The sequence below is a fragment of the Rhododendron vialii genome, chromosome 12a (assembly GCF_030253575.1).
Source record: "Rhododendron vialii isolate Sample 1 chromosome 12a, ASM3025357v1".
Lineage (NCBI taxonomy): Eukaryota > Viridiplantae > Streptophyta > Magnoliopsida > Ericales > Ericaceae > Rhododendron > Rhododendron vialii.
In genome coordinates, this window is record NC_080568.1 from 16,625,554 (window position 1) to 16,769,732 (window position 144,179).

Consider the following 144,179-nt stretch of genomic DNA (forward strand, 5'->3'; position numbering starts at 1 on the left):
ATGAATTGAAGCTTTTGGGTACGGTTTGGTATTACGAGAGTATTTTGTTTATTTAAAATTATCTTTATTTATGTTAAAAATTGAGGGTGTGACAGTCTCATTCAGAGAACCTTAGGGTTCGTTTGTTAGATCTTCATCCACATCTGGTTGCCCTTCTATGGTGGGTTTTGTAGGCCTCCGATCATCTGGAAGATCATCTATTTGGGCGATTCTTTCTAGTTGAAATCAAAGGGTAAGAATCATCTGTTTCTGTGTGACATCCGGTTACGTTTGTGAAACTCCATTCTGTTTGTGTCTTTGATTAAAAACGTACCCTAGTATAGTATTTCTATATTTAAGGGTACAAATGTGCAAAAACAACTGAAAAATTTACCATTCAAAATTTTGCAAGTCCCACAAAAATGACGAGGAGATAATATTCTTTTTCTACTACTAGGTTAATCTGATTGTTTTCTTGGTTTAGAAAGCAGTGTTTCGATTCAGATCCACCATATATTCTACAAACAGTTTTTGTTAATCACTACTTTTATATAAACAATTCTACGATAATCACATTATCTAAAGTTTGATAAGATTTTTTTTTGTTTAACACTCAATTATACGTATAAGCGCGGGATAAATAATAAGGGTATATATGTTTGGTTCGATGGAATGGAATTCACAATGGAATAGAATTGAGGTTGGAATGGAATTGGAAGAAATGAGATTGGAATATCCTTTTCATTCCCAAGTTTGGTTGTACTTGGGAATAGTCATTCTTATCCATAATGGAATAGTGTGACAATAGTAATTTTTGGTATGAAAATAGTAATTTTGGTGTGCCAATAGTGATTTTTGGTGTGCCAATAGTAATTTTGGAGTGGCAATAGTGAATAATTTTGGTGTGGCAAAAGAAATGGAATATCAATTCCTTTGTTTTTTTTTCAAGGGAATGATAATTCCTTTACTAATCCGGTCAAAAAAAAAACAATTTCTTTACCTTAATAGTAATTCCATTTGGATTAATCATTCTCTCATTTAATGGTGAACCAAACATAGAAATAAGTATTCCAACATCCATCGAACCAAATATACCCTAAGAGTAAGAGTAATAAGCAAGGGACAAGAGAAAATTGATGTAACGATCCTGATTTTCGGTAAATAAAAATTTCGTTAAATATTTGAATTTTATTTTAATTACTTGGATTTACTTTTAAATTTCTAATAATCCGTCATAATTAGATTTGAGACTTATAAAATTGAATTCCTTCACAACGGACAATCTAGTCATTTTCTAAAAGACAAGTATGCTTGTAGAAGCACTTGTATATTTTCCTAGCGAGTAAAATAAAATATTTAAATTTTATTTCTTGACTAGAAATCCTACTTGGCAAGTAGAATTAGTTTTCAACCGATTAGTTGGAGAAACCAAACTACCAATTCACTTAGTTACAAACTCCTAACCCTAGATGGACCTTTTTGACCGTCTTTGAGCCTTGTGAACCCTTCCTAACCCTAATTGAACCACTAGGCCATTAGAGGTAATCATTATACCCCATGACTAGTCATTCAAGCCCATACCTATCTCTTTATATCTTTACCCATTAGTCAATAATTGTTAAGGAAATTTTTATCCCTTGGACAATAGACATTAGAAATTGCCAATGAATGTATTGACTTGACAAGACAAGTCATACCAAAGGAAGCCATCCTTTTACTTCTAAAAGAAGCATCCTTAGCCTTGCCATGCACGCAACCCTAGACTAGAAAATCATTGCACTTTCTTGACTAGTCAATTCTTGACTTCATTCTTGATCATTACATCTTCCAAGGGTGTCTTTTCTCTTTACCCATTGAACGATAGTTGTTAGGGTAATTCTTATCCTTTGGGTAAAAGGTTTTGTTTCCAACCATTAGTTAGGCAAACCTAAGTACCAATTGACTTAATTACCTTTCCCTAGCATTTAAGAACTATTGGACAAAGATAGTAATCATGATACTACCAAAAGTAGCACTCATAACCTACTTTAATCATGACTACTTGACTGTAGACTTACTTTCTAGGAAAATCTTAATCATTTTCCTTCCATTGAGTTGTCACTTGAAAGCTCTCCAAGATCTTTCTCTTTTCCTAGCCTTAGTAAGCCTATTTGGTACCTAGGTGTACTCATATATAACCATTTATGAAGTACAAGAGGAGAGAGAGAGAAAGACAGAGAGAGAGAGAGAGAGAGAGAGAGAGAGATATGGAGGGAGGGAGAAAGAAGCTGAGAGGGAAAGGGAGAGAGGGAGGCCAAGAGGGAGGGAGAGAGATGGAGTGTGTGGTGTGTTTTGTTCAATCCCACAAGCTACCCCTTTAGCCTTAAGCCTATTTATGACTTGACAACCCATTTCTAGTCAATTTCTAGTATAGAATCCTAGCCTTTAATCATCCTAAACCTAGCTCTCATTACCCTTGAAATTGACTACAAACCTAGAACTATGAATGACTAAACATGGAAGACTACCCTTTAGCCTAATCAAACCCTACCTTAGACTTGTAAGACTTGCCATAATCACCTAGAAAGCCTAGAAAGCCTAAAGATCCTAGTTAGTTTATAGCTTTAAGCCTAAAAGGATTGGACAAGACAAGTCATGGAAGGCTTTCAAGCATGATTTGACATGACCATGAAGCAAATCCATGGGAGATATATATATATATATATATATGGCCGGCCAAGAGGAGAGAGGAGGAGCCAAGAATTTTGCTATAAATAGGACCCCTCACTTGCCATTTCAACCCACACCTTCATCCTCCAACTTCTCTCTCTAGAATTTCTAGCATTCTTACTTTGTTCTTCCTTGTTCTTGCTTGTTCTTGAGTTCTTCTTGAAGCTCATCCTAAACCTCCCTTTCAATCCATAAAGTTTAGTAGTTGTAGTCACAAACTAGTTTCGAGAGAAACCTTTCTCTTTCGAAGCTTTCGGAAGCATACGTAGGAAGTTACTCCACCCGAACGTCAACTTACTTTCCGTAGTTGTCACTACCGCCAAGAAGAAAGGTAGAGTCCCATATACGTTATCTCTAAGTGTATGTAGAGTCCCATATATGCTATCTCTAAGTGTACGTAGAGTCCCTTTGTTCACCAACTCCAAGTATAACGTAGAATCCCTAGTCCACTAACTTTACGTATAGCATAGAACCATATGTTGGAAAGTAGAATGTCCTTAGTTCAAAGTATAAATATCCTTAACCGTTTTCCTTAAGTAGATAAGGTTATTTATCATTGAGTTTTTCTTAACTAGATAAGGTTATCTATCGTTTAGTTTTCCTTAAGTAGATAAGATTATTTATCGTTTATAATAGTCGGAATGCATGATTGTCAACAAGTTTATCTTGCTAATGGAAGTATGAGCATATTGAATGAATGAATTTTACTCTAATAAACATGTGTTGTTTTGAACTTCTCACAAAGAAGGAAAGAACGGTTTTCGAAAGATAGAATTTAACACTTGATTAGTAGTATTCGGATTTTGATCTTTAGGATGGATATGAACATGTATGCATGAATTGCTTGTATTACTTGTGATAAAGCATAAGTGATTTTCACTCCAAAGACGTCCGTACATGTGGCGTTATGCTTTAAGTGGTGATTTGAGCATGATTAGTAATATAGAGTTGGATGATCTTGCTAGTTTAGTTTCAAGATTACAACGAATGATTTATGATTTCGTATATGGAAAGTCCTACCGCGGAGTCTAAGCATGAAACGTGACACGAAAATCGAGAAAATTAGAGACATGACACCTAGGTTGTGTTAAAGGCAAGGTGTGGATTTGAAACCCCAATGTGGCCGGACTTGCCCATTGTGTGGTATGTGTGTGTAAAGGAAAGATTTGGAAAATCCAATGGGAACCCGGAGCGGCGGAACCATTGTGGTATACTCGGGAACCCGGAGCGGCGGAACCGAGGGATGAATTGTGATTTTTGAAAACCCAAATGGGAACCCGGAGCGGTGGAACCATTGTAGGAATACTCGGGAACCCGGAGCGGCGGAACCGAGGGTTTGAATTGTGGATTGGATATCCGTGGAGAAGAGTCAATGCCAAATTCCATGTTTTTGTGTGCCAATGGGAACTCGGCGAGGCGGAACCATTGTGAGGATACTCGGGAGACCGGCGCGGTGGAACCGAGGCTGGGTGTGTAAAATGACGATTTTGAAAATGTTGATTTGGTAAATGAAAGGTGAAACTAGTGACACGGTCTACGAGATGTCGCGTAGGAGAAACTCAAAAAATCACGGACACCAACATTAGTGGATAGTGAATATGGATGTGTCATTGTTAACTGTTTGGTCAATTATGCATGCACTATGTGATCTATTATTGGTAAGTTAAGGGTTAGTGGGTATGGATTATTCCATTGAACTCTCGTAGCTCATGGTGTTACCTTTGGTGACCCTGATATATTATACTGGTGGCGACGCTAGTATAATGTGTCCGACTTTGTAGATGATCAAGGTAAACTGTACACCTTGGAGGCCTTTGGAGCTAAAAAGCTGGCTAGGATATAGGAGCAGGCGGAGCTGTAGTTAGGAACTCTAGTTTCCCTCCTTTTTATAATGAAAGTACTCTTATGGAGATTGTGTTGTAATAATGAACCAGACTCTATTTTGAAGTTTCAATAAAAATGTCTTTTTAACGTTTCCAAAATTCGGGGCGTTACAATTGATTTCCATTCTGTTACACATAAGAGACTTTGAAATTTCATTTCATGAAAAAGATCTGGAAGAGGGAAATATATATATATATATATATATATATATATATATATATATATATATATATATATATATATATATATATATATTGTTAATGGACATCTAGTTACTATTTAATGCTCTTGGGCAACCACCAATGGTGCTCCCGAGGGTTTCATTACCACACATTCATACAAGATTATATATGAGCGACTGCGTGAATGTGTGGTGGTGTCGGTTTTTGAAGCACAGCCACGAGCACCACATGATCGGGGGAAGAGCCAAGATTTAGGAAAATGATATAGGTACCGATAGCTTCATAGGGAAAACGTACCGATTGGCCGCGCTGGGCCGTCTTCGGCCACCGGACGGCCGATCTGAGCCGTCCAAAAATTCTAAAAAAAAAAACCGAGAAGGCTTGCACGGGAATCAATGGCCTCCGATATGTGTAAGGTGCTTGATCTAAACACCATATTTTTCGTGTATAGATCAAGCACGAAAAATATGGTGTTTAGATCAAGCACCTTACACACATTAAATGTCGTTGATTCTCACGTCAGCCCATTGGATTTTTTTTTTTAGAATTTTTGGACGGCTCGGATCGACCGTCCGATGGCCGGTCAGTACATTTTTCCTACAAAGCTATCGGTATTGAAAGCAATGCTCCAAGATTTAATTACGAGAGGGACCGAACCTTGAGAAAGAAAATACATTAGACTCATTATAAATTACGAAATCCAGTGATTTTCACCAATGTTTACCTTAATCAAGTTAAATGGATTTGGTCCATTTGACGTCCTACTAAGTACTTTAATCGAAGGAGTACGATGGAGTACAATTGTACAAATCAAATGAAAGTGCACATGAAATTCTATTTTCCAAATTCTAGGTTACATGATATTATATAGTCTCAAATAGACAACAAGACATCTTTATTGTTTACGTTGTCCATTTACTCCTCAATTTAGGGAAAATGATGGTCAATGATGTATTTTGATAATTAATACCTATCAAGGACATTTTCAGTATTAACAAATGTTCTCAGCATGTCCTTGGCAGGTATTAATTATCAAAACACGTTCTGGACCGTCATTTTCCCCTCAATTTATTCAATATTCAAAAATGGAAGGCACTGTTACATATTTGAAAGTCAATAACATCCTAACGCTAACACACTTGTTTGCATGCGTACAAGAACTAGAGAACAAAGGGTAGGGCCATGGCCCTCTCTACCTTCAGCCATTCTATGGCTGAACAGGGGATGTTACTATGAGGGTGGTAAATAGCACGACGTTGTGCACCATTCAAGTCGTCCGTTCGACAATTTAACGGTCCATATTTTATTTCAATAATAAATAACTCGAATGCTAAGTGGTGGAGATAAGATTTGAACCATTCGATAGCCGAACGGATGACTCGTGTGATGCACACCGTGAACTACCCACACAACACCATCCTTCAGTTCCTTACACGTGAACCGAGAATGGTGCCTCAAGAGCCATTAATAATTTCCCGTAAAAGAAGGGAAGAGGGGGGGAAGGCAAGTTAAGAAGAGACGTGAAGAAAAGGAGAGACAAAAATAGAAGAGGAAAGTAATTACAATCATTCTACAATCACAAATATTTACACAAATTCATTTATATTCACATTGAGATCCATACATACTACACCTTTAATATGTGTGAGACCCACCAAAAAATGTAAACATATGGGTAAAGTGTTTGTATACGTATATTTGTGTGGTTATAAAATTATTAGTAAATTTCACTGACCTCCCTTGAGGTTTCTGACACAAATAGACACGTCCCTTGAGGTTTTTGAAATATCATTAACCTCCTTTACTTTACCTGACAATATACAAATACCCCCATTCCGTCAAGTTGCCGTTTAAAGAACTAACAGAATCTACTAGCTTCTTAAAGTTGTGAGTTGAAAGGTAAAAAATAGCCCTGTCTTCTCCCTCTTCCCCTCCCAAATCCTAACATTTTCCTTCTCACTTCCTCACCTCTCTCCTCTCTCTTTGTGTGTGTTTCAACTAGGGCTGTAAATGAACTGAATCGAGTCGAACCCTATTAAGTTCAGCTCGGGTTCGTTAAGGTATGAGTTCGGCTCGAGTTCGATTCGAGCCTGAACAACTTGGCTCGAGTTCGGCTCGTTAAAATTTTTCAAGGCTCGGGTTCGGCTCGGTTGGGTTCATTAAGATACTAGTCTGGCTTGAGTTCGGCTCGAATTCGGCTCGGGTTCGATTCGAACTTGAACATCTTGGCTCGAGTTTGGCTCGTTAAACTCAAATGAATTGAGCCGAGCCAAATCTAAGCTCGAATTGAGCTCATCAAGACTCAGGTTTGATTCAGCTCAGCTCATTAAACTCAAGCGAACCCAAACTCTCTCATTGATCGTATAGAATTTGGGAGAAAAATAAATATTGAATTATATATACAACCTTAAATTTTTTTACATTTACAAATAGACCCCTATGAATTATTAATTAAATTTAAGTATAGGTTCGCGAACCTAACCGAGCCGAATACCGTTAGGCTCAGGTTCGGCTCATTTACGGAACGAGCCTAAAATTGAGGTTCAGGTTCAGTTCGTTTAGCAGATGAATCGAACTCGAACGAGCTCTTACCGAACCGAGCCTCGAATAGTTCGCGAATGGCTCAGTTCATTTACAGCCCCAGTTTGAACATACCACCACCATGTGCACTTGCACCATCCATCTCCATCTCTCTCTCTCTCTCTCTCTCTCTCTCTCTCTCTCACACACACACATACACACACACTCTGCCTTCCTTGTTCCTTTTTTCTCCCTCTTCTCTGTGCCTATATATGTTTTTGTATATGCATATCTATGGATCTAAACCTGTAGATAAATGCCTCTGAAAGCCCTATCACATATTCCAAACAACCAACCAAGTATTTAAACCCAATAATTTTTTAAACTCATTCAGCAATTGAAACGCAGTTTTTTACAACTTGTTCAACAATTGAAATTCAATTTTTCCAAATTCTTTGAACAGATTGAAACCCAATTCAACATAAGCCGGGAAAATCAAATTTGCCAGGGCTGCACACATGTCATTCAACAATTGAAACCCAAAACAATACGTGATTTCGTTTACATTAAAAAACAAAGGAAAAAATTGGAAACCCAATCTCGGGGCTGCACACGTGTCATATATCAACCAAAACCCAATTGATGCCCCTCACCATAGCTATTACTCAATCAGCCATTCCTAACCTCATGCCGATTAAACAAAAAAATTATCCATCAACATCCCCAATTGTTGTTCCTCCATTAATAACCCCTCGAATTCCATCAAGATGATAGCTAATTTGTCATAATCAACATCTCCAATTGCAATCTCAGTACATATAACTTATTAATATGCCGCATAAAACTACAAGTGTATGTAACATACCCACATAACTGGTCAGATTTAATGAAGATACTTGTACATATTTCTCCAACTTTTTTCTTTTGATCTGAGATTGCTCCAACTAAAAAAAAAAAGGGTAATTCGTGCCAGTGTGTGTGGATTCCCTACTGAACTCGATTGGATAATGGGGTTGAATTGGATTGGTAATTTGGTGGTGTTGTTTGCTGGGTTTGGAGACAGTGGGATGTCGATGAGGTGTTCGAGAAGAGCCGTCTTCTCACGAAAGGCTGCCACACTTGTATTCGCTTAAGAGCATATCAATCTAATACTCTGTTTGAGAGAGTATCAAAATATTCTATTTTATTTATAAAGTGATTTTAAAGGAAATTACTATTCCTATTTACTCTAACCACAAATCATCTATTTTTCCCTCTAAAATCACTTTACGAAAAAAAAACCTTTTTTTATACTCTCATAAGGATATGGTTGATATAAAAATTTAGTAAGAAAAGCTTACGATGACAAAAATGTCTTTTAAAAAGGTGAATAGTATTATGGAGATGATCCTCTATATTTTCTCTTAACCTCTAAATGTAAAGGATCAAAATTCAATACTCTCAAATTGAGGAGGGTTGGAATGTTTTGATACTCTCAAATTGAGATATAGAGTATGGGTAAGAGATGCTCTAAGGTGGACAACGCAACGGGGGTATAAATGTCCATTTCTCCTTTATGTTATTAGCATTTGTCATCCATCACCGTTTTTTTGAAAATTCTACTGGTACCGGCGAGGTGAGTACCAATGTAGTACTACGGGGTGCATGTGGAGCTCACTTTTAGATTTTACGTGGAGAGCTGTTATTCACATAGGCCTTTTTAAAATAGATAATGCATAGATTACAATGTAGGGCCAATTACGGGTTCTACACAAACGATCCAATCTGTTAATTAAATGTAAAATATTTTTTTAAGGATTCATGAAAAAAATGAACTCAAACCGATACCTATAGGTGCTCGCTTCAATGATATAATTTTTCATTCAAATTTCAAAATAATAAAAAGTTATATGATTGAATCAAACACTTATTGGGATCAAATTGAGCTGATTTTTTACGCGAACTCTTGAAAAATTATTTTACGTTTAATGAACGGATCGGATTGTTAGTGTGAAACCCACTCCGGGTCTCACATCGTGATTTGTGCACAATCTGTTTTAAAAACGTATGTGTGAATAGACTTTCTGTTTTACATGGATGATCGAACTATTCATTAATTTTAAAATAATTTTTTGAGTAGTTTCGTAAAAAAATCAGATCAATTTGATATGTGTAAGTGGTTGATCCAATTTCTATATTTCGATTATGAATTCAGGATTCTGAACTCTGAGTGAAAAGTTAAAAGTTTGGATCGACCAATTATACATATCCAATTGAGCTTATTTTTTTGCAAGAATACTCAAATAGTTACTCCCTCCGTCCATATTTAATAGTCCTTTTAGGGAGGTTGTGCCACTTTTCAATCGATTATATCTTGTAATTTTGAAAACATTTTCTTATAGAACTAATTGAGATCTATCAAACAAAATCCATATTGGATATAAAATTCATTACTAATTTAAAGATATAACTCATTTCTTATCCAGTTAAAATTTAACTAAGGACTATTAAATCTGGACGGATAGAGTATTTTAAAATTAATGAACAGTTCGAATTATATGTATGAGACCCAAAAGTGGGCCTCACCTATCGTCGGTATCCAATCGATGTCAGTACCTGTCGGGGGCGGACCCACATTGGGATACGTGGGGTCACATGCCCCCACGCCTTTTTCAAATTTTTTTTTCCGATTTTGTATATATATTATATATGTCAAATATGTTCTAGCAAGCAACATTTGGTGTAGTGGTAAGTTGTTGGCTTCGGGAATAAGAGTGTGTGTGTTTGAGTCTCCCTAACTCCTCTAAGTATAATTTTTTTTATTCAAAATTTTGACACTAAAAAAAAATAATTCTTTTATTGTGAGCGTCGTTTATGTAGTGCTCAAAATGAAACTCACCCACCACCCCCCCCCCCCGGTCTCTGATCATTTATGTAGTACTCAAAATGAACCCGCCCATTGCATTTATACACTTTTTATCCCTGAAACTTGTACTAGTAGAGTTAATAATAGGAAAATAGATGATGAACATGTGATAATTTTGTTTTAACACATATAGTTGAGGTGCACAAGTTTATCCAAGTAGCTAGTTATTAAAAAGATGTTGATTTTGGCGTTCCACTATTGTATGCAAGCGCTCCATTTTTTACGTAAAGTTACTAGTAACTTCATGTACAAAGTAGAGCACTTGTGTACAAAAGCAGAGTGTGAAAATCAATTTTCTTATTAAAATACATGTATACTTTAAAATTGTTACTTCATCATGAATGCTAAAATTATTTTGGTGTGAATGTACTTAACTGTAATTCATATATTACGATTACAAAAAAAAATTGGTGCCCCCACTATGTCATATTTATGGGTCCGCCACCGGTACCTATAGTGGGTTTCCTTTTTTTAATTCAATGATCCTCAATTAAATCCAATCAAAAACAGATCATCAACTCTGAAAAAAAAATTTCATAAAAAATTACTTTATTACGACTTGACCTTAATTCTTCTAATATGTTGTGTATTTTCCCACTGCATTACGTTACGCCGTACGTGCGATGGAGCTGGGATTTAATGGGAGGCGGGGGGCTGCTGCCCCTGCTGTCCCGGGTTTCTGGATCCACTCCGGTCTCGCTCCGATGATCGAAAACGTTCACTTTGTAGAGCTCGTCGAGTAGAATAACTATGCAAAAAATCAGCTTAATTGGATATTATTAAGTACCTGATCGGAACCTTTTTATGTTAAAAAGAATGGATCCAAAACACTTGATCAAATCCACTGTAACCTATGGATCGAGAGTTATATGGGCTCCGATCAGGCACTTAATGATATCCAATTAAGCTGATTTTTTGCATAGTTGTTCTACTCGACAAGTTCTACAAAATGAACGTTTCCGATCATCGGAGCAAGACCGAAGTGAACCCGAAAACCCGGGACAGCAGCCCCCGCCTCCCGCCTCCCGATTTAATGCAGTAAAGGGGATGCATTTGACGCTTGACGGGAAATCTAAGCCAACCGACCCGCGAAAATTGACCATGCATACCGACAGCATGTGGGCCCCCCAAAAATAATTTAAGCCGTTTAATAATTTAATAAAAAGAAATTGGAATGGGTTGGTAATGAAAATGAGTTTGATTGGGATTGGTAACACCATCTCCTTCAAAGTATTCATAATGCTCCTAAAGTCCACCTTACTAGTCCCTTAGAGTAATGGTCCTAACCTATTTTGGATTACCAAACAAAAACTTATTAGTCCCTTGGAATTAATAATCCAACCCTAAGGACCAATAAATTTATCAAACGGGACCTTACTACTCGTATTTCATGTGTCCTCTCTGTGTGACATGTCCCGGGGCCCTTTTATTGTGCTTTTATGTTGACTTCTTACCTGTATTGGTCCAAACTTTGTGATAGGCTTTGATAATATTGAGAAACCTACGGACACCGACCCCATGGTCTGGATTCTGTACCAACGGGCACGTGGGGCCACTTTGAGCCTCACATGGATGATTCAAGTCGTTCAATAATTTAAGTCGAGTGGGCCCATGAAAAATCAATTCAATCAGCTCAATCCAATATGTGCAAATGTTCGATCAAATCTTTTCATTCTTGAAAAATAAAAATAAAATGAAAAGATTGGATGAAAAATAGAAAGATTGGATCAAATATTTACACATATCGGATTGAACTGATTTCTCGTGGGCTCATTCATTTTTAAAAAAAAATTATTAAAGGACTTGAATCATCCGTACGGGATCCAAAATAGGCCTCATGTACCTCCCCATTCAGAATTGGGACCATGGCAGTCGGTGTTTGTAGCACAGTCCTTGACAATACAACTCCAGGCTCTTGATCTGAATTGATATGGAGGTTTGTTTGTGTTTTTTTAATGGTAAAATAATAAACACCGTGAAGTTAGAGCAACTCCGAAAGACCAAAAAGGACGTCGACACATCCGTTTCAATAGTGTTTATTTTTATTTTTTTTAGTCTTTTTTTAATTTTTTTAACTTCAATTCATATTTTGAACCATATCGCTTTATATAGAGGTAGGAAGGTTTGTTTTTTCATGATAAACACTGTGAAGTTAGAGAAACTCCAAAGGACAAAAAGGACGTTGACAAATCTATTTCGATATTTTTTTTTCAGTCTTATCTGTACTGTTTTTAACTTTGATTCATATTTTGAGCTTTATCGATTGTTCTCATCAAGATAAACAATTAATTAAAAAATAAAACAAAATTCACTAGTAATATAAATGATTTTTAAATTAATTGATGTTGGTCCAAACTCACCCATATATATGGAAGGGAAAATTTCATATTAGCACCTGATCTTTCACACAAATCACACATGGACAGCTGACTTTAACGAAATATCACATAAACACTTGACGTATTAAAGAACTCATCAATTAAACCCCTATCATCAATCTCCGTCCAAAAATAAACGGAAAATATGTTTCTCTCTCCAATTTTGCTACTCGCATTGACTTTTTTTCACAGAATCTGCACATTTTTTATGGCGCCCATTTTTGGGTCCCACACATATTATCCAACCCATTGATTAAGTCAAAAATATTTTTTCAAGAACTCTTGCAAAAAATTAGCTCCATCGGATAAATGTAAGTGTATGATCCAATCGTTCAACTTTTTTTTTCAGAATTTAGTATTAAAATTCTACATGAAAAGTTGTAAGATTGGATCGAACACTTACATTTATCCCGTTGAGCTGATTTTTTGTAGGGTCATGCAAAAAAAATAAAGATTCATGAGCAGATTGGTTCACTTTTTGGTCCCCACAAAAAAATTTGTAATACAAATCTTTTATTTTGCGTTATTATTTTTCTTTTTTCTTTCCCGCATAGTGCTAAGTTATTTTTTTTAATTTATTTTTCTCCGAAGCACTTAACACTACTCAGTGCACCCACACAGATTAGTATTACATAGATTTTTATGTGGCCCACTTTTGGGTCCCTAAAAATGATCTAATCATTTCATTAGTTTTAGAATTTTTTTGCGTGACCCTATAAAAAAATCAGCTCAATGGGGTAAATGTAAGTGTTTGATCCAATTTTATAACTTTTTATTCAAAATTTAATCTAGAATTCTGAATGAAAAGCTATATGATTGGATGATACACCTACATTTATTTTATGGAGCTAATTTTTTGCAAGATTGTTTGAAAAAACATTTTAGAATTAGTGAATAGATAGGATAATTTGTGTGGGACCCAAAAATGGACCCCACAAAAAATTTGTGCAAAATATGTGACAAAAAGTCGGTGTAGGTAGCAAAATTTGAGAGAGAAACATGTTATCCGTTAGTTTTTGGACGGAGGTTAACAGTAGAGGTTTAATTGATGAATTTTTTTTAATACACAAGTATTTATGTGATATTTTGTTAAGGCCAAGTGTCCATGTGTGATTTGCATGAAATGTCGAATGCTAATATGAAATTTTCCCTATATGGAATGTGAGAAGGAAGACCAGAGGCAAAGTTGAACTCTCCACCTCATGATTGCCCTAAATTGTAACATTAGGCTAACTTCCTTTCTCGCCGATCAACCCCATTCAAATAAATTATCTTAAAAAATAAATACTTATTTTTAATTTTTAATTTTCAAGTTTAAAAATAATATGCTTAGAAAAATAATTTTGCAATTTTTTTGCATCGTTTAAAAGATTTCATCAATTCAAACAAAATCCATATGGCATATTTTTATATTTCAGTAAGTCTATTATTTTAAAACTTTAAAATTCTAAAAAAAATATTTATCTAAAAATAAGTACTTTTTGAGAAAGTGGAACAGGTATAGCTGTTTTAATCTCAAGTTTGTGGAGGGAAGAAAATTGTTTTCCAATCAATGTTTGAAGCATATTTCTCACTTTTCTGTAGCCCCAACCCTCCCCCCCCCCCCCCCCCCCCCCCCCACACACACACACACACTACATAGTGCTCACATGTATTGAAAAAGAGTTCTGCTCTACAACATATTGGGAAAAAGTTTCGCACTTCATTTTTATCTATTGGCCGCACTACAAGAAATAACAGTTTTTGCAACGGTTCATTACCGTTGGAAATGGAGAAATACCGTTGCGAAAAGGCTTTTACAACTGCCCTGCGACGGGATTGGATGGTGACATTAAGGGGGGTGGCAAATGGGTTTTCGCTTCGGGACTATCCCGTCACGAAGTATTAGCAACGGAAAATTGATCTTTTGCAGCGGTCATTTAGCCGACGCAAATAATGATTGCCACGGTATGTAATATTGTGGCAAATATGATATTACCCGTTGCAAAAAAACATTATCGTTCTTGCTACTATATCAACTCCCGTCGCAAAAGTGTAATTTTTTTTAACCGAATTTCATCCATAATATGAACGAGTTTCATCCATTCATTCAAGCTCATGTATTGCAAACCTAACCTCTTCATTGTTGTATTCAAATCATCCATTCATCCATATTCCAAACCAAGTTGAAAAAAATCATAATTCTCAAATTCCTAATAGCAACACAATTCATCATCTTGTATCGAAATCATCCATTCATCCATATTCAAAACCAAGTTGAACAAAATCATAATTCTCAAATTCCTAATAGCAACACAATCCAATATCATCCATCTCTTTCAACCACATTGACAAAAATACTAAAACACCCAGAGTGAATGAAAAATAAAACAAAGCCTCTAAGAGAAAGACTACGAATTGTAAAGAACACACTCAATAATCGTTCATCTCTTTCTCGAACACCTGAAAAGTAAACAGTAAAAAAATTAAAATCAACTTATAGAAGCAATATATAATTAAATGAAACAATAAAATCATAGTCGCAACCTACGTCACAGATATTCCATGCAACATAACGGCCAAGAGCATCTCCAACCATGTCTACACCTGGACGAGGTCTTTTCAAAAGAACATGGGGTATTATTGCTTTACCAACATATACTTTATAATAGCCTGCACCCAATTGTTCTTCGTCTATTTGTATGTCAGGGTCTGAACAAATAAGTAGCCCTTCACCCACATTGCACTTTGGAATACAAGACGTTTGCAAGTATACTTCTCGTCCAAACTAGAAAGAATTTAAATTTCAATTAGACTCCAACCTCCAATATATAATATGTAGAAGCATTATAAAGCATGAAAGTTGATACATTTGAACCATCCATATATCAAACACAGAGCTAGCTCAAGTCCCTATGAGAGCTAGTTCAAGAATTATTAGTTGAAGTCCCTTGCAGGCAGCACATTGAAACAATGAATACAATTTTGACTCCCTCACGAAAAGCAAACAAGTAGTGAGGGATATGAGTATTTGTCGCGTTGTACCCCATCTTCTTCTCTCTTTTTTGTCAATTACCCCACATCATCTGTAGGAGAAACAAAAGACTCCAAAGAGACTATCAATACACTTGTAGTTCAAATATGGATAGAGAGGCGGAAGTGGCCTAAACCAATGCAACAAGTCACGAAACTCAAGTGACCACCTAAGGAGCACAAGAAATTGGAAATTTGGCCCCTAACCAAGCCACCAAAACACCATCTCAACATTTACTACCTACTTTTAAATTTTTACAGACACAAAAATCCCTCTGAGTATTGCATCAATTTTCCGCCATTCTAATACCTTAGACCTGGTTGTGGAGCATGAACTAAAGGAGGATTCATGAAACAAAATGTATAAGATACCTGCTCAGCAGGTCCTAGAGAACGTGTCGGTGTTCTATGACCTCGCTCTAACGTCGGGGTTTCACCTCCAATAGACTGATCTCTTACGGTTCGTCCACTTGCTGCATCCGGAAACTACAAAGTCAATGACAATTTTGTAAGTATATGCATGCATCCTAATTCCACTACATGTAGCAATTACAAAGTGTACTTTATATAATGTAGTTAACCTGTCTAGCCTTTGAACCCCTGGCTCCATGTACTCAAACATGTGATATAGTAGCTTTTCAAATTGTGAAGTGAAGCGTTCCGTTAGGCGAGCTTCAATTCGTTGCTCGATTTCGGCCATTGATGATGGATTGATTGTTTGTGATGGCCCAAAATCCTTTTTATACACCGACGACCGAGGAGCACCCCCTCCGTAAGTCCTACAATAGCCATGATTATCTTTCCCCACAATGGAATGGAAGATCCGGTCTCGTGCCTCTATCATCCTTTCATCTTCACTCAGTAACTCTACTTGTCGATTGTACTCTGTCCTATGCTTTGATTCAATAAATAAGCAACGTTCAAATATATATATATATACGGGACGGTTCCGGGACACCCAAAAAAACACCTAAAAAATTACCTCATAGTTTCCGATCAAATTTTGATGATCCGAGCTGCTCAATGTGATCAGAACGTGATTTTAAGGATACCGGTGAGAAATCAGCAAAAAAAATGACCGGAAAGGGCTTGATTCGAACAGTTTCGAACAGTTTTTTATTGAACGGTTCAAATATATATATGTTTTCTGTCCTATGCTTTGCCAAGTTCTCTTGTGCGTACCAGTGGCAACTCGTTTGTAAAGTTTGTGCTAGCTTATGTGTTCGAGTCTTGGGCATAGCATTATCTTTTTCAATGTGTTTTTGAAACTAGATATATATCATTTCATATGTAATCTTAGTTTTTTGAAAATGAATCTATTCTTTAAGTTACAATATCATTTTATTAGATTACTGAGATTAAAATATCTTTCCATTTCAATTTTTTTATATAACTGAAATTAAAAAACTATAGTCCATAATATTTTATTACGTTTTTACAAAAAGTGAGATCTTAGATTTTGAACCGTGATCTTTATGTCATAAGTGTTTTTTATTCGCTAAGTGTGGGGAGGGGAAAAACCCGCGAAACTAAAACTCTGTTTTTTTTTTTCTTCCTATATTTGCCACGGGGACCGACCCGTTGCTTTTAATTGTTTAGATTGCAACAGATCCTTTTTACCGTGGCAAATGGATATTTTTTCACTACTAATTGCAACAGAAATTTTAGCCGTAGCAAATATAATACCCAGTCAATTAAATTGACCTTTTGCAACAGCAAAACCACCGAAGCAAATTTTCTGGTTGCCAATGGCCTAGTTTCTTATAGTGCCGGCACTTTAATTTTCGATTTTATTCACTTGAAATTATCAAATTGTCCTTCCATATGGAGGTTTTTTTTTCCTCTGAAGTTAGAGCAACTCCAACCAAAGCAAAACAAAGTTCTAAAGACAAAAAAGGTCGACAAAACCTTTTCAATAGTTTTTTCCCGTCTTATATCTATATTGTTTTAACTTCTATCTACATTTTGTACTTAATTAATTGTTCTCATTGAAATGAATGATTAATTTAAAAAATAAAAGGCGAAAATACAAATTCACTAGTAATAAAAATTATCTTTAAACTAATTTCTGGTAGTCCAAACTCACCCATGCTCCTTTATACGAAAGGTGAGAAGGAAGACCAGAGGCAAAGTTGAACTCTCCACCTTGTGAACACACTATCGTAGAAGTACATTTTAGGCCAGTTTCTGCTCGCCCATAGTTATAATTAAGTATGTTAATACAGATATATTTAGACCGTTTTTAATCTCAAGCTTGTGCCAGTTGGTATCTTCTGGCTTTGAGTCCCGTCATGGGCGTTGGTGGTTTCAAGGCTATGGACAGTCTCTGAACCCCTTGTTAACTTGTTGTGCGGCGAACCCTCAAATGACCCAACCGCAACCCAACGATTGTTGATGGCTATGATATTGAGAAAATAACCAAACCAAACTAATGCGAAAAAACCAATGGAGGGACCACGATATATGTGGTTCGGCTTACTCAGTAAACCTACTCCACGGGCGAGCAAACGTGAGATGATTCCACTATGTGAAGAGAACAATGCTTCGAAGAGCTACAATGGTGACAAACAAACAAAGCCCGACTCTCACCAATCCCAAAATACAAGTTCTCTCACCAAATAAAAAACCTGATTAAAATCTCTCACCAAACACAGACTCTCTCTCATCAAGTCTCTTAAAACCCCTAGGATTTTTAACTAAGAGACACAGATAGAACGAAGTTCCACAAATGATGTCATACAGAAACAGATGATTCTTATGAAACCCTTTCATTTCAATCAGAAAGAATCGCCGAAACAGATGATCTTCCATATGGCCGGAGGCCTAGAAAATTAACCCACTTTAGAATGTGCAACTAGATACGAATGAAGATCTAACAAACGAATCCTAAGGTTCTACGAATGAGACCCCCCTAGAGGTCTCTTAGAGGGATTCACTCAAAAAGTTCAAACCCTAATGAGAGAGCAAAACTATATTTATAGCCATAGACAAGTTGCCTACCAAAAGAAAATCTAATTGCATTAGGAACAAACCCCCCTCCCCCCACCCCAAAAAAAAATAAAAAAATAAAAAAATAAAAAAATAAAATAAAATAAATAATTAATAAATAAATAAATAAATAAAATAAAATAAATGGAGTCTTTCCGCATTTTAGCATTCCTGACTGTTCGGGCAAACGTGTCTCTTGCCCAGGTGAAAACTTCAGAGAGTAGGGGTCGAAGCTGGATATCATAGTTGTATGAACCGCCCCGACAAACTTGAATCTTGCCCGGGAAAAAATTGTAGACAACTCCACATTGCTCCGAACGGCCCCAAAATTTAGCCGAAACACTTCAACACTAACTCTCACTGATGTATAATGTGTGGAAAAAAAAATTGTGGGGGAAGACGATAAGTAAAAATCAAAACACGTTATTCAAGAATTTCAATTTTCTTTCTATTATTCAGAATAAAAACTGTGGGCTTTCTTTTATTCAAGAGTTTTGCTCTAATATCACAAACAAATACACAAAATCGGAGACCTTGTAGTGCAAGGGTGCACTATAGCTCCAGCTTCACTTCCATTCGATTGATAGCCCTCAGGGCTTTAGAGCATTATGCCAACCATCCAAAAGCGTCTTGAAGGGTTTGAATTTAAAAAAAGTTTGTTTAATGGAAGAGTAGAATCTTCCTTGAAAGAGTTTTTTTTTAAAAATTTGAACCATTGATTCTTCATATGAACGGTTAAGATATTACAGCCATGTATGGCAAAGGTACACTATAAATTTCCAAATGCTACCAAATGCGAGAGTCACACTATTGTGTGTGGGTACAATTCATTTAGCTAATAGAACCCGTCTATTGATACCCATGAGAATGTACCACCAAGTACAAATCGACGGATCTAATGTACTAATGTACTATAAGTGCTTGATCAAATGTACTAATTTTTCATTCAGAATCCTGTATTTTTTAACGAATAGTTGGTACATTGGATCAAATATTTGCAGTCATTCGATTGTGCTAATTTTTCTCAGGGCCATTCCAAAAAATATTTAAAATTAGTGAATGATTTTGATCACTTGTGTGAAATCCGAACGTGGGTCCTGCGCGCCGGTACATTATCATCCAGCCTCGTTGTTTTATCATAGCTAATATAGAACAAATTCTGAGCCGGGAGTAGAGGGGTGTCAACTGGGCCGAGGCGGGCGGAGCAGGCCTGTTTAGTTTCGTGTCGTGTCATGCTGGCCCGTTTACTTAATCGTGCCCGTGTCGTGTCGTGCCATTTTTTAATCATGTTGTGGTGGCCCATTTACTTAATCGTGTCATGTCGTGCCCATGCTGGCACATTGCCAGCAAATTTTCGTCCAAAAAGAACTCTTTCCAAGAAGCACACATTTTTAATCGTATAAAAAAATTTAGAAGCTTCTTGTAGTTAAATTACGAAGCTAAAATGCCTTATTTACTATTTTTACCTTATATTAGCCACATAACGAGTCAATTTATTTAATAATGACATAGTGAGTCAATTTTATTTTTGCCTTTATTATTGACAAAGTGAGTCAATTTATTTAATAAAATTAAAATTAGTATTTGTTTTTTCGTGCACGTGCCTGGCTAGAACTGTGCCGTGTCGTGCCTGGCTCACTTTTGTGTCGTGCCCATGCCCAAATCTTGCCGTGTCTGTGCTAGGCCCGTTTAAAACCGTGTCCGTACTGTGATGTGTCAGCCCGTTTAACAACTTTAGGCGAGAGTGATCAAACGTAAAGGGCATGAGGCAACATGGGCATAAGAATCCATACACAATTTGTCGATTATCTTCAAGAAATAGATAGAGACGAACCAAAATAGAGAGAGAATCATTTTGTTCATTTATGTTTTTCTCTTCTTGTTCGATACAAACTAAGTACTTTTGTTTTTATATATTAATGAAATCCATCGACCTAACTTCTAACAACTGGTAGTTCCAACAAACCAAAACACCTATTTACAGTCTACTCCACTAATACAACTAATTACACATGTATCCTTAATAACCCTTACTTACGCACCCCTGCAAACTCATGTGGGTGTCAACCACCATGTGTTTGGACTTTAAAAACTGAAATCGAGCTACTGAAAAAAGGTTTAGTGAATATATCAGCTACTTGTTCCAAGGAACCTACTTGTTGTACCAAAATCTGTTTGGACGCAACCTTTTCGCATATGAAATGATAGTCCACCTCAACATGCTTTGTACGAGCATGAAAATTTGGGTTCGAAGCAAGAGAAATAGCCGATAAGTTATCACACCAGACAAGATGAGGAAGAGTAGGAGTCATAGACAAATCAAGTAGAAGCTGTTGTAACCATGAAACATCAGCAACTGTATTGACCAAAGCCTTGTACTTTGCCTCAGTGGAAGATTGAGCAACTGTAGGCTGTTTTTTGGCACATCATGAAATCAAATTAGGACCAAGATACACACAAAACCCTATGGTGGAACGACAGTCCAGACGATCACCGGCCCAATTTGCATCTGTGAAAGCAGTAATATTCAAAGAACCAGGTAGAAATTGCAGACTTTAATGCAAACTACCCTTAACATATCTCAAAATTCGTTTAATAGCAACAAAGTCACTCTATTTGGGATTATGCATATGCTGACAAGCCAGATTAATAGCAAAAGAAAGCTCAGGCCTAGTTAAGGTAAGATATTGTAGAGAACCAACAATAGTTCTATACCACTACTGATCAGGAAAAGCTATATTAGGTTCCAAAATTGCAGGTTTAGCGGAACAAGGAGATGGACTAGGTTTGCAATTAAACATACTAGCCTTGACCAATAAATCTGAAGCATACTTGGTTTGAGTAAGAATAACACCAGTACCAGATTGCAAAACTTCAATGCCCAAAAAATAGCTAAGAGAACCAAGGTCTTTCATGACAAATTTAGAGCCTAGAACTTTGATCAACTCTCTGATATAAGTAGTGTTACTTCATGTGATTAAGATGTCATCTACATACACAAGTACCACTGTGATGCCTTGTTCATTCTTATGAGTAAACAGGGAGGCATCAGCTTTACTATTGACAAAGCCTTGAGCAAGAAGAAAACTAGAAAACATAGCAAACCATGCCCTTGGGGCCTATCGTAAACCATACAGAGCTTTCTTAAGTTTACACAAATAATGAGGATAGGCTGGATTTTTGTAACCCAATGGTTGTTTCATGTAGACTTCCTTTTCTAAAACACCATGTAGAAAGGCATTGGTCACATCCAATTGCCTCATGGGCCACTGAAAATGAACAGCCAAGCGAAGGACTACCCGAACTATTGGTTGCTTAATGACAAGACTAAAGGTTTCAGAAAAATCCAACCCTTCAGTTTGTTGATTGCCATTAGCCACTAATCTTGCTTTATAACGGGCTATACTACCATCAGAGTGCCTTTTTATCTTGTAGATCCACTGACAACCTATTATGTTACCATTAGAAGGGGGAGGAATCAAAGTCCAAGTCCCTTGCTTTACTAAGGCTTGATATTCTTCAGCCATGGCCTGTTGCCAAGTTGGATGGTGAACAGCTTCAGAGAAATGTTTAGGCTCAACTTGTGGCAAAGATTGGTCATCACCAATAACTATCATACTAAAAGGAATTTTTGGTTTGAAAATACCAAGTTTAGACCTTGTTGTCATAAAATGAGGTGGAGGAAGATTAGTGCTAGAAGAAGAGGGAACAGTAGAATTGGTAGTTATAGGAGGTTGAGAAGAGGACACAAGAGGAACTAAATCAATGAAAGAAGAAACTATCAAAGTATCAGACTGTGACACTGAAATACCAGAATCAGAAGTAGGGAGAGAAGATGACATAGAAGGAGAGGCTGAAGGCAATATTGGAGCAAAACAGGTGTTGAATGAAGGAGGAAGAGAAACAGAAACATGAATGAGAATATCATCAAATGTAGAGATAGGGACAGAAAACTGAGAAGTAGCAAAAATAGAAGAAGAAGAAGAAGAAGAAGAAAAGGGATGCACAAGAGAAGAGTATGGAAACTCATCCTCAACAAACCTAACATGACATGAAATATAGATCTTATTTGTGCTAGGATCATGGCATCTATATCCCTTAGTAGTAGCACAAAATAACCAAGAAAGACACACGGTTTGGATTTTGGACACAGTTTGTGATCAATATATGGTTTAAGCTAAAGAAAACAACAACATCCAAAAGGTTTGAGAGAATGATAGTTAGGGGAAGTTTTGTACAACAAAGATTAAGGAATTTGAAACTTAAGAGAAGTGTGAGCCTATTAGCCAAATAAACTACAGTAGTTAAGGCTTCAAGCCAAAACAGAATTGGTAAACCAGCTTGAAGAAGAAGAGTAATACAAGTTTCTATAAGATGCCTATGTTTTCTTTCAACTGTGCCATTCTGTTCCAGGGTATGAGGACAAGAAGTTTGATGCAACACTCCACTAGATAGAAACAAATGAAGAAGAAAATAATTGATAAACTCTCCTCCATTATCACTCCTAACAGTTTGTATTGAAGTGTGAAAATGAAGTTGAACATAAGCTTTAAAGTTAGCTATTACAAACTTAACTTCTGATTTATAGTGAAGAGAAAACTACCAACAATATCTAGTGTAGTCATCAACAATAAAAAGATAAAATCTGAAACCTTTATGAGAAGGAACAGGAGAAGGTCCCCATACATCCATATGCACAAGTTCAAAAGGAGCTGTATCAGACAAAGGAAAAACAAGCTTATGGCTCTTAGCCATCATGCAAGAGCTATAATTCATAAATTGTGGCTTAGAAACAGGCAAGCCATGTTGTTTTATTAATGTAGAAAATAAATGGAAACTTGGATGACCAAGCTTTTAATGCCACGGCAAAGCTGATACAGAAGTGTTTACAAGAGCAGTGGGAGAAGACACACCGGGAGAAGACACAACAGTGAATGCTTAAAAGGAGGTCAGAAGTGGATATAGGCCCTTGTGACAGGGGCCCTTGTACAGAATTTGAGAGTATTCTTATCCTGAATAACAATACCAAATGAATCAAATGTGAGCAAACAATGATTATCTGTAACGCCCCGAATTTTGGGTACGTTAAATAAAACATTTTATTGAAATAAAAGCTGAGTCCGGCTCTTTTATTACAACAAAAACATAAAAGGAGTACTGTTATTACAAACGGGAGGAAAACTAAGGTTCCTAACTACAGCTCCGCTTGTTCTTCCATCACAGCTAGCTCCTCGGCTCCTCGGCTTCCAAGGTGTAGAGCTCGCCCTGCTCATCTATGAGATCTGACATATTATACCCGCGTCGCCACCGGTATAATATGCCAGGGTCACCAAAAAGGCAACACCGTGAGCCAACAAGCTCAATAGAACTATCCAAACCCTCTAACCCTTAACTTATGAACGAAGAACATAATAACAACAATTCCACTTAGATCATGCATATAGCCCAAACAAGTATTCAGATCCACAATCCTTACTTGTCTAACGTTGTGTTCATTACTTAGACTCATCGTAGACCATGTTATTACTTCACTTTCCTTTTTACCCAAAAACTCCTTTTTAACTCACCCAACCTCGGTTCCGCCGCGCCGGTTTCCCGAGTATCCTCACAATGGTTCCGCCGCGCCGGGTTCCCATTGGCACACAACCGCATTGGCTCCGTACCGCGGATAACCAAGCACACACCCAACCTTGGTTCCGCCGCGCCGGGTTTCCAAGTATCCTCACAATGGTTCCGCTGCGCCGGGTTCCCATTGGCACACACACACACAACTCACATAATGCACCCAAAACCGGTCATTATGTAGTTTCAAAATATTTCCTCCCTCGGATACGCATTTTTATCTTCGTTAACACACCCTAGGTGCCATGTCTCTATTTTCTTGGTTTTCGTGTCACGTTACATGCATAGACTCCGTGGTGTAAGACTTTCCACATAAACAAGCATTATAATTTCCCAAAATGAATACAACAATCTTATCCAACTCTCGACCACATAACATGCTTGAATCATAATAACAACATCATGCATCTCATACATTCTTAAACAAAGATAACCTTATCTACTTTAAACTTAATGATCAAAGTTACTTTCAAATGAACTTATTTTAGAGTTATGATACAAAACTACATTATACTTAGGAATAGGGATAAGGAATTCCTACACTATATTTGGGGTGGACGATAAGAATATTCTACCTTGCTTCTTGGCGGTAGTAGTCGGCTAAGAAGATTCGGTCGTCGGTTTTGGATTTCGGCGGCGTAACGGCGTCGGTTTGCTTCGAAAGGAAGAGAGTTGTACTTTCTCTTCCTAGAAACAACTTTCTAACTAACTAATCTACTTTTAAAGATCTAACGGTGGTTTTGGGAGGTGGTTTGGTGGTTTCTCTCAAGAACACTCAAGAACACAAGAAAAGAAGAACTTTGAAAGCAAGAACTTTTGGAATTTCTGGAGAGAAGTTGGAGCAATGGGTTGAGGTGTGAGTTTAAGCTTGGAATGAGCTCTTATTTATAGGCAAAGGCTCTCCCTCTCTCCCTCTTGGCCGGCCCCTCTCTCTCTCTCTCTATGTCACACTTTATTTCACATGTCAAGGTTTGATTGAAAGGTTGGAAGCTAAATTGGTAGGCTTGCATGGCTATGTTAGTCCTTGGATGGGATTCTTGGAAGATATGTTGCAATGGAGGAGACATTGGTACAAGATTCATGGATTAAACAATTGAAAGTTTGTACAATGGAGGTTAATGGGGTTAAGATTTGGCTAGGAAAGGAATCACCAGAGATTTGAAGTACTTTGAAAGACTAATGTCACACATCAAATCCATCTTCTTCTTCCTTCCTCTTTCCTCCTCTCTCTCTCCCTCTCTCTCTCTCTCTCTCTTTCGGCCTCTCTCTCCTCTCCTCTCTCTCGGCCTCTCTCTCCCTCTCTCTCTCTCATGTACTAACTATATATATATAAGCATGTACAAACATGTAAGAATATAAATAAACAATAGGTACTTTTGGTACTAAGGGCAATTTAGTCTTAAAGGATCAAGATTTCCCCAATAAACAATTATAAAGTACGAGTACTTTAATTAATATAATAATGTACTTTTGTACTCCCGGGAATCTTAACAAAATATTAGTTTAATGGGTTAAGTACTTTGTTTGAAAGATGAGCCTATTACCCAATGGTTAATAGAATCCATAATGGTTATTATTCAAGGGATAATAAGGTACGGGTACTTTAAATACTAAATTAAGTTTTTGGAAAAGACTACATGTCCTTTTTTGGAAATACACATGTGATATATATATATATATGTACTTACCAATTAAAATAAGGAAAAGGCTTTTGTCCAATGGGTAAAGATTACCCTAATGGTTATTGTCCAATGGTCCATGGTTACTTGGGTACTTTTATTAGTAAAGTAATTGAAAAGTACTTTTCAAAATAATTATAAATGTCAATCATAGTACTTTACTTAAATCTTTCAAAATCCTTTTAATATAAAGAAATGGGTTTCTTTTATCCAATGGATAATAATTCCCCTAACATTTATCGTCCAATGGATAAAGAATAAAACCAAAATAATAAAAGAAAACAATTAAACCATTTCTAGTCTAGGGTTCAAAAAGGTTCAAAAGGTTCAAGATGGGCAAAACGGTCCATCTACGGTTAGGGGTAAGTAACTAGGTGACTTCCTAGTTTGGTTACTCCATCGAGCCGGTTAGAAGCTAACTAGGCTTGCTAGGTAGGGCATATAAGTCAAGAAACGATCTTTGAGGGCTAAAGTGCAATTAGGGTTTCTAGTCGAGAAATACGATGATAAGGCGATCGATTGTTTAAATACAAACCACAAGGAATCAAGTAAGAAAATCAACGAGCAATTAAGAGGAATTAAGAAATTTCAAATAACAACGAGATTTTTATTGAACGAAAAATCGGAGTTGTTACATTATCCCTTGCAAAATGATATACAGACAGTAAATTGTGTGTAATGTGAGGAGAATGAAGCACATGAGACAATTGAAAATTAGTAGAAGGAGTTGGGAGTAAACCTTTGCCAATGTGTGTCACAAGTAATGTTGAACCATTGCCCACCAAAATACCATTCCTAGCCTGTGCTGGCTGTGGTTGATTCAGATACTGCATGTTATTGGTAATATGGTTGGTGGCCCCACTATCAAATACCAGGGTTGAGTGGCATGTAAAGTGTGAGAAGAACCAATATTTAGAGAAAAAGTGTAGTCTTCAGTGTTACCCTATCCGAAGGACACAAACTGTGTAGAAGGACCATGAGTACCATATGAAGATCCTAAGGATCTTGGAATCATACAAGGAAGACTATGTGCTTCAGTGAAACCAAACATTCTAGTATAACCAGCAGATGGTGTTGAAGTCATGTAGGGTAGAGTGTAAACCTCAGTAAATCTAGCAAAAGAGGACTGAGGTGCAAGTGTAGGTAACATTGAAGAGTTATGCATGGGTGTCCTTGATCCAGTGAAATGAGTAGAATGCATATAAGACATAGACATTGATACTTCAGGTCGAAACATTGACATTCCTGGAGAATAACCAGGAGGCATCCATGAAGAAAGAGCTGATCCTCTCCATTGATCAAAGGGTGACAAAGACTGTCCTTTGTAATGGCAATAAGGTGTTGAATGATTCAATCTTCCACAAATGTCACATGGCATTCTTGGACCTCTGCCTCTACCTCTAGAAAATGGTTTAAAACTCTGTGTTGGATAATATGAGGAAGAGACAAAATGAAAAGGATTAGCAGTATGTAAAACAGATGAACTAGTAGGAAACGAAACACCTTGTGGAAACTGCATTGAAACACCAAACTGAGATGGTATAACAGGCATAAACTGAGATGTCTACGGAGACTGCATTGGTACACCAAACTGTGATGGTATAACAGGCATCTGAATTTGCATTTGTGACATAGAAAAAGAAGAAGAAGACATAGTGTTTCCTGTAGATGAGTCTTGAACAGATTTGTTACCCTGAGTTGCCACTAAAACAGAAGATATCTCAGTGTCAGATTCTTGTTACAACTGAAGATCCTCACCATTAAGCATATTAATCAATTCTGCAAAAGTGATGGTTCCCCTACATGTTCTCACAGTAGTCTTAAAGCCATTGAAAGGTTTTGGTAAGCCTCTAAGTGTGTGAAAGATCAAGTCATCCTCAGTAACTGGACTTCCTGCTGCACTTAACTTCTGAGCATAATCCTTGACAGTGTCGATATACTTATCCATAGTAGATGTCTTGGTGACACTATACAATCGAGTCCTAAGTTCTTTTACATGACTGTGAGACAAGGAGTTGTAGCGATTGGACAAGGACTCCCAAACTTCATGAACATGCCTTAATCCTAACACATAAGGTAAGGTAGCCTGAGAAATAAATGCAGTCAAACATGAAAGGAGTTGCGTATCAATTAATTTCCACAAACTGAACGCTGGATTCACAGATTCAACACCTTCAGCAGTTTGAACTGTAGGAGAGGGACATTTAACTGTTCTTTCAAGATATTCGAGATTACCATTGGCCATCATGACATTTTCAACTTGAATTCTCCACAACAAATAATTGGCTCCATCAAGTTTAATGTTTACTAAAGAATGAAAATTAGAAATGAGAAATGCGAGAGAAGTAGGTAATTGAACAGTAACTGTCACCATTTGATGTAAACACAGAACGAACAAAGTTAGGGTTTCAAAACAGTAACAAAGAAGAACTACGTTGCAAAAGAACTAGAGCGGAAGAAGACGCCTCAGGATTGAAGGACTCGCGTCTTCTCAAAACCAATTGACAATGAGTGAAGATGTCTTAAATGTTATTAAGTGATCACCCATTCTACTTCAAAACAATATGAAATTCATTTCATTGACAGTAAGATGGACATAAAGTTTTCACACATAGGGGTCACGCCATGGAAAACAAAAGCTGAGTATTACAGTATACTTTTAGGTGCGAGTAGAAGATGTAATGCAACCGACAAAAAGGACGGACACAGCCGTCTACATGTATGGAATACGTATATAACTCTGCTCCCTTTGCAGTACTTTATTTCTTTTTCTTCTTTTTTTAAATAAAGCCTGTTCCCAAGGATCGATCCTTTCCTTTATTATATTATGGAGTAATAAAAACAACAACAATCCAACAGCTTCCAGTACTTTCACAGATCTCAATAACCTTCTTTACCTTTAATTCTGGTGGTTTTAAATTTTCGGTCTTGTTATTGTCAGATTACTGGTCTAACGATAAATATATTAAAAGATAAAAAAAATATGTATTTTTGTGTACTTTTGATACCCTTTAATACGTATTCACACACTCACTATTGTCAGCCCATTAGACTAATTTTAGAATTTTCCTAAAATTTTTGACAAACAAAACAAAACAAAATCCCCTCCTACCACAGCCGCCTTAATTCTACGCACAGAGCGCTGAGCTAGCTGACACTTTTGCCTCCCATATCAAAACCCCAAGTTGTAACAAAGGGAAGTGAAAATTTACTTTCTTGTCTATCTATCTACAACTACTGCAAGTGCCTAGCCAGCTATTGTTTTGTTTTTAATCCGCCGGATCCTTTCAAAGCAAATTTTACTACTGTAATTATTGCCAGATTCTAATGCATGCGTGCGTACGTACGTAGGCTCCTCAACGCACGCCTCGCGACAGCTACAGACAAATATTTACTCCATTGGTATTTACACAAACACCCTCACGACAGTTTCAGGTCCTGCCTGATCTGACCTGACCTGATCATAAATAAGTCCACTACTACTGGAATACTAGTATATCTACAAACATGCAGAGACACAATAGCAAGCTATTTTCTCGATCAAAGTAGAGTACTTATTTGAATTCCTTAAAGAAAAAACTGGATCGAGTAGCTATCTCACTATAAGAAGAGGAAATGGGGTGACAAGAATATTTTTATCAAACTTAATTTAGCATATATAACGCCACTTGGGACTATTGGATAACATGATGGTATACATTTTTATATTCAAGACAAGAAATAGAATTGATCGAACATTAAAATTTACGTGACAGGATAACATTTGTTTATATAATTCAAATCTGAATTAGTAATTATGTATGTATAATCATGTGGTTATTAATCTTCGATTTCATTTTTTTTTTTTGTATACTACAGTTGGTAAATAAGTATGCCTGATCATGTAGTTATCAAACTCCAATGAACCTATTTTTTGTACATAGGTTAGGTCTATAGAAAAATTGTTCTATCGCGAAGTTATCACTCTCCGATTATTCTATTTTTTACTTATGTTATGGTCTAAAAGTAATAGTACAACATGAACAGTTATGAATAGGAAAAAATTGGGATTTCATAGAAACTTTTGGTCAATTTTATCCTTTTCTTCTACTCATCACAGAGGAATTCATAAGTTTTGATGCACGGGTGTATGTTTTTCTACAGCTTAGTAACAATTTTCCTAAATTGTGTGGCGGTTTTGCTACGTGATGATGCCAAAACGGCATGGTTTTATAGCCCTACAAAGCTGCAGTACTGAAGTACGTAATATATGCACTACAACACCACCTCAATATATAGTTGAACCGAACTGTTTGGCCATTGAAATTAGCTCACCTCGAGAGTCAAAGTCAAGACCACCTCAAAAGTTTTGAAAACTTATTGTGTATATTTTGCTAAAGAGGTTATTTCGTTTGAAAAATTGGTTTGACTAAAATATGAATATGATAGATTAGCTTTTTCTCATTAAACTGGATAAAAAAACTATATATTTTTTTTTATGATAAATCATTTATTGTAAAAGATAAACAAACTTGATCATGTGGCTGATAATGTCCCATCGAAATAATGCTACAGGAGGTTAACAGAAAACCAACCAAGATTCCTTTACAAAACCTACATGAACGCACACGTCGCCCAATGAAATGTTTACTTTAACAATGCCTCTACTATTAACTGCACATGCATGAATCAACTTCAGATGATCCCAACTCATCCACTCCATATATTCCCTATATAAACCTCCCCCACCCTCTCTCATCACTCCACAGTCCTAAGACTCCTAACTTGATCTCTCTCTACCTACTCACTCACTATATCTATATAGTCTCTATCCCTCCCTCCCTCCCTCCCTGTTTCACGTTAATTTCCTTAATTTGTTCTTTAAAAGCCACTCCCCAAAACAACAATGCAATATCAGGCCGAGACATGGGGATACTATCATCACGTGCCGGCATCCGCAGTGAGGCACAGCATGATGGTGGACCCGGTGGAGCGAGTGGCGAGGCTGGCGTCGGAGAGCGCGGTGGTGATATTCAGCGTGAGCACGTGCTGCATGTGCCACGCCGTGAAGAGGCTCTTTTGCAGCATGGGCGTTAGCCCTGCCGTGTACGAACTGGATCAACACCCGATGGGGAAAGAGATAGAGAGGGTACTTGTCAGGCTGCTCGGAAACGCCCCCACCGTTCCCGTCGTGTTTATCGGCGGGAAGCTAGTGGGGGCCATGGATAGGGTCATGGCTTCCCATATTAATGGGACCCTGGTCCCACTTCTCAAGGAAGCTGGTGCTCTCTGGCTTTGAGTTTGAGATTCAAAAAATTTACATATAGCCTAGCCAGCTAGGTTAATTCGGTCGAGGAGGGACTAACTTAATTTATTTTAATTACATGGGAGAAAGAAAATGGATGGGTGCATGAATTGGGGGACTAGCTAGTTATTTGTGTTTCAGGAATGAAAGTTTTTTTCAGTAATGTTAAGCTCATTCTCTGTGCTGATCGATCGAGAGTTGATTTTATGCACTTAAGTGGAGGGATTAGTTATTAATTTGTTATGTAACTGGTCCATGCTTATTATGTATATAGAGATAATATAATATTGTTCAACCAAGAAAGAAAAAAAAAGTGTTAAATGTTGTTGCGGATTTCTTCTTAATTTCTAGCTTCTACAAGTAGTTAACGTACGTTTGTATAAGCTTTTGTGATTCTGTGAAAAAATAATAATAATAATTTTTTTACATATTTTGCTAGAGTCCATACATTTAGTACGATATATACCCACGAATATAATAGATAAATTAAAGGTGTTGGATCGAGCACCACATGAAGGTGTCCCTAAACCACCAAGTAATTTTTCCAAAGATGCACCAAACAAAGTATTGTTCGTAAAGCGACACGACCTCGTTTTCAAACAAGACTTAGTTTTAATCGAATGCATCGTCATAATGGGTGTTAAATTTGAGGTTTTAGCACTAGCTAAGACATTTTCGAAGCTTTAATGCAGGAGTAAATTTCAGGTCTCCACCATCCTCTGCAGGGCCAGGCGACCGCCTATGACCTCTCGTTTTGGGCCAAATAAAAGAGCCCCAAAATGAAAAAATATAATAAATATTATATGTTTGAAAATTTTAGAAGAAGGTTATTGTAGCTTGGTGGTAAGGCATGCGTGTATGGGGGGACATGGGAACTTGAGTTCGATTCTTGGCTGCCTCATTTTTTACCCCAAAGTTTGGGAATCTGTACAACATAAAATTTTTGCTTAAACCACCTTGGAGCCTTGAACCCACACCCTTCGGAACTTAAAGGCAGTTCAACCACTTTGCCACTGAACAACAAGGCTAGCTTGTTTTCTATATTGAACAACTAATAAATATATTAAAAAATGAGAGGCCTCATTTTTAAAACGAGCCTAAGGCCTCAGAAATCTCAAGGTCGGACCTGAGCCTCTGTATACCAGCTTGTAAGAAAAAATGAAGAGCAATATTCTAGCCTGATGCTCTGCATTAGCCTAGCTTCCGCTCATAACTTTTACAAATGCTACTGTTTCTCTTTTAAACATAAAGAGGAACTATTCGCAACTTATTCCTTTGTTATATTTTTCGATGTTGCTCTACAAAAGTGTCATCCCATCTTTTGGGCAGTTATAACTTGTGCGGAAGTGAAGATTTAATTAATATTTTGCTGAGATGAAGTTATTAAAGAGATGCTGATTCATTGAATGTAAAATAAGTCACTAGCTAGCCTCAAAAAGGTGACTTTCTAGGTATAATTTGGAATTTTATTTGCTGTTGAATATTATGATATTTGGAATTTTGTTTGATTTTTCTTTAGCCATCATACCACAATTATTTATTAAAAGATGTGAAAAATAATTGGTAACAAAGAGATTTTGTGTATGGCAAGATTCAAGCACTTACTTCCTATTGTTCGCAATAGGATGGAAATCTTCCATATTGGCACTCTATAATACTCCGCTAGTCATTCTGAGTGGAGATCTAGATGGTGTAGGTTAGGAGGAAATGGTGTATGATAGTATGGTTTGTATATATGCGTGTAGACATGAGTGCAGTCATTTGGTTAGCCAATTTGGCTAGGTTAAGGGCTATGGCTCATGACTAAAATAAATGATCATATTTAGGGCTATGGCTAATGGTTTGGGTCAAGTCCGCCACACTAAGCTTTGTGATGTCTAAATTAAAGTGTACAAGGTCTAACATTAATTTAAACATTTACCATTAAGCTAAGTTAGCACATCAATTAGCTTATATTATTCTAATATATTCTAATATAATATAGTGTGTGTGTGTCTATATATATATATATATATATCAGTAATTTTCAGGTCCACTCGCCCGGATTTTCTTATGGTCCGGATTTTCCCTTTCCCAATCGATTTGCGATGATCCGAGCCGCTCAATGTGTTCAGAACGTGATTTTAAGGGTACCCGCGAGAAATTAGCAAAAAAAATGATCCGGAAGGGCTTGATTCGAGCAGTTTTTTATTGAACCGTTCAATAAAAAACTATTCGGATCAAGCCCTTCCCGATCATTTTTTTTGCTGATTTCTCGCGGGTACCCTTAAAATCACGTTCTGATCACTTTGAGCGGCTTGGATCATCGAAATTCAATCGGGAAATGCGAGGTCCGGACGGTCCGGACCGTAAGGCGTCCGGACCTGAAAAGAACTCATATATATATATATATATATATATATATATATATATATATAGAGAGAGAGAGAGAGAGAGAGAGAGAGAGAGAGAGAGAGAGAGAGAGAGGTTCCGGTGAGGGATCCCTCATTTTATTAAAATGCGGGACTCTCCTTCCCGATTGAATTTCGACGATCCGAGCCGCTCAAAATGATCAGAACGTGATTGTAAGGGTCCTTGTGAGAAATTAGCAAAAAATGACCGGGAAGGGCTTCATCCGAGCAGTTTTCATTGAACGGTTCAAAAAAAACTGCTCGGATGACGCCCTTCCCGGTCATTTTTTTTGTTGATTTCTCGCGAGGACCCTTAAAATTACGTTCTACACATATTGAACAGTTCGGATTTTCAAAATTTGATCGGAAAATGAAAGTCCCTCATTTTAACAAAATAAGGGATCTCTCACTTGAAAATTCTTCTATATGTATGTGTATATATATATATATATATATATATAAGAAACATTGTTAACTATATTGTTTTCTAATGCAAGGTTTGTTTTTATTTATTTAAAGATGTTAAGTTTGTAGTTCAGTTTGTCATTTTGTTTTCTGGATAATTTACATATGTTTTCAAAAAAGAGTAATATATAGTAGAACAATGTGGGGAAGAGGAAATTTTCCACTGCCTTGGTGGAGGGAGAGGAAGAAATTAATGTGTCCAACGTGATAGTGGGACATCATAAATAATTCATGTTTTGTTTCATCGAAAGAAGCCCACAGTACAATAATTGCATTCATGTAGTCAATTCTGATGTTCTCCATGTTGCGGAAGTGGGTAACACAATTGACTGGGCTAATTCCATAGTAAACTACGTACATTTTGCAACCTTAAAGTATTACCTCTCTTCGCTTTGGTGCTCAAGTTTGACTTTTTTGTATTAGGTCCTTTAGTTATTGGGTTTTTGTCAAATTTTTCCAATTTGTAACTGAAGGCATGGTATTTAGACTTTCCCTAGTTGGGTTCCTCGAGTATCACTTTTTCCCTTTTAGGCCATAAGTATTGCTACTTGTTTTTTTTTTTTTTTTTTGATAGGCAAAAAGTTCATTAAAAAATCTTGTCAAAGGGTACATCAAGATGTGACTAGGAGAAGGGGAATCCAACCAAGGGTTGGATGAAAAGAAAAATACTGTTTAGACCAAGCCAAACACTCTCAAACAGGCCAAGCCCTAAAGAATAAAATATTAAACACATGACTGAAAAAGACCCAGCCCAAAACTTGAGCTGAGCCTGCCACAGTCTAACCCTAACTCAGACAACACAACTGCCGCCGCAACAAACAAGAATAGCTCTACAACCACCACCAAAAGCCCACCGCCACCATCTGACTTGCCAAAAACCCCACCTCAACCACTTTATTGATACTGCAAACACCTACCACATCACAAGACAAACACTAATAGTCGATGACGAGAAAAGCGGTTTGAAATGAAGTGACCTCTGTGAGATGTTGGACTCCATAAATGGCTGCCAAGACGCCGCCACTTCGGATCTTATAAACGACCAGGAGCACCAACTACCTAAGCACTTCCAATACGCCACCCCAAAACCACCACAACCCGCTGCCAAACCACCGGATCTCCACAGCCACAACCCCAAAACCAGTTGCACAATCACAGGAAGCCGTTAGGCCAAAGACCAAGATTGCTCAAGAGCAGATTCGGTTGGAAACCATGCTGCCATAACTCCGCCCAACGTCGCCACCAACACTTAGCCGTTAGGACAACTGGCTACCCTCAGATGTAGTTGCCTTCAGGTGGAACGACGGCCCCGGAGGAGAAACGACAGGGAGAAAACGACCAAAAAGGGAGCAAGAAGTGAATCTGAGTAGGGAAAGGGGAAAAAGGGGAAAACACCTAAAGGGTAGGAGGGAGGGGAGGCATTCGACCTTGTTACCACCTTGCCCATAGTTCGACCATTTGTTTATTTTGACACTTAAGTTTAGTACATGCAACATGACATTTTTCTTTTGTTACATAAGAAAAACTAAGAGGAAGTTAAGGCCCACTCGAACGCAATGCTGTAGATCAAGTACAAGCATGTGCTTGAATTCTTCAAGACGGATACCAGCAAGACCAGCTTAGTTTCTTGCTAGCTTCGCCATTCAATTGCCTTCGCAGAGTGTATGCTCAATTGAGGGTATTTTATGGTATCTTTGGTTAGATAAATAAACAACAGTTGTGTAATTGTTGTTTTTAATGACGTTTTGAAATGCCGCTAAACGGTTTTTTCTTGTAGTGTACTAACACAACCACATTGGTAGAAATCCAATAATAAGGACCAAAGTGTAAAATTTTGAAGTTTAAAGGGCAAAGTAAACACTGCATAATAGTTAGGGGTACATAGTGTAATTATCCAGTAACTTCATGAACATCGCATCATTCTATACGCATTAAAGGCTATGATTACATACGCACATATATAATCAAACACGTCCGTGTAATTATAACTTATAATCAAGGAAGAAACAGCTAGCCTAATCAATAAACGTGTGGAAACAGACAACTTGGTTTCTCTATTCCAATTATTTTTGGTTGCTGATTTGTCACTCCCTCTTTTCTTAACGTCACTCTTCTGTAAGTGTATTTTTGGTGCAAAAATACACTTACAGGGGAATGACGGTAACAAAAAAGAGAGTGACAAAATCATTTCCCTTATTGTTTCGTCAACTAAGTTATGCAGCATTGTAATAGCATCTCCAACCTATTTCTAAAACTCCAAAATGGAGAATTGATGTGACATATATAGAAGATAGATTTTGTAATTTATCTATTTTTTTCTTAACTTTTTGTACTTTATAGGAGAATTTTGGAGGGATCTATCATTCTGTTTAAAAAATTTGGTCTCTAAAATAAAGTTGTAGTTTTCATTTTTGGAGACCCAAAAGTAAATTTGGAGACCAAATATAAAAAATAAAAAAATAAAAAAAAAGACTATGGTTTCTTTAAGATTCTCTCCTTAAGTACAAAAAGTTGCAAAAAAAAAAAAAAAAAAGAAAGGGATAAGTACAAAATTTTCTCTTAATATGTTACACCCATTCTTCATTTTTTAGAGTTTTAAAGATGGGTTAGTGATGCTCCAAATTTAGGTTATAAAATTTGGTCTCTAAAATTTGATAATTAGAGTTGTACTATTTGTAAGTATTCGTGACATGTTAAAATTATTTGCTCGCACTAACCAAATCTTGTCCTTAGAACGGTTATTATTACTAATTGAACAAGGCCAAATTGAACAGGTCAAAATTACTGGAGAGAGAGCGCACACTAACAGGGCCTATGGAAAACTAACCAGAACAATGCAACAATGATTTTTTTTTACTTCATAATTCGAGATATTCGGATTAACTTACACATAGCTCGACTAGTCTCTGGCCCCATAGAGATCAATTCCATTGCACACTAGCAAGGCCAAATATCAAGAGACTTCATGACATCTTTTTCTTGTTAGATATTAGAGGACTCCCATTTTTATTTTTATTTTTTGGGTTGGGGGTTGTAAATTTAGAGGACTCCCTTTTCAAAGGATTAAACAAGAGTGCAATTTTGTTCACCCTCCTTAAAAGAGGGTGAACATTATCCTCTCTTTTATTGGTTGAAATGATATGGATCCCACCACAGAGTGATGTCATGTTTACCATGCAATACACTTTTTGGTAAGCATGACATCACTTTGTGGTGGGACCCACATCATTTCAACCAATAGGAAGAAGGATAATGTTCACCCTCTTAAGTGGAGGGTGAACAAAACTCAACTCATTAAACAGTCATATTTTTGTTTCAAAACCACCTAAGAGGAAGTTGAAGAAAACAAAAAATTCCCTAACATGAACATTTGTTTGTTGCAAGTTTTAGTCTTGATGTTATGAATGTTTATGAAAGTGCTTTGAAGTTTTCTACATATATTTTATTTTTATATGCAAAGGTCATAAATTTCTACACAGAATTCGATTCGAGGGATGCATATCACGCACGCCAAAATAGGAGAGTGTAATTAACTTTTAACACTTCTTATTGTTGGGAGTATTAAACATGTGTTTCAATTCAAGTAAATTGATAGCCAAAGAAAAGGCAAAGAAAACTAGAATCTTTTTTTTTTGAAGGGCAAAAAAATTTTATTAATCTCTGAAAATATTTTAAAGATTAATAGGAGCAAGAAATAATGACATCAAAATTCTAACCTGAGACCCAAACGATCTACAATACTAAGATTAATCATACGTTCATCCGAGACTCAATCTCCAAGTTTGGTAAGAAGCCAAACACGAGAAGCCCTTTAGGACAAAATCCACACCCGCCAATAGCTTGAAAGCCCAGATAAAGAAATTAAGACCAAACACTTAAATAACCTAAAAACTCAAATAAAGGGATAAGCCCAGACCATTGAAGCTCAAAACCAAAATCCTAACTACTCACAACAACTTTTGCCGCCAGCCACCACGACCAAGACAACGCCACTCCCAGCCAAAGAGAGCCACCCGGAGAGACACCCATGATAGACTTGAAATTAGGCCTTCTATCAGAGGATGAGAGGAAGTTTCCCCAATGAACATTGGAGACAAGCATACTTTTCCTGAATAATAATTAGTTTTCCTTAATGGATTTTCTCTTCATTGAACTGTTGCTAGTGAATCGATGGTTAGAAATAGGGGGAATTTGCACTTTTACCTGTCTAAACTTTGACAGATTTGCATAGACAACCATGTACTATAGTTTTAACCGGCCACTTACACCCATGTACTTTCGAGTAAAGTACAATATTAAGGCAGGAATTTTCCCTCCTAAACGACTTCCATAGTCATAAAATAACCCTAGAAGCCATTTATAATGCTTATGAACCTCCCTTTGCCAAATAGAGCATGCCCCCCTACACTCAACCCATTATCTCTTACATCACAAAATTAAAAACCTTAGTTTTTTAATCAGGATTACACATACACATGCAATATATGCCATATACATTAAACAAAACCCATAATTTATACATATACAAATATACAATCCCAAGATACATGTATTGGATTCAACGAAATACTTGTAGATACACTAAATCTCTTTGATTTTGCGACCCCAAACCCACTAGCTTCTTTAGTAGATGAATAACTTCTTCACTTCAATCGATTGATTGAGCAAACCCATGTATTGTTATTGAAATTGGGAGAGATAGAAGGGTCTGCGTTAATGTGGGGGGGGGGGGGGGGGGAGGATATAGTCCAGTTAGTTCGGACCAGTTTGGTCCATTTGTTTGCATCCGAGGGGTCCAAAATTGTTTTGGATGGCTCAGATTTGTTCGGGGTATTTTGGGTATTTAATTCGAACAAATCTGAGCCGTCCAAAACACTTTTAAACGGCTCGGATGCAAACAAATGGACCAAACTGGTCATGATCCGACCCCTGGGGGGGGGGGTGTTCACGATTATTGTAAGGGGTTATGATACCGAATGGGCTTTTAAGTCTTTTCATTTATTCCATTAATGATATAGTCCAGTTAGTTCGGACCAGTTTGGTCCATTTGTTTGCATCCGAGCCGTCCAAAATTGTTTTGGATGGCTCAAATTTGTTCGGAGTATTTTGGGTATTTAATTCGAACAAATCTAAGCCGTCCAAAACACTTTTAAACGGCTCGGATGCAAACAAATGGACCAAACTGGTCCTGATCCGACCCCGGGGGGGGGGGGGGGGGTGTTCACGATTATTGTAAGGGGTTATGATACCGAATGGGCTTTTAAGTCTTTTCATTTATTCCATTAATGATATCCAGTGTTGCACTTTACTCAAAAGTGCAGGGGATGTAAGTGGCTAAAAATGGAGTACGACTAGTATCTCTGCAAATCTGTCGAAGTACAGGGGTAAAAGTGCAAATTCCCCTTAATAACCAGAATCACCACAAACAGGGGTTAAGGGTTTTTTGTGCTTTTGAACTGGGGAGGGGTTAATGGGTTTTCTCTTTTGACATAGCTGGAGAAGTAGAAAACGACATATATGGGGATGGGGGTAAAAAAGAAAAGAAAAACATAAAGGTGATGCGTAGAAATGATGGAAAATTATAGGATCCTGCAGTTGTTTCCTCTACCCACCAAAATATGTTTGTCCACTTCTCAGGCAAATTCACAGAAGCTGGCCTATAAATGTCATTTTAATTTGTGAGGAATGAGGATAATCATTTTCTCCTTAAAGTAATTTCAAGAAAATGGCAATTGTAGCAGCGTTGACAATTTGGCTAAATTTATGAATATTTTATAGCCTTATGAGCCTTTATATATGAGACCCAATTCCATCTTTGCTTCCATAAGATAAAGCTCCCCTGTTTCCTGTTTATCTCCATCACACATTCCTCCACATAAATGACTTGAGTTGATTTCAGCTAGTTTTTTGTCAATTTTCCTTTCTGGGTTTCTTGTTTTGAATGGTTTCATCTCTGTTAATTCGACTTTTTTAGCCCCATATACGGAGTAATATTATGAGTAACACTATGAGGCCAAGCATGAAAGTCACGTTTCATTTGGTTTATGACAGAGGTTAAGTTGTCATAAAAGAGAAAAAGAAAAACCCCCAAGCTTTTGATCTACTTATCATTTCATAGGGTTCCGGGGTTGTTCATAAGCTGAAAACCCTCTCTTGACTCTTATATCTTTCGATTTGAATTCTATACGTCTGTAAAAATTGGAAGTTAACCACCTTTTCCCCTTTAAAATCAAGAAATGGTTAATAAGTTTGAGAAAGGGCTGATCACAAGGACATGGAAGCGATGCAGATCGTGGCCACGCTCTGGAAGCAGAGAAGAAGAAAAAGAGGAACGTCGTGGCGGAAAACAGAGGGTGGCGCCGGAGGGATGTTTTTCGGTTTACGTGGGGCCCCAGAAACAGAGGTTTGTGATAAAGACCGAGTATGCAAACCATCCGTTGTTCCAGATTCTACTTGAAGAAGCAGCGTCAGAGTACGGGTATAACAATGAAGGGCCTTTAGAACTCCCCTGCGACGTTGATCTTTTCGTCGAGGTGTTGGTGGAAATGGACGGCTCCAATGAGATTGGTCAAGGGTTGGGCCTTGCTATGACTCGTATTGGCTTCTCAGCCCATCTCGGTTAGATTCCATGCATATATATAAATTCTACAGTAACCTTAATTGTGTTTGGACTTGGAGGAGTATTTTCTTTTGTTTGTCTTGTGATTATACAGAGATCGAAGAAAAATCTCAGCAGATGGGATTTATCCTAATTACGTTTGCAAGAGGACTAGTTCCGTTTAATCTTCGATCGTATTCAGGAATTGGCTTGTGAAGTTTGAAAATTGTTATTCAAGCCTTACGTGCTCTACTTTTAGTATGTTCTTGTTTTGTGTTCTAATTAACCTTGTGTCGGTGGCGGCAAAAGCGGAACCAGGAATTGATTCTGCCTTGAACTAATGCAAAATTTGTATATATGAACCAAAAAGAGACAAATTTGTACATATAATCATAGAATCCTCAAAAGAATCATCATCCATTTTGTTATGAAGATCAGTTTTCACAATCTTGATTTGAAAAACGACAAAAGAGTTTTTTCCTCCAAGTTTTTTTTTGTTGTTCCGTAATAATTTAACCTAAAACAGTAAGATTGTAATAACTAATATTTTAAACCAATTTAAGCACACCAACCAGTGCTTTGCATAACAAGAGAATACTTATGAATTTAAAGCCTTGTGATTTGTCGTACTTGAGTGGTAACAGAAGAAGGAGAGATGTAAAAAAATCAGACATGAGAAGAAAAAATGGGTAGGGCTAAAATTATTTGGACTGAAATTTTACATATAGAAATTTTTGCAGAACGGTGAGAATGAGAGAGGGAGAGGACTGACCCGTTCTTGTTTTAGACTGCCAATTGGTGGGTTGGGATGAATGGGATGATGGGTTGGGCTAAAAACAAAATAAGTTGGGCTAAAATTATTTGAACTGATATGTTACATGTAAATAATTTTATATTTTCAGTGTTTTGGAGTGGACTTGGGCTACAGCCCAACCTAGCCCTTGGCTAGTCCAGCCTTGGGTGGCCGACAAGCTGGCTAGTTGTGGTTTGCGAGGTTCTGGTTTGAAAACACGAGAAGCTAGACTTTTTGATTGATTATTGAGCTTCTTAGGGTCAGATAATCATTTTTTGAATGTTCTTAATTGAGTACTTTGTTATCAATAAAATTTCCTATCGGTTTAGCAAAAAAATAAAAAATATCCTTCTGTTTGGAGCTATTTGATCATGTCATTTGAAGTAATCGTGAAAAGGAATGCTAACAAGTAACATTACTACTACACTAATAGATATCGGTCACACTCAAGAACTTGACAAAGATCACAGTTTTAGTAAAAAAGTGATAAATCACAAATGATTCATCTTTGCTTTTATTGATGGATTTTGTTATTTCATCAGTTGGTACAAGGAAAGTAGCCTTCAGATGAAAAAATAACGAATGGAGTATTCATTTTCATCTCATCAGAAAGTAATATCAACAGACAATTGGATTCATCACGGGCCGGGGGTGCATGACTTAACAGAACCAATCAAACTGGGGTATATATATACGGAGACCTGACCTTGCTTTCAGACTTCAATTTCTACGTTTTAGCAAGCATTTGTTTAGTTATTTCAATTTTCAAACTATGCACGCACGCACGCACGCACTCCTGATGCCTCGAAAGGTGGCGGGAGATCAGGTAGCATTAGCAAGAAGTTAATTAGTACTACTATATATCAATATAGGGGTAGTACTTGTCAACTATATTACTTTACAGAAAGTCTACACACACATACAATCTGTGCACAGATTGTGCACAGATTTTGTTATGGGGCCCACCACGGGTTCCACACAAATCATCCGAGCCGTTCATTAAATGTAAAATATTTTTTCAAGGGTCCCCGTAAAAAATAATCTCAATCCGATACCTACAGATACTTGATCCAATCGTATAACTTTTCATTATCCGAAAATCTGAATGAAAAGTTAGATGGTTGGATGAAGCACCTATAGGTATTGGATTGAGCTTATTTTTTACGGGAACCCTTGAAAAAATGTTTTACATTTAATGAACGGATTGGATGATTTGTGTGGAACCCGTGGTGGGCCCCACAACGAAATCTGTGCACAATCTGTGCACAAAAATCTGTACCGGTAGCAGGACTCATTACTTTACTTCAACCACCTATCAATTTCATCTATCAAACTATAGTCTAGTTTAAACCGGCACAGGCCCTTCTAAAATTTCAAATTGGCTTGAAACATATTACTCAATTTTATTTTTTTTACGTGGCATAATGAAAGTTCGTTAAAACGCCATATCAATGTAACTTTGATACACAATGAAAGTTCGTTAAAACGCCATATCAATGTAACTTTGATAACATAGGATAATTGATTTTCACACTCACCTTTTGACAACTACATTTTCTTTTTTGTCCTCCTATGATGTGATCGAAATTTACAAAATTACTAACCTTTTATTTGTATGGTACTCTTTCACATTTAGAAGGACAACATTGTAAATTTACATCACAAAAACACAAAAAACGAGTGTGTTTATAAAAAAAAATAGAATGTGAATATCATTACCCGAACAGAATTGTATCGATGAGTTACATTAGATCATAAGTAAACTCCAAAAAGAGACAAAAGACCTCCATGCAAGGAAAACAAAACCTCTGAGGAAACATATTGCTTAATGCATGCCTATATTAATTTCGAAAGCATTTTCCTTACTTTTCTAATTTTATCAACACCTCCAAACATCAATCCATGAACCTTTTATCAACACCTCCAAACATCAATCCATGAACCCCTTATGGACTAGCACACTAACTTCCTCCACTAACCCTCGCTGAACCTCCACTGATGTATATAATATTGGCAAAAAAAAAAATGAGGTTTTAAATATTCATCCTCATACCTCATCCCACGTAAGTATTCATCCTGGTCATTTTCCGGAGTTATGTTTTCATCCTTTCAAAATGTGACATACCATCTTACCCTTTTTTTTTATAAGATATTCATATGTGTTTATTGTTTCCTAAACTAAGGGAATTGTTTCGTAAATTAGGGGGATTGGGATGAATATGAATATCTGCAACTAAGTGAGATATTTTAGGAGAATTTCAAATTTTCAAATGTTTAGGTTGCCAAATCCCACTGATTGGGGTTTCCATTTAATACGGGATGAACTCTTATTCATTTTTACATGTTTTATTTATTCTTAATATTTATTCCGTAAAAATATTAAATATTCAAAACTTGATGTAATTCCGAACAATGAACATAACTATTTCATTCTAACATGACATATTTAGAACATGAAATCATGATTTTCATGAATTTGGCATCATATTCATGACATATTCCGAAAAAATGTGGAATCAATTCCATAACATCACATATTGCGAAAAAATTATCTATAAAAACATGACCTATTCATTTTTTACTTGTTTTTATCTATTCTTAACACTTATTCCATAAAAACATGACATTTATATTCAGAACATGAAGTAATTCCAAACAATGAACATAACAACTATTCCATGCTAATTAACATGGCATATCTAGAACATGAAATCATGATTTTTGCATCATATTCATGGCATATTTTGAAAAGAATGTGGAATCGATTCCATAACATGACAATAATTTGAAACAATAAACCAACTGCATTTTTTGCCATGTTTCATTTGTCCCTAACATCTATTCCAGATATTCATATTCAGATTTGTTGAAATCAAAGCCTTCTTTTCTTTTTATCTCCCTCTGCGATTAATCCGTTGATGGAGAAGCGAAGCTCCTTTGCTGTATAAAATAGATGAGAAACAGACGTGCCCTCCAATCCTCTTTGCTTCTCCGGCGCGGATCTACACCATCGCATCCTCGTCGAGGGGGCCGCTGTTGGGGCGGGATCGGGTCGATGAGGTCCATCGGTGATGGCGGAGAAGGAGTTACGGTGGACGGCGTCATTGGAGCAGCGACAATCTAGTGAGAGTAATCATATGGCGGTGGGGTGGATGCATCGGGCCGCAATGGTGAATTCCAGAGAGAGAGAAAGATAGAAGAGAGAGTGTGGGACTTCGGTGGTGGAGTTGATGGCGATGATCAGCTCTCGTTGCAAGCCGCCGGGATGAGATGGCCTCTGGCCGGAGAGAAGAGACAGAGTTGATGGTGTATTGGGTGGGTTACAGGATGGGGGTTGCTAGGTTTAGTGGGGGGTGTGTGTATATATATACCATTTAGGAAATGAAAAAGATATATATGTTTTTCATATTTTAGGGGGACTTGTTGACTTATGTTTCAATCCCAAATTTCGGTGAGATATATATATTAAGGGCATTATTGGGATTATAAAAGAGTGGGGATGAAAACATAAGTGCCAAAATTGAGCAGGATGAAAACCTACGGGAAGTGAATTCTGAGGATGATTCTTTAAGTCTTCCAAAAAAAAACATCAATCCCTGAAGATTAAGAGGAAAAGATGTTTGTCAAAAAAACTCAGATCAAAAACATTTAGAGCCCGTTTCAGAAACACAATAAGAACTTATTTTTTGTGTAATAAGAAGACTTGTTCCGAAAAATAAGAAGGCTGTTACTTATTTTGGAAGAATATATATATAGGTACCGACCGGCCGGGGAGGGAAATCGTACCGACAACCGGGCCGGGCCGTCTCCGGCCACCGAACGGCCGATCCGAGCCGTCCAAAAATTCTATAAAAAAAAAATGAGGGGGCTTGCGCGGGAATCAACGGCATCCAAGATGTGTAGGGTGCTTGATCCGAGCACCCCTTTCCGTGTAGGGTGCTTGATCATATATACACGGAAAAGGGGTGCTCGGATCAAGCACCTTACACACTTCGGATGCCGTTGATTCCCGCATAGGCCCCCTTGTTTTTTTTTTTAGAATTTTTGGACGGCTCGGATCGGCCGTCCGATAGCCGGAGACAGCCCGGCGCGGCCGCCGGTATGATTTCCCTCCACTGGCGCCGGTATGATTTCCCTCCGCCGGCGCCCATTATCATAGCAACAGTCTTATTTTTTGTATAAGGCAATTTCAAGCTCAAAAATCATGTGTTTACGCAAATAATTTTCCTACCACTATGGATCTTGTTTGATAGATCTCATTGAGATGTTTAAGCGGTGCAAAAAAAATTGAATTTTTTTTTTCATTTATATTATTTTTGAGTTTGAAATGTGAAAGGAACTTTTTATTTGGATTTTGTGGAATGACCTTTCTTATTTTTGAATGAGAAGTGGCAAAATAAGTACTTATTTTTTAAGAAAATTTCCGGAACGGAGCCTTATTAGGTTAGCCCCAAAGGACAGGGCCGACTCATCTATTAGCCCAATGAAGCATGGGCTTTGAGCCCCAACTTTGAGAAGGGCAAATATTCTATGAGAATTGTGTAGTACAATTATAAGGTAGGCGCCGAATAAGGAACACAAATTCAAGGGGAAAAAGGCATGTTATATCTTCTTAAATTAACGTTTATTCTAATTTATTGCCTCGGAAAATAAATTAGTCTGACATGTTCAACACACAAGCTAAAGTGGCACTAGCCTATTGTTATTTTTATTTTGGATCATGTCGCATAACCCAATTGGTTAGCAAGAAATTGAATAATTGTACATCCACCTTTTATAAACTTAATTGAAATTGATAAAATACCGGCCTATGCCAAGCCTTGGTTGGATAATTGTTCAATAGGACCCCACTCTCACTCTTAATTTTCGCTTCGCACTAGCGCTTTCAATTATTATTTTTGAGAATTTAATAAATTGAGATGTTTTTTAAAGGCGCTCTTACGTACACGATGACGCTCCTATCATACATGCGTACGTATGAGCATTAATGTGACTTTCCAACTACTAGATATATACTAAAAATATCGCATGCAATACAATGAGGCTAGAAATGATAATGCAGCTAACTAGGCTTGTCAGCACCGAATTGCAGACTGTAGCTTGCCCCTTTGCAGGCTTGTGCTGAGTTTGTTTTGATGATTTGAATTGTTCATTTTGCAAAGTTCGTTAAGAAGAAAAGTAAGATTAAAATCATGTTCATCTGATATCAATCAATGTATGTTCGGAACACATTTCTCTTGAGGAAAATGGCCTCACGCACATTGCATCAAATCCATTCCGTTTTTGCCCTAACTTGTACCTGGATTATTGTCTCATTTATATATCGTGAACTTTTTTTAAAAATTTTGTCTTAATTTGTAACTTCTTATACCCCTCTTATCAAGACAAATTTATAATCTCTAAATACTTAATACAAAACTAACAACAGCTCCTAAAAGATAATAGTAAAAAAATTAAGTAAAAACACAATCCGATAGTGATTATACTTCACTAATTCCATTGATCGAGTTAATTAAGGTGCTGCTAAATACAACTGTGAATTTACTACATGTAGCCAATTCATAAAATTACTACATGTAGCCAATTCATAATTTCCTTTTATGAATTGACTACATGTAGTAAATTTACAGTTATATTTAGCCGGACCCGTTAATTAAAAGGATCGAGTGATAACTGATACAATATCAAGTCATCAGCCACCATGATGTCAAATCTCTGCTGGAATAATATGACAAGCTTGTGCCCTGTTTAACTTAGTACATGGGGCCATATATCATCATCAGCGTATGAAAGAAGTCAGAAGGGAAAGTCAAGGTACACATATTTTTGAAACACAGATCATAGCGATCCATACATAAAATAGCAAAAAATTGTGTCCGGAACCAATTTAAAAAAAAGGTAATTTACCAAAACGAATAGACATATTCAACAACAGCATTCTGTATTTTCTCCTTATAGTTAATAGGGTAGGCACAGTGCAAATATAACATGCATCCTCAACATCTTCTCCCAAAGATAATTTAAAAAAGAATATATATACATATATATATATATATATATATATACATACATATACAGTCCGTCTCCCGTAAGGACCACCTCATTTTAATAAAATGCAAACCTCTCTTTCCCGATTGAATTTCAATGATCCGAGCCGCTCAATGTGTTCAGAACGTGATTTTAAGGGTACCCGGGAGAAATCAGCAAAAAAAATGACCGGAAAGGGCTTCATCCGAGCAGTTTTTGTTTGAATATATATATATATATATATATATATATTTATTTATTTATTTATACAGTCAGTCTCAAATGAGGGAGTCCTTATTTTAGTTAAAATGCGGACCTCCTCATTTCTCCCATTTTCCGATCGAATTTCGATGATCCGAGCGGCTCAATGTGTTCAGAATGTGATTTTAAGGGTACTCGCGAGAAATCAGCAAAAAAATGACCGGGAAAGGCTTCATCCGAGCAGTTTTTGTTTGTTTTTTATCGAACGGTTCTAACAAAAACTGCTCGGATGAAGCCCTTCCCGGTCATTTTTTTTTCCGATTTCTCGCGGGTACCCTTAAAATCAAGTTATGAACACATTGAGCGGCTCGGATCATCGAAATTCGATCAGAAAATAAGAGAAATGAGGAGGTTCGCATTTTAACTAAAATAAGGACTCCCTCATTTGAGACTGACTGTATGTATGTATATGTATATATACACATACAGTCAGGTTCCGGTGAGGGATCCCGCATTTTATTAAAATGCGGGACTCCCCTTCCCGATTGAATTTCGATGATCTGAGCCGCTCAAAGTGATCAGAATGTGATTTTAAGGGTCCCCGAGAGAAATCAGCAAAAAAAATGGCCGGAAAGGGCTTCATCCGAGCAGTTTTCATTGAACGGTTCAAAAAAAACTGCTTGGATGAAGCCCTTCCCAGTCATTTTTTTTGCTGATTTCTCGCAAGGACCCTTAAAATTACGTCCTGCACACATTGAACGGTTCGGATTTTTAAAATTTGATCGGAAAATGAAAGTCCCGCATTTTAACAAAGTGAGAGATCCCTCACTTGATCCGTGGTGTATATATATACGGGACGGTTCAAGAGACACCCCAAAAAACACTTAAAAAAACACCCCAAATCTCAATCTCATAGTTCCCGATCAAATTTTTATGATCCGAACCGTTCAATGTATGCAGAACGTGATTTTAAGGGTGCCAGCGAGAAATTAGCAAAAAATATGACACGAAAAGGCTTGATTTGAGCAGTTTTTATTTAAACCGTTCAATAAAAAATTGTTCAAAACTGTTCGGATCAAGCCCTTTCCGGTCATTTTTTTTGCTGATTTCTCGCAAGTACCCTTAAAATCACGTTCTGATCACATTGAGCGGCTCGGATCATCAAAATTTGATCGGGAGCTATGGGGTGTTTTTTTGGGTGTCCCCGGAACCGCCCTGATATATATATATATATATATATATCCTACACTAGAGGCTGGGTGTGCCAGTTGAATTTTGACGACATATTTTCTTCACTTATCGTTTATTTGAATTCATTTTGTCAAAACAAGCAAGAAATATTTTGTCAAAATTTGACTGGCACACTTATCGTGCGTGCCCTATTACTAGCATTGTCTTCAAAAACAATGCTGATAATATTGCACGTAAGGTGTTTTCCTAGTGTTGTTAGGTAAATCGCCTAAATAAAATGAATTCAGGAGCATCGATAACCACAGGGATAAGCCAAGGTTTTGAGATACAAAGGACGGTCATTTTCGGTCTTGAAAATCCATTTGAAGAAGGTTCGGAGTGTGGAAGGATGATTAGAAGGCCAAAATTATAGCAAAGGAAGAAATTTGGGAAATCAAGAATCTCTAGTACCAGTAGAACTCAAAAATAGCAAAATCTGATCAGGAGGTTTCCCTACTGGTAGAACGTGATTTATCTATTGGTAGAACTGGTTACTCGTGGAAAATCTTTTGCACTCTACTGGGAGAACTAAAATCGCTACTGGTAGAGAACTTGACTCTGAACTCCAAATTTAACCAAGTCCTAAAGATTCGGCTTAGATATTTTGTACCCCTGTATATAAATACTTAGACCTCAGATATTTTGTACACCTATAAATACTTAGACCGTTATGGACACTTAAAAAAGGACGGAGGGAGTAACTGATAAACACCAAAAATCCAACACTCGAATGGTTTGTTTACCTATAGATAAAAACCATATAGCCCGATAAAGACTTTCACTCCCAAAGAACCGCTCCTTGTGGATCGATCTCGGACTTGAGAGTTATTTTGCAAATGACTACAAAAAGCCATGCGCTTCGGGCTAGACACTCAGAAACACAAGGTATAGTCGCAAGAACTAACAAAATTTTAGAGTTGAATTTCAAAACAAAGTTTGTACCAAACAAGCTATGCACATTGATATAGCCAAAGATCATGACGTTGAACAATGTATGGAGCGGACGGATTCCTAGGTTGTGCATTGGTTCTACATCAATGTATGTTCAGCTTGTTTTATACGAGCAGTACACCGTTATAAAACATTTTGCATTCATCAACTTTGGACACAATGTTTCTTATTGGAGGTAAAAAAAAACTAAACACACTTCAAAGAGACTTTGGATAGTCACGGGCAAAAGATAGAGATTTTATTTTATGCTAATTTGTACATTGGAGAAGACAATTTTTTTTTTTGGGACAATTCAGTGTCCGGGCCAACGTATGCGTACATCAACTAATCCAATGGGACCAATCCCACCATCCATTAATGCATGGGGGCCCCAATTAAAGATAGAGCAAAGCTCCGTATGGACTAACCCCAAATGAGTAGATAGCACTTGAGCGATTTCGAAGCTGATACCTTAGGAAGAAACAAATTCCTAAATCTCATGCATTGACCACAAGGCCAACCCTTGGGGTTAACTTGAGAAGACAATTAACTAGTGTTAAAGACATCAAGAAGACATGTGGCGGGCATGGCTCGGCGAAGGGACCCGGGCAATGGCCGCGTCACATTGATTAGTCAGACCCGTGGACTCGTGTGTTGGATGGACCGGCGATGCAATGTTCAACGTGCCTCTGCTGGACATGTTCTGCCAGGCCATGTTCGTTCACCTGCGGGGAAGCCATGGGTCCAGATACGCGTGTCGGTCACAACTTTCAATTCGGCGGCGTTCCACCGAACCAATTAGCAACTCCACAAAAGTCCGAATATAGCCAGGCTATTTCGATCAGCAAAACCGTCAACTACCGAGCCACCCTTGCTCCCTGACTTGGAGAGGAAGTCAGGATGAGTCAGGCAAATGTGGCAGGTGGCGTGTCACCATTTCCCTTATTATAGGAAGGGATCGTGGAGATCGTGATAGGCCTTAGACCGCGGGCCTGATTTGGCACCATGATTGACGAACCAATCACTGAGCGCGTCACCACAAGACATATAATTAATTAATGATTATAGTGAAGTTGGTGTGAGAGAGATGAAAAAAAATTACAGAGGAGTACAAATATAAGGTTATTGGGGGCTGAAATTAGTATTTGTAAATTTCAGGGATGGTGTCATTAGATTTTGTTAGTTTACTTAACGGTCCACTAACGGATGAGGCTAATTGAAATGGGAATGAAAACCACAAAGAGGAGAGAATCATTTCCCGTAGGTGGAGGGAGATTTGGCACATAATGCAAACCTTAGGGGGTGTTAGCAAAATTCTCCCTTCATTTTTATTTTTATCAAACCTACAGTGTACTTAAAACTTGCGTTCTTACGCTTGATTATCCAAGTTCATACACTGCTAGCTAGTAGCTGCTATTAGCCTATTTCAAAACATGAGCTCAAAGCACCCGACTTAAGTATTTGTCATTGGGATGACCATTACCAAAACAAACGTACCCTACAACTTAAATTGAATCTTTATTTTATGGGAAAAACTAATTGCTGGGCAGATTATTAATTAAGTCAGCTCACATGCCTCATGAGCTTTTTTCCAATAAGCAGTGTCACATCCTAAACTTGTAATGTCCTACGGAAAACAATCATGAGTCATGTCCATATTAGAAAAGTTTCTGGTATCCCGTAATTCTTGATGAAGTTCGATGTTGTACGACACTAAAAGTAGTTAACTGTGAATCTGTGTCTATCTTCAGCACAATCTTTCATACATCATATTGCGAACAATGAGGTGTAGACTTGCCTTGCTTAAGAAAGCCAGTGCCCTTGAAAGAGTTGCATAACTGTTCTACCCATGACCCACTCCAACTCAGAAGATGATAGAGGTACTTGATTGGCAATGATGGATACTGCTTCTTTAGCTTCTTTATATCCACATTCCGGAACAACATATGGGAAGTCACTGAGAAAATATTGAAAGCAGGTCTTTACTTTGGGATGATGAATGGCATAGTCATTTTTAGTAGTTGACATCCTGAACACAGTTCTTTATATCCATATAGAGAGTACTAGAAGAGAGTTTCTACCTGCCCCACATGACACGGTTGGCACCAAAACTGGAGACTACTTGGGAGAGAAGTTTGGATAAATCTTCGTATGGATATGGCTTTTGCGATACCCTGAATAGGGCACTAAGTTTTATATGAACCTGTCACAATATTAAGTTTGCAGCCCACAAGTTAAGATCCCAACTAATCACCAAAAAAAATTGACAACTACCACTATGGTCAGGGTACAAGCCAGCAGATATTTGTTCGACTTTCATAGCATAAACGATGAGATTCGAAATCTGTGAGCTTTTTGTTTTTTGTTTTTGAAAAAACTGTACGAATTAGGGGAATCTAGTGTGCAAAGACTACAATCTAATCCCCTATCATAGTGGAATCAGTTCCAGGATTCCATTTGTCCAACATCTTATTTAGATATCAAGAGGAAAACAAATGGAACAATGGAAGATTGGGTGCGAGTCATAGTCAAGAAATGAACTTGCAATTATAGACAAAAGTCCGTGAGGTGTGCGAACATAGTCTACCTGTGGAAATCTACTTAGCTTTAAAAGCTCAGAGAAAGCTAGCTTTTGCTCATCATTTCTGCAAGATAATAAACGATCATAAACACCTAACAAAAGTACACCTGGAGTTTAAAAGACACATGACATACAAACCAATTACTAGGGCACTTACGTTGGTGGCTTGCAGAATGCCAAGTGATCAAGCATTACAATAGTTGAGGGAAATTCTGTGCACAATCTCTCAATCTCTGATAGATGAAGGTTAAGTCCCTGTAAAGGTCTACGTCATTAGTAACTCTCCAACCAGTAGCATCTGCAATTTACGATATGGTTTGGTAAATCTTATTGATAACCAACAACTAGGTGTCCGGGCCAGCATACGTGCACCTCGACTAATCTTGGGGGACCCAGACCATAAACCCACCGTCCGCTAGCGGGGGCCACACTTGAAGCCGGAAAAAAATGCTCCGTGCGGCAGGCCCCTAAGGAGTTGATAGCACCAGAGAGATTTCAAACCTGAGACCTTATAAGAATAGAGCAAACCCCTAAGTCCTAGGCCTTGACCACTAGGCCAACCCCTTGGAGTTAAGTTTGGTATAATTATTTGCAACAATCAAGAAAGTGAATCATGAATGTTAATCAATCAACAATACTATCCACGTAGGATCTCTCAGCTGCTGTCATAGATGGGATCCTTCTTGTAAGAACAAACCTGCAGTAGAATCTGTAGGCTTTTTTGGAGTAGAGCTAAGCTAAAAAAGAAGCTCTTACCTTCATACACATGAAACCCACTGGTACTCCAAGCTCTCCAGCTTTGGAGAACATTGACTTCCCAATTTCATTTGTCATCTGTGAAATTTATTGAACATGGTAAACTCTTCATGAGGAGGACACACAAAAGATATGGCATCTATTGAACAATGCTTCCCATTGTAATACTTGTTTTAGGGCGGGGGCTGACAAGTTGATGGGAAACATCTCTAAGGAGAGTGAGACTCGTCATTTTGTGGGAAATGGGATTCCATCGAGGGCTATTATTACTGCAAGATATATTTCTTTCTAAAGGAAGTGGTAAGCCATCAATAAGTCAAAATATGTGAAGATCAGAAGAAATATGTCCTCACTTTTCTCCATGCAAAATGCGATTTAATCTAATGGATAATTACTATGCGTGCTCCAATTACTTATCTCATGAAACGACACAAATAATGAAGCACGAGAGTTATTCTCCAGCAGCAATAAGTTAACAATGAAGAGCAACAATACCTGTTGACCAGGAGGCCATAAGTATGGATTGAAGCGAACTGCACGATACCCATCCTACCACAAGAAACAATCCTTCGTCAAAGGACTCTTTTGTTATGAGCTAGTAGTTTAAAGAGCTGAAGATTCTTTACAGACCTTCAGAATAAGATGTTCAAGCTGCTTAAGCCCAATCCCATCTTCTGCTGGATTTGCCAGGCAACAACCGACAAACTTGGTCGGATACTTTTTCAATACACTGTCAGAGCCATTATGTTGGCATAAGACAACACCAGGTTTAAGATACCACATGAAGAACTTGAAAAGGAAAAAGGAAAAACACAATTAGAATGAGAACCTACTGACTTTTACCACAGCTTACCTTCATGGTTAAAAATATGATGCTAATGGCTAACAAGTCATGAAAACTGCCACCTTATGCCTTTGTCACTCTAACCACAATGCTGATTCTTTGGCATTATGGTTAGAAACTGGTTGGTCCGACAAGTCTGGTATTAAATGGCCAATTCCTCCAGTTTATGTAGTTCTCAAATTTTGTCGTCTTTTTGACTCTTCAGCATTTAACTTCACCCTTCACATCGAGCCTCTTATATAGTTATATATAATAACTTATACATATACGCGAGAGAGAGAGAGAGAGAGAGAGAGAGAGAGAGAGAGAGAGAGAGAGAGAGAGAGAGAGAGAGAATTATCTAGTATTCTAGTGACAAGAAAAAGAACATGTCCACTTAGCCGACCTTGTCATATAGGAGTGGTCAAACTTATGATTAATGGGCTGGACGATGAGTGCACCATCTACACTTGCTTCTGCCATGCACTGAAAAGTGAAAACATTATGCTGGTTAATGATTATTGCAACCTAAACATGGTGGATACTGCTTCACTTGATGTTATTATGACTAGAATTTTAAAACCTACGGAACAGTTTTGACCTCAAAAGGAACCAAAACTTCATCATCTTTGAAGAACCGGATTTTAATGTTACAACTCCCAGTTAACCAAAGTAGTGATCCGCTTCAGACTAAGGACGAAACAACACCAACATAGGTAATGGACAATTGAAGACCTTAGATGAATGAAAGTTATTTGCAGATCCCAAATGTTTGACTATAGTTGATGTCCTAACTTTGTGAAGTATGATGTAAATTAATAGCTACAACATAGGGATAGTACTATCATCTCACAACCACATGACAACAAGGAAGTTAATCGTCAACTCAAAACTTATGAGGGAAAAGAAAGCTGTCATGCTATGTAGCATGGACACGGTCACATGGGACATGGAGATTATCAACACATGGGGACACAGACATATTGGGGACACGAGAAATTTTTCTTCCTAATTTCTTTTAGTATTCATACTTAGTACATAAATTGTAAGCACAAAGTATTTACGAACAAGTAAGCATTGATATCGAATGCATTATCAACTGATGATGTATGCCTACACACACACATTGACAAAGCAACATAGGGGCCAAGGGCCCCAGGCCTCCAAAAACCTCGATACACATGATACCCGAAATAAATCCCCAAAGACTTCTATGACCGAAAGGTCCCTAGCACCGGTAAGACTTCCGCGTCTTCAATTAGTGATACAAGTATACAACCCCATCATTTTTGTCATATAGCGAATTTTTTTTCTCGTTCATCTGTTTATCTATGTAGTTCAATGAACCAGCTATATGTGATTTTCTTGTGTCACATACATTTTTTTTTTTTTTGTAGGTGACTCAAGCCTCATTGGGCTATTGGGGTGATCCCTATTCACTTTCTGTGTAAATGTAGGCTAGCATAGGTCCTAATGATTGTACAAGAATAAAAAATAAAAATGACAAGAAAGAATCCAAAATTGATTCTTAATTCGAAAGAAAAAGTATGGAAATGTGTAGAAAACATGACTTTTTTGGCGGTACATATTGTCATATCTCTATTATGTTCCAAAAAAGTGTAGTTGTTTGTCGCAGCCTTACTCTTGGCCACCCTTAACACACAATCCTGGCTTTAGCCCTGCATACACATATTTCATATAGCTCTTTTGCCTAACACTTCTGATGTTTATAAACACTTACCCCTGATTTTTTTTTAAAATAAACAGTGATGCAGGCCGAAACTCGTGAAGGATGGGATAGTCTCAGGAAGCCACTCACCAGGGGCAACGGAATCACTCGATGTTGCTAATCGCGGAAGACACTCACGCGACCAAGTCACACACTTGATTGTCGGAGGAATCACTCACTCTTAAGCAAGAAATACTTGCATAATATTTTCATAAACTCAAACTCTACTTTTCATTTCATTAGATTACCTATTTATAGGTATTACAAATATGACTCTTCAAGACTCCTAATAAAACCTACACAATTCTCAACTAGACCTTTCAAATACCTAGACCACTATTAAAACAACAACACAACTTACTAGATAGTCAAAACACATATTCTTAGACCAAAAACTAAAAGACATTGTCTAGAAACTAAAAGACACTTTGAACTAATTAAGATAACCCTTCGTTTTCCATATTAGAATTATTATGCTCCTGCATCATTCTCCCTTTCTTTAAAAGAACTCGACCTTGATTTTAACTTCCCACGGTCCACTGGTTGACCAATGAGTTGTTCCATCATTTGCTTTTGCCCGAGATGTTCCTTGAATTTTGGTTTGCGACCAACTCGCAAATAGAACACTTTCATGACTCTTGAAGGCAATGGAAATGATTGATAACTTGGAGTTACATGCAACTGAGACTTTGGGAGCAGATAACTTTTTTGTCTCTTCATGTCCATCATATTTGAAAGGTTTGGAACACTCAACTATGATGTTTCCAGTTGTTATTGAACCAGAGTATTGATGTCGTTTGATGATTAAGAATCCTTCTTCAGTGTACTCATCATAGATTGGAGGCAAATTCCAATCCACCAGTGGTTGTGAAATTGTAAAATCTTCATCAGAAAAAATTTCTTTCCACGCATGATCTTTCCTCGGTCTTTCACTCACGCGCAACATTTTATCTCAAAATGCCATGGGATGAAAACTCAGCAGGGCAGGATCACCGCTCTGATACCAATTTGATGTAGGCCGAAACCCGTGAAGGATGGGATAGTCCCGGGAAGCCACTCACCGGGGGCAACGGAATCACTAGACGTTGCTAATAGCGGAAGACACTCACACGACCAAGTCACACACTTGATTGTCGGAGGAATCACTCACTCTCAAGCAAGAAATAATTGCATAATATTTTCATAAACTCAAACTCTACTTTTCATTTCATTAGATTACCTATTTATAGGTATTACAAATATGACTCTTCAAGACTCGTAATAAAACCTACACAATTCTCAACTAGACCTTTCAAATACCTAGACCACTATTAAAACAAAAACACAACTTACTAGATAGTCAAAACACATATTCTTAGACCACAAATTAAAAGACATTGACTAGAAACTAAAAGACACTTTGAACTAATTAAGATAACCCTTTGTTTTCCATATTAGAATTATTATGCTCCTGCATGACTGCATCAAACAGAAGCAACATGTCTTCATAATAAGATTCATACGTGTATGATGAATGGAGTTGAAATGAGAAAGTTGAGATGGATGTGGATCATTTGGTAAGATTTTGTGAGACATGATTAGAAATGAAAATCTTAGCGAGATGGTTGGGGTAGTACCGATAGAAGATACAGTGAGAGAGAAGAGATTAAGGTGGTTTGGACATGTCTATCGTAAATCGGTCGATGCGATAGTTAGGAGGAGTAATATTCTTACAATAGATGGTAGTACTAAGAGGAGGGACGGACCAAAATGGCGTTTAGAGGTGGTAGTTCGTAAAACACGTAGGTGTCTTGGATAACATTGAATATGATGCCCTCAAGTGAACTCAATAGAGACAACAGATTCTTGTAGTTGACCTCAATCGACCACGACTTAAGGCTTAGTTTGGTTACCTTGTCGTGTGTCCCCACGTCCCAAGCATGTCCCACCATAAGGATTATTAAAATTCAAGGTACAAGCCACATGGGCATTTTGGCATGCCCCTGGTGTGTCTGGCATGGATATGGTGACCTCCTAGGCTTGTTCATATTTATCATAAGAAGACTATGGGTAATTTTTTAATGAACTCAATTCTCTAAAATCAAACAGATAATTGGTTCCTGAACTCAATTTTGAGAGCGTAAAAAGAGACACCAAACAAGTAGAGCTTATATTTGAATGCTCCCATCCAAATAGGTCAACTTATCAAATGCATTAAAGGTTTTGTAAATTAACCAACCAGACACACAAAATTTATATCCATAAGTAACATAAATATCATAATGATGCGAATATAGTGGTTGGTCAAGATTGACTAGCTCAGGGATCTAAATTGAAACTTAAATATTGCCCTTGACGTAAAATTGAAAACTGAATTATGGGCTATGCTTTTATATGTCGATCAGTATGATGAAGAAGCACTTAAGTTAGCAGCCTTCACATTTGGAAACCGAGTTATGACCTTCGCATTTGAAACCTGAGTCATATAAGTATCCTCCCAATCCAAATATGATGAAGTTGCCCTTAAGTTATGAAAATTCAGGCCGATCAAAAAGAAAAGAAATTATTGAAATTCAGTATCTGAAATTTCCAGGTAGTCTTCCGGTCTAGCTCCAAGAATCAGAGCCACACACTTCCTTGTGTGGTCCTCATTAAGCAGTATAATTTAGCATTACAACTACCATAAGTCTAAAATTGGAAATTACCTCAAAAACAACTGTATTAAAAAGGAAAGGGGGGGGGGGGGGGGGGGGGGGGGGGGGGGGGGGGGGGGCGGGGTTCGCCGCTTTTGAAGAGGAAATACTACTACTAACTTCTATTCCCTCCAGAGAACATCAAATGGTCCACAACCAAATAAGAGAGACTTACTTACTTCAAGCAAGAAATCGACATGGCCTGGTAAAGTGGGTTCTTGACCAGGAAAGTAAGGGTACATATCTGCAGCCTTCAAACAACAAACAAAAACCACAAATATACAATAGTTTATTACAGGAATGTACAATTTATACACAGTAATTGACGATTAATGTACATTGTCCGCAAAGGTAAACATATATGTGTGTAAAAAGAATCAAGATCCCACTTGACGATTCAAACTGCCTCCGGCTTGGCAAAAAAAAAAAAATTTCAAATTGATCGGATATTTTATGCATTCGTTGGCATAATGGACCGTCAGTCTTGTGACAATTACGCAACAAGAGAAATGGACCGAGATTATTGCAAAAGTTGGCCCGGACACCATAGTTATTAAAAAAAAAATTAGATGACGTACCTCCTTAGGAGATGCCCAAACATGCAAATGCGAATCGATGAGCTTGGTGGTAGTTGTAGAAGTATTAGCAGTAGTCGCCATTTGAGCTGCAGGAGCTGCGGAGAGTAGAACCCGACGGTTCACCGAAAAGGGGTTGAGGAGGATTTGTTGCGAATTTATTAAGGAACCCGCAATTATTAGAGGCTTCACCGAGTTGAATCGCACTGCCATTTAACTTACAGTATTTGCTGGACTGCAAACCTACCTACACCACTCAACCCCTCGTCAGTCGTCTCTAAACCAACAAAAGAATCTTAAGTACTACTGTACTACTACTACTACTTATCTGATTTCTTACGTCCCCCGTTCGAGTCCGGGCGACGCTATTACAGTATTTGTTTTGGCCCTTTTGGGTATTTATGCTCTGCTTTTAACCCAATGAAAGTGACTAAGGAAGGGCCTGTTTCAAACTTAGAGAAAAGAAAACAAAGGAAAGTGGAGAGGAAAGTAGGAAGGAAAATTCTTTCTTGTTTTGATATTTTCCTTTTTGTTTCCTCTCAAACCAAAAAAAGGGAAAATTATTTTTCCTTCTTTTCCATAGTTTCCAAACAAAGCCTAAGGAAATGGAAAGAAAATTTTAGTATTCATAATTTGTTGTTTTCTATTCTCTTTCCATAATCAAACAATGGTAAAGAAAAATTTTCAACTTTTCTTTCTTTTCCTTCACATTCCCTATGTGTTTCGAACATGTGGAAAAAGAAGGTAAAAGAATAGAAAGTTTAAAAAATTTCTCGTTTTCCCTTCCTTTACTTCCATTTTTTTCTTCTCTTCTCTCATTTTCCATAAGTTCCAAACACAGAGTTTTCACCCCTCCAAATTCCATTCCACCGATTTGAAAATCGATGACTGTGTTAATTTTACCCTTTTTCTCTGTTCACGGTCCGCAATAAGGTTTCTTCACAATTATTACTCTCATTTATCTATTTATCTCTCCCCATTCATTACCTCACAAACTTCCATCAAAACCCAAATCAAGCAAAGCCGTGTAACACTTAAGCTATGAGGTCCGCACTTAAGCTAAGTAGGTGTTTACCAATTTTTCCCTCAATCGAAATTGACAGAAATTTCGGGAAACAATGCCAACAACAAAAATAAGGGCGAATGCGGCTATGTCTCCACAAGACGGATCCGTGGTTCCACGCCGTATTTCAGGACTTCACCGGAAGAGAAATGACGGTCGAGTCAAATGTGAGATTAAGAACGAAATTGAAGACAAATGGAAAAGACTTCCGTTAATCTTCAACGATTGATCTATCGCCATGAGCGACACATCGAAGATCCTAAGTTAAGCTTAGAATATGAAATTCTACTCCTACTCCTAATTATAACCCGAATGGGTTAGTAGTGCCAAAAATTAAGACAAATAAAGATAGACTTTGATTTGTTGGAGAGGAATTACAATGAAGTCTTAAAAGACTATTTATAGAAAACAACAAACGTAGGAAATAACTTCCTAACTTCTCCACTAGTCTTCATTCAATCTTTTGCTTCCACTTGTCAAAATAACTTCTCACTTCCCTTCAAATGTGTAGGAGCATGACAAGTGTCCTTTTAACTTCCACATGTGTAGGAGCAAGCCAAGTGTCCTGCATGCAAATAACAATAATAAAAGAAATACTAATACTAGTTCTAATATTAATACGAATACTTAATAATAATAAAATAGTAAGCATTTCCATAATTGCCACCTTTCAGTCGATCATCGACAGGCGGTGAAATATGGTGTAAACAATGCCCCCCTTATTCATTTGGGTGAAGGGCTAACGTAACCCAAGTGAATAATTTAATTAGTTTTAAATCACCCAACTGTCGATATCGACGGGCGATAATCTTTTACGGTGTAAAGATTTATGCCCCCACCTCAATTGGGCAATCAATTGATACCAGAAACGGATCATGTTGGACATACGTGGCCTATCGAATAAAGGCCTATAGATCAAAACTCTAAGAATGGGATATCGATAAAAGGATTTATGCCATGAGCCTTAATCAAGCACAAGCATTTGTTTACTTAATTTCTCCCCCAACATTTGATAAAGAAAAGGCCAAAACACGCGCGTAGCAAACGACAAACATTCCCTCTATCGAATTCATTCGAGATTTCGGAAAACAAAGTTAAAACAAGAGTAAGGGCCAAAAGCAAGTAATAACCTTTTACAGTGAAAACATTTATGCCCCCCAACTTTCGAAGAGTTTTTGATAAATTTTACACCAATCTTTTCATTTTTTGACCGGTACAATAAAGCCTTCAAGGCTTAAAAACCACTGCTGGCTTATTGGATGCAATATTCCCTCTGTTGAATTATGGGATAGTATTGCCTCTGTTGAAAAATCCTTGCAGATTTGTTTCCTTCAACTATAAGCCAGTATAAGCCATGATCGATTGTAAATTTCACCAATCGACTGCAATTAATGGATGGTCGATCTATTACCCCTTGCAAAACCACCTGTTTGCCATAATTAACCATTTCTATTAGTCCTCGACAAAAGTCTTTTGCTAGCCAAAGATCAGTGGTGGGATAAGTGGCATAAAATACTTGGTGTTTTTCGACTAAAGCCAATATAAATGGCTTCGGAGAATCCATATCCCTCTTAACACTTGGTTACCGTCGATCAACAATTCACAGCCAGAATTGGCTTGAACTCATACTCCATGGGCAAGTTTTCACTATCCTTAACCCGTATAGATGGAGTGTAGGGATCATTTTCTATTTCAACCATTCATGGTCTAAATTAAAAACTCTAGTCGAATTACTCTTTTCATGATTCGACTTGCTTGAATTTCAAATTTTCAAGTTCCTTAATGAATTTTGCCCCCAAGTTCATTTGGCAAAACCAAATAATACTGGACAGTTAACGTTGTTCCACACAAGCCGAACCAAGGAAATCAACTGCCAATTCTGAGATGGGCCAAGTGTCACCCGTTGCCCATGCACGGCAGTTTTTAGCAGTTTCTTCAAGATCATGGAATCATGCTCTCCCATAGGCTACCATGTGTCCTTTATTAGTGTGTCCACTTAACAAATCAAAGGCCAGATGTGCCCCCCATGTGATTCCTATTATGTAAAGGCATCATTTTTCTTTTACTAAGCATAATGGGCATCATTGTGAACATTAGCAACCTTGAACAACAGCCTCTTCAATCGATCGACTCATGACCATTGGCCACCCATAATCTATTCGTCAAATTTACAGTCAAATCTTTCACTGAATAGCATATGTCAAACAAATTAATACTCTTCAAGCCTTCCATACAAGGCTTTCATACCGAATGGTATATGTTAGATTTCAAACTTGTAAGCCACTTAAGTTATATAATTGGCTCTTCCAAAGATGAATTTTTGCCCACCAAATTCATCATCGAAAGGGGGTTATTTCTCATCCTATAATTTAGCCACAAAGAAATTTGGCTACAACAATAACTTATCCTTTTCAAAGAATGATTAGAAATGGCCACTAAGCATTTTTGGCCTTTGCTCATTCAAATGAGGGATAATCTGAACCAACACCGTTTTGGCCTTCCATTAAGAGTGCTAATGTTTTATTCCACATTTGACTAAGGCCATAATTTGAAGGCCAACAGAACTTAACCATGGATATGTTCTCTGTTGAAGGCTGTGGGGGCGTGATTTCTTCGTGCTCCTTCTGATGCGGCCGCCTCCGAATGTGGGACCGTGAATGCTAACGCCGGTCTTGATGTACCTGCAGAACCGGAGGGGGCTGTTCCTCCGGGAAGAAGCTCCGATGATTAAGTCAGTAGGTGGAGAGAAGAAGTTTAGTAAGAACAATATGTTGGAGAGAAAGAAGTGTTCTTTTAGATTAGATTTTCTGGATCCCTCTCTAAATGGTCATGCTTCTCTATTTATAGGCAAAGAGGTGAAGTGCTGAGCAAGTTGGCCATACTTTCCACGTGTCACGTTCTGCTCGGTTGGCGCCTTCTAGCAGGGCCAGTTAATGAACACCACTTCCCTAGTCTTTCCGAACCACATGGGTTGATGTCAGAATGGTCACATCGTTCAGAGATGTCACTTCGAATGTCTGAGAGGACAGCTTTCTTATCAGTAGATATTTATGGAAGGTTCCACAATCGTCTAGGTTCGGCGGGACCCACGTCCGGCATGCGAATTATCCGAGCGTAGGATATCCCGGCCGAAGCACACCCTAGCCGAACAAACGGAAGTTCGTACCCGTGCGCCCGATAAGACCCCGAGCGACTTTATGTGTCGTACGTTCGGATATAGCCTATAATTGTTCGGTGAAGTACTCGTGGTCCTGTCTATCCTTCGGTCCAGCCGATGTCCAAACTTATTTACAGGTGAACTGTGATAGCTTTGATGATGGGTCAAACAGCATATGAACCCTCATCCCCCCTTTTGGACCTTGTGAACCTTCGGATATTTCGGCCCCCTACAATAGCCCCTCAACTCCTTCTTTTCTTGCTCGGAATGAAAGAGGAGTTGAATAAGAACCTGGCCGAACGAAGACATAAATCTGAAGAACCATATGTCTGAAGAGCGATCGACTAGACGAACCGTCAAAGTTGAACGGACAGAAACTATTTGAAACGCTTCGAGATGCGCGCAGCCTTTCATTAAATGCTTCTGTAACCGTCGATTTGAATCGATGCCAGGTGTCACGATCTCATTGGGTGGTGGTACGACACGCTTCACACCTGCCACATGTCCTTCATCGAGCGGCACATCAGTCTCCCGCCCAAATCCGACGGTCAGGGTGAGAAACCGCTTCGAATTCTACACCCAGTATAAAAGGGGAGAGGGAAGGAGAGAGAAGGTTACTCTCTCTCTGACTCTCGATCGTTTTACTGTTCAAGCACCATTCCAGACTGAAATCGCCAGAAATCTGCATATTTGAAGGTTTTTGATCACAGATCTCTCTCGATTTCTCAGGTATTTCTCGAGCCCCTCCATTTCTTGATGCATTTTGAGTGTTTTTCGAATGTTTTTCCCCCTTTTTTGGTCGATTCTTTCCTTTTGTCTGGACTGAAACAACCGCCTGAAACCCAGGTGTTCATGTGTTCTTCCGAGCATATGAACACCTGGAAATCGTGTTCTTCCGAACACGAAGGCACCTTCAAGCGTAAGGTTTTTCCAAAGGGGCAGTCTTTATGAAGCTTTACAAGCCCTGTTAAGCTTCTCAATCTCTGTTTCCCCATTGGGAACGCGTAGGGTTCCCCTTCGTTTCCCTGAGCGGTATAAGTCCTTCCCTCGGAATTTCATATCGCTCGGGAAACAACCGAGCAGAGGTGGGATCTCTCCTAATGACACAGAACAACGAACGTAGGCACTTAGATTCCTAGCCATGCAAATCGCTAATGGTCTTATCCCATGCACTTATCTGTTTCTAGGTATGGAGTCTGCAAAGTCACCTTCTTCGGGCGAATCTTATCGGTCGATGGATTCCGAAGATTCGGGTTTTGGTAGATCCGATCCAGGGTTATCCGAAGCTATAAGAGATTTCGCCCGAAATTACCGAACGGGATCAAGCGGAAGGATCCCCGAGGGTGTAAAAGGAGTCGACTACCCCGCCATGGTGGCTCCTCTCCGAACAGTGGGGCCGGACCCCGATATCATAGATATAGGCGAGTCGTCATCCGAGAATCCTCATGACGAAGCAGAAGAGGAAGAGGAGGCCGAAGGAGCTGACGAAGCCGAGTCGAGACCAGGGACTCCACTTGTTTCGTCAAGCCGAGCGAATGAAGGGGCCGAATTTGCTGGGGAATCCTCGTCGCATCCGCCGAAGGTGAAGAGGAAGATCGTCCCGATGGACCCCGATGTGATCCCTGACCGAACGGGAAAGGACCCCTGCCCTTACTTGGAATGCTTCCAAGATAAGAAGAGCCTGGACATCTTCCGAGCCGTTTACGACATCCCCAACGACGTTATCATTACACCCGTCCAAGGGAACCGAATAAAATATGGTGACAAACATGTCACTGTCCCCTTGATGGCAATCACAGAAGGGGGCCTTAGGTTCCCGATGCACAGAGTTTTGAGAGAGATACTTCACCGCTTCAATCTCACTCTGTGCCAGCTGAGCGTCAATTCCTACCGCATCGTTCACTCGGTAATCGCCCTTGCTGAGGTGAAGATGTTCCGCCTAGAAGCCTTTCATTTTTTTGAAAATTATATGATGTCGAGAAACGTTCGGTACTCTCGATACTACCTCTGTTCCCGGAGGAAGATGCAAAAGATCATTCCCGAGGGCATGTACGACTCGGAGAAGTGGGCCTCTGACTACGTCGAAGTTCGAGGAAATTTCCAATTCCCCGAACACGAATACGGTCAGTTTGAAATAGCCACACGCAGAGGAACGCCGAGTAAGAACACTTGTCCGTTATTTGAAATGTTTATTTCTGTTGCTCTGATTTCAGTTGTCAAAATTTAACTAACGATTTCATGCTTTTCTTCGGCAGATACCACCAAGATCAACAAGGTACTGTTAAGGGCGGCCAAAGGTTGCGGTCTTGCCGACTCCCTGCTCACTATCCCAGCGGAGGAAAGAGACGCCCCAACCATCCTCAAATATACAGCTACCTACGGCGGTCGGATCCGACGAAAGGTAACTGACGAGCCTGAGCAGTCCGAGGACATCCCATAAGAGCTCCAACCGAGCTTCGACAAACCCCTCCGAGGGTCAATCCGACTTCCAACCAAAGAAGAGACTTTCCTTGAACAACAAGAAGTTATGCCTCCGAGAAATATTAAGGAAGTTCTCCAGAAGAAGCTGGAGGAAAAAGAGAGGGAGAAGGCCCGACTGCAGAAGGCTGGAGGTGCAGCCGCTTCGGGCTCGGTCCCGAGCAAGAAAGTCCCACCTCCCCCACCCTCTAAAAAGCGACCACTGAGCGCTCCTCCTTCCCCGAAGGAACCATCTGCGAGCAAGAAGGTGAGGGCGGCCACTAAGGGAAAGGGCCAAGAAGTGGAGCACCCGAAGGAAGCCGCCGCAGAAGGAGAAGGGAGGGTGACTGCCTTCGACCTTGACACTCCATGGGTGCCAAGCTTCATCACACCTGGCAAGAAACAGGTTCTCAAATCGGATAGCCTGAGGGAGGATCCCTCCCTGGCTTTCACTCTCCACTCGGGGCTAGCTTTGCCGAGGGATGTACAGAATCCCCCTTCTCTGAAAGCAGCCCTGAGTGAATACTACTATCACGTAGGAAGGGTAAGTAAATGCTTTTACACTTGCAAATTTGTTTTGTTTTTGCACAAATGCCTTATTTCGTCGGAATGACTTTCGTTTTGCTTTGTTTACAGGCCACCCAGTCCATAATGAGTGCCCAGCTTCATCTCACCGAATATGACAAGAAGTCAAAACTGCAAAAGCAGTCGGTGGAATACAACAAGGCCCTGGCCGAGGAGTACAAGAAGGGCTTGGAGCAATCCGAGCTCGTGAGGCAAAGCCTCGAAGTTCAGGTCGCCAATCAAAACGACCTCATCAAGGGGTTGCAGGAGTCTACCAAGCAGACCAGAGCCGAGGGCAAAGATGAGGGGCTGGCCGAGGGGAGAGCCTTGGGGAGGGAAGAAATGAAAAAGGAGATGGAGAAAGAGGTGCAGGGGCAGTACGAGAAAGGATACGCCCAGGCCGAAGAAGACGTGACCGATCAAATCCTTGAAGTACAGGATGAGATCAAGGAGGCCCAGCACAAAGAGAGCTTTATGCTCGGCTACAATATGGGTCTCGACGATGCAGGCGTTGAAGCTGACGACGAGAGGAGGAGTCTGGTGGAAATACCACCCTTCGCCCCTGCCGAAGTTACAGCAGAGGAGACAACAGCTGATGCTGTCGACTCGACCATTCTACCAGCCCCAGCCGACGCTCCAATCCTACCGGCCCAAACCGACGCTCCAACCCCACCAGCCCCAGCCGACGCTGCAGCGGATTAGATTTGTTCTTGTTTAGTTCTGTGTGTTTTTTTTTTTTTTTTGCATATTTTTGAATATGGTTGGCTCCGAACAATGGGAACCCTGCCGAACATTGAATGTAACTAAAACATGGAGAATTTCTTTTTGAATGATAATCGTCTATTCGTTCGGTATGGATGTTGTTTCCAAGTATATAAATATTTGCCAAGTCTTTTTATTCGGTATATACATCATAACTCAGAAATTTTCGAAGTCTTTTCATTCGGAAGGACTGTTTATGTGACTGAAGTGAATAAGAGATGAACTCAGGTTTACCCATATAGTAGCCCCCTGCCCTATTGTATTACTAGAGGAATAGAATAAGGCAGTAGGATGGGAAAACTGAACCGAAAGAGTGATCATGGTTTCGAGAGTGTCACCCGAACGAACAAATGGCTTCGAGAAAAAACAAATTATCATGGGCTTCGAGAATTTCACCCGAATAAACAAATGGCTTCGAGAACGTAAACCAAACAATCAAACTAGCATGGGCTTCGAGAATTTCACCCGAACAAAAGATGTTACCGGGGCTAGATGAAATACCCCATATACAAGAATAAAAATAAAGCAGAAGAGGTCAAATGGGGAATGCCAGCACTAGCCATGGAATTTTCTCAGTTTTTGAGCATTCCACGGATTGGCGATTGGCGTTCCATCCATCTCAGCAAGCTTATAAACACCGTGCCCGATCTTCTCCACCACTCGGTAAGGGCCTTCATAGGGATCCTTCAGCTTGGTCAACTTTGTCGCTTCGGTAACCATCCGAAGGACTAAGTCCCCGACGTTGAATGGTCGAGCACGAACATTACGGTTGTAGCCCCTTGCAACTTCTTGCTGGTACGCGGCATGCCGAAGGTTAGCATTGTCACGTAGTTCTTCGGCTAAATCTAACTCGGTACCCACAAGAGCACTGTTGTCGATAGGGTTAAAATTCTCCGTCCGAACTGTAGGGATCATAGTAGATAAAGGGAGGACAGCCTCCATACCGTAGGCCATAGCGAACGGAGTACGGCCGGTGGACTGCCGAGGTGTTGTTCGATAGGCCCACAAGACGTGTGGAAGCTCTTCCACCCACTTACCGAGATTCCGATCCAGACGGCGCTTCAGCCCCCGAGTGATTGTCTTGTTCGATGCTTCGGCTTGTCCATTACCTTGAGGATATGCCACCGAGGAATTTTGGATGGTAATGTGGCGCTTCGCATAAAAAGCTTTGAGAGCGGAGGCAACAAATTGGGAGCCATTATCAGAAAGGATGGCGTACGGTACGCCGAACCTGGAGATAATGTGCTTCCAAATAAAGCGTTCCACGTCCCCGGCGGTGGTCTTGATCATGGGGGAAGCTTCTACCCACTTGGTGAACAAATCTGTGGCAGTGAGCATGTACTCAAATCCTCCAGGCGCCTTCGGCATCTTGCCAACTATGTCAAAAGCCCAAACCGCAAACGGCCACGGACTGGTGATCATCTTAAGGGGGAATGCAGGTTGGTGGATGAGAGATGCTTGCTTTTGACACCGAACACAGAGCTTTACGTATTCTTCGGATTGTTTGACCATCTTCGGCCACCAATAGCCTTGTGTCAGGGCACGCTGTGCAAGGGACCGTCCTCCTGAGTGAGCCCCACAGCTACCCGAATGAAGTTCCTCCAGAACGGCTGGCACAAGGTCGTCGTGGACGACACGCAGATCGGGGCCAGTGAAAGTCCGTCGGTAGAGATTGTCATTCGGTCCCAAGAAAAAATTGGCGGCTCGGCAACGGATTTTGTACGCTTCGCGCTTGTTCGTCGGTAGCACTTGATTCTTCAGGTAAGCAACCACAGAATCCAGCTGGCTTGGGCCGAGGGCGATGGCCATAACCTGTTCAGACGGCTTTTCGAAGCTCGGTTTGGGGACCTCGTCAAAGGTGATGGTGCGACTACCCGAGGTCTTGTAGACTGAAGCAAGACCTGCAAGGGCGTCAGCATGGGCGTTATGCTCCCGAGCGATCCACTCCACTTCTACCCGTCCAAATCTTCCGAACAAAGCTAAGACGTGGCTCACGTAAGCATTCATACGTTGATCTTTGGCTTGATAATCGTCGTTTAAATGCCCCACAATGAGCTGAGAGTCACAAAAGACATGAACCGAATCCGCATCCAGCCGAAGAGCAAGTTGGAGGCCTGCAATTAGAGCTTCATATTCCGCCTCGTTGTTCGTCGCCGTGTACCCAATTGAAACCACGCTTTCATGAACAGTCCCGCTGGGTGAGACAAGGACGATGCCTGCACCAGCTCCATGAACATTAGAAGCTCCATCGACGGTCAGTCGCCAAGCGTCGCCGGAGAAGAGCTTCCATTGTCGTTTGGGTTTCTTGCGTCCGAAGGAATACCGAGCACGGAGTGGTTCGGTTTGACAGACGGACGGCCCTTCCAAAACCTCTTCTTCTTGAATCCGAGCTTCATCAGCAGCAGTTGCCAGGGCATTGGCCTCGTCTTGTAAGCCAAGAGTGAGTTCGGCAAAGAAGTCGGCCAAGACTTGCCCTTTGATAGCTGTCCGAGGCTCGAATTGGATGTCAAAGTTGGCCAAGTCTTGAGAGAATTTTAGGATTCGGCTCGACGTGTCCGTTTTCCGAAGAACAGCTTTGAGAGGAAACTCAGTGAGGACCACAATCCTATGGGATTGAAAGTAGGGCAGGAGGCTCGTTTTAGCATAAACGAGAGCCAATGCTAACTTTTCCATAGGCAGATACCTCGTCTGAGAATCCGTCATCGTTTTACTGGAATAGAAGATCGGTTGATGGTCCATCCCCTCTCTCCGAACAAGAACCGCGCTCGTTGCATGGTCGGAAACGGCAAGGTAAAGATAGAGATCTTCATCGGGCAGGGGCTTGACGAGCAAAGGAGCGTGAGATAGGTATCGCTTTAAAGATTGCAGAGCTTGCTCGCATTCCTCTGTCCATACAAACCTGCGTCGGCTTGTTGTGATTGCTCGGAAGAACGGGCGGCAGAGATCGCTCGAACGTCGAATGAAACGGTTCAAGGCAGCAACCATCCCCGTGAGCCGTTGTACCTCTTTAATTGTCGTTGGAGCTCGTAGCCGCTGCACAGCCAAAATTTGGGTAGGATCAGCTTCAATTCCTCGGCGACTCACCATGTATCCTAGGAATTTCCCCGAGCTAACGCCGAACGCACACTTCTCGGCATTGAGACGTAGCTTCCTATGTTTTAGAACAGCAAAGACCTCTCCCAGATCTCAAAGGTGGTCCCGAGCGAACATGCTCCTGCAAACCAAATCGTCAATATAAGCTTCTACTTTTACGCCGAGCATGCCAGGAAACATCTTCGTGATGGAGCGTTGGAAAGTGGCGCCTGCATTCTTCAAGCCGAACGGGACAACCTTGTAGCAGAAGGTTCCCCGAGGCGAGATGAAAGCCGTTTTTTCCTGATCTTCCGGATCCAAAGCGATTTGATGGTAGCCCCGATACGCGTCCATGAAGCTTAAGCGCTCGCATCCTGCCGTTGCGTCTACCATCTGCTCAATCCGAGGAAGTGGAAATCGATCCATGGGGCAGGCGTCATTGAGGTTCGTGTAATCGACACAGACCCTTAGTTTCCCATTTTTCTTCGGGACTACCACTGGGTTGGCAAGCCAGGTGGGGTATAGCACTTCCCGAATGACGCCAGCTTCCAACAGTTGATTCACCTCTGCTATCACAGCTTCGGTGTGTGCGGCCGACGAGCGTCGGACTTTTTGCACAACCGGTCGCCTATTCGGATCTACATTCAATGAGTGCATGGCGAACGAAGGGTCCACGCCCGGCATGTCTTGTGGTGTCCAAGCAAAGACCTCTATGTTTCTCATCAGGAATTGATACATCTCCTCACGTTCGTCCATGCTCAATGAACTCCCGATCAAAAAATATCTTCCTTCTTCCCCAGGAATGGAAAAACGTATTAGCTCCTCGGTTGACCGTTGTTCGGCAAGTACACCAACATCCTCAATCACTGGGATAGGAGCGGCAGCCACGCATTGTACCTCCATGCAGCTCTGTTTGTTCGTTACAGTGCTGATGTAGCATTTCTTGGATTGGATTTGATCGCCTCGCAGGCTTTCCTGTCGTCCGTTCCATCCGACGAATTTTACCACCTGGTGATATGTTGAAGCAACCGCTTGCATTTCGTGTAGCCAGGTTCGGCCAAGAATGACGTTGTACAGACTTGACGAAGCGACCACCACAAATTCGATCTCCAGGATGCGTGATCCAGCTCGCACAGGGAGGGTAGTCAGGCCGAGTGGCCAAACCGGGGCCCCCGTAAAACTGACAAGGGGAGCTGACGCTGTCCGAAGTTGAGCGGGAGATAATCCGAGGCTCTGATAAGTAGAGAAAAACATGACATCGGCCGAGCTTCCCTGATCTATCAATACCCGTTGTACGGTTGATTTTTCAATGGCAATAGTGACGACGAGGGCATCTGCATGTGGAAGTTGCACTCCATTTAAGTCGTCGGAAGAAAAAGTTATGGTACCGCCGAAGCTCGGGTCTTCCCATTTTCGCTTTCCCGAAGCTCCCACGTTGCAGACTGACGCAGAGGCAACAGCCCTGTCAATTTCTGAACGAAGTTCGGCCGCCCTTCCTTCGGATACTAGCCCTTGTATCACGCTTACGAGATTGCCAACAAGAGGGGGAGGTGGAGGAAGTGGATTTTGCCGAACGTCGATCCACTGATTGAGGTGACCGGCAGCTGCTAGCTCTTCTAGATACCTTTTGAAAGGTGGGCATTGCGTGGTGTAATGGCCACGTTCCTTATGATACGTGCACATCCCCGGTCCGCTTCCGACGGTGCCTAAGAGTACCGTTGGCCAAACAAAGAACGGCAATTTGCCAATGATGTTAAGAAGTTTATAAATAGGTTTAGTGAATACCGTACGTTCGGCGACGTATTCGTCCGGTCGGGGTTCTCTTTTCGTTTGTGTCCAGGATTGTGGCTGAGGGTGCTGCGGGGGTCGGCCCTTGTTGTTCGACTTGTTCGAGGCCTGGCCCGAGCTACCCTGGCTTCCTTGCCCTTGGCGAACATTCGATACCTGCTTCTTCGGCCCTATCGTCTTGGCAGGTTCAGCCTTTGATGTATGTCGCTCGGCCATTGCTTCTTCGTGAACGCAATCTTTCTCGATTATTGTCATGAGCTCCCCCATTGTCTTAGGTGGATTTCGTGAGAGCTCACGAAACATTGCCGAGGTTGGGTCCAATCCATTCATGAAAGACTCGGCTGCTACCCCTTGATCACAGTCGGGAATAAGGTTATAGACTTCCCAGTAACGCTCGGTATAGAGTCGCAGTGTTTCTCCCGCCGTTCTGCGCATGTTCACCAGCATCGATAATGTCTTCGGTTGAATGTTGCTGGTGACGAAGCGTTTGCTAAACTCCAATTCTAGCTCGTTAAAGCAAGAAATGGATTTGGGCTTCAACTGATTGTACCATAACATGATCGGTTCACTGAGAGTGAGCGGGAAGATCTTACACATAAGAGCGTCAGAAAAGTTATGGAGGCTCATGGTTTGCCTGAAGCGACAAACGAACGCGACTGCGTCTTCTTTTGCCTCATAGCGCTTCAGCTTCGGCATGACGAATCTGTCTGGCGGCCGCTCTTGTTGAATAGCATCCACGAAAGGGGAAGCCTTTGCCTTCCCGAGCTTCGAATTGTCTTCGGCCTGCCCTTCGGCTGCGATCTGCGGGGCGATAGGGGGAAGAACATTAGTATGCCGCTCCGGAGTCTTTCTTTTTTCCCGCCGTTGGCGCCGACAGTGCTCCTCTTTTTCCCTCGGTCGTGGAGCAGCTAGCGTTAAGTGCGCATGTGCCTCCCTCAAGCTCGTCAATGGGGCGTTCCGAGGTTGAAGAGCCGGGTCGATGGGTTGGTACACGGTTGGCAGGCCCGTGAATTGATTGTAGAGGATAATCGTATTATCGTGTTCCGAACGGTTTCCTCTGCTTTCTGTTCGGTGTCGACTGCCAGAGTTGGCGGAGTGTCGCCCATCGTGACGTTCGGAATCATGTCGCGATTGAAATGAATATTCCTGGTTGCTACTGGTATGGGGTCACCGAGGTGGATCATTTAAGTCCACGGGCCTCTTCCCACTTTTCTGACTCATCCTTCGTTCGGAACGGTGTTCTGTTCGGACAGAGTCGCCTCCCCTATTGGTTCCCGCCGTGGAGCCCGTTGCCGAGGATCTAGTACTCTCGGCTCGAATGATGCTTGTCAGCCGAGGTCGTGAAACCCCCTGATCGAGGCGCTCAAAGACGTTTCGTCGTTCGGTTACGGCGAGTTCGGCCGTTTGGGCTGGGCGAGACGGTCTACTTCGTTTGTGGGATTTCTTCGGTCGACTGGGCTCGGCATGATGTTCGTTTGCAGGGGTTACGGCCAACCCTCCGTCCCGCTCCTCCAGCCGCTGTTGCAGCATGGTAATAACCGCTGCCTGACTTTTTTGTTCGGCCAAGGCAATATCCAACTCGGTCGGTGGAAAAGAAAGTTGGCGGGCTACATGTGGAACCGCCCTAGCCGTTTGACGGGGCTCAAGGTTGATAGATCCGTAGCCCTCCAACCCAAGGGTAAAGTTCTCTGGGCCCGGAGGTGAGAGATGCTGAGCCATTTGTTCCGTGCAAATATGAAGAGCAAACAGGATCTGAGATGAACAAAGGCCCTCAACTAACTATGAACGCGAAGAACACAAAGAACACCCCGAAAGTTGTTTTCAGAAAGGTCCCCAGCGGAGTCGCCAATTGTGGGGGCGTGATTTCTTCGTGCTCCTTCTGATGCGGCCGCCTCCGAATGTGGGACCGTGAATGCTAACGCCGGTCTTGATGTACCTGCAGAACCGGAGGGGGCTGTTCCTCCGGGAAGAAGCTCCGATGATTAAGTCAGTAGGTGGAGAGAAGAAGTTTAGTAAGAACAATATGTTGGAGAGAAAGAAGTGTTCTTTTAGATTAGATTTTCTGGATCCCTCTCTAAATGGTCATGCTTCTCTATTTATAGGCAAAGAGGTGAAGTGCTGAGCAAGTTGGCCATACTTTCCACGTGTCACGTTCTGCTCGGTTGGCGCCTTCTAGCAGGGCCAGTTAATGAACACCACTTCCCTAGTCTTTCCGAACCACATGGGTTGATGTCAGAATGGTCACATCGTTCAGAGATGTCACTTCGAATGTCTGAGAGGATAGCTTTCTTATCAGTAGATATTTATGGAAGGTTCCACAATCGTCTAGGTTCGGCGGGACCCACGTCCGGCATGCGAATTATCCGAGCGTAGGATATCCCGGCCGAAGCACACCCTAGCCGAACAAACGGAAGTTCGTACCCGTGCGCCCGATAAGACCCCGAGCGACTTTATGTGTCGTACGTTCGGATATAGCCTATAATTGTTCGGTGAAGTACTCGTGGTCCTGTCTATCCTTCGGTCCAGCCGATGTCCAAACTTATTTACAGGTGAACTGTGATAGCTTTGATGATGGGTCAAACAGCATATGAACCCTCATCCCCCCTTTTGGACCTTGTGAACCTTCGGATATTTCGGCCCCCTACAAAGGCCAAACACATAAATTCATCCAATTTTCGAACAATCAAATGGCTTGTTTTGAACAAATAAATTGTTCAAGCCTTATGTGTGCATGCAAGGCCTTTAAGATAGCCTTTTCCATCTATTTGTGGCAACACACTTTCTGTCAGAAAAATTTCTACATTAAAGGCCCATTAACATTCACAGGCTGTTCCATTAATGGAATAATTTATAAGCACTTATTTTGAACAAAAGTGAATAATATTCATGCCTCCATGTGCCATTGTATGGCTCAAATTTATGGCCATTTGTCGAATTCATGGCCATTTGGATGGAATCTCCGTCGATTTCTAATGCAAGGCTTTCGTTTTAACAAAGCCAATGAATGGCTGCTTTTGCATGAGTAAATTGTCGAAGCCTTGTGAGGCTTTCATTTCACATTACACTGGCTTCTCATTCTATCGATTGGTTTTTCCTTCTTCTAGAATGATCCCAAAGTTGGCCAATAAATGGCCGTTATTCCGTTTTCGCAAAATGTTCAAGCCTTACATGCAAGGCTTGCATTTTCACAGTTGATCGTTGCCATTACTTCTGATTTAGTAATGTTGCCCTCCTTCTAGCGCAAAAATTGTTTACCAATTTTTTCCATGATCGAAATCGACAGAGATTTCGGAAAACAATGCCAACAACAAAAATAAGGGCAAATGCGGCTATGTCTTCACAAGACGGATCCGTGGTTCCACGCCGTATTTCAGGACTTCACCGGAAGAGAAATGGTAGTCGAGTCAAATGTGAGATTAAGAACGAAATTGAAGACAAATGGAAGAGACTTCCATTAATCTTCAACGATTGATCCATCGCCGTGAGCGACACATCGAAGATCCTAAGTTAAGCTTAGAATATGAAATTCTACTCCTACTCCTAATTATAACCCGAATGGGTTAGTAGTGCCAAAAATTAAGACAAATAAAGATAGACTTTGATTTGTTGGAGAGGAATTACAATGAAGTCTTAAAAGACTATTTATAGAAAACAACAAACGTAGAAAATAACTTCCTAACTTCTCCACTAGTCTTCATTCAATCTTTTGTTTCCACTTGTCAAAATAACTTCCCACTTCCCTTCAAATGTGTAGGAGCATGACAAGTGTCCTTTTAACTTCCACATGTGTAGGAGCAAGCCAAGTGTCCTGCATGCAAATAACAATAATAAAAGAAATACAAATACTAGTTCTAATATTAATACGAATACTTAATAATAATAAAATAGTAAGCATTCCCATAATTGCCACCTTTTAGTCGATCATCGACAGGCGGTGAAATATGGTGTAAACAATGGCCCCCTTATTCATTTGGGTGAAGGGCTAACGTAACACAAGTGAATAATTTAATTAGTTTTAAATCACCCAACTGTCGATATCGACGGGCGATAATCTTTTACGGTGTAAAGATTTATGCCCCCACCACTATTAGGCAATCAATTGATACCAGAAACGGATCATGTTGGACATACGTGGCCTATCGAATAAAGGCCTATAGATCAAAACTCCAAGAATGGGATATCGATAAAAGGATTTATGCCATGAGCCTTAATCAAGCACAAGCATTTGTTTACTTAATTTCTCCCCCAACATTTGATAAAGAAAAGGCCAAAACACGCGCGTAGCAAACTACAAACATTCCCCTTGATCAAATTATGGGAGTTGAGATTCTTTCAATAAAGAAAAGGCCAAAACACGCGCGTAGCAAACGACAAACAAGACAACACCTGCCCCAACTCCATTGTCTGTTTTTGAACCATCAAAAGACAATTTCCAAGGTCTGAGCTCCAAAAAATGCACTTCAAAGGTATCATCTTCCAGGGGTAAATTTGGATGCTCAGATAGGAAGTCTGCCAAGGCTTGTCCTTTTACTGCCTTTTGAGGCATGTATTCAAAGTCATATTCGATCAAGGCCAATATCCATCCCTTGTCTTCCCCTTAAAATGGGCCTAAACAAAATGTATATTATTACATCCGTTTGGGAAATGATCTTTATCCTAGCTGGCAAAAGGTAATGCCTCAACTTAATCGCTGAAAAATATAATGCCAAACAAATCTTCTCAACACATGAATATCTACCTTCACAATCATTTAACCTTCTACTTAGGTAGTAAATCGATTGCTCTCGGCCTTGCTCATTATCCTGAGCTAATAAGCTTGCAATTGAATGATGTGTCGCTGATATGTATAGCTTCAATGGTTTTCCATTTATTGGAGGCATCAGAACAGGAGGCGTTACCAATGATTGTTTTAAAATATCAAAAGCTTTCTGATGCTCTTGTTCCCATTTGAAATCCTTTTCTGACTTCAATTTTAACAACGGGGAGAATGCCATTGTTTTCCCAAACAGATTGGCAATAAATCTTCGAAGGAAATTAATCTTTCCCAAGAATTGTTGGAGCTCTTCTTTATTGGTTGGGGCTTGTGCTTTCAAGATAGCATCAGTTTTAGTTTTATCAACCTCGATCCCTTTTTGATGTACCAAGAATCCCAAAAAATTTCCTGTTGTAACACCAAACGCACATTTTAAGGGATTCATTTTTAAATTGTAGCGCCTCATCTTTTCTAGAGTCTGCTCAAGATGATGTAAGTGCTCATCAATTGAATTCGACTTCACAACCACATCATCTATATAAACTTCCAAGAATTTGTGTAGAAAATCATGAAAAATCAAATTCATAACTCTTTGATAGGTTGCTCCTGCGTTTTTTAATCCGAAAGCCATAACCACCCATTCGAACGTTCCTATGTATCCAGGACAACTAAACGCTGTTTTATGTGTATCTTCTTCTACTATATATATTTGATTATAGCCAGCATTACCGTCCATGAAGGGCAGCATTTGGTATCCCACCGTTGCATCGACTAGCAAATCAGCAACAGGCATTGGATATTCATCTTTTGGTGATGCGGTATTTAGGTCTCTGAAATCAACACAAACTCTAACTTTCCCATTCTTTTTTAATACTGGGACAACATTTGAGACCCATTCAGCATATTTGACCGGTCGAATGAACCTTGCCTCGAATAAACGTTCCATTTCTTTTTTGACTTGAGGAAGAACGTCATCTTTCATTCTCCTGGGTGCCTGTTTAAAAGGTACATAATTCTCTTTTATAGGTATTTTGTGCTCGACTAAAGATCTATCTAAATTTGGCATTTCATCATAACTCCAAGCAAAGCAATCTTTAAATTTACGCAACAAATACTTAACTTCTCCTTTATTTCATCAGGCAAAGTAGCATTTACATACGTGATCTTAGGATCTTCTGGAGTTCCTAAGTTTACTTCTTTCGTGGGATCCTTCACCTGGGCCCCATCATCATCCAGCTTAGCCAGTGCTGGTTTCAAGTCTGTTAGGCTTAACTCTTTCATGTTTAATGGGCTATCATCAAAAACACATTCAACCCAATTATAAGAAATAGGCTCGTCTGCCTGCAACTTTCTGTCAACTAGAAAAGAAAACAATCTCTTAAAAGTGGCTTTAACAGTAGCCAACTCTTCACTTCCTGTATTTAATAGATTTCTAAACATTAAAAACTTGTTGGTCGCTTTTGACAGTCCTTGATATAATGTTGGGCCTGGTGAAATCCTTGCTTAGCTCCTGAAATCCTTCCTTAATGTATGTGAGGAATTGACTCTCAGTTACCCCAACTTGGTTAGACCTGACTTCTGAGTCTTCTATCCTCGTTGGCCACAAATGTTCGTTGTAGAGATCTGCTTCGATATTGTTAGTCTCTGCTTTAAATGGATGTCGGTCTGCCCAAAAGACCTCCATTCCTGTTGCTTCTTCCTGCTTCAGAAAGATCAAAGCCTGATGCAAAGAAGATGGCACACAACTATTTATATGGATCCAATCTCTGCCTAGTAAGGCATTGTAATTAGATGAAGAATCGATTACAAAAAATGTTGCATTCATCTTCCTAGTCCCAATTTGCAGTTGCAAAGATATGACCCCTTTAGCAGGAGAACATCCTTCGGCGAAATTGCCAACTGTAACTTCTGTTGGGATCAAATCGTCATTGGTTTTGTTCAAGACTTTCAACATTCTAGAGGGTAAAATATTGACTACTGCCCCATTGTCGACCAACACTTTTGAGATAGGCTGGCCATTCATATGAAGTTTAATATATAGTGGTCTCAAATGCCTTATGGAGGCATCATCAGGTGTTCTAAGAACTACGATACTGTTTCCGTGCCCATCCATCTCGATGTTAATGAGCTGTGACTGAGAATGCTTCTCTTTATCCATTATTTTTACAATCGATTGGGTCGTGTCCTCAACATCACCTGCCAAGTTCATAGGCTGATTTGGTTTTGCCTTGAACTGCTTTGGCAGAACTAAAATCATATTACACTGATAGTTTATAGGTACTGACCCGAATTGGATTGGGGCCAGACTTTCACCAAATGTTACAGACCTCTGTGGAGATGGGGAAGCATCTTTGATCAGGTCCTCTTGTTCTAAACCTTCGTCAAAGAGATCATCATCGTCTGCTTCCATGAGTTTCTGGAATTCCTCCATCTTCTTCTTCAAGCTCTGTTTCAACTCTTTCCTTCCCTTTGGTTGGGCAGTCAACTGGGGAGAAACTTCAGTATTACTTTCTTGCCCCCCATGCTTGAGAGTTGGTTTTTCCTGCACACTGGCTTCTCCTTGCTCTCGGGTCCGCACCATGTTTGCAACCTTTGATGGTTCCACTCTTTCTCGTGTTTCGAAAACATGATCCCATGGGTCACCATAAGCACTGGCTGCAAATTTCCTTTGAAGCCTTCTCTTCTGTGAACTGGATACTTTGGTATACCAACCCTCTGCTGGGAATTTTGGGTGATTAAGCGTGCTCCAATCCTCATGATCATGATTAGGCGGCATTACCATCCTGGGTTGGTGCCACCCACGTCCATAAGGTCCTCTACCTCGTGGTCCAATACCTCTTCTGGAACCAACACCCCTTTGATTAAGGTATCTCCCTCGATTGGGAAATTGGTACGCCACTGCTTTAAGGTCTTGGCAAGAAGGTACCTCGGGCCATGCAGGCACCACTGGGTGTCCTCTGAATAGAAATGGTCCATCATCTGGCCCATAACAATGTTCTGACTCTATCCTATTGAAGAGCCCTGGGTCTATTCCCTCATAAATCAGTTTGGCCCCAACATATATTTGAAGATCATTTCCCCCCATTGTGTTGAACCTTAATCCGGACCTGGAGAATGCATTTTTCTACTCCTTTTCCGCTATAATTGCTTCTCCATACTGGACTTCATGTCCACGCCTGATACAGAGGTAATCGTTTGGGAACCTAGAGGTATGAGACTTTGCTGACTCTTCTTTAGTCTGCATTTGGTCTTCATCCCCTTGCTTCTGTTTTACAATATTGGAACCTAGCCTTTTAGCTAGGCTGGCCGTCACCATGTTCACTTCAATCTTTGGAAACGGGTTGGATTCGATACCCATCGGGTCCTTGTCACCTTTAGCATATTGCAGCAACCCCTTCTGTATCAAGTCCTGCACACAATTTCGAAATGTAACACAATTGTTAGTATTATGCCTAAATGAATTGTGTCATTTAGAGTATTCTTTTCCTTTTCTATCTTTATCAGAAGGAATAATATGCCCAGGACTTAAAGTGATAAACTTTTGTTTCAACAGTTCATCAAATATTTGGTCAGCCTGTGCTAAGTCAAACGAATACTGTCTATAATTTGCTTGCCCCCCATGCCTATTGGGTTGGGACGAAGGCATATTCATTGGCTTTTCTGCTTTAACCAAAGTGTCACAAATTATGGGGATCTTTCCAACAACTTGTGCTACATCGATTTCAATATCCCCTTCCACATCTTGGTAATATGTTCCCAGAGACGTATTCCTCAATTGCTCTTCTTCCTGTAGAATAGCTTCAAATTGAGACGCTCTCATAGAAAGCTCAAACAGATCTTTAAAATTAGATCCATTAAACTGCTTTTTAAAGTTAAACTCGAGACCATCCTGAGCTATTCGAACTATCTCGGTCTCTGGCACATTACAGTGACATTGGTTTCTTAATCTCTTAAGCCTAGTTAAGAACTGTTCTGCTGTTTCATTTGGCTTTTGTTTCAACTTAGCCAAGTCAGCAATTGAAACCTCTGGTTCGTGCCTGAAATATTGAGCATGAAATTGTTCTTCCATATCTTGCCACGTATGGATAGAATTTGCAGGTAAGCTTATGAACCACGTGAATGCTATCTTAGTTAATGAATGCGGAAATAATTTTAATTTAAAAACATCATCAGAACCCAATTCGCCTAATTGCAGGCAAAATCGGCCTACATGTTCGATTGTTGACTGATTCTCTGTACCACTAAAAAGTGATAACTTAGGCAATTTGTACCCTCTCGGCAGAGGGACATTGTCAACCCAATGTGGGTAAGGTTTTCTAAACATAGGTTTTTCTACCCTGCGTAGCCCTGGTCCGTACACATCTTGGATGACTTCCAATATTTGTGCCCTGTTAATGTTCATGGGATCCGAGGCTCTAAGAACATTTGGTACGTGCGGTTGTGCAAGAGGGACATTCTGACCGTTACCATTGCCAATATTTGGCATATTGTGAACGTACTGACCATTATTTCCATTATTTAACCCTACTAGCATAGTATGGTACGTATAATTGCCATGATTTGGCAAAGTTTGTGCAGTGCTGTATATGTGTTGACCATTGTTCATAACATGGACTCCTCTGAAACCATTTTGAGGGTTCTGGCTAGGATTTAGACCATTATTTTGACCATTCCCACTACTGTTTCCAACTTCATATATAGATGGAACATTCTGATAAAAACTGGTTGGCTTTATTGTGGATCGTAGAGTAGTTGGACCTACAAATGGTCGACCATGCACATTCATATTTGAGTCAAATGCTGGGTTTGAATATACCTGTTGAGGGGCCTGTCTAGGCAAATCACCGGATTGCAACTGTTCATGAACTATATCATTTGCATCAACATCTATGATAGATTGGGGTGTAACTACCCTTTTCATTAGGGTAATCAATTCTTGTGCTGCTTCGTCTTCTGGGTTAGACAAAACTTGTGCCAACTGCCTGGAAAGGCTCTGTATATCCGTTGGTGCACTCAAGCCATTTCCTTGGCTATTCTCTTGCATCCTTTGTTCAGGATGTACTACATCGTTTTGGGCTTCCATGCCCTCATTCTGAGGCTCTGTTGGTCGGTCGCCTTGCTTTCTTATTTCTGGTGCCATTACTTCCAAATTAGTAAGAGCCCTCCTTCTAGCGCCAAAATTGTTTGTCTATTTTTTACTTGCAGTCGACTAATCGACTAAGATTTGTTGAGTGTGCTGGAATGTGGGTGTTTGTGGTGGTGGAGTTTGGTTCTTTGCCGTATTTCAGGACTTCTTTGGAAGCAAACTTAATGAAGTGAATGGAGATGAAAGAAGAACAACAAAATGGACTTTATTATTCTTCGAGGTAGAAGTCGATCGAGGGTGAGAACACAATCAAACAGATAGTTACGTTACAAGCTACTCCTAGAGCAAGAAATGTAAAGTACATATAAAAGTAGATGCCTTTGGGCGATTGATTAGGGGTTCTAAATATCTTCTATTCTTGTATTTATAGGCTGTCATCGACTTGAAATTCAAATCAGATGGAATTCCCTCCTTCGATTTGAATTAAGTGGTTCCATGCTCCCTATTCTTGCTCCACTATCTGCACAAGGCGGTTACTTCTCCATGATCTCACATGTTCCCAATGTTGTAATTGCTTCAACTGCCTGCTTTCATTAACTGTCTTGCCCACGATCTGTATGTAACGCATGCTCTGAAACGTGTTCTGGAGTTAAATATTAACCGTCGATCAGTCCACTTGATTTTCCTTAATAGGCTTCACATTGCATTTACATTAATTAGTCTAAAATGTGCTGACACGTGTAACATACATGTAATATTTTGACCCAATCGATCATATTAGACTAAATTACTAAATTATGGTGTAAACAGTAGGGGATCTTTGAAATTTGATCGGATCCTTGAAATTTGATCGGAATCTATGAGGTCCACACTTAAGCTAAGTAAGGGATCCCTCATAAGAAGATGACTCATACATATATATATATATATATATGTGTGTGTGTGTGTGTGTGTGTGTGTCCTAGAATTTTGAGGGCTCTCGTTTTTAACATTTTTTGAGGGCCCGAAGCACTTGCTTCCCTAGCCTACCCCTTTAGCCGACCCTGGTCGTGTCTGTCTCTTCATTCTCTCTCTATCCCTCCCTCCCAGAGGAAACCACCAAATATCGTTTGAATAGCAGACCGAGAGAGTGTGTGTTAAGCCTACCTCAATTGACGACGTGTTCTTAACCTAAACCATAGATGATGAATGGCCGGGTTTTTTTAAATTTTTTTATAGGCAAGAAAAAAGAGAAAAGGTACATCAAGTTGGGGACTCTAGAATAACAAAAAAATTATTACAAAAATGGCAGTTTTAGTTATGACTCTGGAATAATAAAACCCTAACATTGAGGCTCTGTTTGGAAAAAAAATTGGTTCCAGTTTTTTGTTTTTGTTTCCAATATTTTTTGAAACTGACACCATAAACATGTCTGTGTTATTGTTTTTGTTTACAAAATACATAATCAATTCCACAAGTTTACAGAAATTCTAGAAACACAAAAATTGCATTTTCATTTGTTTTGAAAACACATTCGGCAGCCCAAAAAATAAATAAACAAAAACTGTTATGGTCACCAAACATATTTTTTTGTTTTTATTTTTTAGTAAATAAACAAAAAACAAAAAATTGGCAACTTTACCAAACAGAGCCACCATCACTTGTTTTTCCTGTTTTCTGTTGATTTTTTTTTTTTTTTAGTTCCAAATCCAATTATCTCCCTACTTTCCATCCGTTTGGTTTCCCAGGAAATGGACTTAGATAGGAACCGGAAATTGTTGAATTTAGGAGAACAAAATATTGAGAGAATATTAGTTTATTTCTGAATGAATTCTTTTCAAAGATACAAACCCCTTTATATACAAAGAAGCTAAACGAGGAAGGAAGTTAAACTAGAAAAAAATAAATATACAATATTCCTATGCTACAATCACGGATCCTCAATCAATCAATTAGGCAACTAATTAGGAAACTGAATTTTCCTCTAACACTCCCCCTCAAGTTGGAGAGTGAATATCATGAAGTCCTAACTTGCCACTTACATATTGAAATTGTTCCTTTCCCAAAGATTTGGTGAAGATGTCTGCAAGTTGAGGTCTTGACTAAACATAGAACGGTGTAATTACTCCAGCTTGCAATTTTTTCCGAACAATGTGGCAATCAATCTCTATATGTTTCATGCGTTCATGAAAATCGCAATTTTTGCAATGTGGAGAGCTACCTGGTTGTCACAAAATAAGGATGTTGGCTGGCTTTGTGGAACTTTGAGATCTTCCAAAATATGTCGTATCCATGTAATTTTCGAACATGTTGCAGCCATGGCTCGATATTCGGCTTTAGCGAAAGAACGAGCCACATTGGTTTGTTTCTTTGATTTCCAAGAAATCAAAGAATTTTCCAAAAATACACAGAATCCCGTAATTGAACATCGAGTTGTCTCACAACCCGCCCAATCTGAATCACAATAAGCCTTTAACGTAGGATCATTGAATGAAGGAAAGAGTAATCCTTGACCAAGATTCCCTTTAATGAAACGCAAAACTCTTAGAGCAGCTTCCCAATGTGGTTTCCGAGGATTCTGCATAAATTGACTTAGGATTTGCACAGAGTATACTAAGTCTGGCCTTGTTACTGTTAGGTAAATCAATCTCCCAACCAATCTTCTGTATTTGGTTGGATCATTTAATGGATCGCCATCGTCGGGATTCAGTTTCAAATACCCCTCCATTGGAAAAGAATTGAGACGAGATCCTAATAATCCCATATCGTTTAGAATATCCAATGCATATTTTCATTGAGAAATGAAAATTTCCTTTTTGGACCGGGAGACTTCAATGCCAAGAAAATATTTGAGATTGCCAAGATCTTTAATGTGAAATTGTTGCAAGAGAAAGTCTTTGAGAGACTTGATTGCCTGTTCATTATTGTCGGTGACAATAATGTCGTCCACATAAATAAGTATTGTAGTAAATGGGTTGCTCTCAGACTTGGTAAATAGAGAATAATCAGCCTTTGATTGAGTGAAACCTGCCTTTTGAATAACATAAGAAAATTTGGCAAGCCAGTTACCGGAAGCTTGCTTCAAACCATATAATGATATATTGAGCTGACATACCATAGTCTCCCCCTGTCGGCGAAGACCAGAGGGAAGGTCCATATAGACAACCTCATCAAGATCGCCCTGCAAAAAGGCATTGTGAACATCCATCTGATGGAGGATCCAATTGTGGGAAGCAGCCACCGCTAAGAGAAAGCGCACAGTGGTCAATTTGGCAGTGGGAGAGAAAGTCTCCAAATAATCAACTCCTTCAATTTGAGTGTAACCTTTAGCAACAAGGCGGGCCTTGTAACGTTCAATAGACCCATCAGAATTGTATTTGATTTTGTTGACCCATTTGCAGCCAATGGGTTTATGACCAGGAAGTAGAGGAACAAGAGACCAAGTATTATTGCGAGCAAGTGCATCAAGTTCAGCTTGCATAGCATCCCTCCATTTCGGGCCAAGAATTGCCTGATCATAGTTAGTGGGCTCACGAAGACCAGAAATAGAAGCAAGAAAAGAATAACGGGCAGGAGAAATGTGGGAATAACTGAGAGAATTAGAGAGAGGGTACCTTCTACCTCGGGTTGGACATGGCGACGGGATGGATGATTGTTGGGAAGTAATATGGGCAAAGTTCATTTGATAATCGGCATGCCACACAGGTTGGGTGCAAAGTCAAGTGGAATGACGAGAAGCATTGGGTGGGGTGGTGGTTGTAGCGGAAGGTGGTGGATCTGGTAAAGTAATCGGTTGAGTGAATAATGGTGGTGGGGAAGTGTTAGTAGACTGATTAGGTGAAGACGTCCCTTTATAAGGAAAAATATACTCATGAAAACAGACATCCCTACTAACAAAAATTTTCTGAGAATCTAAATCTAACAATTTGTAACCCTTTTGACCTGTAGGATAGCCCAAAAAAACGCAATGCCTAGCACGAGGAGCAAACTTAGAAACAGATTTGACAATTGTAGCATAACATAAACTTCCAAAAACCCGAAGGTTGTCATAAAGGGGTGGATACCATGCAAGCACTCAAAAGGTGTAAGGGAAGAAAGGAGTCGAGTAGGCAATCGATTAATTAAATAAATTGTGGTGGTAACACACTCACCCCAAAAATGAATGGTCACATTAGATTGAAAAAGGAGAGCACGAGTAACTCGCAATATATGACCATGCTTACGTTCTACAACTCCATTTTGTTATGGAGTGGAGACGCAAGAGGTCTGAAATTCAACACCTTTAGTTATAAAAAACGATTGGAGAGAAAGAAACTCACTACCATTGTCACTCCGAAAGATTTTAATGTGTGCGTTAAATTGGTTGTGAACAAAGGTAAAAAATGATTTAAGTAAATAAGAAGCATCAGACTTATGAGATATAAGAAATAACCATGTACAACGAGTAAAGTCATCCACAATGGTTAAAAATAACGAGCACCAGAATGTGTTTGATGTCTATGTGGACCCCAAATATCACAATGGATTAATTGAAAAGGCATGGTTGAAGAAATAGAACTTGTTGGAAATGGTATTCTAGTCTGTTTGGCCAAAGGACATACATTACAAAAATTGTCAAAAGAAACGAAAGAGTTGGACTTAGAGATGAGACGTAGACATGCAGGTGATTGGTGGTCAAGGCGATGGTAACAGGTAGAATCGGGATGGGTAGTATGGCAAGCAGTTGGCGAGGTGCGATCTGGCGACATGTAATATATAAAGGCCGCCACTTTGCTTACCCCAGCCAATCATCTTCCCCGTAGCCAAGTCCTGCAAAACACAAAAATTCGGGAATAAGATCACACAACAATTTAAGGATTGGGTAACTTTACTGGCAGACAAAAGATTTAATCGAAAGGAAAGCACATGAAGAACATCTTTTAAAACAACATCTTTGTTGAAGAGGAGTGTGCCAGTAGAGTTAATAGGTACGGCAGAGCCATTGGGTAAATTAACACAAGGTGCGTGGGGCGGATGAGAGTGAGAAAATAAAGAAGAATTAGAATCAATATGGTCCGTAGCGCCACTATCTAAAATCCAACAATTTGATGAGGTAGAATTAACAGAGGGATGGTTATACAAACCTGCGACATTTGCATAAACATCATTATTACCCTTGGATAAGTGTGGCGCATTTGCCACGGCAGCGGTCAATTGTTGATACTGCTCGGCAGAAAGCCCTGAGAGAGTCAGCATGGCATCGTTAGGAAAGGCGGCATGTGTAGCAGCAGGATTGGATCGAGCACCATATTGCTGATGTTGCTGTCCCGGACGGTTGCTTGGTGGTTTAAAATTGGGATCATATTTTGGTTTAAAGTTGGGATCATGTCGTGGGTGCCCGACTGGAAATCCATGCAACTTATAGCAACTTTTAATAGCATGTGTATCCTTTTTGCAATATCTGCAAAATAATCCTTCAGTATTGGAAGTAGAAGACGAAAATGATGAGTTACTAGAGGACTTGTTGTTTGGATTGAAGCCTTTATGAAATCGCACAGCCGCTGCAACTGAGGAATTTTCGGCAAGCGAATTGTTCCCAATCTCTCGCTGTTTGTCGTCCTGGGTCACCATGTTATAAGCTTCCCGAATATCGGGTACGGGCTTCAGAAGCAGTATTTGGCCTTGAATGGGATTATAAGTTGCATTGAGCCCCATGAGAAATTGCATGAGACGGTCCTCATTATGATGTGCATTCCTCTTACCCCCTTCACAGCATTGACACCTGAACATGTGAACCAATGGAACTTTTGATTTGAAATATTCGGGGCAGATTACCTTGAGCGAAAAGTGCTTGAAAATCCTCCCAAACGTGTTGGGTTGTGGGAGCAAAAAGAACACTTGGAACTAGATCTTGTGAAACTGAATGAGAAAACCATGAGATCAACATATGGTTGGCTCTTTCCCATAGGTCGAACTCATCTAGATCGGTAGACTTGGAAGGCTTTTTGAATTTTCCAGTAACAAAGCCCAATTTTGTTCTTAACAGAAAGAGCAATTTCAACAGATTTGCTCCACGTTACCCAATTTCCGTCATCCAGCAGTTGTGAGCAAAGCTTGGTGGCCGAAGTGTCTGAGTGATGAAAATAATAACGACTTGACGGGTCAAGCCATTCCTTGGAGTTGAGATTAGAACTAGAAATACTACTATCTCTCATGGTTGGCTGGTATAGAAGATGAAAGGCGGGTCAGATAATCAATTACTGAATCCAGTTTTGAATCGAACCGATTGTTCAATCGATTGTTGATAAAATGATTGGATGATACGAAAGTGGTGATTTAATGGTTATTGCAGAAAGCTAAAAAGAGATTGATGGAGAAAAAAATAACCACGGTGGGCAAAGAAAAAATAGCTAGGTATAGAACCCTAACTTTGATACCATGTTGAATTTAGGAGAACGAAATATTGAGAGAATATTGGTTTATTTCTGAATGAATTCTTTACAAAGATACAAACCCCTTTATATACAAAGAAGCTAAAATAGGAAAGAAGTTAAACTATGAAATAATATACAATATTCCTATGCTACAATCACGGATCCTCAATCAATCAATTAAGCAACCTGTTAGGAAATCATATTTTCCTCCAACAGAAATAACCAAATGTAAATCCTAACTGGATTCCTAACTTCTTTTAAATGTTTTACCCGTAAGTGGAGTAGTAGTTAGTTTTACTATCATATTTCCAGCGACGCAAACGTGCAATCAGTGTTCTTCCTGCTGAGAATCAATTTTTAGAGAAACTAGGGCCGAGTTTCCCTATGGGCTAAAGATGCTTATTTCTCTTTGTATTTTGTGAAGAAAAATAAACTCCTTTAGCCCCGTAGGAAAACTTGGCTGAGATAAAGGTAATTTGGTCACACAACAAAGCTAATAAGGTGCAATGGCAAACAAAAGTGGTAATAGGAGAGAAACACCCAAATGTTGTTGGGATGTGGTGGTGGAAATTAGAAAGTGATAATATTGAACATATTGAGCTTTATTGAACATGTATTAATCCTTAACGGAACAGCATAGTGAGAAAAGATTCATGTGGCCAATCCGAAGTAGTGTTGGGGAAACAAGCTTGGTTTGATTGGTTCTTAATGCTTGAGAGCTCCTAGCTCGTAGAATTCTAAATGATGCTTAAAGTGCCTGACTAGTTGCAAAATATCAAATACTAGGGGTTGTTTGTGCCCGAAGGCACGGCACAACGTGAGATCTACTTAGTGGCAATTGTGCAATTAATATTGTTTGAGAGAGAGAGAGAGAGGGGGAGAGCCGTAGAATTTATGAAGCAAATCAATAGTTATAATTTATAGAGAGATAAAATTCAAAAATCGTTCTCCCTTATTATGTAGATTACTGTATATGTTCAAAATATTGGTTTCTTGATGCATGTGTTGGATCGAATTCAATTAATTCTAGGTTGCTGAATTTACAATAAAAAGTGGAAGCGGGGGGCTGCAGTGCTCGATTTTCAGGCCCACTTCGATCTCACTCCGATGATCGGAATTGTTCACTTTGTAGAGCTCGTCAAGTAAAATAATTATTCAAAAAATCAGTTTAATTGGATATCATTAAATGTTTGATCGGAATCTTTTTATCTTGAAAAAAATAGATCCGAAACACTGGATCAAATCCACTGTAACCCATGGACCGAGAGTTATATGGGCTCCGATCAAGCACTTAATGATATCCAATTAAGCTGATTTTTTGCAAAGTTGTTCTACTGGACAAGCTCTACAAAGTAAACAATTTTGATCATCAGAGCGAGACCGGAGTGGGTCCAAAAATCAGGCACAGCAGTACGCTGCTGTCCCCGCTTCTATAAAAAGTGACCCACAACCACAAAGTATAGTTTGATATGGACGTACATGGGGAATGGTGCCGGAAAGCTATTGCTGGGAGGATTGGGATATGACATTTTCATTTTTTGTATGTTGGAGAATTCTCTGAGGTGATATTATTTAATTAATTCTTATATGTGGCTCTTTTGGTGCATGCTTGGGACCCGACAATTGCCAACAAGATATTTTATTGAATTTGCAGGCACTTTTAAGATAAAAAAATAATATCAAAATGAAGACAAAAGAAGAAAAAGGCCAGAGAGAATTTTTTAGCTCATGATTTAGTGCAAGTGTAGCCAGTGGCGGATCTAAAAATTTCATATACTGAGGGCACTTATTATTAGGAAAAATTTTAAAATGGCACCTGAATTTTGCATTAAATGTCACAGAGATACCTGAACTTAAATTTATTTCAATTAAACACCTATACTAACAAAATCCCCAAATTTATACCTCCACCGTTATACTCCGTCCCAAAAATTGTTGACATGGCATCTCCAACTCGTTTAAGTTGCCCCATTGCACATGTTTCCAATAAGGGACGATGCACCCAAGAGAAATCCATCATTTTACCCATTACTTCATCTTTTCCTTGTAGTCGCGAGGCAGTAAGAAGAAAAAATTAGGGTTTCCTTTGGGTCTTCAACTCTTCATGGTAGAACTCTTAGGGTATGTTTAAATTGAAAAGTTAAGTCACTTCATTTTTTGTCTTTATTTAATTTAATTTTTTTTGCATTTGTTTGTTTTGTGCCAAATTTTTATGACTTATTGATTTGTCTTGACGAGAGGAATCGGTAAAGTAAAAAATTTTGATCGAAACTCAACTTATTTTACTTATTTTTGTCTTTTTTAAAAAAAATTATGAGTTTCAATCAAAAATTTTACTTCTCTGATTCCTTTCGGCGAGAAGAATCAATAAGTTACAAAAGTTTGGCGCAAAACTGACAAATGCGAATTTTTTTGAATAGACAAAAAATAAGTCACTATTTGGCTTTTAAAGCCAAATTGGCTCTCAGTTCTCTTCATCATCTGTTGAACAAGAGAGGAGGAAAGGCTTCATATCTAGGGTTGAAGTGAGGGAGATGGTGGAACAATAATCAGACTTCTAAAGAGAGAAATGGAGGGAAATCAATTAAGTTAAGGTCATTTTTCCTTCAAAACGTGAGGTAAAATGAGGGGTTTGGCTTGGGGGCATCGTTCTATGTTGGAAACATGTGCAATGGAATCACTTAGACGGTAAGATGTCGTGTCAGTAATTTTTTGGACGGAGTATAACGGCAGGGGTCTAAATTTGGGGATTTTGTTAGTACAGGTGTTTAATTGAAATAAACTTAAATTCAGGTGTCTCTATGACATTTGGTGCAAAGTTCAGGTGTCTTTTTGAAATTTTCCCCTATTATTATTCACAATTTGAAATTATCGTTCAACCATTAAATATTGATCACCTATTCTATTCCGCAACCAATTTTTCACAATTTTAGTGACAAACATAAAGTTGTTACTATAAGGTTCTATGCGGAAATTAGAAAGAAGTGGGAAAAAAGAGAAAATTTAAAAAGAGAATCTAAATTAAACTTTCTTCTTAATTTTTCTTCCAGGTTTTCTCTAATTTTCTTGAAAACAATTATTTCTATTCTTTCCTGAGGTTCCAAACAGAGCCTTAGTTTCAGAGTGAAGGTTAAAAAAAAAAAAAGAAGTTCCAATGTTAGACATAAAAGTTGAACCCATGTTCCTCAAGCCTTAAAACATGTGTTGTTGCCAACTAACCAGCCAACAACATCCATCTTGCAAAAACTTTCTCAAAAAGTATACATATGCTTTAAGAAAATGCTGTTGACCAGTGAACCCAAAGCAGCCTCCATATAAAATTTTCGTCAAAATATGTATATATCTAAATTTTTATTTTTTTTATTTTTTTTAAAAAGACATGGGGACACGTGACCCCACGTGCCCCAATGTGGGTCTGCCCCTGAATGTAGGCTGTAGCGCTAAATTTTGGCGAATTGTTGAGTCATATTTGTGAAGTTATGATGACTTGAGGAAAGGCTTGATGTGTGTTCACGTACGTTCTTCAAAACATATTGGGCCTATTGGCTTTACTATCAATAACAAAAAAATAAAAATAAATGCATCACCTTTAGATTTGTTTCATGCACTAGAGACCCTATATATGCCCCTTCTCCAAGTTTTTCCCTTGGAATATTTATTTTGAGGTACGATTAAGATATGTAGTGATCTTTTATCATCATATCTGGTTTCATGCACTGTCTCATATTGGACTTGGAGATTTTACCATGGTATACGTAAATGCTGATCAAAACACCAATGGAAGCCGATTCTTTGCATGCTTCGTCAAGATCAAGGACGGAGTCAGGAATTTCATCACGCAAGGGCGACCGTGCATGCGGAAAAAAAATATAAATACACATGCATAATCACGTAAATATATTAAAACTCAAAATAACGTAAATACATAAATCGGCTTAACTAATATGATCGATCTTGATGTATGTGTTTTGTTTTTCTTTATTATTCTTCTTCTTATTTTTCATTCATCACAACTGGACGAATTCGATACATGGGCTCTCATGTTACTTGATTTTACCAGTCAAAAAATAAAGAATTATTAGAAGTCTAGAACAACAATTGGGAAAAGACATACCTACAACTTAAATTTTACCAAAATTACTTAGAGTTTCCAAAATCTCTTCTCCTCCATCACTATTTTCTTGAAATTGCCTTTGAAGTTTTAACAATTGGGGATGCTTGTGCCAAAAGAGGGAGGGGGGATTTGGTATGCCATTAAGATTTTAGGGCAAACAGAAATAAAACTGTAAAACCATCTAACGAAATATGGAAGTTTATTACTTGAATATTCACAATATTAACCCTATAGTTTTATTTTTTGTTATATTTTAGCCCTTAGCCTTTAGTAATTAATGTTGGTATTCTCGTATTTCAAAGGGTACTATTAATTTTTTTTTTTTCAAAGTTCAACACAAGGGCGAGCCTATATACTTTCACAGATTTTTTTATTTTTTTACATATAATAGTAGTGTTTTTTATTCTTCTTGCAGGGGCGACCGCCCCTACTGGCCCCTCCCTGGTCAAGATACCTCTAAATATTTTCTTATTATTACCATCATCATTCTGCTGCACTATTGACAATTTGAGCAATTGACTTCTATCATGGATAAAGCTTTCAAACTATAATTCATTTGATAATGTACTCTCTTCGAGTTTAATAAAATTTTCTTTTGCCGATTAAAAAAAACTATAATTCATTTGATTTTCAACTAATAACGTTATGGGAATGGTTTAATGTTTGAAATCTTTAAGGATTATGAATATACTTATCAAAGTGTTGAGGGGGGGTTTTTTAATTTTTTATTTGAGCTTCCTGGATTGATGTGAGCTAATTGTTTTTGCTTATGTCTGTTGAATGACATACCCCACGATGGATCGATGGCATGTCATGCTAGCTGATTGAGTTGCAAGAGACAGACAAAGTTTATCACCCCCAGAAAGAAGGTGGTGATCATCAGCGACTTTGGTATCTGTAATACCCCTAGTCTTAATTGTGTTTTAAGTTAATTATGTGTTGAGTTTTGAGTTAACTATGTGGTTATTGGCTTAACCTGCTAGTTAAATATACTTGGAACATAAGTTAGCATATGTCACACTTGCATCTAATAATTTTTCTGTTAGCCTAGCAAACCAAAACAGATATCTTCTACGTTCTTCCTTTCTCTTGTTCCTATCACAAAACGTAGAGAGAGAGAGAGAGAGAGAGAGAGAGAGAGAGAGAGAGAAGAAGAAGAAGAAGAGAGAAAAGAAAAATGAGGGAAAATCTTATTTGCCTTGAAATTGAAGATTTAACTTGGTAATTCTTGCATCTCTTACTTGAATTCATGTTTTGTATGCTGAATTCCATGCTTTAGTAGTTGAATTTCATGTTTAGTTGATGAATCTTCCATATATTTGGTGAACTTGGGTTTGGGGAGGAACACCACTTGAATCTCTTGAATTGACGAGTTTAAAGCTTGTTTTGATGCATGGATTTGGTGTTCTTAGAGTAGCTCTTCTATATCTATGAGTTTGAGCATGATTAGTGAGGTTTTGATGTGAGTTCAAAGTATTTTGGAAGGGTTTAAGAGTTGAAAATTGAAGGAAGAACAAGATGTATTTTTCTAGAAAATCTGCAGAATTGAATCTGCCCTGCTTTTGAGGAATTTTTCTCACCGACTTCCCGAGCTTAATATTTTTTGATATTTTTATTGAAGATGCCTGTATGTGTCTACTTTATTGTGTAAAATTTTCAGAACCTAACTCAAAACGTGGAAGGAGTTAAAATTCGTTAACTGACCTACTGTTGGGGTAACTGCAATACTGACAACATCGTCGCACTTTACGGAAACGGTCATATTTTTTAGCTCGAGCGATGAAATTGCAATCCATTTTCTGATTTTGAAACTAGATTCATAGACCTTAAAAAGTATATGGAGTTTGCACCTTAGTTATTTCTGTGCAAAGTCATATTTTAAGTTGAAGTTGATGAAATTGCAGATTCTGAAATTATTTCTTGAGATTGGTTGTCTAACTTCATATCTTTCACTCTAAGACCTTATGTTCATTAAAGATAGGCTTATTTAGAATCTTCTAATCATGTTTTGTTGCCTAATTGTCTAGAAAGTTCGGGTGGTTCGTAGAGCCGAGGTGAGTGATTTAATACTTAAACACATGGTTTTGAACATGTTTTCCTTAACGAGCTTATTTGAACAAGTTTTATAAATTGTGTACTCCATAGAATAACAGTGGAAGGTGGACCTATTTGCGAAATATTTGCAAATCTATTTAATGGCATTCCCAACGTCCGGTCTTGCTAGGGGACGGCTTAATGACTAGCAAGGGTGTTTGAGGTTGGTGTGTGTTTTGAGATAATGCGTAGACGTCTGGCTTATCTACTACCGGGGACGCCTGGTAGCTTTTGAATTTTGAATAGCGGAATGTGCATTATATTTGGCTTATGGATTTGAGTTCTTTATTTTGAAATACTATCAAATTATTTTGCATTGTCCATGGAAGGCATGTGAGTTAAGTATTAATCATTCACACGAGTTTTGGCTTATGTATTTTCTTTTCCACCTTTCAGGAAGCGACGCGTAGTGTGGTGGCATGTTTACTTTTGAGATGTGTTGTATATTTGGAAGCTTATAGAAAGGAAGTTATGTTTCGTGGTCACTTAGCTTTGTATATGGTTTGTTTAGCTTTTGAGTTTGTAAGTAAGCACAGCTCTGAGAGGTTTACCTTTTGGTTTGTAAAACCTATGTAAGACTTTGGTTTGTTATCAATAAAAGTTGACTTTTGCTTCTGCTGTTATGTTTTAGTCCCTTTTGATTATCACTTGTTTAGGTGATATTTGATTTGTGATTTGGCCTTAGCGAGATATCATTGGCATTTGTCATGATTAAGACCTCAAGGGGCGGGTCAGGGTCGTGACAGTATCCTTCATGTTGCAATCTCTTCAATTTTGAGTTCTCATAATTTTCTACTCCATCTTGTTTGTATTTTTTGATATTCTTCAAAAATAGGAGTTCCCATATATGAAAACGGAATTTTCTTGAAGTTTCTCTTTTTGGTTACTATGTATGTGATGCATTGTGGTTTTGTATAATAGGTGCATTGTGAAATGGATGTGCTGATTGAGCTTGAAAATGAGTTTAGACAAGGTTTTACTTCGCCAAACACACTCTTTGTGACTTTGTGAGTGTGTTCCCCATGTACTTGAGGTGGTCCTTACAAACTTGTGGCTGTAAAAGTTCATGCCCTAGGAGCACGGGTGTAAAAGTTTATGCCCTAGGATCACCCAAAAAAAATTTCGGAGAGCAAATGCATTGTTTTTGTTTTTGTTTTTTTTTTCGTTTTTTGTTTTTTGTCAAAATGGTAGGAGATTTCATTAATATAAATAAGCAATCAATGAGGGCTATCAATCCCAAATGGAGACAATAACCAAGAGGTTTGGATGCACAAACCTTAAAATCCAGAACCTCACAGACTAGAACGGCGATCCCTAATTATTAGCCAGCAAGAACCTTCTAAACGAAGACAAGCCAGCACCGAGGATAGCAGGCAAACTCTCGCAGCCACAACAGCAATAGGAAGCATTCCGACAACAGAATGTCAAAACCAATGAATGAAATCCCAACAAAACCTGCACTCATAAAATATTATTGGCCACCGGGGAGACAAGAATTTGGTGTAGAAAAACTAGACAGGGAGAGACCTAGCCACGAGAAAACTCACCGATAGGAACCAAGTGAAGAAAAACCATGCCTCTTCACTAAGCCTTGATCCTTATTAGCCATACTGTCGACTCCTAGCTCGCCAGATTTGTAGACTCCAGGACGAAGGACAAGTCAGAAACACCACACGGCCGGTCGCAAACAACTCGCCACAAGAGCAAGATCACGTTGGTCTCATACCCAACCTGCAGATACGAACTGGGGAGAGAGAGGGGAAGACGGGCGGGGGGAGAGGGATGAGGAGGGAGAGAGGAAGACAAACGAGAGTGGGGGGAGGGTAGGCGAAGAAGGAGGCGCCCCCACGCCCGAGCAGAACCCTAGCCACAGGAAAAAGTGTAGGGAGAGAGGCTCTCATGATTAGAGAGAAAAAAAAGAAATCCGTGTACTTGGGGCTCGCGCACAAATGCATTGTTTAACTGATGTAAATTTTAACATCCTTTTCTTGTTACATGATTTCTATCATAAGTAGTGTTGCAAATGAACTTGGGGTTTGCAAGATCCTCGAGTTCGGTTTGACGAGGGCTCGTCGGTTCTGTTGGATTTGGCTTGTGAGTTAACTAACAAGATTAGGCTAGAAATTTAAGTTCGTTTGACGCTGGACTAGACTACACAAGATATATTTATGAATCTTTTCAAAATATTGTAGTAATTTATAAGAGTAATATTTTATTTTAATTGGAATAGTCTTATTAACTCCAAAGAAATAATTATTGAAATTTTCTACAAGAGCTCGAGGTCGACTTTTTTTATACTACCTCCGTTCCAAAATATTTGTCCAATACACATACCAAGGACTTAAAAATAACACATAATTTTTAAGAACTCATTAATATCTAGTAAATTGTTGAAAAGTTGCGAGTTTTTCTTAAATTTTTGTATTATTTTTAAGCTCTCGTTTTATGAATTGAACAAACATTTTGAGACATAGTCTATTTGACTCGAACTTGATTGGGCCAGGGGTCGTCTTGGGCCTCGGGACCAAGTGGGGCCAAGTCAGAGCTTGAGCTAATCATTTTGAATGAAAGATCGAGCCGGGACACCTCCAAGTTAGGTGGACTAGACTCAATTCTTTTACAGCCCAGTGATGAGCGCATGACAAATGCGACTTGGGCTTAAATCCTAGCTCGTCACAGTTTTCAAATTTTGTTAATCCTCAGATAGTTATTGAGGCCCATTCTGTAGTATTATGGGCTAAGGAATAGAGCAAATATGCCCAACAAGAAGTCAATAACGATGGGGTTAAAAAACGATGATAACGAGACAAGTCTTTTCTGGCATTCTCTCTCTTGCTGTGGTTTTTTTACAATTGGAATGTAGTCAAAGATCCCCACCTGATTTTAAACTCAGAAGGTGGTCCGATCATAAGACAAGGACGTAGATTAGAAGAAGGGGTAGGCCTAAAGGTTTAGTCTGTTTGGTTAGTGAGTATGCTCCTCATAAAATTAATTGGATTTAGAAATTCTATTGTGTACATTATAGTGCGGCCGATTTAACTGTCCATTTCGGCATAAACGGATCGGATTAAATCCGAGGTCATATTGATTTGGACCTTCCATTGCTTAAATTAAAATCCAATCCGTCCATTGTTGAAATGGACAGCCGGATCAGCTGAACTACAAGCCTATAGAACGGCTTCCCTACAGGATCCCAATTAATCAGGATTAGGCTGCGAGAAAGTAATTTCTTGTAGACAACTCTAGTTTTGGAATGGACGACCGGTTTTTACTGGGACCGAAGACGAGATTAGTTGAGGTGTGCATAAATTAGTCCAAACATCTTGACCGTCGGGAAAAACAAAAAACAAAACAAAAGAGAGGAATATGCGTGTCTTGTTATTGGTGTGTGATATTAGTGACGCATTCCAAGCCCAAAACTAACAAGAATTGCTACGTACAGTACACATTTACATTTACATTCACGTGAGGCCTAACCCAAGTCCAAAAAAATTACAAAAAAAATGTCCATAAATTTTAAAATATTTTTTTAAAAAACCTTGTAAAAAATCAGCTAGCATTTTTTAAAGGGGAATTTAGAGGCCAGCCCGAAAAGTAGGTTTGGACTTAATTTAGTCCTGACAAAAATATTCTTTTTTTATTTCAATCATTTTTCTTAACTTTTCATGCATTTTTACTATTTTACCTATTATTCTTAACTTTTTGTATACATATCCATTTTTAGTAAAATTTATATTTTTAAAATTAACTCCTAACACATATTATTTTGGACAAAAATACCCTAGGCTATGTGAACTAGCTATGAGAACTGTCAATTCTCATAGTCAGTTAACATAATTTTTCGGATAAAAATATCTCTGTCAGTTCACATAGACCGAGTTAACATATTATTTTGGATAAAAATATCCTTGAACTATAGCTATGAGAACTAAGGTTATGAGAGCTATATTTTTATAATCAATTCCTGAATTATATTATTTCGAACAAAAATACCCTTGGCTATGTAAACAAGCTATGAGAACTAGCTATGTGAACTGAGTTATGAGAATTGGCTATGTAAACTGCTAATTCTCATAGTCAGTTCTATGAGAACTGTCAATTTTTATAGTCAGGTTTATTAGAATTAGCTATAAGAAGTGACTATTCTCATGGAGAATTAGCTTTGTGAACTGGCTATGTAAACTGAAAAATAAACAATTATCATAAAAAATATATAGTTCTCAAAGAAAATACACGGTTCTAATGGGCAATTCTCATGAACAATACACATTTCTCATAAAAAAAATACACAGTTTTCATAGACAGTTCTCGTGAACAACACACAGTCCTCATAGAAAAATACTCAGTTCTCATAGAAAATCTACACACGAACAAAAATTGAACAAAAACAAAAAGGCAATCAAAATCAAATATAATTATAAATGTTCTCACAGACATATCTTAAAAAAGTAATCAAAGTAAAAAAGTAATAGTTCACATAGAAAATAATTGATTTAGAATTGAATTTTTAACTGTCAAGTCTCATAGTCAGTTCTATGAGAACTGCTCAGTTATCATAGAAAATTGGCTTTGTGAACTGAGCAATGAGAATTGGCTATGTGAAGTGTCAATTCTCATAATCAGTTCTATGAGAACTACCAATTTTAATAGAGAACTAACTTTTTGTGAATTGGTTATGAGAGCTGGACTATGTGAACTAAAAAATACACAGTTCACATAGTCTTATCACACATTAAAATACACAGTTCTCATAAAAAAATATAGTCTCATAGAAAATACACGGTTCTAATAGACAGTTTTCATGGACAATATATAGTTCTCATAAAAAAATACGCAATTCTCATAGAAAAATACACAATTTTCATAGACAGTTCTCATAAAAAACACATATTTCTCATAAAAATACACACAAAAAAATACGAAAATAACTTATCACACAATTCACATAACTGAAACACTTCCAATTTGAAAGTAATATTAAAATTATAGAAAAAATACTTTTCAAGAGCACAACATTATTACTCCTTCATAAATCTGATTGAACATAATAAAAATCAAACTTGAGGAAATTATGGCAGTTTGGACATCTGGCCGAGCTTTGTCTTTTAACGCTGACGAAATCAAGCAATTTGTGAACTTGAGAAATATTGCCGACTTGTTCAGTTATGTGAATGGTGAGGAATTTACCAAAGATGATGTTAGCAGGATTACATAGAAGAAGAATTCGACTAGACGAGGTGGTCAGGTGGTGTTCGAGATTAAGATAGGTTGTACGAGAATTAGATCTGTTACCCAAATTATGCAACCTAGAGGGGGGGTGAATAGGATTGCTAGTAATAATTACCAATAAAAATTTATCTCTAACAATATATGCAAACAATAAGTATGCAATCAAAATAGAGAGATAGAGAGATAGAACCCGTTTATAGTGGTTCGGTCCGGATTTGTCCACGGTCCGGCCCTACTCCACTTCTCCTCAAGCAATTACTTGAAGGTTAGACTAATCTTTAAAAGATTACAACTTGTAAGTCTTGCGGGTGCTTACAAGAACCGAATGCCTCTAGCTTTCCCGAGGAGCTAGCACAACCGCAAGAATTTTCTCCGAAAACTTCTCAAAAACAATAACACCCAAATTCCAACCCGAATTTGGTCTTCTAAGCTTTCAAGTGTTTGACTCAAACACTCACTTAGGAAATACAAGTATGTGAAGAAGGTATGAAAATTATCGCTCACGACTTGTACAAATTTTCTCTCAAGAATAATATGAAAGTGGAAGAACAATGAGAATTTTTGGCTTTGATCTTTTGAGAATTTGCTCTTGCAATAATATGGAATGTTGTAGCTTGTGTATGTGCTCATTAATGAGTTCTTGATGCCTTATATAGCCATCCATATGCTTCCTAGCCGTTGGAAACTAGCCGTTGGAAACTAGCCGTTGGAACTAGCCGTTGGAAACTAGCCGTTGGAAACTAGCCGTTTGAAACTAGCCGTTGGAAACTAGCCGTTTGATAGAGTGGTCATCCGGGTGGTCGTCCGGTTGTCACAGCTTTCTGTTCAGACAGCCGGCTTGTCAGCCGGTTCGTCAACCTGTGGCTCACAATTTCATCTAAATAAACCGTTAAAGCATGTATTGAGCTCAATAAAGTCTTTGTAAATATAAATCATGAATCCAAGAGACTTTATGCTATATTTCAAGGTCACGAAAATATTTAATTCGGGAATCGACTTTTCGATAATTTTGTATTTGCCGAATAAAAATATCATTGAATTAATCATCAAAATAATTAATAGAGATGCATATAAATTTTCACAAATTATAATGCATACATTTTTCAACAATCTCCCCCTTTTTGATGATGACACAAAATGATAGTTTTTATTCAAGTAGGAGTTATGCCAATCTCCCCCTTAATACATGCACCAAAGCAGTTATCTATAATCAACGAGTAATAGCAATAATCATCAGATCATAGCAAGCAATTTTTTAAATTTGCCCAAAATGGCAAGATAGATCAATTAAAACTTGGCTTTTTCTCCCCCTGTGACATCATAAAAAAAAAAAAAAAAAAAAGAGAAAAACAATAGGGCCATGGTTCCAGCACCATGCCGCTCTTGCCCTGTAGCACTCTATCTTCGTTCATTGAGAGCTTGGCGTCCTTGATTTTCGTATTCTTGAATAATGGCTGCTACAACGGCAGCTATAATGCCAATCCAATACCACAGAGTATCCACATTTACATTCCATCCGAACCATGGTGGTATTCTCATGGTAAGTAACGCACACAGCAGAATGAAGATAAAGAGTTGCATCCAAATGGTTTGGATAAACAACCTGAACTCTGCTCGTTCGGCATCTCTTTCGTAAAACTCAAACGGTAACCCTTGCGGTATGTTTGCCATTGCTTGATGAGAGATTTAGGCCGAGAGAGAAGGAAAGATAGATAGATGAGGAGATAGAGAGAGTGTTGTGGAATTTATAGAGTATGAGAGAAGTGTTTGGAATGCTGCGCCGAATTGTTTGAAATGCTGCGCCGAATTGTTTGAAATGCTGCGCCGAAAGAGAGATAATAGGGGATGCGGCACCGAATAGAGATAGGATAGGGGATGCGGCGCCGAATAGGACAAGAATAGGGGAAGAAAATTGTGTTCGGGTGTTTATTGTTGTGTCCCCTTAATACATGCTCCCCCTAAAAGAGAGCTTTTTAAAGAATGCGAGGGGTATTACCGAGAATGATTATCCCTGCAAGCTTAGAGACAAGAAATTCATATCGGCGAAGTATATAAGAGACAATTTAAGCACTAAGCCATGAAGTTCATACAAACTAAGTGTAACAGACTTAATAAATCAGAGTTAGCAACGCAAAAGCTTGAATAAGTCTCAACCTCACGGTTATCCGGTTGGACATCCGCTTGGACATCCGACTGACAAATGCAGGTTAAGTCCAGAAATCGTTTAAGAGGAGTAACATTAAAGACCATAAAACTGATTTTCTTCATACCAAACACAGGAAAATGAAACATATGATAAAATGTTTGGAGGGTGATTTCTTTATCAAGATCATTTGTACTCTCCATCAAGTATGATATTTACGAATTCAATCAACTCAACATTGAATCCAAAAAAAAACTTTTGACATCAAGAACACAACTTTTTCATAAATGATTAGACATGCCGAGTTCTCGTCGAATGAAACAAAATTGTTCTTCACCAAGGGGTTTTGTGAAAATGTCCGCCAATTGCTTGTCGGTACTAATAAAGTTAAGTTCAATATCCCCTTTTTGAACATGATCTCTTATAAAATGATGTCTAATCTCAATATGTTTTGTTCGAGAATGTTGAATCGGATTCTTGGTTAAGCTAATTGCACTAGTATTATCACATTTAATAGGAATATGATCATATTGCAAATTGAAATCCTCCATTTGTTGTTTGATCCATAATATTTGGGCACAACAACTTCCGGCCGCTACATATTCCGCCTCGGCGGTAGATAGAGCTACGGAATTTTGTTTCTTGCTATGCCAAGACACTAGAGAGTGCCCTAGAAATTGGCAAGTCCCACTTGTACTTTTACGATCAACTTTGAAACCTCCAAAATCCGCATCTGAATAACCAATTAAATCAAATGCAACTCCACGTGGATAAAACAATCCTAAGTCATGAGAACCGCCAACATATTTAAAGATACGTTTAATAGCTTTTAAATGCGATTCTTTAGGACATGATTGAAATCTAGCACACATGCAAACACTAAACATTATATCCGGTCTACTTGCAGTGAGATAAAGTAATGAGCCGATCATACCTCGATACATCTTTTCATTGACGGCCTTACCATTCTCATCTTTGTCTAGCTTAGTTGATGTGCTCATTGGTGTGCTCGTTGGCTTTGATCCTTCCATGCCAAACTTCTTAATAAGTTCTTTCGCATACTTGGCTTGGTTGATTAGGATCCCCTCATTAGTTTGCTTGATTTGAAATCCGAGGAAGAAGTTAAGCTCCCCCATCATACTCATTTCAAATTCACCTTGCATACACTTAGCAAACTCTTTGCACATATTATCATTAGTGGCACCAAAGACAATATCATCAACATATATTTGAATAATGAGCATATCTTTACCTTTGGCTTTAATGAAAAGAGTAGTATCAATTTTTCCACGAGTAAAGCCATTGTCAAGCAAGAATGAACTAAGTCTATCATACCATGCACGTGGTGCTTGCTTCAAACCATATAAAGCTTTTGAGAGTTTAAAAACATGATCGGGGTATACATGATCTTCAAAGCCGGGAGGTTGTTTGACATAAACTTCCTCATTTATGAACCCATTCAAAAATGCACTTTTCACATCCATTTGATAAAGCTTGAAATTTTTGAAAGATGCAAAGGCAAGCAATATGCGAATAGCCTCTAATCTAGCTACCGGTGCAAAAGTTTCTTCAAAATCAATACCTTCTTCTTGATTATAACCTTGAGCAACAAGTCTAGCTTTATTCCTAACAATATTTCCGGATTCATCTAGCTTGTTACGAAAAACCCATTTAGTACCTATAATAGTGTGATCAAGAGGCTTAGGTACTAATGCCCAAACTTTATTCCTTTCAAATTGATTTAACTCATCTTGCATGGCCAAAATCCAATTTTCATCATCTTGAGCTTCCGGAAAGTTTTTAGGCTCAATTTGAGAAACAAAAGCTTGATTTTCACAAAAATTTCTATGAGACGAGCGAGTGGTTACCCCTTTCGAAACTTCTCCAAGAATCAAGTCCTTTGGATGGTTTTGCACGAATCTCCAATCCTTGGAAAGATCTTGGTTGTCTCCCATGGCATCTTGAGGTTGATTAATAACTTCATCTTCTTTGATTTGAGAGCTTTCTACTTGAGTATCACCATCAACTTTTTCTTGAATTGTCAAGTCATGAATCTTATGTGTAATCTCTAAGTCATCATTATCAACAACATCCTTAGTAGCACAAGGATTAGATTCATCAAAGGAAACGTGAATAGATTCTTCAACAAGATTAGTGCGCTTATTATAAATTCTATATGCTTTGCTAGTAAGAGAGTAACCAATAAAGATGCCTTCATCCGATTTTGAATCAAATTTACCCAAGTCATCTTTTCCATTGTTTAATACATAACATTTACAACCGAAGGCATGAAAGTAATTAATGTTGGGTATTCTACCATTCCAAAGCTCATAAGGAGTTTTCTTGAGGATAGGCCTAATTAAAACTCGATTCAAAATATAGCATGAGGTATTAACGGCTTCCGCCCAAAAATATTTTGGCAAAGAGTTTTCACAAAGCATAGTGCGGGCCATTTCTTCCAAAGTACGATTCTTTCTCTCAACTACTCCATTTTGTTGAGGAGTACGAGGTACAGAAAAGTTATGACCAATACCATGTTCATCACAAAACTTTTCATATAAAGAATTGTCAAGTTCTTTTCCATGATCCGTACGAATGTTAGAAATAACAAATCCTTTTTCATTTTGAACTCTTCTACAAAGTTTAGTGAAATTAGGATAAGCCTCATTCTTATGAGCTAGGAACATCACCCATGTATATCTAGAGAAATCATCAACAACAACAAGACAATAATAGTTTCCACAAAGACTTGGAGAGCGAGTTGGTCCAAACAAATCCATATGAAGTAATTGCAAAGGTCTAGTAGTTGAAACAACATTTTTGGACTTAAAAGAAACCTTGGTTTGTTTTCCTTGTTGGCAAGGACCACAAAGTCTATCTTTTTCAAATTTGATTTTAGGAAGACCTTTTACCAAATTTTTTCTAGAGAGTTTTGAAATAGCATCCATACTTGCATGTCCTAGGCGCCTATGCCAAAGCCAACTATTTTCACTCAAAGCGGAAAAACATTTTATATCACAATTACTTAAATCATTGAGATTAAAAACATATACATTTTCAAATCTTTGTCCAACGAAGAGTGTCTTGTTGCTTTTGACATTTTCAATGATACATTTGGATTTTTCAAAGATAACACGATTTCCTCTATCACATAATTGACTTATGCTAAGAAGATTGTGTTTTAAACCATTAACAAGTAAAACATCTTCAATAATAGGAGAATTACCTATATTGCCGATTCCTATGATTTCACCTTTGTTGTTGTCTCCAAATGTGACATGTCCACCATCTTTAGACGAAAGAGAATTGAAAGCCCTCTTGTCACCGGTCATGTGTCTTGAACATCCACTATCAAGGTACCAACTTCCTTCCTTGAGATAACTTTTGAAGCATACCTACAATAGCACATCAATTCTTGACTTTTGGTACCCAAATCATCTTGGGTCCTTGAAGGTTAGCATTGATACGGTTCTTAGGAACCCAAACCTTTTTTGCATTAGAAGATGAGTATCCTTTCATAGGACATGTAGGAGAAATATGACCAATTTTACCACAATAATGACATGTCAATTTAGAATGGCTAGAAGGAGGAACATCTTTTTCAAAAAGATTTTTGTGTTGAGTGGGATTATAACCAATTCCGGCCTTGTGAAAAGAAACTATTTGTTTTCCAAGAAGAATGTCTAAACTTTCTTTTCCATTAGTGAGTTTTGAAAGAGAATTAGTTAAATCATCAATTTGTTTTTCTAAAGATTCGTTTTTGGAAGTATCCTTCAAATACTCTTTTTCTTTTTCCAAAGAGGTTCTTAAACTTTCATTTTCTTCCTCCAAAATATCTTTCTCTTCAATTAAATCATCTATTTCTAGTGAAAGATCTTTAGCAACCTTTTTAAGAAATTTGTTTTTAGAAACAACCTTTTCAAATTCTACTTTCAACTCTTTATAGGCAATAAATAATTCATCAAAGGAATAGGATGAGTCGAGATCTACCTCGTTTTCTTCGATGGCCATGAAACACAAGTTAGCGACCTCTTGTTGCTCATCGTCCTCATCGGAGCTACTATCATCACTATTGTCCCATGCGGCCATCATAGCTCTCTTTTTGTCCTTCTTTGAATATTTTTTTGCATATGGACATTCACTTTTGATGTGGCCGGGCTTCTTGCACTAGTAGCAAATGATTGGATCCTTTTTACTATTTTCTTCTTTGCCTCCATCTTTTCTTGAAAATCCTCTGCCTTTGTGAGATGCTCTATTTTTGAGGAGTTTCTTGAACGTTTTTGTGATGAGCGCCATTTCATCATCCTCACTTTCGTTGCTTGAATCCTCCTTGCTTTTTGATTTGCTTGTTGTACTTTTGAAGGCAAGATCCTTAACTTTCTTCTCTTTTTCACCCTTGAGGTTGTGATGCATTTCCTCCGTCATGAGAGATCCCATGAGCTTGTCCATCGTGTATGTTGAGAAATCTTTGGATTGTAGGATGATGGAGGTGGTAGTGTCCCAATTGGTTGGCATGGAACGGAGCACCTTCCTTGTCATTTCGGATTGACTGTAAATCTTTCCAAGAGCTTTTAAACCGTTAGTAATACTAGCAAATCTAGCAAACATTTGAGATATAGATTCATCCGGTTTCATTTTGAAGAGCTCATAGCTATGCACAAGAATATCAATTTTGGACTCCTTAACTTGACTATCTCCTTCATGTGACATTTCTAACTTATCCCATATTTCTTTAGCCGATTCACATGCGGAAACACAATCATATTCATTGGGAGTAATAGCACAAAAAAGAAGGTTCATAGCTCTATAGTTCTTTTCTATTGAAGCCTTTTCCAAATGACTCCACTCATAATCTGGTTTAGGCATAGTCTCTTCTCCAACTTTCTTAGTAGGAATAATGGGACCATTTTTGATAATTTTCCATAGATCATAATCCGTGGATTGAATAAAGATCATCATTCTATTTTTCCAATGAGAGTAATTTTCTCCGGTGAACAAGGGAGGTCTATTGGACGATTGACCTTCGATACAAGAAACATTACTAGTGGTTGCCATGGATCTTAACTCTTAGATGGTTAAATCTACAAACAAGAGCCGAGGCTCTGATACCAATTGTTACCCAAATTATGCAACCTAGAGGGGGGGTGAATAGGATTGCTAGTAATAATTACCAATAAAAATTTATCTCTAACAATATATGCAAACAATAAGTATGCAATCAAAATAGAGAGATAGAGAGATAGAACCCGTTTATAGTGGTTCGGTCCGGATTTGTCCACGGTCCGGCCCTACTCCACTTCTCCTCAAGCAATTACTTGAAGGTTAGACTAATCTTTAAAAGATTACAACTTGTAAGTCTTGCGGGTGCTTACAAGAACCGAATGCCTCTAGCTTTCCCGAGGAGCTAGCACAACCGCAAGAATTTTCTCCGAAAACTTCTCAAAAACAATAACACCCAAATTCCAACCCGAATTTGGTCTTCTAAGCTTTCAAGTGTTTGACTCAAACACTCACTTAGGAAATACAAGTATGTGAAGAAGGTATGAAAATTATCGCTCACGACTTGTACAAATTTTCTCTCAAGAATAATATGAAAGTGGAAGAACAATGAGAATTTTTGGCTTTGATCTTTTGAGAATTTGCTCTTGCAATAATATGGAATGTTGTAGCTTGTGTATGTGCTCATTAATGAGTTCTTGATGCCTTATATAGCCATCCATATGCTTCCTAGCCGTTGGAAACTAGCCGTTGGAAACTAGCCGTTGGAACTAGCCGTTGGAAACTAGCCGTTTGAAACTAGCCGTTGGAAACTAGCCGTTTGATAGAGTGGTCATCCGGGTGGTCGTCCGGTTGTCACAGCTTTCTGTTCAGACAGCCGGCTTGTCAGCCGGTTCGTCAACCTGTGGCTCACAATTTCATCTAAATAAACCGTTAAAGCATGTATTGAGCTCAATAAAGTCTTTGTAAATATAAATCATGAATCCAAGAGACTTAATGCTATATTTCAAGGTCACGAAAATATTTAATTCGGGAATCGACTTTTCGATAATTTTGTATTTGCCGAATAAAAATATCATTGAATTAATCATCAAAATAATTAATAGAGATGCATATAAATTTTCACAAATTATAATGCATACATTTTTCAACAAGATCGATGAACTCGTCGGAGTCAACGTTGACATCCTTTAATGTTGAGCTAGATGAACTCGCCGAGGTCGATGTGGCCGTCGCTGTCCACCTCGTGGATCATGGCGGAGATCTTGTCGCCGGCAGTGGAGCTTGGTGGTGCGGAGGAACTTCGGCTTTGGGCGCCGGTCGCGGAGCTTGGCAGTGCGGAGGAACTTCGGCTTTGGGCGCCGACAGCAGAGCTTGATGTGTCGTTAAATTAACCTCTCCAGCTTGATCTTCATCGAACTATGGAAGATGCAAAGGCTTGGGTGGCGACATCTCCTTACTGAAAACAAAGATCAAGCAGCTAGAATCTTAATGTGAAACAACAGACTTTTGATTTAGAATTTTATGGAGGATGAGTTGGTGATGGACGGAATTCTGGTGGGAGAATGAGGTTGTCGGTGTCGTCAGATTCTTCTAATGGATCGTCGTCGTCAGGGAGTAATAGTGCCAGTCTCTCTCTCGAGCAAAAAAGTCATTTCGCATGTAGCCGAGCCTATGCTGGTTTGGCAAAAATATTTCAGGATTGGGTTCAAATTAAACCTAAAAAGAAAAACCGGCCTCTAATTTTTTGTTTTTTTAAAACTAAAATGGGGATGACACATACGCCTACATCTCTACATGATAAGACCAAGTTGGGGGCTTGGGTTCCCCGGAAACATTTGAACGACTTTTTGGAACGTGCTTCGAGGGGGTTCGATAGGATCTGGGCACGTGACTGTTGTTAACTATGAGGCCACGTTCCAGAAAATTTTTTTAAAAAATAAGTAGTTTATTTTATATTTTTAAACTCAAAAATAAAATAAATAAAAAATAATTTTTTAATTTTTTTTACATCGGGTAAAAGATCTCATCGAGATCTTCTAAACAAGATCTATATTGTATATTTTTAGATTTTAATAAATTCATAATTTTTAAGCTTGAAATTATCTTCTTAAAAAATAATGACTTATTTTTTTGTTCCGAAACGGAGCCTGAGTCGTCAAATTTTTTAAAATCACATAGTAAAATATTACTCCCTCCCTTCGTCCCATTTTCATTATTCATTATTCTGTTTATCTCTTTCATGTCTTTTGTCTATATCTTTCAGTGTGAATTTTGAAAAATATACAATATGGATCTTATTTTGATAGATCTCTATTGGTTCTATAATTCAAAATTTTCAAAATTATAAAAATATTATAGATTAAAAGACATAGGCAATTCAAAAAATGACACGCAATTCAAAAATGGATAATAAAAATGGGACAGATGGAGTATAAATTACAAGATACAATCAGTTAAAAAGTGACATAAACTCCCAAAATGGACTACTATTAAATTTGGATGGAGGGAATAATAATCTATCTTCAAGTTCGATTACCCATTCTCGCTAGTGATTAATTTATACACTATATTTTTTTGATTTTGTCCTTATTCAATTTTGTTTTGCATTTGTTAATTTTACGCCAAATTTTTATGTGATATAGGTGAGTAAGGACGAGAGGAATCAGAAAAGTAAAAAATTTAACTTAATTTTGGGAAATATCCAAAGAAAAAAGTTCAAAAAGTTAGTTTTTAAACTTTTTCTTGAATATATTTCTTAAAATACTTGTATAAAAGTTATATTTTTTATTTTTTCGATTTTTCTTGTCCTTATTCACCCATATTACATAAAAATTTAGTGTAACTAACAAATGCAATTTTTTTCAAATAAAAATAAATCTAAAAAATTATTCTACATAAGCTAATCACTAACGTAAATACTCTCGAATTTTGTTAACTTATGACAACATGATCACGTCACAAGACATAGGAGCCCCTTAAATTATGCGTTTGTAACCTTCTTGTTAGTAAGTGTTGGTGGAATGTTTTGACACGAAAGGATTCCCATCAGCCTGTAATGTGATCTGTTGACCTGTAAAAGGGGTTTCCCACTCCACTCCACTCCACCTACATAATTCCAACTCTGCGGGGTCACAAAACATCTCATCAGTGATAATCATCTTTTCTTTGAAAAAGACAAAGTCAATTTTGCCGCTCATAGCTAGCTTAGCTTAGGACCGTTCAGCTAAATAAGTCAAGTGACTTATTTTTTGTTCTTATTTAAAAAAATTTGTATTTGTTAGTTTTTCGTCAATTTTTTGAGGATTATTGTTTTGTTATGACCAAATGAATCTAAAAAAGTAAAAAATTACGATCGAAACTTAATTTTTTTTAATAAAGATAAAAATAAGCCAATAAGCCATTTTTTTCATCTTTATTAAAAAAAATAAATAAATTTCGATCGTAATTTTTTACTTTTAGATTCCTCTTGTCATAAAAAAATAATAATTTCTCAAAAATTGACAAAAAATAATAAATGCAAAAAAAATTTAAATAAAAATAAAAAAATAAATCAAGTGGCTTATTTAGTCAAACGGTCCCTTAACTTTCTTTACCCTTTTGTTTTAAATAATACTAATTCTAAATTCCGCTTTTAAGATACTCTCATTGTATCATCATTCAAACGACAAGACGTGGAGCAATTATTAGCAACTTCAATGATTATGATTGTGAGAGATCATACCATCCACACCCACAGTATATTCACATGAATGAACATCACACGCGTTGCACACACTCATACACCATGTTCATATGATGGATAAGCCTCACAAAGTCCGGGGCTCATTTAAACTATTAGGCTCCGTTTCAGAAATTTTTTTAAAAAATAAGCAGTTTATTTCATATTTTTAAATTCAAAAATAATATAAATAAAAAATAATTTTATCAATCCCGTACTGTACCGGATTTGAAAAAAATCGGTACCCTAACCTTTCAATACTGTTCCGGACCAAATACCAGTCAATACCAGCCGATACCGGTCATCTCGGGAAATACCGACCGGTACCGGCGTACCGGAAATTCCGGCCGAAATTTTGCCGCGTTTTTTTTTTTAACAGTCATGTTATCATTTTTGGTCAAAAAAGGAAAAAAAAAAGTTTCAGATTTTTTTCTTTGGATATCTTAACCCCAAAAAAATAAAAAAACGTTTTTCAGAATTTTAGCAAAACATGGGCTTAACCATATTACGTGCGCGAGACTCAAATCTCGGAATTACACCCCCCCTGCGCGCGTATAACGCGTGACGCGCATCCGGTTAATTGGTTTCCGAATAAGTTTTTTCACATTTTTCCAAGCGCGCGAGGCCTCTCCTGAGGTCCTCATTTAGTAGTCCACTAGTGTGCAAAGTCATTTAAGATGGAAAAGAGTTTTGCAACTAGGCAATGTGGGACAAGATGCAAGCACATGGGTATTTTATGATGAATTGCATAGTATGAGGGATTTTTTTGAATTATGATTATATATAATTATTATATATATTGTAGTTGCGGTAAATTCGAAACGGTACCCGGTATCTGACCTGTACCGGTACGTACCGTACCAGTAGAAAAACCGGTACCCTAGCCGATACGGTATTCAAAACATTGGTTAGTATGATATGAAGTGTTTTATGTATCATTTTCCACTTGACCAAAAAAAGAAGTGTTTTATATACCGGGGCGGTTCTGGAGACACCCAAAAAAACACCTCATAGTTTCCAATCAAATTTTGATGATCCGAGCTGCTCAATGTGATCAGAACATGATTTTAAGGGTACTCGCGAGAAATCAGCAAAAAAAATGACCGGAAATGGCTTGATCCGAACAGTTTCGAACAAATTTTTATTGAACAGTTCAAATAAAAACTGTTCAAATCAAGCTTTTTCTGGTCATTTTTTTGGCTAATTTTTCGCGGGCACCCTTAAAATCATATTTTGCACACATTGAATGGTTCGAATCATAAAAATTTGATCGAAAACTATGAGATTGAGATTTGGGATGTTTTTTTGGGTGTCCATTGAACCATCCCGTTTATGTATATATGCATGTATGTGTATGTTCGTATTGTTTTAACAAAATTATTTTACTTTATCTATCCACATAATTTATTGGGTGTTTTGTTTTTATGACATCGTCACATTATGCTTCAATACCCCTTAACATCATATATATTTATGTGTAAAGGGCAAATCTTTCTCCTGATCAATTTCACAGTAAGTAATGTGTGGGGTTTAAAATTGTTGACAAAAGTGTAGCTAGCTAGCGTTGAGAAATGTACTATGACAGTGATCACCATAGTTGTCAATCCCGTTCCGTACCGGCCGGTACCGGCCGGTACGTACCGGAATCGAAGAAAACCGGTAACCTAACACCCCAATACCGTTCCGGGCTAAATACCGGTCGGTACCGGCCGTTTCGGGAAATACCGGCCGGAAAACAAATACCGGAAATTCCGTCCGGAATGTTGCAGTTTTTTTTTTTTTTTTCCTGTGTATTCTGGAACGTTAAAAAGGGAAAAAAAAAATTTGGTTTTGTTTTTTTTTTCTGGAACGTCAATTAAAAAAGGTTTCAGAATTTTAGCAAAACATTGGTTTGTCTATAGTACGTTCGCGAGGCTCAAAATCCCGAATTTGCACCCCCCCTGCGCGCGAATAACCCGTGACGCGCACCCGGTTAATTGGTTTCCGAATCAATTTTTTCAAATTGCATTCGGCCATGGTCTGTTTTCCCGAGCGCGCGAGACCTCTCCTTGGATTTTCATTCACAAGCTCACTAGTGTGCAAAGTCTTTTAAGGTGGAAAAGAGTTTTGTAACTAAGCAATGTGGGACAAAAAGGCAAACACAATGTTTTATGACTTCACACCAAAATTCCAACAACAACAATTTATTTATTATGATCGTGAATCAGTAACAACGTCTTATGACAAGTATTATTGTTAATAGAATTTTTCTGCGCGATTTATACACTTGCAATGTTTGATTTTAGACTCTAAATGGTGAATTTTGTTGTCTTAATATAGATATTTTATGATGAATTTCATGATATGGGAAATTTTTTTGAATTATAATTATATATAATTATTATATATATTGTAGTTGCGGTAAATCCGAAACGGTACCCGGTACCTGACCGGTACCGGTACGTACCGTACCAATAGGAAAACCGGTACCCTGTCCGAAACGGTATTCAGAACTATGGTGATCACAGTGCTGAACGATCTCTTCTCTTATCTTATTACTAGTGTTTTCCCATGCCTATGACACTATACATTCTGGTTGGAATTATCCGTGCCTACGTCACTTGCTAGCTAGTGGCTCAAACATTAGTGTGTAGTACATGATCTTCTTTAGTGACACGAAAATTTAAGAGTAACAACATATGCAGAAATCAATTCAATCTCAATCTGAAGAATTTATTCGGTCCTTGCATTGTTGAATAGTAACAATCAATAAACTAAGTCAAACTCATGTGTGCTAAAATTTGATTTCGATATAGGATGTAAAATCACATGTCTTAGGCCATTTAACATAACTTCTTTCTTAAGATAGAAAACCTATGTAAATCAATATGGTGCACTTTAATGAAATGAGAAACTGAAATTTGTATTCTTTGTAATTTAATCCCAATAATTTACCGATCTTTATCATAAATATCAAATTAGGTTTCCTTCATTTTTTTAAGGAAAAAAAAAGGTTTTCCTTCAATGGGCTCAGTATAATTGTTTTTCATTATTGAATAGTTAACCCCAGGATTTTAAGCTCCAGAATTGCAAGCTATTTACAAAACATGCCATTAGCTTATATGTAAAGAGTAAAAAAATCTGGACCTTTGAATTTGTTTGTATAAATAAATAAAATGAAAAATCTAAACCATTCAAAAAGAATATTTTTAAAGAATATTTTCAAAGACCCCCTGCTTTATAAGATAAATTCTCTCTCTACATACGTAGAAAGAGCATCAGCATTTCAATATTACAACAACACTTTATTATTAAACGAGTTGCACTAATAATAACTTCTCCACTGTTTGAGTAAAAATGATTTGTGTCTCTGACAAAATGATCACGTGGGCATGCATTAAAGATTTGGGCGACAGAATCGAATCAAAGGGGCCCAAACGGGTGGGGTGGTCCCATTCGTTAAATTAATAAATATCCTACTAGCTACTAGACCTTTCTGTTCTGGATTTTTTTTTTTCAGCAAGTCTATGGGTACAGAAAAAAAAGGTACAGATTTTGTATATGGTTTTTTGTGGGGCTCACTACGGGTCCCACACAAATGATCAAAGTCGATCATTAAATGTAAAATATTTTTTTTAAAGACTCTTGCAAAACTTCAGCTTAATCCGATACCTATAGGTGTTTAATCCAATCATCTAATTTTTCATTTAGATTTCAGGATATAAAAAAGTTAGATGGTTGGATCGAACATCTATAAGTATCGAATTGAGCTGAATTTTTGCAAGGGTTCTTGAAAAAATGTTTTACATTTAGTGAACGATTCGGATCATTTGTGTAGGACCCGTAGTGAGCCCCACAAAAATCTATGTACAAAATATGTACTATTTTTCTGTACCCATAGACTTACTACTATTTTTTTTTTTGAAAGCGTCAGTTCTCATTACCAAATCAACGAGAATTCTTACATAAGATAGCATCTAATTCGAGCAAAATACAACCCGTATTAGAACTAATTCTCCTATCTAGACAACTAGTAGCAATTCAATGAGCCGCTTTGTTCTTTGATCGACAATCCCAGACAAACAACCAATGCCTCCCTTTAGCCCGAGACCTGATATCTTCCACAGTTGCTTGAATTTCCCAACATCCATTCGAGTCAGACCCACAGATAATCTCAATAAGGCATTTACAGTCAGATTCAAAAATAAAAGCAGGAAAGTTATACTCCATTGCCAACCCACAAGCAATTCTCAATGCCCATGCCTCGATAGCAAGAGCTGAAGACACCTTTACTCGACCACACCGCCAAACCTAGGTAGATCCACTATGTTCTCTGACAATAACGCCAAAGGCAGCAAGGCTGCAAGAGGATTTATATGCTCCGTCACAATTAATTTTAAGAGAAGATGGAGGTAGTGAAACCCACCATTCCATTATGATCTCTGTTCTCGATGAAATAGATAACTTATACTCACTTTGTTTGGTTAAGGTTTTAGAAAGTTATTTTTGAGAGTTGAGTGGTAATGAGTGGAGAGAGATAGAGAAAAAAATTTATTAAAACTGTGCCGAGAGTAAAAGTTACTCTCAAAATGGTGAACCAAGCAGAGTGACTATACCCCAAACCCCAACTCCCTTCACATTTTCCAAGCTGCCAACATGAAAAAATCTCTCTCTCTCTCTCTCTCTCTCTCTCTCTCTCTCTGTCTCTCTCTCTCATCCAAAAGAAACGAAAAATCTGGTATACTTCCAATTTCCCTATCACTTACCGTACATGTTTTATCCAGTCATGACGAGTCCAACTACATACTTGACTTGACTATTTCAAGTTTGACTTGGCTCGTTGATTTATCGAGATTAGTTTAAAGTGCTTCAACTTTGTTCAGAACAAAGTCTGATGAATACCGTGTCAAATAAAAATGACAAAATCCTCTCCACCTAAATTTAATGTCAAATTTACAAAAGTCATTCTTAGTGCCAAATTTGATATCAAATGAGCTTGGCATTGTGGCATTTGAATGGCAGCACAACTTTGTTAGTATTTTTTGAAAAAATGAGATCGTAGTCGGTCAAAAAATTGACTTTGATTTGACACCAATAAATGAACTTGCTCTAAAAAAGCATTTATTTGTTCACAGCTTTATATGAAGTCTCTCACACTGCCCGCTACTCAGGGTAAGGTTTATCCTCTTAAAGATGAATTCTTGTTTCAAATTTGCCTTCATATATTAAGAACATACTACTGTAATAGATATAGAGAACCCTAGGTCCTGAAGTACAAGAACAATGATTGCACAAAATGTAGTTACATATCAAGTAAAAACAGAAGGTGACGGGGGAGAAATGTACATTTTACATGAAAGTATACAAAGAAGAAACATGATTGAAAGAGGCCTACTAACACAAGGTCAACAAGGGATTTTGCCCAAATGCACTCCTAAAGCCTCTGATTATATCCCTAGTGAACGACTATTTACATGCATTTTGACATCGCCTAGTTCACCTAAGAAACTAGCTCATGAATAGGACCTTATCAGACCCAAGTTGTATAGAAACTTCTCCGATCTTGAACGAAAAAGATTACCCAAGGAGAATCTCCCACTTTGTTGCGGTGGAGAATTTGAGTCGAAATCATCATCCTTCACACTTAGAATAGCTAGGCCTATCTCTTTTCGAACTGCCTCAATTGTTTCACTCTTAACTGGACATCCCGATGCATCAGTCACGAAGAAAACATTCATGGCTTGGGATCCCCGTGTTGTGACCTCGGCCCTAGTGACGGAAAGACCATTTTCTCTAAACATGCGAGTGACATCTGATAGAAGGCCTGCCCTGTCTTCGCAACAAAGTTCAAGTCTAATACCCTGTATTATATAAATCGCAAGAGCATCACATGTAATGTATATCCGAAACTTATGTCAAAATCAATGTAATCAAACCCTTCTTCATGCCTTACCTCAGATGTTCGCCTCCTAATAGCAGCCTCCAGACAGTGAATGACACGTTGCATCTCTGCTTCAGAGCTAATTGGGCATCCATCCGTATGCCTGATGTAGTACTCCTGTGCAAGACATAATATAACAGGCAACATCATTAGGTTCAAAATCTTTGGAGTGCTGAATACTATTGCCTTCTTCAATAACTTCTTCTTTCCTCAAGGACTAGTAAAAACAAATAGACCTACAGGCTACATTCAGTTACCAGTGGAATGCTTATATATCATATCAGGCTACTCTTTTTAAGAAATCTATTTCCAGAAAAATTGGGCAAATTTCATTTACTAGAAAGCCATAATCCCCGTGCATAGTGATGTACCATAACCATGATCAGAAAATGCAATAACAGAATAATTCAACTTCAAGGGCATTAGAGAGCACCTGATAAGCCTCTGGTCCTTCAGCAATGACAGTGCCATGGAACACCACATACTGCATATCCGTCAATGTACATACTGTGTCGAAGAGCAACTTAGGCCGATCAGGACACCTCAAGTTCACAACGGTGTACCCTTTTTCAGCACAGTTTTCAACATTTACAAGGGGATTGCTCCGGTCATTTGTGGAACCCCCTGACCCACTCAATTCAGCCTTATCATAGTCTCTATCAGCATACATCATCTGATGCAACCTTCTCTGAGTATGAGTTAAACCCACAGAAACAGCAGTGTTGGCACCTCGCTTATCTCTATCCCCTTTCAGCACGTAGAGGAGGAGTTGTTTGATTTTGGCCAATCGATCAGGATCGTCGATTGGCAATCCGTTAACTTCATCTGTGATGTAAACAACGGATGCCATTCGTGAATTGTGGGTCCACACCTCTGCAGCCACCACATTACATTTGAGGTCCGCTAAAACAGCAAAAACTTCCGAAAGCAATCCGGGTCGGTCTCTTCCAGTCAATTCAATAGTCGTATGCTCCGTGGCCGCTTGGACACCAACTGACCTTTTCAATGAGCGAGAACTGCGTCCCCTTGGTCCCAATGACTGTGACACATAAATGTGACCATCAAATTGACTTGAAAATCACATGGTTCCGCACAGAATGCTGCAATTTGCAGCACAACAAATCCAGTACAAAGCAAAACAACAACCACTACTTGGTCTGTGTAGTCTATTTGTCTTTGGGTGTGGATAAGCATGTTTTTGGTAGTGAAGGCTACGGTGGGAGTCCTTGTAGATAGCAATAAGGTTCTAAAGCAAAAGTATAGTACACTAGTACAGTGGTAGGAGTACTAAAATTACTTATGCTCCAGTTGTTCATGCTAGTAGGGCTGCGTTCTTGTCAAGTCTGAAACTTATTTCGATAGTTTTTTCTTTTCGTAACTTTTGGTTTAGCTTTTTGTCGTAATTTTTGGGGTTAATCATTCGTCTCGACAAGACAAATTGAAAAAGTATAAATATGGACCGATATTTAAAAAATTCAAATAAAATGACATTTTAGACAAATAATACTTTTTTCGTCTTTAGTGAACTTTTTTTTTTGTTTTTGTCATAATTTTGTACTTTTTAAACTCCTCTCGTCGCGACGAATGATTAACCCAAAAAATATGATGCGAATCTAACAAAAATTCAGAAAAGACAAACAAAACGCACAAAATGAAGAAGAAAATTAAGTTTACAAGAATGGAGCCTAGAGATGTTTTGGCTGACACTCCTCCTCTCATTACATTTGTTTCTTTCAACCAACTACTACTTTATCTAGAAAGTACTTGACTTTCTTTTCAGAGGAAACATTGATGGCAATTTTGAGTTGGAAAATGATTTTGCCACTCCCTTTTGTGGTAACGCCACTCCCCTGCAAAATACACTTGTAGTGTAAAAATACACTTGCAGGGGAATGACGTTAACAAAAAAGAGAGTGACAAAATCATCAGCCTTTTGAGTTTAGTAATTCATATTAATAGTATGAAAGTAAGTACTTGTTCTACTGCACATGCTATTCTTTCTTTTTAGTAATCTCCTCAAGGAGTGTCTCTAGACCATCTAGAGTATTTTTCTCTACTACTTCACTAATCCAGTCTACAATAGACAAAGCAATAGCACACAGAGAAAACCACTTAGCATTACGAGAGCAAGGACGACAATGATTGGAATATTTGGCGAGGATTGCACGAGGCTTCCTATCAATAAACATCTAGTTTTACGAAAGCCTGCGACAAGAAAGCTCATTCCATACCTCATAATTAAGGTAAAATCAGGCATATAAACGAGATTAATTTTTTGAGCCTGCTGAGCTCATTCCATAACTCATATAATAAGTAAGTTAAAATCAGGTAAATAAACGAGATTAATTTTTGAGGATGTACCTGCTGAATGCGTTCAGCGACACCATCTTCGGGGATCTTATTCCCATGTTGATCAGTAACATGAAACACTGTGATTTAGACCAAGAAAATCAATTCCAATAACACTAAAATGGGTACAAGAAAACTTAATCAGAAACTCAATGAAGTAGCTAGCATAAAAGAAAACTAACCATCCATGAACCACCCCCCATCTGAAGAAATATAGGCCCGTCTAATTATAAGATTCATATCATTCAGAACTTGAACCACCTCCAACAAGCTCCCTCTCTTATTCGCGCTGTCAACCTGTGGAAACCGCCCCCAACACAGGATGGATACACACGTTAATATTAATACAGAGAGCAACCCCCCTCTTCAACAATTAATGAGTTTCAAGAAAACACAATCGACGGAAGTGAAGTTCAACCACTTATTAATTACCTTAATCAGAGTGGCTTTTCTGTCGGAGGCGTTGTCAACAGCAACCCTACGAGTTCACGATCAAGGAAAATGGTCAATCAAACAGACCCAATTATCAAAACCTTGAAACAATTAAAACCCATTAACCCATTACAATTAAAACAAAGAATAGGCGATGCAATTGGAATACCTTGGGGGGTTCATACGAAGCACAAGTTTCTCAAATTCGTCATCGACGGGCAGGGACGAGGACCAGTGGTCCATTTGAACAACTCCAAGAAATTCACCCACAAAAACAGAGAGAGAGAGAGAGAGAGAGAGAGAGAGAGAGAGAGAGAGAGCGCTCTTGGTTTTCTCAAGAGATCTCTTCTCAGTTCTCTCTCGGGCCGGTGGTGTTTTTTCTTCTACTAGCAAATGGGTTCCAACTGGGGTAAAACTGGCAAGGGGATTTGCTGGTGGCTCTTGAGTGGGACGAAGCGTTGTTTTTGGAGGGACATATTAAAGAGAGAAAATGAGGACAGTCCGTATGTGGGGTACTATTTGGGCTTGTCGTTGGTCCTGTGGACCCCACAAACCCCACCCGCCAACTCCCTCCCTTCTCCTCCTCTTCCAACACTGCCCTATCTATTCAATACCAATGGTCTCCCGTTTTAGGGTTTGTTTGTTGCCCTTAATGTAACTATCCTCACATAATGCTTGTGTTCATGTTCCCTAAACCTGAGGGTCACTTTTACTAATAGAGACACCAAAACTTGTTTCCGATGCCTTTACAAGGAATGTTCCGTTCGGGAATGATTTCGGATATTATTTTCTGGTCGAAATTTGACTTTTGTAACCGCGAAACAAATAGTGTCACAAATTTTGCGCAAATTCTAAAGTGACTTTGATACAACAATTATGTTCTATCTTAGTAAATTCGTGAGCACAAATACTCTAAAGTTGATTTAATACTCTTGTGTAAAGGTAAATATGTGGTTCATGTTTTCAAAAAGCCAAGGTTACTTTTGCAATTTTATTGTATCTTTTAATGTGGAACCATTTTTGCTTACCCTTTGTAAGACTCGTCCAGCTTTAAGGGGGCACACCATGTTAAACCTATTCTAGTAATTCTACCACCAATCCTGGATTTTGGAATCCTTTGGGGAACCAAAATCTTATAGTAAGATTTTGCTTAACCTGATTTAGGGACTCTCTTGGGCTCAAGGACACCCACCCTTCATATCTCTAATACTACAGTCATATCGTTGATTAATTAATTACTAGTAATTAAGTTCCCAAATCGAGCAAGATTCTGCTTAAGCTAAAAAGATTTACGCTGTCTTTGAACTCACTCGCACAAAATTTTAAGAGCTACTCTCTCCGTCCCAGTTTATTTTTTTCCTTTTTGACATTTTGAAAGCGTTTGACCTCTCAAAAAATTGGCTATAATTTTTAATTCGTAATGTTTTTAATATGCAATATGATCTTGTTTGATAGATCTCAATTGATTTTATTATTTAAAATCTTTAAAATCAAAAAAAAATATTATAAAATGTAAAATATAAGTATATTTTTGAAAAATACGTATTTCGACAGTTAGACAAACAAATTGAGACAGATGAAATACTATCTCCAAAATTTGATTTGTATTGGCCATTTTGCCGGATAGAGAATCTCACGCGCTTTATCTTCCACCCCACCCCATTCATTGATATATTCCTTCCTTATGTGTGATACACATTTTTCTATGCTCATTTATCATCCTCCAAGGAATCCATAGCATTTACTCTGGCAGCCAATTTGACTCTCATTGGACCAAATTGAGATTTGGTCATCAGCATCATCTCATCATTTCTTCTTGTTGCCGAGTAGTTAGGTACCATTGCGCTTTCTTAAATAAGTATTTAAAAATAAGAACTTATTTTTAAGCTCAAAAATAATAAATTTACAAAAATAAATTTTTAATTTTTTTTTGTAGGGTTGATCTCGATATTGCATATTTTTTTATTTCAGTACATCTACTATTTTTAAACTTGAAAATTGCAAATAAATACTTATTTTTTAATGACCAAAAGCGGAACGGGGCCTTTAATGTTTTTCACCATGTTTTTACCAGGTATGAGAAATGAGAGAATTTTACACATTTGTTAATGCCAAAACAAGTGTTATGTGCTTGACGCAGCGAAACTAACAAGAAAGATTAGTTGCGTACTAATCGAACGAATGATAAACTCGAGTCCGCGAGAAAAAGAGACAAAGTCTAAATATTATTGATAAAAAAACTGCATAAACATCAGGTTACAACCCTTATATAAGCCGAAACTCTAGAAACCCTAAAAATAAATTCAGAATATAAGAAGTCCACTAAAAAAAAATGAGCAACAGTGACAACAAAATTGTCATTGAGCTGTTACTAAAAATGTGTTGCTAAAAATTTTTAGTGACAGCTTTTCAGCTATAGTGACAGAGGTGAAAAGCTATCACTAAAAAATTTTAGCAACACACTTTTAGTGACAGCTCAGTGACAACTATTTTGTCAGTATTGCTAATTTTTTTATTTTTTTTGTAGTGGTCTCAAAATTTGGGGCTTTTCCTAAAATTGAAAACTGGAAAGAAAAATAAGATTTTCCCAAAAAGAACCAACTAATAAGGAATTACGGTCTAAGAGTTATTAACGAATTAAAATTTTCCTAAAACGGCAAAATAACGCAATTGAAGGCCTAAACGGATGAATTAGGCCGAAATCCACCATGCATCACGACCTGACCTTAGGGTCATGTGTATTGACCGAAGCGCGAAAATAAGTTAGCCCACCAAGTTTGGGCCTATTCCGAGCTCGTCAGAATTTTTCCAAATTGGATAATTGAAAACTAACCATTGTTTGGGCTTCCGAGGCTTGACACGGTCCAACTGATCATGGAATTAGGCTTTCACGTGTTCTACTCCACATTGTAGCGCGAATGCAAATCATGAAATCAAGTTATGGAGAAACTTTTTTGTATACCAGGGATACCACCCCTTCCTGTCCGTTTTCAATTTGTCGGCCATTTTTTGATCACATTTAGATGATCGGCTCCGTTCATTTTGTAGAGTTTGGCGAGAGCCTTAATCATATCAAAAATCATGTTCATCGAACTTTAATAAATACATAATTGGCACACGTGAAAATTGCAAAGAAAAATAAAACTGAGTTCCGATTCAGTATGGTTTTGGATCTAGTTTTAGTTTTTCTTCAATTTTCATGTGTGCCAATCATGTATCTATGAAAATTCAATGAACACGATTTTTGCTATGTTTAAGATTCTCGTCGAATTCTACAAAATGAATGGAGCCGATCATCCAAGTGTGATCAAAAAATGACAAAAAAAATTATAATTAGATCGGAGGGGATACCACCACCCTTGGTATCCCCAGTATACACAAAAGTTTCTCTAAGTTTTTGATGGTTTGGTTTGTTAATTAATAGTAGATTGTCTTATTTATAATGACTCTTCTTTTTTTTTTTGGTTTCTAGTGACTTTCGTAATTCTTCTTCTTCTTCTTCTTTTAATCAAGTTATGATGGTTTTGGGGTTTTTTTGCGTTTCATGGCGGCCGACACTAACATCTGGCGGCTGGGACTTTTGGAGGCATGGCCAGCACTTCTTGTGGCGTACAAACCTCTCTTAATGGTTCTAAACTCTTTAAAGCTCTATTCAGTTGTTAGAAATGTTGTACAAGAAATTTAATTCTGGAAAAACTAAATTCAAGTAAAATAAAGAAAAAGAAAATCTATTTTCCTATGAGTGTCCATTTGACAAAAGAATTATGTAGAATAACTTAATTGTTCATTTGTCAGGAAAAAGAAACTTAAGAGAAACTTTTTTTATATTGATTCAATGGCTATTTTGAATAAAATTAATTTTAGGAGCTAAATATCTGGCCACCATATATTCAGAAAATTAATACATACGAATTGCTACCTCCGAATCACAATGCAACTCTAAAATTAGACATAAAAAAAAAAAAACACAAAGGCCTGGTTTGACTTAAATAAGCCAGTTTTTTTTTTTTTCCTTTGTTCAATTTTTTTCTCTACATTTGTTAGTTTCGCCCCAAATTTTTGTAGATTATTGTTCATCTCGACAATAGGAATTGAAAAAGAAAAAATTATGTTTGAAACTCAAAAGTTTGTGGATAGATTTTTTGTATTTATTTAACATATTTTGAGATTCAATCATAATTTTTCAGATTTCTTATTCCTCTCATCGAGAAGAATCCATAGTCCACAAAAACTTGACGTGAAACAAAAACATATGAAAATTGAATAATGGAAAAAAATTACAATTGGCTTATTAAGCCAAACCAGACTAAAGTATTGTTATCAATCACCATTTGATACTAATGAAGCTTAAGAAATAAATAGATAAGACAAGATAAAACAAGTGATAACCTTAGCTGATTAATTAGTTTGTACAAACAAAACAAAAAACTGATAACAAGGTAAAAAAATACTTCAAAAAACCAACATATTAACTATGCTGCCTATATTTACAAAAGAAAACAGAGAAAAAAAATAGAAATATGTAGGAAATAAAGGAGGGAGGGAGAATGTTTGGGCAAAAAAATTGAGAATGGTGTGAGGAGAGAGAACTTCCCCGTAAAGCAAAATTCCACATCTTTTGCAGGATATGCTTTAAGAGAAAATGAGTCCTACCCGGAAAATCATTTTCTTGGGTCCTATCCTTTCTAGGTAATTGAACACTAAAAAATCTGATAAAAAAAAAAAAAAACAATAAAAAATATTGAATAAATTTCACCAACCTTCCCTGAAGTTTCTAACAAATGCAAAAACCTCCCCTAAGATTTTTGAAATGACATGACCTTCCTTGCTTTTGAAACTATTATCAAGATTCCCCTTCAGTTAACTAAATTAGTAACAGTGTTAAATTAAACTTTTAAAAGACAAAAATGCCCTTCAAAATACATTTTCCGTCTAGTTTTGATTTTGTCCTCAACTCGAGCTCTATTTTATTTACTAACGAATATTAAGTATTGTTCCATTATTTGAGTTGGGGTGATTTACCAAAGCTTATTATTATTATTATTATTTATTTTCATTAAAAAGAATTAAATAATTTAGCTAACAAAATATGAATGTTTGGCCTATTTATTTATTGGGATTCTATTTGCCTTTCTAATCTCCTTCTAAGTTCGATTTTTTTTTCTTTTCTAATTCCTCTTATTGGCACAAATAAATAACCGAAACATTATACAAAGTAAGCAAAACGAGAAAAAAACTTAAGATAAAATTAATTAGTTATGCCAAATCACCCCAATCTCAACTAATGAAATAATGATTAGTAATTGCTGAAAAAATAAAATCGATATGGATTAGGATAAAAATAAAGACAAAAAAATAAAATGTATTTTGAGGGACATTTTTGTCTTTTAAGGATTACATTTAGCACCATTAGTGATTCAGTCAACGAAAGGGGAAATCTTGTAAAAAGTTTCAAAAACAAAGGAGGTCAGTGTCATTTCAGAAACCTTAGGGGAGGTCAGTGAAATTTACCCCACTAGAAACATATAAGAAGTTTGTGCCTTGTACAGCTTTGAAAAAATGATTCCTATTTCGAATTTTTTGGAACACATTTAAGCCCACCCTATTCTTAAACTCTTGCTCTAGTGTTTTTTCGGTATTATTTAGTCTACATAATTTGTTTTTTATTTTTTATTTTTCGTCATTAATTTTGAGATTAATCACTAATCTTACCGAGAGGAATTAAAAAAGTATACAGATATGGTCCGGAGATGAAAAAAGTTCATATAAAAAGACAAAAAAGATAACTGTTACACATTTTTCCCTCTTTAGTGAATATCTTTGTTTTTTGTTGTAATTTTTGAATTTTAAACCCCTCTCATTGAGACGAATGGTTAATCCAGAAAATAGAAACATAAATCTAAATTCTGAGAAGATTTAAAAATACTAAAACAAAAATTTAGAAAGAATAGGGTCTAATTGAAGGTGAAGATCCCTCTCCCGGCCACTTTTTTTTTCTTTCTTTGACATGCTCACGCCCACACTTCAATAGATATAGATATTTTTAATTACTACTAGTAGAGTAGTAGTATTATTTTGGAACAGCTCAATAATAGATGGAATCTGGATGGTATACTAGCATTATAGTATAGTATAGTATAGTACTGTGCACATACGAGATACTACATGTGAGGGTGAGTCAGAGACAGGGAAGATAGGGCCCATACACCGGAGAAAAAGGGAAAAAAAATGTTTTGCTTTTGTCGATTCACTATGTACACCGTTGGATCATTTCTTCTACGCAGCCATTCTCAAGGTAATACTCAATAGGAGGAGCTAGGCCCAGAATACCTTTTTCTTTATTTTTTCCCAAGTCAAAGACTTGATTGATTGGATAATCTTAACAAGCAAAAGTAAAGCAGCAACCATCATGGGATAATAATCTTCTCTCTCTGTAGTGCACAACAGCGAAAAAATGGGCTCCTGTCCGTGTGGGGGCGTCTTGTATTTCCGCTTGACCCCCCCCCCCCCCAAAAAAAAAAAAATAATAATAATAATTAATAATAATAATACTAGGAAGCCGTCTTTGTCCCGTCTTTTTTTTGCTGCTGATTTTTTATTATTTGGTGAAGCGTCTTCTAATGTTACTAAACCTAAAATTAATTGGGGCCTATGGCTGAGATTAATAAGATTGCATTGGCCAAGCTTAATTGGAGAGCCCATTCGGAGCCTAACGCATTATGGGCCAGAGTCCTTATGTGCAGATCCCGACCCAACACTAGGGCCCACTCGAAACCTTCTCCCACTTGGAGAAGTATGTTCAAAGGTCTTGAGATCTATATTCCAGAAAGGTATGAGATCTAGTACAGTATTTATCAAGAGTGGTTGTATACTACCATGTAGGTTCTGCTGGGACAAATTGGCTTAGCTGTGGGCTGTTAAGGAATGTAATCGAGGGGCCGCTTTCTAGTCAAGAAGCTAACCTCATAGTTTGTTATTGTTGGATTAATAACTCTTGGGATCTCTCTGTCATCTTGATCACCCTCCGTAAGGATGTTGTTCATGAAATCCTTGCTACACCTATCCAATGGTATGGGTCTGCTGATGATACTTGGGCCTGGGCTAGTAGTAACTCGGGGGTTTTGTGCTTATGCTCTCCTTCACAGTTCACAGTCACACTAGCACTTTGATAGATTGGACTTGGATTTGGAAGATTAAAAAGCACACCCGCGTGTCATTTTCTTCATTTGGCTTGCGATTCAAAATCGTATTTCTACTAAACTTTTTCTTGCGATTCAAAAAATTTCTGATAATGATTTTTGTCCAGCTGGGTGTCCTAACCAAGAGTCGATTACCCATGTCCTTCGTGATTGTTGTGTTGCGCAACAGTTGTGGAATGGTGTTGGGATTCTTTTTTTATGTTAGTAGCTCCTTCTGGCTTCCATTTGAGTCCTGGGTTCACGATAATTGTAAGTCTAAGGTCCTTCACCCGTGTGGTACCCCTTGGTGCGTCCTGTTCTCAATTGTCCTGAGATCTATTTGGCTTGCCAGAAATCGTTGTATTTATGATGGTCTCAACACTCCTCCTAATATTTTTATCACAGTCAGAAATTCTATTAATTTAGCCCTTGAATGGTAATTGCTTGTGATAGTGGTTCTACAAACCGTGGCAATTGAACTCTCTTAGTAGGTTGGAACCCTCCTCTGGTTGGGCAATTTAAACTCAACACTGATGGCGCCTTCAATCCTCGATTGAGGTCAGGCATGGCAGGAGGTCTTATTCGTGCTGGTCATGGAGATTGGGTTGTGGGTTTCCAAAGAAAAATTGAGGCAGCAACTTCTAGTACTATGGTCGAGTGCTGGGCACTTCATGATGGTTTGAAATTAGTTTTGGAGCATAATTTGCAGGGCGTTCTTGTAGAGACAGATTCTATGTGGCTCTAGTTCGCCTCCTTAATGAGAAAGGATTGGGTACTCATGAGGTAAGTAATATTCTTAATGATTGCAGGTTCCTTCTACATCAACTTAAAGGAAGAGTTCAACATGTGTTTCGAGAAGCAAATTAGAGTGCCGATGCGGTTGTCAAACTTCTTTGTAGTAGTGATACTAGTTCTTTTGTTGTTATTGCTTCATATCCACACTGTTTCGAACAATATTTGTTAGACGATTCTAGGAGAGTTATGTTCCCCAGGACTATGTTTTAGTTTCTTTGTAATATTCCAGTTAATGAAAAAAAAAAAAAAAAAAAAAGCAAACCCAATTATTACTTTTGTTTTTTATCCTGCAAAGCCCAATTATTTTTGTTTATTTTAGACAAGCAAAGCCCAATTGTTACCAAATAAATTCTACTCCATAAATAGCAGAGCTACTCCAAGGATTCTTGCCACTTGACGAAACTGCTAGCTTATCCTGCGCAGGACAGGCACGTGGAGACGGTGGAGAGAGAGAGAGAGAGAGAGAGAGAGAGAGGATGTTTGCCTCTGCTTCTTCATTGTCTAGCCATTTATGGGATAAGCACAGAGAGCACATGCAGTAGTTATGAACCCCTAGCTAATATAGTTCACCAAATGAAGGAAAGAGCCCAGCTAATATGCATGAAATAAAGAGTTATGTGTTGTTTCATTTGGTTTTTAAACCAGTTAATTACGCGGAAGATTGCCTTGCCTCCTAGTTTTTTTTTTTTTTTAATTTTAAATCGTCGCCTTCTACCATTTTTTTATTAAAAGAATTGTCGATAAACTCTTCATTTGGTAAGGCTAGGGTTCAAACCCCACCCCTACCTCCTTCTCTTAGGATAATTATGATTTTTTATGGCTACAAAATAAAAAAGAATGGAGTCCTGTGTTGTTTTATTATGGTTAAACAAAGAGTAAGTTATGGCAAGTGGCGGATTTACTTTGAGACAGGCACATGGAAACATGTGCCCCCACTCACAAACATGAAATTTCACTAGCGCCTTAATATTTATCCTTATTATGGTAGCATCCTCAAGAGACCTTTGACTTAACGGCATCAGGAAGTGCACTTAAGTGCTGGGAGAAGTCAAAATTTCAACTTCTCCTCCAAAATGCTAATCTAACAATTCTAACTTTTGCCGAGCAAGGAAAAAAAATTCCTCTTAGAAAAGAGTAGGAGGCTTTTAGTCATATCTTCCTAATTATTTGTAACATAAATTAGGACTTTCGATCACATATGAATTGTTTAGGAAAATTATGACTTCTCATGTGTGGAGTAGTATATAATTTAGTTCCATTTTAAGAAGTGCACTCCCCTAGCTAAGGGGTTGGGAACTTGGGAATTGGGATGGTGGCCCCCAATATTATTGGTTTTGGGCCCGTGGCAACTTGGGCCAGGGAAAATGGACCAGCCCTTCCAGTTGGAGGAAATCATCAACCAAACTAGGAAACCAACCATTTTAGGGGATCGATGGTCCCGGACTGGCACATCACTTCTGGTCTCCTCCATATCTGTCTGGTTCAGAAAGTCTGTCCACACAGATAAGATTTGTGCACAGATTTTAATATGGGACCTATTACGGGTCCCACACAATTGACCTTGAATCGTTAATTAAATTTATAATATTTTTCAAAGGCACACGTAAAAAATTAGCTCAATCTGATACTTATAGATGCTCGATTCAATGACCTAACTTTTCATTGTCCTAAAATCTGAATGAAAAATTAGATTATTGAATTAAGTATATATAAGTATCAGATTGAGCTAATTTTTCAAATTGGCCCCCGAAACCATCAACCAAACAAGGAATTAAACCCTTGAAAAAATATTTTACGTTTTATGAATGGCTCGAATCGTTTGTGTAGACCTGTGGTAGGTGATACAGCGAAATCTATGCACAAATCGTCTTTGTGTGGAAGCGTTCTGTCTGGTTTGTCACTTAAGACGAAATAAAATTTGATGTGCCACCATTTGCTATCATATTAGAAGAAAGTGGCGGATCAAAAAAATATATCTATTAGAAGAAAGTGGGCCATAAATTTTGTTCACAGCGAGTCAAGATGTACAAACACGACGAGTGTCTATATCAAAATTGATGTAGTCCGGTTGTGCATGCGCAATGGGAACCATTCCCACACTGCGGCGATCCGGTTAACAAAATTTTTTTTTAGCTCAATCGAACAATTACAATTGTGTTTGATCTAAAAATTTAGCTAAATTGGTACGTTGGATCACCCAATTTTAATCATTTGATTGAGTTGATTTTCTACATCACCATTCGAAGAAATATTTAAAAATTAATGAACCATTCTGAAGTGCACTTCTACATGATTGGATATAATTTTGCCCTAGAACAATTTCAAAGTAACTAACGGGAATAACTCACTGTCAAGTACACTTCAAGACGTGCGTAATTTATGGATGAGGTGAACCACTCCCACACTGACACGTATTGGGGTAGCAAGGTTTCCTCCTTCCTGGGTTGGAGGAAATCTTTCTTCGGGTAGTGGTAGCTGTCTCCCTCTCACTAATGTATTTGTATAGGTCTTATCTTTTTTTTTTTAAACCTATAAAATAGAGTATTGTCATTTTAATTTATTTGTTTTCATTTTTCACGATTTTTGAGAATTTTCAAGATTTTACTAATTTTTTTAATACTTTGTTTGGTTTATGTGACGCGAAGAACAAAGAAAGTACTAAGAAGTAAGAAGTAAGAAAAAGCATATGCAATAGTTTAACAAATAATTTTCTTTTTCATTACTTTTTTCATTTTCTCTGTGCGAGAAGAAATTAAATTGGCATCTTATTTAGAAAACTTATTTAGATGTCCATCATAGCAGTTTTAAATGCTTATGTTCCCATCCTCGAAATGCTTTATTGCCCCATTGTACCCCTAGTTATATGTTAATATAGATATTATGAAAAATAATACTCCTACTTACTAGGATACAAACAGTTGTCTTGGTGCGTTGGTGCCTGCGAGCTTTACCTTACAAAAAAAAAAAATACTTGCTAGAAAAATTTGTTAGTGTGACCACTGTCAATATATAACAACTGAACACAAATTAAGTTGCCAATTAAACGTATGCAAATTGAGAGTTCATAGCCTATCATCAAATAGGGGCACTTCCACACTCGGAAAAACAAGAATAATTTACTCTAGCCCCTATTACTAGCAAATAGGATGCGATAATAAGAAGCTAAGGAGCCCAACACGATATCTATTTATAACGAGAATTTTTGAAAAAACATAAACATGATAGACTGATGATACAGTGTTGTGTGTGTATATATATATTGTACATAACATAATCTTAATTAAATCAAAAGTTTGTATAAATCCATCGTCATAGAATCAAGTTTTCATTTTGACAATTAAAACATCATTGAAAATTAATGCACTATGTAACATATCTCAATAGACCAATACTCAAAATTACTCAAATAATACGTAGTTGCGTCCCATCAGAACTAAAAACGAATCAAATATCGATCATTTAACTAATTATTTTTATAAACACAGACACAAAATTAATGGAATACATGCATCTTCAAATTACAACATTTGAATGTAATTATAAGTTCACATGACAACGGGCGAATAAGTATATGCCTACGTTGCTGTTCTTTTAAGTATCGTATCACATGCATGCATGTAATTTATTAATTTAATTCAAACTAGTAATATATTGCTTCGTACCAACCTAACCGTTGAAATAGGTTGATTTACCCCGAGCGTAGGGCTAGGTCGTTGTCAGCATAATATCCAAAAGTCCGGTATCGTTCCCACAGGGAAGGTCTTTATAGCTTGCTAGGATTTTTAGATGTAAGGGTTTGCGGCGTTTAGACGGCCAACTTTTGGTTTTGCTTTGAAAGGTGAAAAATGCTCTTATGAAAAAGACTAGAACTGAGTTTTAACTAGATTAAACAAGCGGCAAGGCGTTAGAGTTCTTAGCGCCCGAAACTTAGGTCATCGAACCATTCTCAACGAAAAACACGTTTGAATCGCACGACATAGGCTATCAACCGGAAGATTTTGCTGTGAAACCATTAAAGACTAGAAATTAATTATGGAGACAAGCGAGCTCTTTTATTCTCTTGGCAAACACTAACCGAGACATCGCTCCGAAACCATGTGAGCAAGCACATGATCACCGGAGATTAACATCGGTAAGTTTTATTACATAAAAGGCGAACCCTTCTCATTTTCCATACCAAACCTTAAGCCACAAGTTGCGAAAGGCAAGAATAACATAAGTCACGAGGCGTTAATCACCCCAATGCCAAGCCTATTCAACTACTCATACATAGTAAAAAGACTAGAAATTATGCTTGGAAAGGTAAACATGATTAACTGATAAAAATGAAAATAAACTTGATTTATGAGTAGATCCAACAAGTAGCTATAACATTAACTCTTGAGAATTAAACATACAATCACTACTGACTTGAGTTGTTGAGGAATTAAAGACAAAGCTTGGAAGACAATAACTATGGAGCTCTCAAAATAAAAAGACTTAAAGTGTAGAAAGTTACATAATGACCAAATATGGCATGAAATGCTATTAGTAAGCCCTACAAATCAGCCAAACATAGGACCAAAAGACCCCTAAAATATCCTAAAAATATGCCTAAAGTAGAAACTTTTCATAAATGGAAGGTTAAAAAATTCAGCACAAAAAGCTGGTCGAAGGGCATTGGTACCGATACCATAAAAACAAGGTATCGGTACCAATGCATTGTCTTCCATATCAGCAACATGGTACCGGTACCATGAAAACGAGGTACCGATACCCCTGCCTTAAACCTGCAGAATTGGTACAGCTTGGCCTTTGAGCTCTTGTTGTAGGGAGATATTTCCGAACAGGCCCAAGGAGGCCCGAACACGTTGTAAGGGGGTGTCATCGTGTTATATAGTGTTCGGCAATGTGGACCAACATGAGAAGTCATTGGTCCAGGAAGGTTGTACGGGGTCTAGGTCCGGTTAACATGAGAAGTTATTGGTTCAGGAGACTAATAAAAAAAACAGTGACATGAGAAGTCACTAGTCCAAGTAGCTTGTTCGGCAATGAGAAAGCCGAACAGAAGGAAAACTCCTAAGAAGGCAATGGTCCAAATAAATGATAAAGGACCAGTTACATGTGAAGTGACTGGTCCAGGCAGTCTGTTCGGCGATGAGACAGCCGAATAAGGAAAGAAATCCAATCAGATGTTGAAGTAAAGGGAACACTCTGGAAAGGTCCGAAGACATTGGTGTTCCGTTAAGGAATGAGATCCCGAGAATATAAGATCTGGAAAAGATACCCAACGGGAATGGGATGTTCGGCTTGTTATGGAAAAGAGTCCTACAAGGATTAAGGTAATGAACTGATAAGGGAACGAGAATTCAAGATATCCTAGGTTTCCTATAAGAGGTAGGAAACCTAGGGCAACACGGATACTTGGGCAGCAAGCATCCATAAAACTATAAATATAAGGTAAACCTAGAGGTAAAAGGTACGCAATACGTGGCATTCATATTATTTTCCTACTGATAATTAAGATTCGATTACTGGTACGTGATACTAACTTAGGCATCGGAGGGCCTTTGCCACGAGAGGCAAAGGTGCACTCACCTCTTGTCTGTTTTGCAGATTAGGGTTCAGGCAACGAACTAGGGTTCCGGTTAAGAGACACGAGTAGCCGTTGCAATCTGGTGTTACTTGAAACAGCCATTGTTTTCATTCCCCTACACTTGTGACGTCCCGTCGACCCTCCAATACTTTGATACTTAATCATTGGAACTTGGCGGAGATGTGCCTTGTGGCCATGGACTCTTGGATGCCCTCGAGGGCTATCTTTGAAGCATTCGCTTCATTTGATGCACTTTGGCTCACTCCTCACCAACTTTGACCACCGAACGACCTACGAGGCTTCTTCTGGTGCCGATAGGTTCCGGTGATATTGAAACATGTGTCGTCGGGCTATTGAATACATGGCTTCAACCCGATACATCCTTTGGCATTCAAAACAACCTTATTAGCTTGTTTCACTTGAAAAACTCACAAGAAATACCTTACATGCATTATGGGATAAAAACGACTACTTAAATACAATAAAGTCACACGTTAGAGGATTTGAGCACCAAGATTGTACAATCTTGGGTGTTAATCATATATCATACATCCAACATTTATTGAAATGAATGTTGAATAATGTTGAATATTGTCTGATGTAATTATTGTGCGTGAATAGTAAAATGAATGTCGAAGTTCGACATAATATATATATATGTATGTATGTATGTATGTATGATTGAGGTACACTATATATTCAACTAATTCGGCCAGGGCAAAAAAAAAATGTTCGAAAGTACCATTCAACTAATTCGGGGCAAAAAAACCTCATCATGGAAACCACTCTAATGTATTGTGGTTCAATCACATTTTTGTATCCCAAGCATGCCCCCTCTACAATGGGAGGCGGGAGAGCTGTTGTCCCTTTAAGGGGCAGCAGCCTACTGTCCTGGCCGAATGGGGTCCGTTTCGGTCTCACTTTGATGATCGAAAATGTTCACTTCGTAAAGCGCGTCGAGTAGAATAAGTGTACCAAAAATCAGCTTGAACGTATATCATTAAGTGCCTTATCGAAATAGTTTTATCTTGAAAAAAATGGATCCGCAACACTGGATCAAATCCACTAGAACCCATTATTGGCAAGTTATATGTATTCCGATCAAACACTTAGGGCCCGATTGGATGCCGTATGTGTTTTGGGTGTATTATTTATGAAAGGAAGATAAAATAGTAAGGTGTATTAATTAAAAAAGGAAGGTCCACATTGATGTGACATTTATAGATAATGTATTAAAAAATAGATGGTTTTAATGATATATTAGAAGGAATGATGTATGATGTAGTAAAAAACTGTCAAATGACTCTTTTGCCTTTGTGCAGTCCTAAACTTTATTATGCTAACATTAATTGTATAATCGCAAAACTTAATATATTTAATAATTTTTCAACAATTCTAAGTTATAATAATTTACTATACCAATAAATTAAATAATATAACATTTTTTAAAAATATAAATTTTATTTACTCATTATAAAAAAAAAATTAGAATGTTATTTAGTTTTAAAAACTTTTTCAATTTGTTTCAGCCATCTATTTTTTTTCATCCAACTGTTCATTTTCATTCTCTTGTGTTTCAATACACCAAATCATTTTTCTTTTTTCCCCTCGTTCTTATTGTTTAGTCTCCGTAAAAGAGAGAGAGAGAGAGAAAGAGATGGAAACGAAGAAGAAAAAAGAAGCAGCGGCGACGGCCGCCACTGATCCTCGCTCTCTAATCGTCTCTCGCCGTCTCTCTCTTCGATATGTACAGAACCCAGGTACGTCACCCTCTAGTCTCAACATATACATACATATTTATGTGTGTGTTTTTGTGGTGGTGGACTGTTCTTCTTCTTCTTCGCTATCTCTGTTAGCAGATAAAGAGAGAGAGAGAAAGAGAGAAAGAGAGAGCCGTTAGGGGAGGGAATGAGGAGGGGTGTTTTGGTAAAAAATTAGGCGTATGCACTCGGATTAGCTATTGCAACGGGGGAGGGTAGCAATAATTTATAGCTGTTCTGGGTGTATTAGCGAATATGGGGATTAGTTAATACAGGAGAAGAAATGGATGTCAAACGGTGTATTGACCCATCATCCAGGTGTATTATGTAATACACCCACCGTATACACCATCCAATCGAGCCCTTAATGATATCCGATCGAGCTAATTTTTGATACACTTATTCTACCTGACAAGCTCTACGAAGTGAACTTTTTTTATCATTAGAGCGAGACCGAAGTGAGCCTCGCTCGGCCGGGACAACAGCTCTCCCGCCTCTTCTACAATGGCCCTTACACATGGCTTACTACTCATGATTGGTACTGACTGAATAACTTCCTATACGTCAAGAAATATAGTTACAGACAGATATTAGTGTCTAAATATGCATAATGTACAGTACTCCTGCTGCACATTTAACAATTATAATCTATTACAGAAAATAAAAATATAAAAAAAATCGTTCAATTATTAGATCAACATGTAAGAGCAATGCTAAAACATATATAATACCACAAACAAAATACCCCTTCAAATACACTATCGTGTAATCCACACTCACTCTCCTTCACCTTCAAATAAAAACTCCCTTTAAAACCATGTCTTTATACACATAACACATATAGCAAATAAAATCCTTATATTTCACATTTTAAAACTTTCTTGTTTCACAGCAACTCTTGACGAAAATAATTATATGAGTCTCGCAAATAAAAACTCAATACCGATTTGACTTCCCATAAAGTACCCGTGACTCTCAACTTACATCACGATACCTAACATGTCTACAGATTTAAACCACCTTCACCATTTCACATGATTCTTCCGTAGGAAATGTATGAGCTTATCCTTTAATAGAGTAGGTTTCAACCAGAAACTCTCTTAACTTTCGTTAAAATCAATACTCCCTCCGTCCCATTTTTATTGTTCATTTGCGTTTTTCGTGTCGTTCTTTTAACGCTTATATCTCTCAATCTCCAATATTTTTCATAATTTTGAAAACTTTGTGTTATAGATCTAATTGAAAACTATCAAACAAGATCTATATTGCATATTTTTGGAAATTTATATTGGAAGATATAAGCGTTGAAAGAACGACACGAAAAACGAAAATGGACAATAAAAATGGGACGGAGAGAGTATAACGTAACTTCAACAATTTTCTTTGTAAAATTGATCTCATTATCAGTACCGACATTTTAAACCACTACATCAACACGCAATCTCAATGCATGTGTATTACCTTTCAAGAAAAGTAAGTTATAACCTCATACTATCACCCAACACATTATTACTACTTAGTATAGTATCAAATCCAATCTCGGCAATCACTTTTTTTTTAAACATATATAATCATATTCAACCAATCATTGTATCACACAAATATACCAAAATAATCACATCTATCACACACACAACGCCCTAAGAAATTTGTATATACTAGTATACAATCTAATCCAACATATACTAACACGAACCGATAACCTACTTAATTTCCTAACTATTAACCCATCCAAAATCTGTTACCACAGTAGCCTAATTATCACTTAAGATCTCACCTCTGATCCTAACATCACCTGCAATCCACTTTCTTTATGCACTCATTCAGAAACCCCAACATCCTCTCCATCAGTCTTTTACAACTAAGATCCCAACACTATTCCACGTCCCACTATCAACTCAATACCATCCCTGAATTTCGTTTCAGAAATCCGAACTCATTTTGTTGTAACATGTCTCTTCAAAACAAAGTTAGTCCGCAACATATATATCATTGATGGCATGCGAATATGACAATATACAAGACGTGTCGTGATTTGATAGGCACGTTGCCTATTTCATCACAACACCACTGACACTCAGGTCGACTGGACTGACTCTGACACGAAATCATAATGCATGATCATGCTATCAAATCAAATAACAAATAAAAGTTATACCTGTCCCATTATCTTAGAATGATTTTTAAGAATATCAGCACTCTGCTCAAGTTTCACTTCTGCGAAGTTAACCCATTTCTCATCTGATCTTTTCAACTATTTATAGACATTGCTCACTCTCTCAACACAATTCATTTCTAATCTAACTTGTACCTCTCCAACTTGCACCATTCAAATCTCGTTAAACAAATTGGAGCCTAAAACACAGCTCCCCTTTTGTAATACCAAACATTTACAGTTACCATTTGTATATGTTCCTATCTTTTAACTAATTTCCGTTGTCCAGAGCGCGACTATCAATCTCTTCCAAACCCACCACTCCTAAACATTAGGCAACTATTGCACCCATTAACGCTACACTCGACAACTAACTCACCAAAATTTTCACACTCATTCGTACAGGTGATAAGATATCGAATTATACTTACCCACACCTATCTCCTCACAGATAACTAAAACCATATACTGGTTTACACAGAATCAATAAAATCATCCTCACATAACATTAATTCATTATGCTTTACATCCACTTATATACATCAATTTATAAAACTTGCACCCACATACTCACACCGCATGTATTTACATACTCAAACACTTTCTCTCATATGTTAACCTACTAACAACATTATAATATACCATTCACACCACAAAAAGTAGTAACGTATGTTTTGCTCACCCTTTAAAAAGATATGTTTACAAACATAAATTTCGCATTCCCAAATTTCCACTATCAATTAAAATTCATCTTATTACTCATTTCAATCATTTCAATACCAAATATGGATCTATGTTCCTCAACTATTGAGTGTAGTTTTCCAAAAAAAAAAATTGAAGAATACGAAACCTTATGTACGTGCTTCTAATTTTTAGACAATGTACCTCCCACCACATCCACACTATCATACATGTCACTTAAGAACACATAAACATTTGTAGTACATAGATACACATTCATTGCTTATTTGGGTCTGCACAAATAACATTATAACGTTATTGAGTACACCCAACTCAATGCAACACGAAACCATCATCCGTAAGATTTTCAACTTCCACCTCATTTGATCCTTTTAACTAACCGAAAGTATTTACATCATCACATCATTTCCTTAGGCACTATGCCCAAAACATTACTACACTAGATATGTACATACCCACGACTTTTTTTTTTAGAAAGTTCAACGTTCTCTACACCCACTTAACGCATTTCAAAAGTTTTCAACTTCTATAACAATTAATATTTTCCTCACAACGGATGGATAACAACCATCTTAAACCTTGTATCTAGCAATACATATGTCTCTATGTGAATGTCACCTCCTTTGCGTGTACATACTAGACATATACCTAACCACACATCAATGAAGCAACATAACTTCCAAAGACATATACTCATTTTTCAATGTCTCCTCAAACTCACCACAAAACCTATAACTTTGATGCTAATATTTTAAATTCAAGATTAGCCCTCACTAGTATGTAAATCTCCACTCCCAAGAGTCTCCCCACCACTAACCTACACTATAGCAAGGTTGACATATCACATAACAATACATCTTTCTCACCGCAATGCAAATCACTTCTTATAAAAGCACATAATTATTCTAAGTGTACGCTGGCATATAGATAACACAGTTAATAAGTTTAACCCCTCATCCACTGCTACCTACACTTGACATCATACAATATTGAAAATATCTATCATCATATCCAGCAAAACCTGAGTTCCTTGACATGCATAAGCACATACTCTCCATAATGCCATGAAATCTCAAATCTCTTTACCTCCGACACTCTGAACAAGATCCACATAAGACACCGCATGTACCTGTGCAATCTACCATGGAATACTTACCATTTACAGCTCCATGTACTGAGTCATATTAATAACCTGTTTCAACAATTCAAACCACCAACAACACAATGCTAAGTATTAAATACACACACGTTAGTCATCCATTAACTCCTACTAGACAGAAACAACACCCTTTTGTCTACTACCAAAACCTCCAATCGACTTTCAAAACAGAGACTAGAACGTACTAGTTTTGATACCAAGCTGTCACGCCCCACCCCACAAACAGCACCCAATGTGGGCCTGAGTCGGCGCGACCATGTGGCATTCCACACGGAAGACCAAACCACACCTCACATCCTATCAGAAATAAATACCCAGCGGAAGACATATCACCTTAACATAACAAAATGAGTCAACGTATTGACCAACCAACTACAACCTCGATTATAACTAAGCAACTACATCTGCATTATAGTACTTTAAAATTTCTATATTTCAACACATCTACCGACGACTTACTTACATCTTGAATAAATCAAATTCTTGATCAACTACCTACAACAAGCTCGACCATCCACAACGTCTAAGGCTAACCTCAAATAGAACGCTAGCCGTCGACTAAACTTAATTACAACCTATACAATTTAAAAGCTTAAACTATTCTCCTTACAATTAAGTTCTGCTCCAGCTAAGGTACTCCACAACAACATAACCAAAACTTCACCTGACGCTAGCAAAACACCTCAACACAACGACTGGTAGTGAACCCACTCTAAGCAACCTGCTACCTAGCAGACCAAAAAGGAAAATCAGAGTGTGTGAAATATAAAAATGCTCAAGATAATACCACAATATCCGAAGAAATATCAACATGAATACACATTACCAACACTGAAATACTCGAATGTGTACAAACAGTTATAACCAACATGTCCATCCAACTGAGCAATAATAATCAATGCACTACAATATGAATGTAATTACATGACATTTAGTGATACGTCTGCCACATCCCATGTACCCAAAGTATTGTGTCCCGCACACCATATTCCCATTCACCGTTAATTAGACGGCACGGCCCATGACATGGTGTGACTCACTCCACAATCCTTAAGCGGGTACAATCAACACATAACAACATGCATAGCAATAACTAAACCTCAGTTAGCATGATATACATCGTCCAAGCATATCATCATGCATGCGTATCAACAACTAAATCATCTGTTAGCATGATATACACCCACCACTACAACAATATCCCATCAAAGATAACCATATCGAAAGCTAACTACGATTAGCCAGATATACACTCACTATCACAATAATATCTCATCAAAGATAACTATATCGAAAGCTAACTATGATTAGCAAGATATACACTCACCACCACAACAGTATTTCTGAAAAGATAACCATATCAAAAGCTAAATATGATTAACAAGATATACACTCATCACCACAATAATATTATATTAAGGAGAACCATATCAAACACACTCACCTTTGTATCGACCGAGATACGCCAAACTTACGATTTTGGCGCCTCCTATCTGACCAACTTGTTACCTAGTCACAGGCTAACTCCTATTACCATACGAATCCTTTCGAATGTTTAAGTAAATATATGATACACTCCATAACATATTTAACATGTTAACAAGAGTCAAAAAGATTAACAAGGCCACTAAAACCTCCTAAACCATTTAACAACCATTTGATGCCAAATTATAAAACTAATAAGGTATTAGACGATACCCAATAAATACAAATATGTCCATATTAAGGCCTAAAAGTGTCCCCAATCAAAGATAAGAGTATAAATATGACATAACTCTAAAAATCGGTTTGAAAACCATGACCATCATATCGTATTTTGACCATAACTTCTTACTGGTTTAGAACCAGATCATGATACCACCACCATTAGAAAGTAAACCTCCGGTACATGAATTTTGATATAAAATTTGCCTAAAACAGAGTCCGAACGACAAAGTTATGCTTGTTTGAAATTACACACACAACTGCCCAAAATTGCAGATTTGCATGTCGACCAACTTCAAACCAAAAACTGATTTAATCTAGTACAAACTAAGCCACAAACCCTATATATTCCGAAAGGTATACAAGTCTAGTTTCATAATCAACAGCCCGTGTACTAACCCGATACCCGAGCTAAAAGATATGACCATTTTTTCAAAACGTGTCAGTGCAACAAATACAAAATTTAGCTAGGACACACCAACTTGTAAAATCCGTCAAACTTAGACCATAAAACAAAATGACCTGAAATTTGGTAGAGATCATAAAAACATCTCAAAGTTTATCCCTAATTTTTTTCAGATTTTTCACAATGAAGGAAATAAGTCAAAATCACCCCCAAACTCAGAAATTCTGTGCAGCGAAGCACAATTTCCAGCAGAATAGTCTATTTTCGAAAATTCATTAAAAATTGAATACTTAATACTTTTTAGTAATTTTAATGCCAAAACATCACCAACTTATTAATCTTTCAGACTCATAAGAATCCATAATCAGGAGGATCGCTTAACTATAAAAAAAAATTGATGAAAGACGTAGCTCTGTAAGCTGTCTGCCAAAAAACAGGAATCCGACCACAGCTTGGTTTACGATTTTTATCTTTTTCTAAACTTCTCATAAAATTCTGAAAATTTAACATGATACAATAGACACACTAATGAACCTCAATAAAAATATCAGAAATTAAAAAGCTTTCTAGGTGCCTTGAATAATTTCATGAAGAACAGCCCTGCACCTTAGTTTTTTCCTTCTTCTCATTCCCCCTCTCTCTCTCTCTCTCTCTCTCTCTCTCCCCGTACAAGGGATAAGAATGGGGAGAAATATCAACCCCAAGATATTTGTAAACCTATGAAATAATTATCATGTGCAAGCGAGAGTGATTACTAACTTATGTTCCAATCACAAATCACACACAGGACTCTCGCAAGTTCTATTGTTTACGATTTAAACCTTCAAAACACATAGTTCAATTAAAAGTAATTGAAATACCAAAATATCCGAGGCGGGTATTACATTTTCGGTCAAAGTGTTTACAAAAAAGGGATTTTTTTATTGGGGTATAGAGTCTGTGTACGTTGGTTCTCGATGAAGATGAGGAATTTTTCGAACTTGATAATCTACCAATGAGTAAGAAATAGGGGAGAAAATAAGGAAGAGAGTATTTCTCGTATATGAAACTGTGGTAATAAGAGAGAGAGAGAGAGAGAGAGAGAGAGAGAGAGAGAGAGAGAGTAGTATTCTTGCAAAGTTATCAAATGAAAGGTATTAATTCTGGTCAGGTGGTGGAGAAAGAGGGAGGAGGATTAGGAGGAGAAGAGGGAGGAAAGAAAACGGAATGGACAAATCCACCCCTCAAAAGTGGTCACGTGCTGGGCACATGGAGATTTTCCATCAAAAATAGTAATGGAAGCCAACACAGGGTTGACATTGAAACCAATTTCAAAATGCAAGGTTAAGTTTGTCCAAATTAAAATATGAAGGACCAAAATGAACATTCGCTTAAAGTCGAAGGGATGTAACATAAATTTTCCACGAAAAAATGGTCTATATTGACATGACTGTTTTGGTCTTGCAGTACTGCAACTCACCCTGCTCATACAAGCTTTTTAATTGGCTCTTTGTATAGTTAAGATTCAGTCAAATGTTTTCTTTTCTTTTCTTTTTTTTATTATTATTCTAGAGATTTTTAATCTCGACTCACTATACAACAAAGACAATTGATGGGAATATTAAACAAAAAGACACAACAAAGCCAAGTTTAAGCATTTCTTAACTACTTTCGCCTCAATTTTTTGTTGTTTTCCATTAGATTTTGAATTTTGGGACTTTTTAGAGTAAAAGTGCCTGAAAAAGATATTTGAAAATTGCACAAACCCACTCAGATATACATATCAGAAACCCCTGACAAAGAATCCATACCATTTGTAGTTTCACATTTGCTAAATTCCTAGTAATGCAAAAATCTCTGGAGGCACATTCTGTAACGACTCGGATTTTTGACCCAATTTTTTTTAATACAAATTTATATTGTTAAATTTCTAATTCAATAATTAATTAGATTGAATAATTAAAATATATTATTTTGTGTATAATTGATATTATTTGCACTATTGAATAAGATATGTATTTAAACTTTAGATATACAGGGAATCAGTGATTCATATTCATCTTTTATCTTTCCTATCTAAACCCTAAGTAGAACTCTATTCAAACTAACTCTCCACTTCTCTATCTCTCATCCTATACATAAAAGCGTCTAGATACATTCTCACCATGTACATACATGCGTCCACATACATTAGAATTGAAAACTCCCCCCAAATGTGGCACTTGTCTCCTATCCTTTTATCATTATCAGTATCCCTCTCCTTCCTCATTCCACCACTTCTACACTTATCCTCTCACCTTCTTACTATCTTATTCTCTCTCATTATACATACCCACACAATCTGAAAATTGAACACCAGTATATTATTTTACTCCCAATTCTATTGTTGAGTCTAGAATAGAGAGAGAGAGAGAGAGTTGTGACCGTAGGTGTGTACACACGTGAGTTTCGTGGGTACACCGTCGCTGCGGGCCCTGTTGGAGTGCCACCGGACGCTGCCTCGAGATTTCAGAACCACCATGGCGATTTACGGACACCGTACAACACTTATCCGGACTTAAAATCGCGTTTGAGGTAGTTTTCCGGAAACTCGAAACCTTAATCTGCATTTTAATGGAGTTACTTAGATTTAAAGTTTATTGAAGATGATGACCTGCTGTTAAATTGTCAATTTATTTTTAGCCCTATTTATATTAAAATTTAGTCTGATTGTGCTGGAATGATTAGTGTTATACCCTGTGAAAAATTATGATCATTTAACAAGTGTTTGATTGTGAAATTATTATTGATGTTGCATTGTTAATTTGTATTTGAATGGACGTTTACGTGTTTAATAAATTATTGGGGAAAATAAATATTTATGAAATATTCACAAGAATATTTTACTAGTAAAAATTTATTTAGATTGTAAACAAGAAATATTTTAGATTATATATTAGATAATCTTTAACTTTAATAAATATTAACTAGAATAGCCTCTCATAATTTTGTTGTTATAAAAATCTAATATTAATATTTAATATAGTTAGTAAATACTAAATTTTGCAATAAGTATTTTTTTTTCAATAAAAAAAATTAGTTTGTAAAATCTATAAATAGTATGAGAGTTAAAGAAAATGTTTAAATAGTAGAAATGTTTTATAAAATTTCTAAACGAGAGAAATAGACTTAATTTTAAGTATAGTAATTAATTGTTTGACTGAATATTATTTTGTTACTTGCATGTTTAATTCTATGACATGATTAATTTTATCGCATGGTTATGTGTTGTTAGTACTTTTAGTTGAAATATTGAACCGTGTGATATTTTGTTGTGGCTGTAGATTGGACAAATAGGTTCCCGGGGTGGTTACGAGTAGTGAATCATGTAGACGATGATAAGTAAATGGAAATGGTAAAGTGTTGAAAGTGTGAGTACTATGTGGATTGTGAATTGAGCCATGGTGATGGCAAGGGTAACCTATGGGGCCCTGTGTTGAAATGGGTTACCTGAGGATCCCGGTGTTGTGACGCTAACGTATGATACATCATGGAAAATTTCTCTTCGAGAAAGAGAATGGGTCCCATGAGACGGTTATAGTTAGTGAGACGTTAATGTATGATACGTCATGGGAAGTTTCTCTTGGAGAAAGAAAATGGGTCCCATGAGACGGTTATAGTTAGCGTGGGGTAGTGGATGTCCGACCTTAATGTACAAGACGTCATGGGATGACTCGATCCTCCTGTTATGGTCTTAAGTGAGAACATACTCGGTACATAA

At 38.0% G+C, this 144,179-nt stretch overlaps 7 protein-coding genes and 2 long non-coding RNA genes across 10 annotated transcripts; 4 read left to right on the forward strand and 5 right to left on the reverse strand.

The window, feature by feature from the left end:
* Window positions 1-14,755: 14,755 nt before the first annotated feature.
* On the reverse strand, window positions 14,756-15,867 carry LOC131311258 (uncharacterized). Its single transcript, XR_009195461.1, has 2 exons — window positions 15,088-15,867; window positions 14,756-14,999 (listed from the first exon to the last, which is right to left on the reverse strand). It is a non-coding gene; the product is annotated as an uncharacterized LOC131311258 (long non-coding RNA).
* A 14,743-nt stretch (window positions 15,868-30,610) lies between these two features.
* Window positions 30,611-31,378, forward strand: LOC131311155 (glutaredoxin-C1-like). Its single transcript, XM_058338486.1, has one exon. It carries the CDS (start codon window positions 30,744-30,746, stop codon window positions 31,134-31,136), a length of 393 nt encoding a protein of 130 aa, XP_058194469.1. The 5' UTR covers window positions 30,611-30,743; the 3' UTR covers window positions 31,137-31,378.
* An 8,355-nt stretch (window positions 31,379-39,733) lies between these two features.
* Window positions 39,734-40,851, forward strand: LOC131311044 (auxin-induced protein 15A-like). The gene has a single exon (XM_058338360.1). It carries the CDS (start codon window positions 40,234-40,236, stop codon window positions 40,618-40,620), a length of 387 nt encoding a protein of 128 aa, XP_058194343.1. The 5' UTR covers window positions 39,734-40,233; the 3' UTR covers window positions 40,621-40,851.
* Window positions 40,852-51,327: 10,476 nt separating this feature from the next.
* Window positions 51,328-59,291, reverse strand: LOC131311255 (uncharacterized). 2 transcript variants are annotated; one of them, XM_058338616.1, is made up of 10 exons: window positions 58,916-59,291; window positions 58,517-58,588; window positions 54,343-54,422; window positions 53,744-53,843; window positions 53,609-53,662; window positions 53,114-53,191; window positions 52,515-52,612; window positions 52,364-52,421; window positions 51,858-51,979; window positions 51,328-51,733 (listed from the first exon to the last, which is right to left on the reverse strand). In XM_058338616.1, exons 1-10 carry the CDS (start codon window positions 59,123-59,125, stop codon window positions 51,580-51,582), a joined length of 1,026 nt encoding a protein of 341 aa, XP_058194599.1. In that variant the 5' UTR covers window positions 59,126-59,291; the 3' UTR covers window positions 51,328-51,579. The 2 variants fall into 2 exon arrangements, with proteins under 2 accessions (XP_058194599.1, XP_058194600.1); XM_058338617.1 differs by lacking the exon at window positions 53,114-53,191 and having other exon boundaries at window positions 58,916-59,191.
* Window positions 59,292-65,659: 6,368 nt separating this feature from the next.
* On the forward strand, window positions 65,660-66,855 carry LOC131309507 (uncharacterized protein At3g60930, chloroplastic-like). Its single transcript, XM_058336128.1, has 2 exons — window positions 65,660-66,133; window positions 66,226-66,855. The coding sequence occupies exons 1-2, from the start codon at window positions 65,660-65,662 to the stop codon at window positions 66,853-66,855; spliced, it is 1,104 nt and encodes a 367-aa protein (XP_058192111.1).
* A 16,914-nt stretch (window positions 66,856-83,769) lies between these two features.
* LOC131309508 (uncharacterized mitochondrial protein AtMg00810-like) lies at window positions 83,770-84,357 on the reverse strand. Its single transcript, XM_058336129.1, has one exon. The coding sequence runs from the start codon at window positions 84,355-84,357 to the stop codon at window positions 83,770-83,772; it is 588 nt and encodes a 195-aa protein (XP_058192112.1).
* A 1,925-nt stretch (window positions 84,358-86,282) lies between these two features.
* On the reverse strand, window positions 86,283-87,538 carry LOC131309509 (uncharacterized). Its single transcript, XM_058336130.1, has 3 exons — window positions 87,408-87,538; window positions 86,717-87,354; window positions 86,283-86,402 (listed from the first exon to the last, which is right to left on the reverse strand). The coding sequence occupies exons 1-3, from the start codon at window positions 87,536-87,538 to the stop codon at window positions 86,368-86,370; spliced, it is 804 nt and encodes a 267-aa protein (XP_058192113.1). The 3' UTR covers window positions 86,283-86,367.
* Window positions 87,539-93,206: 5,668 nt separating this feature from the next.
* Window positions 93,207-94,829, forward strand: LOC131311596 (uncharacterized). Its single transcript, XR_009195510.1, has 3 exons — window positions 93,207-93,341; window positions 94,148-94,174; window positions 94,611-94,829. It is a non-coding gene; the product is annotated as an uncharacterized LOC131311596 (long non-coding RNA).
* A 20,742-nt stretch (window positions 94,830-115,571) lies between these two features.
* On the reverse strand, window positions 115,572-119,515 carry LOC131310022 (ACT domain-containing protein ACR4-like). The gene is made up of 7 exons (XM_058336803.1): window positions 119,176-119,515; window positions 119,007-119,052; window positions 118,757-118,871; window positions 118,587-118,654; window positions 116,659-117,264; window positions 116,238-116,342; window positions 115,572-116,145 (listed from the first exon to the last, which is right to left on the reverse strand). The coding sequence occupies exons 1-7, from the start codon at window positions 119,247-119,249 to the stop codon at window positions 115,798-115,800; spliced, it is 1,362 nt and encodes a 453-aa protein (XP_058192786.1). The 5' UTR covers window positions 119,250-119,515; the 3' UTR covers window positions 115,572-115,797.
* Between the last annotated feature and the right edge of the window lie 24,664 nt (window positions 119,516-144,179).

Coding starts and splice junctions, on each gene's coding strand:
- LOC131309507 (XM_058336128.1), top strand. CDS start 65,660: ATGCCTCCGAGAAATATTAAGGAAGTTCTCCAGAAGAAGCTGGAGGAA. Junction 66,134..66,225: donor ACTACTATCACGTAGGAAGG/GTAAGTAAATGC, acceptor CTTTGTTTACAG/GCCACCCAGTCCATAATGAG.
- LOC131309508 (XM_058336129.1), bottom strand. CDS start 84,357: ATGGGATTATTAGGATCTCGTCTCAATTCTTTTCCAATGGAGGGGTAT.
- LOC131311255 (XM_058338616.1), bottom strand. CDS start 59,125: ATGGCAGTGCGATTCAACTCGGTGAAGCCTCTAATAATTGCGGGTTCC. Junction 53,663..53,743: donor TTGAACATCTTATTCTGAAG/GTCTGTAAAGAA, acceptor TTCTTGTGGTAG/GATGGGTATCGTGCAGTTCG. Junction 52,422..52,514: donor GCATTCTGCAAGCCACCAAC/GTAAGTGCCCTA, acceptor ATTATCTTGCAG/AAATGATGAGCAAAAGCTAG.
- LOC131309509 (XM_058336130.1), bottom strand. CDS start 87,538: ATGGGAAAGAGCCAACCATATGTTGATCTCATGGTTTTCTCATTCAGT. Junction 87,355..87,407: donor TCAAGCACTTTTCGCTCAAG/GTAATCTGCCCC, acceptor TCACATGTTCAG/GTGTCAATGCTGTGAAGGGG. Junction 86,403..86,716: donor TGTTTATGCAAATGTCGCAG/GTTTGTATAACC, acceptor TGTGTTTTGCAG/GACTTGGCTACGGGGAAGAT.
- LOC131311155 (XM_058338486.1), top strand. CDS start 30,744: ATGCAATATCAGGCCGAGACATGGGGATACTATCATCACGTGCCGGCA.
- LOC131310022 (XM_058336803.1), bottom strand. CDS start 119,249: ATGGACCACTGGTCCTCGTCCCTGCCCGTCGATGACGAATTTGAGAAA. Junction 119,053..119,175: donor CTTCGTATGAACCCCCCAAG/GTATTCCAATTG, acceptor GTGAACTCGTAG/GGTTGCTGTTGACAACGCCT. Junction 118,872..119,006: donor GAAAAGCCACTCTGATTAAG/GTAATTAATAAG, acceptor CGGTTTCCACAG/GTTGACAGCGCGAATAAGAG.
- LOC131311044 (XM_058338360.1), top strand. CDS start 40,234: ATGGTTAATAAGTTTGAGAAAGGGCTGATCACAAGGACATGGAAGCGA.